The sequence below is a fragment of the Bos indicus x Bos taurus genome, chromosome 19, assembly GCF_003369695.1.
Source record: "Bos indicus x Bos taurus breed Angus x Brahman F1 hybrid chromosome 19, Bos_hybrid_MaternalHap_v2.0, whole genome shotgun sequence".
NCBI classification, from domain to species: Eukaryota; Metazoa; Chordata; class Mammalia; order Artiodactyla; family Bovidae; genus Bos; species Bos indicus x Bos taurus.
The window spans coordinates 32144042-32288220 of NC_040094.1; the positions used below are offsets into that span (position 1 = coordinate 32144042).

Consider the following 144179-nt stretch of genomic DNA (forward strand, 5'->3'; position numbering starts at 1 on the left):
TGTGTTTCCTGTATTGCAGGCTGATTCTTTACTGTCTGAGTCACCAGGGAAGCCCATAGGGGCCAGATGCACATTCTTTATTTCAGATCTACACTCCTCCCCACCTCTTAAAGTTAGAGCATCAAGGAAGAAGCAGAATAGTAGGCAAAATGCATATGCATGACTTTTCAACACAGTGACCCTATTCTGCAAAAGTGCCCAACCCAGTGGCTCTAACTCTGAATTATCAAATTAGATTCCCTTGTCTTGGGCAGGGGTGAGACAGAGAAGGAAAGGTGAGAGGCATTGCTGGCAGGCAGAGGAAGAAGAAGGAGCTGTGACCAAAACTCTCAACTGAAACTACTTTCTTCATATTTGTTTAACTTAAGAGTGAAGTCATTCAGTCATGTCCTACTCTTTGCGACCCCATGGACTATAGGCTGCCAGGTTCCTCCATCCATGGGATTTTCCAGGCAAGAATACTGGAGTGGGTTGCCATGTCCTTCTCCAATTGTTTAACTTAAAGTCTTTGTTTAAATCAGGCCAAAGTCCTTTTGTATTCACATTCATAAGAGAAAACAGGCTATGTTAATAGAGTGGTTCATATGAGTTCCATCTGAGATTTCATTGCTGGTGTAATAATGACATGGGATTTCTGGTTTATTGGGAGTTTTGGGGGGTCCTGCCACTCTATTCTAGTCCTTAGAGATCCAAGATCATGTCTGCTTCATCTTTATAACCCCTAGAGTTCTAGAACACATTCTGTGCTTTATACACATTTCTGGTATTGAAACTGATAGGAAATTGAGAAATTTATAGGCAGAGGCTGAATTCCTTAAATGGGTGATTGGTAGTCCAGATTCACCCCTCCCTTCTGGAATCTAGATAGAGACCCTTGGAGGTCAGAGCACAGATGTCATCACAGGGGTCACCAAGCAGAACCACAAGTCTCCCCGAGCTCACACACGTTTCACCGGCCTCAGAGGTAGATTTACTGGGAAGGCAATGGGGGTCCCCCATCTTGCACTGGCAGTATGGGTACCTCGAGGAGCTGGGAATTCTCCAGAGTTCCAGGTGGGAAAGGGAAGCCAGGTTGTAACTGGGAAACATTTCTGTGTTGCTATTTCTGGTCAGTTGACCATGCATCTCAGAAGACTTGAATCACTCCAGGTCACAAGGGTAGCTTAGATTCAAATGGAGATCTCCCTGGCAGCTCTTGTCTCTCCCTTACATCACATCCCATCCCAGGCTCTCTCCGGGTCTCAGGGGGAGAGCAAGTCCCCTGAGAAGTATAGCCGCTGTGATCAAATTGCAAGAAAGAGGCTTGGGGGCCTGTGGTGCTGTGTTAGCCCGCTGCTCTCAAAACACAGCAGCCTGGAAGATCAGCTTCCCTGGGGATATCCTCTTTTAAATTCCACCAAAATTTTTTTCCAGAAAAATTGCTTGCATAGAGAGGGGGATGGATGAGCTTCTATATGAGCGTATTTATATCCATAGATATTCCATGCCATAGGCGGTATAAATCCCAGAGAGAAGATGTCAGCAGCTCCATGCTCAGATGGGAAACTTAAGGAAGGCTACAGTTACTAGTATTTCTTAAACATACTCAAAAAAGAAACTACACTTCCAGACACACACACACACACTCTCTCTCTCTCTCTTTTTTTCCTCTCTCTTTCTCTCCGTCTCTCTCTCCCTCGCTCAGGCCTGCAGAGGAAAAACAATCTACTCCTGTCCAACTCATCTGGGTCAGGCAGACCCTTATCCCAACTTTCACTGCAAGAAGAGTTCTCTGCCAAGTTGCCATGTATCTCTCTTCAGCTCCACAACCCTCAGGATAAAAATCTGTTTGGCTTTTTTTTTTTTTTTTTATGTGGCTCAGAATAGTTTTTTCTCTACTCAGATCATTTAGCAACATTCCTTCTTCTACCAGTCTCTCCCCTGTCAAGTACCTCCCTGTCACAGGCATCTCAAAGCTGGCCAGGGTTCTTCCAGGCCCCAGGGCATCTCTATTCCCAAATCTTCCTCCCCTTGACCTCTTTTCATTGAAGATCAGGAGCCTGGGGTTCAACCAAGGACAAGAACATGCTGGTAGGGAAAGTGGTCACTTTGTGTCACAAATAACATAATGCCACTACCCCCTATGTTCACATCTTAACCCCAGGAATCTGTATTTTCCATCACATGGCGAAGAAGAGTTAAAGAATGCATGTAGGGACCTCCCTTGCAGTCCAGTGGTTAAGACTCTGTGCTTCCAGTGCAGGGGGTGTGGGTTTGATCCCTGCTTGGGGAACTAAGTTTTCACATGCCACATGGCATGGCCGAAAAATGAAAAGTAAATTTTTTGTTTGCTTCCATATTTATTTCCTTTTAAAATGAATTATATTTGCATGCTCTTTACCTATTTTTTCTTTTTTCAAAAAAAATATTTTTAATTGAAGAATGATTGCTTTACAATATTATGTTGGCTTCCAACATACATCAACATGAATCAGCCATAGGTATACATAAGTCCCCTCCTTCCTAAACCTGCCTGCCACCTCCCATCCCATCCCAACCCTCTAGGTAAAATTATATAGCCAGTGGAAATGTACTGTATGAGGCAGAAAGCTCAAATCCAGTGCACCACGATAACCTAAAAATATTTTTTTAATATTATATAATAAAAAGATGCAGGTGGAATTAAGATTGATAATCAGCTGACCTTACCACAGGGTTTATCCAAGGTAGGCCCAGTATAATCACAAGGTCCTTAAACGTGGACGAGGGGGACAAAGGGGAGAGGGCAGAGCCATCTCACGTGAGAATAACTGGGCCCATCAAGATGACTTTGAACCTGAAGAAGCCACGAGACATAAAACATGGGCGCCCTCTAGAAGCTGGAAAGGGCAAGGAAACAGTTCTCCCCTAAATCTTCCACAAGGGAAGGTGGTCCTGATAAGACTAGAAGGTTAGCCGGGTGAGACCCACTGTGGACTTGTCACCACCAGAACTGCAAGATAATAAATCTGTGTTATATGAAATTACTCAAGGTGTAATTTATTCCAGCAAGACTAGGAGACTGAGGTCTTCTGCAGGAGCATGTGGCACAGAACCTGAGCTGCTCATGAGCTCATCCTCGGAAAACAGGCCTCCAGGGACAGGACCCTATTTCCAAGAGGAACAAGGACCCGACTGCTCTGCCTCTCTGATGTGTCAGGAGTCAGATGGTCTATTCCAGAACATCTCAGTTATGCAAACTGCTGGTCAGATCCCAAGGACCCGAGCATATGGGCAAGGCCCAAACTCAGAGCATTACAGGTTGTCCCAGGAGGTATGGTCGCATCAAGTCTTCATCTGTCACCCACTTATCTTGGAAGGGTTTTGCACTCTAAGACAATAAGCAGGCATGTATGTAAGTAACAGATGCTTACTTCGAGGCCCACATGCGTAGAACGTTGCAGATAAATTTAACCCAACGCTGTATGTGTATATAGTTTAGTTTTTATTTTCTGTGCTGCTAACAAGCAAACTTCTTCAGGTCTTGAGAGCAGGTTTCATTTACAGAGGCGCCTAGCACATCTGGCACATTCTGGATGCGCAATCCCTCGGGGTCGGATTCGAGATGGATTTGCCCCTCAGGAAGGAGGGACCCCCTCCTGGGAAAAGTCAGTCTTTCCAACCTGAACCCAAGCCCAGGTCCGACATCCCTCTGCTCCTGAGACTCTCCCTCCTTGAGCCCCGCCCAAGGGAAGGAAGCTCTTCAAAGGGCTTCCAACTCTTGCCTCTCCCCCTGGAGGGAGAGCATTGAGCCCCGGCTGGATCTGCAGCCATTCTGACTCCTAGAAAAATGAAAGGCGTTTCGTTTTCTCCGTGGACGTGTGTCCAGGTTTGATACGGGAACTGCGGGATGTTTGTTCGGTCTCTGCCTCTGCAGACGGGGAGAGAACGTGAGGACCCTGGGAACCCTGGGATCCTAGGTTATTTGTCAGAGCTCCGTGCGCCCCGGGAGCGCGGGAGCGCAAGTGTCCCCCTGGGGTGGTACACACGCACAGCCTACAGCCCCCCCGCCGTCTCCCAGGCTTCGGGCAAGGAAAGTCCGCTCCCCGGGGGTCCCCACCCTCCCACCTGGCCCGCCCCCTACGCGCCGGGCGCCGCGCCCCTCCGCTCCTCTTCTCCCCGGCTCCGCCCCCCGCCCGCGCCCCCGCATCCCGGCCTCCCACCCCCGCGCAGCCCGAATCCAGACCGGCTCCCGGGACTCCGGCGGCTGAGAGTCCCGGGCGCCGCTCGCTCCTCCTGATTGGTTGAGCTCCTGTCAGTAGTAAAAAAGGATCAGATAGCAAACTGGGGACCTTCATAAAGGCGTGGTGGGGATGCTCGAGGAGCGGGCAGCCTATGACATCAGCCGCGCACGCCTGGGATGCCCGCGGCGCCCGGCCAGACCCCGAGGAGGCGCAGGGTCCCGCCGGCCGAGAGCGCAGTAGCCCCGCTGCGGCGAGGGGGGAGGCCGCCGCTTTCCGGGGACACTGGTTTCGGTCCCTGGCTGCCGCTGTACTCCTACCCAGGGGAGCTCGAGGAGAGTTGGATGAATTCTGGGTTGTTCACTGCGGTCAGCTGAGCTCCCGGGAGCCCGTTCCTGGTGGACATCAGGGGGCGTCTGGCTAAGGGACCAGCGGCTCTCTGAGACTCAACTCAACATGACACTCCTGGGGTCTGAGCACTCTTTGCTGATTAGGACCAAGTTCAGATCAGGTAGGGCGAAGACACTGAGCGTTCCTTCTTCAGCTCTTCCTCCTCTTCTACGTCTCAGCTGCACACTGCTTCCAGTGCGCGTTTCAGAGCCCGCCTTGGCTCCTGCACCTCTGTCCCCCAGAAGCACATTTGGGAAGTCAAGAATTTTATGAGCCTGGGTGGTGGGGCGTGGGGGGGGGGTGGCTTTCATGTCTTCTGTTGTCAATGCTTTGAGCCGCAGAGTGTGGTTTGGTTTGTGAGAAGGCCAATCCCTTTATTTTTGTTTCTGTATCTGTGTCTAGAAAAAAAAAAAAAAATTAGTTGTGGGGGGAGGGTGCATCCCAAAAGGAATAACCTTGAAAATGAGCTCATGGGGATTTCAGGTTTGAGAGCTGAGAACTGTGAGAAGATGAACCTGGCGCTGGACATTACATACAGGAGCCACTTCAAATGTAGCTAATCCAAACAAATGTATTTCCCAAAAAAAGTCACTTGGGGAAAGTAAAAATAGCAAATTTGGAGCGCACCAAGTATTCAAAATGACATCACTGTAGGGAAAAAAAAAAGTCTAGTGCCACAAATATTTTTTCCCAAACCATCTGATATTTATAAATGGAGACTTTCCCCCCAAATTTCTGTCCCAATAGAGAAACTTCTCCGCGGACACTGAGGGAAGGTGAGTGGGGAAGGAGACGGGGCCTTTAACTGCCCTGCAAACAGGCCGCTGCGTGTACTTGCCCCTGGAAGATATTGGTGTGCGGGTCTGCACGCCGAGACAGGGACAGTTCTTCAGTTCTTTGTCAGCAGCTCTGTGTAGAATATTGGTTTTAGAAAAGTGGTGACAAACCGCTCAATAAATGGTACAGCTTCTACCTAGAAGATGCCATGTCTGCATGCTCAGTCGCTGCAGTCGTGACTGACTTTGCAACCCTGTGGACTGTATCGCGCCAGGCTCCTGTGTCCATGCGATTCTCCAGGCAAGAATACTGGAAAGGGTTGCCATGCCCTCCTCCCCGGGAATCTTCCTGACCCAGGGATGGACCCCGCACCTCCTGCATTGGGAGGCCCGGGTTCTTTACCACTACTGCCACCTGGGAAGCCCAGAAGATGCTGTGAGTTACTTTAAACTGTGGTGTGAACATTGCCCATAACAGGTGTTATAAGGATGCTGGCATAGTTTGCTAAGTTTTCCATAGCCTTTCTACATGGGACCACTCAGCATGTCACTTGGAAGGAGGTTACAAAAAATGAGAAGAGTGGATGCTGTAAAGTAGGGCCCTCTGGGACCTCCTTAGGTGCGCCTGGCTTTTAGATGTCTGTGGGATCCCATGGAGATTTTCTATGGCTCTGTACTGTCAAAGCGAGATAAAAACTTGAGAACTTGGGCTCAAGACAAAGCGCCCTGAAACAAGACTCAGCGCCCTGAAGATCCGGGGCGAGTCTGTGAGGCACTACGTTCTGCAGCGGAGTAATCCATCCTTTCCGTGGTGAGGTGAGGTGCTTGGTCCGTTAATCCACTAGAGACACAGAGACACGGCCACCACTTCGCAATTTGGTCAGGACCGCAGGGCAACACTGCCACCTTTCTGAAGAACAGAGGATGTGAGTTTGTTCTGTGAGAAGCTCCACACATTTCCGATGCGCCCTCACCAGTTCCCTGTAGGGCCAGGGGAGGGCCTGGTTTGTCTCTGGATGGATTTGGGAATGTACTTGATAGTGGAATTTCGAAACAGGCTTGTCAAGCGATGCTTCCTTCAGCTGCAGTGCAGAGGAGAGGCGGACGGTTCTCCCAATTCCTGCCTTGGTGGGCTGGTGGAGTCCTGTGTCTCCCAGGCAGATCTTGCAGACCTGGACCCTGGAGCTTCTGAGAACTCCAATGGCAGCCTCACTTTTGTCCTTCTTGGTTTGTTTGTTTGTTTTAACTTGGACATGCTTTTGTGTCACAGAAAGAGTTGCTTTGGGAAAACGTGCTATCAAAGCAGACAAAGGCAGGCTTAATCTTCTACTTTCTATAAACAGAAACAGAGGGTCTGAAAATGGACCAAGTGTTTTGGTCATCTGAGATGTTAGGAGTTGATGATGTCTTGAAAGATAGAGAAGAAGACAAACTGAATGTAAAACTAAGTAGGCATCATTTTTCTTATGTGATTATTCTTCCTGGAGATCATTACTGCTGTAGCTGCAGGAACACAGAAGTCTGGCTGGCAGCTTGAGAGCACAAGGGCCTCTTCAAGAGTCCTCAGTTTACTTTATGGCTAACAATGGATCAAGAAGCCTCTTCTCTGTTTTGATTTCTCTCTCTCTCTCTTTCTCTCTTGTTTTCTTTTTTTTTTTTTCTACTCCTTTTCTTTCACAAACTGCTCAAAATGTAAACTTGTAAAACTCCATCTCACTGCTAATGTTTGCTTTGATAGTAGATTCTGGTGTATTTCATTTAAAATGTTTCAAAAAGCAGGAAACAATTGTTCTCTGATCATAGTAAGATGGTAGGACTGGTTTATAAGGGAGCAGATAACTGTTTCCACTCTGAAACTAACATTATGGTAACCGTTTCCAACTGACTTTCTATAAACTTTCTATAAAAGGTATTTGAGTGACCTTGTTATTGAACTATAAAGTCTGCTACCGGAGCAATACGCATGAAAGTTTACATGGACAAACATGTTTAGTGATCTAAATTCATCCTACTGGAATGCCAGACTCCCTGGATTTTTAGCAGGTACCTGTTCTTATCAGCTGTGTAACCTGAAACCTTAGATAAATTACATAATTTTCTCTGCCTCAATTTGTTTTGTTTGAATAATAAGAAGAATCATAAGATTGTTGTGACAAATGTGGTAATACAAGCAGAGCATTAAAAAGAAAATGCCTGGCACTTAGTTAGCCCACAAAAAAAAAATACTGTTCTATTATTCATATTCATTTACAGGGTGGTCCTAGGTTTGACATTTCTTCCCTGTGACTCTTGGTTGCTTCATCTGTAAATGTCTAGGCTAGGTTCGGTGATTTCTCCCACCCTTGAGAAACATTTTATGGTTCTGTGAAAATGCGAAGATTTAGAATACGTGAAACTGTGATCGGGCTGTGTGTCAGTTGGGCATACATCATAGGCAGTTTACTTACATGCAGTCATTTTAGTGTTTTTGAATTAACCACATTTTATTGTATTCCATCTTCTAGTTATGTCGATATCTGTAGTCGGTATCACTGTTGATAATTTTCCTCATTACCATAATCCTCTGCCAGGAAGACACAAGGACCCATATGTGTGCACACATGCACACACACACACACACATACACACACACACCATGCACAAAAGATCAAAAGGAGAGAGAGAGGTCCATTAGTGGGTTTCCCTTTTTAAAAACTATTGTGTTTCTTTTGCTTTGTTCTCTTTTTCTCTTCTTCCCATTCAAACAGCTCATACCAAGGTGGACTCTGGTTTCTGCCATGACCTTGACTCTATCCCCCAGAAATTTAGGGTTGTCAATATTTAGCAAATCAAAATGCAAGATCCCTAGTTGAATTTGAGATAAGCAGTGATTAATTTTTTAGCCTGTTGCAATATTAGGAGCATACTTTCACCTACACTGGACATTCTGCATTTTCTGTGGTAGCTGGGCTATAAAACTATGTATATCACCAAATTTAATTGGTCTCTTCAGATCTCTTTTTTTTTCCCATCTACAAAATAGAGGATTTGAGTGGTTCATCTTTGCAGTCAGTTTTTAAATTTTCCTGAATGAATAGCCTGAGTACTTTTGTAAAGTTTTAGTGACTATAAGCTTCATAAAAGCATCACTATGTCATTTTTTAACTGTCATATCCTTGGGGAACCAGACATAGAGTAGATGTTCAGTAAGTTTGTCTTGCGTGGATTGATGAATAATTCACACCTGCCATCTTTATAATTTGTTGGTTTCGTTCAGTCACTAAATCGTGTCTGACTCTTTTGTGACCCCACGGGCCGTAGCCCGCCAGGCTCCTCTGTCTATGGGATTTCCCAGGCAAGAATACTGGAGTAGGTTGCTATTTCCTTCTCCAGGGGATCTTCCCAACTCAGGGATAGAACCCACGTCTCCTGCTTTGGCAGGCGGGTTCTTTACCACTGAGCCACCAGGGAAGCCCTGACTTTATGATTAGCCCATTATTATCCTAAGATTATTCTGAAGGCAGTCTTTTCAATTGCTTCATATATTCAGTGTTCTTTTCGTAATTTGGAATTTTGCGAGAACTAAACACCATAGCCTGGGTAGCAAAACAACAGACATTTATTTTCTCTGGGGGCTGGAAATCCAACATTACCATCATGGTAATTTTCTGGTCGGAGTTCTCTCCCTGGCTTGCAGACGGTCGCTTTCTCACTGTGTCCTCACATGGCAGAGAGGAAGATAGGCAGACAGACAGCGAGCTCTCTGATCTCTTCTCATAGGACCCTGATCTCATCACGAGGGGCCCACTATCAAGTCCTCGTCTAAATCTAATTATTCCCAAAGGCTTCATCTCCAAGGACATCCCTGATGGTCCAGTGGTTAAGACTCCAATCTCCCAATGCAGAGGATTTTGGTTTGATTCCTGGTTGGGAAATTGGATCCTGCATGCTGCAACTGAAACCCAGCCAGCCAAATAAGTAAAATAAATAAACCAAGTCTGTAAAAAAAAAAAAAAAAATACTATCACATACGGAGGTTAGGGCTTCAGCATGTGAATGTGGTATGTGGTGGGTGGGTGGGGGGCACAGTTCAGTCCATAAGAACAGCTAAGGTCACATACTCATAGGCCCCAGGGGTTAGGATGTACACATCTGTGGGGAAGGAGACATTATTCTACCTTATGATAGTAGCGGCCACTATGTCATTCCTCACTGTAACCCCTCCACATGCCTCTGTCCTACAGACTGTACTTCAGCCCTTTTCCCTGCATATGGATTATCCAGCCTTAATCCCATTGTTGTCCACAGGGTGGTCCCCAGAAGACTCATTTCATAGTATGTTAAAGTTGTTCAGCAGGAAATCTGAGGGATGCAAGGACTTCCTTGGTGGTCCAGGCATTAAGACTTCACCTTCTAAAGCAGGGGGTTCAGGTTCGATCCCTGGTTGGGGATTTCCCTCTCAGGGAAAAAAAACAAAACATGAGACAGAAGCAATATGGTAACAAACTCAATAAAGGCTTCTAAAAAAAAATAGCTCACATCAAAACCAGAAAATGGAAAGAGGGAACAGAGTATAGTGAAAAATTAAATTGGATTTTTAATTGCAGAATTTCTGAAGACTTTACTATTTCTAATGTCAGTTATGAGCTTCTAAAAGGCAGTGATTCCCAGGCATGTTTCACCTTTATTCACACAGCACCTCAGAGGGCAAGTTTAGCTGGACAGACACATCATGGAAAATTTTTTCTGGACAGAGAGCCTCACAGTTTCTGAGCGTGATTTCTCTAACGGGGTTAATCTCTACACATAGGTCGCCGACAGGCCCTCCACACCAGCCAGGTGTAAACTCTGATGCTTTTCCTTCCCCCGCCTCACTCCTCAAACCTCTGTTATTTATTGTCACCAATGCCCCATCCCAGGAATATCCAGCAGAGGCTTATATATAATGCCTGTCCCCTAGGAGCTCACAGGCCACCTGGAAAGTGCTGAACAATGCTATATGAGAGTTACATATTTATGCATTCATTCAACAGACATGCATGAGATATCTCTTTCCTGTTGCCCTTGTAATGGAGTCTGTGTTAGGAGCTGGGAGTCTGTCTGGGGGACAGAAAAGACCTAGCCCATGTTCTCACATGGGATGTTAGAGCCAACCCTCTAATTCTCTGTGTGTGATTCCTTTAAGCTGTGCTGTCTAAAAGCCCATGTGACAACACAGTTAGCTGGATCCTAGAAGATGAGTGTATTTCAAGTCCTAAATAGGAATTTTAAATCTTTTATAAAAACTAGAGGGGGAGGACTTCCCCGATAGTCCAGTGGTTAAGAACTCGCCTTCCAATGCAGGGGGATGTAGGTTCAATCCCAAGTCAGGGAACTAAGATCCCACATGCTGCAGGGCACCACAACCAGAGTGAAGCTGGCGCGATGCAGCCAAAAATAAGTAAATAAATAAATTTTTTTAAAAAGCTAGAGGAATATTCAGTCAGGTCACCTGCCTGAGACCATTACTTTCACCTCATATACTCGGAGGCGCTTGGCTTCCCTAGCATCTTCATTACCATGGCAACACTCCCAAATTCCCCTCCACACCTAACCATCCTTATTATTATCCCTAGCTCTAACCACTACAGCAGACACTAAACTTTTTACTTGGTTATTTGTTTATTTGTCCACGAGGGCAGGAATTTTTGTTTGTTCCTTCATTTTCACTGCTTTCTTCCCTGGCACCGAAAACGGTGATGGGCATAGATTAGGCACTGTTAAAAATGCCTTGAATGAGTACATTTTATTTTCCCACCAAAGACTATTCAGAAACAATAAAAGTAAACGGGGTATGTTTTTATATATATTTTAGGCATATTGGTGTCAAGGGTAGGGGCTTAAAACTAGAACAACAAAAAAAAGAATGAGTGGATATAAATACAGAATTCTGAAAAGTAGTTGCCTCTGAAGTGGGAGACACGGGGAGAGTATATACGAATGTGGTCCAAGGGAAGAGAAAGGTTATCGTGATGCTGGTTTTAGCTTGATTGGTGGTGACATGCATGCTGATTTTTAATCAAATGAATTAAATTGAAAGATGCTTGCTTCTTGGAAGGAAAGCTATGATAAACCTAGACAGCATATTAAAAAGCAGAGATATCACTTTGCCAACACATGTCCATATAGTCAAAGCTATGGTTTTTCCAGTAGTCATGTACAGATGTGAGAGTTAGTCCATAAAGAAAGCTGAGTGCTGAATAATTGATGCTTTCAAATTGTGGTGCTGGAAAAGACTCTTGAGAGTCCCTTTGACCGCAAGGAGATCAAACCAGTCAATAGTAAAGGACATCAACCTTAAATATTCATTGGAAGGACTGATGCTAAAGCTGAAGCTCCATACTTTGGCCACCTGATGCGAAGAGCCAACTCACTGCAAAAGACCCTGATGCTGGGAAGGACTGGAGACAAAGGAGAAGAGGGCTGCAGAGGATGAAATGGTAAGATAGCATCACTGACTCAGTGGACATAAATCCGAGCAAACTCCGGGAGACAGTAAAGGACAGAGGAGCCTGGCATGCTGCAGTCCATGGAGTCGAAAAGAATCAAACACAACTTAGTGGCTGAACAACAACATTCATGGGTCAGTGATGACATTGTGACCTGTACTAAGGACAACAATGAATCCAATTTAATGTACCTGGGATCTTTGGAAAAATGAAAATGTTTTTTAAGACCATAAAGAGTGGCCTTCCTCTTTTATCTGCTACAGTGCATGATAGACACAGTAAGATTTTGTCAAATTGAACTGAACCAAATTTAATGGCTTCTGATCTAATTGAGTTGAACTGGACAATTAATAGAATTGCATGGCAGATGTCCAAGTGCTCAACTGGAGGGATAGGGTTTCATGTACCTCAGAAAAGCCGAACCTGAATAGGAGGTGTTGGAGCATAACGTGGTCTTTCATCTGCTTCATTCTCATGTAGCACGAGCTCACTGGTCCTCTATCGGATAGTGACTAGCTGTCTTGCATCTCTGCCTAGATCAGGAAGGTGAAGTCAGCAAGTGTGTTTCCCAGGTACCAGCCTTTGAAGTCTTATGCCCGCTCTCCAGTGGGTAGAACTTAGACCTATGCAGGAGCCCACACACCCACTCTCTGACTCACAATCTTGGGAAAGTCAGCTCAGCTCACTGGGTACCTGTTTCCATGCTGGCAAAATGGTTCCTGCCATTTGTGAGGGAAAGACCTTCGTAGAATTACTGAGGCTTTCTCTGCATTCCCCATGTGAGAAGGGATTATTTGATCTGGTGGCTTGTGAATTGCACAAGAGAGAGGCATGGAATGGTGAGTTCGATAGACATACATAAGATTTTTTTTAATTAGTTAATTTTGGGCTGCACTGGGTCTTTGTTGCTATGCACAGGCTTTCTCTCGTTGCAGCAAACGGAGGCTACTCTCAAGTTGTGGGGATGGGCTTCTCTTTGTGGGGGCTTCTCTTGTTGTGGAGCACAGGCTCTAGAGCGAGGCTCAGTAGTTGCGGTGCATGGTCTTAGCTACACCATGGCATGTGGAATCTTCCTGGACCAGGGATTGAACCCATGTCCCCAGCATTAGCAGGTGGATTCTTAACCACTGAACCACCATGGAAGTCCTAAATATGATTTTTAAGACATCAGCACAACCATTAGCCAAATAACAAATTTTTGCAGTCTTATGATTTAAGTACTCAGATTTTCAGCTTTATTGAGCAGAGAGCATTTGTTTAAATCAGCGATTTGCAGTCATTTCCATCCTGACATCATCCAGAATAGCTGGTAAGTCAAGCTTTACTTAACTATATTTGAATTGCTTTAAAAAAAATTTTTTTTTTCTGTCACACTGCATGGCTTGTGGGATCTTCGTTCCTTGACCAGGAATTGAGCCCACACCTTCTTCAGTGAGAGTGCAGAATCCTGACTGCTGGACCACCAGAGAATTCTCTGAATTAATATTTTTAGGTAAAAAACAAGGATCTCCAAATTTTGTTACAATAAGATGTATCATTTATTCCCAGAAATTTAGAATAAATAAAGCTGATTCCCAACTTTAATTTTTACAGAGCGTAGCAAAGTGCTCCCTGGAACCACTGAAGAAAGAATCATTTCTTTCTTTTCTCCTGTTATTTGAAGGAAGATAAATTCTCCTATTCCCCTATAGATACTACTAGAATACTTCTCTTACATTTCAGCCACTCCAGTTGATGTTTGCTGTATTCAGATACCTTAGATCATTAGAGAAAGCAATAGGATTCAAGCAGTAGAAGCAGTGGATTAAGCCACTGTAACATTGCAAAATGTATTTATTGGGTCCCCCATCTAGAACGTCAGTCATCACTGGGTATGTGTAGCAATGGTCAGTGATTACAGCCTGTCAAATTCTCAGTATGTCTTGCCTAACATCTCCATCTGAACTGCCTCTCAAGTAAGTTATCCAGCCCTCAATCTGCGTCTCTTTCCCCTTAGACTCTTAAATGGTACAAAGGCATCAGTTCTTTCTCATTAAATATAGTCCAGTAGCCCCCAGGAATGTCCCTATTCCACAGATAATGACTTGAAAATACCCCATAAGCAGCTTTTTACTTTCCTATTTCCGGGAACTCTCCTTTCAGGAAGTCATTCAATTTTGTTGTCCTCACGACTGGTTGGTCTGGCTTCTTATCCGAGGTAAAGTTCCACATGGAACTTTTTTTTTTTCCTCTCCTTTTTTTTTTTTAAATTTTATTTTATTTTTAAACTTTACATAATTGTATTAGTTTTGCCAAATAATCACATGGAACTTTTTGATACTCAGTTTTACAGAGAGTAACCGATGAGGCATAAAATGTTAGAAGAAAATTTTCTTTAAATTTATTTATTTTTCAATTGAAGGATAATTGCTTTATAGAATTGTGTTGGTTTCTGCCAAACATCAACATGAATCAGCCACAGGTATATTTATGTCCCTTCTCTCTTCAACCTTCTTCCCACCTCCCTAGAAGACAGTTTTAAATTTAGTGCCCTCCCCAAACACAGAGAAATGTCAGTAAATGTTATATATTATCTCATTTCTTGATCAAATGGCAATTAAAAAGCATTCTTTTATTTTTTGTATTTTTTAAATTTTATACAATTTTTAAGTTACTTTCCATTTATAGTTATTACAAAATGTTGACTATATCCCTCATGTTGTATAACACATCCTTGAGCCTATTTTATACCCAGCAGTTTGTACCTCTTAATCCCCTACCCCTATACTGGTCGTCTCCCTCTTCTCCACTGGAAACCACCAGTTTGTTCTCTATATATGTGAGTCTGCTTCTTTCGTTGTTATAATTTAGGTATTATGGCTTGTTGTATTTTTAAAATCCCACATGTCAGTGGTATCATACAACATTTATCTTTTTTTATATGTCTTATTTCACTTAACATAATGCCCTCCAAATCCATCCATGTTGCTGCAAGTGACAAGTTTTCATTCTTCTTTATGGTCAAGTAATATTCCACTGTGTGTAAATACCATGTCTTATTCATCTATTTATCTTTATCCAGGTGTTGATGGACACTCTGGTTATTTCTATATCTTGGCATTTATAGACAATAATATTGTGAATGTTGGGGTGTGTGTATCTTTTCAAATTAACATTTTTTTAATGTATACCCAGGAGTGGAATTGCTGAATCATTTGGTTGTTGTATTTCTAGTGTTTTGAAGAACGTCCATACTATTTTCCGCAGTGGAGGCACCAATTTATATTCCCACCAATAGTGCATGAGGGTTCCCTTTAAACAGAAACTACTTTGAAAGTTGAAATATTTTAAACTCAGCAAATTAGGGATCAAAACATACCAGAAACTACCAGAAGTGTTCAAGCATAGAATAAAGTCTAAAAAGACCCATTCTCAGTGATGATCTCCGGGTATCTAGACAATAAGTAATTTTTAATTTTTCTTATATCCTTTCTTATATTCCTATATTCCTTATTTCAAAGATCTATTCAGTGTCTCCTGCATCTTCTGTAGTCATCAGGAATAACTTGGGTGATTCATACATTAGCAGTGGGCTTTGCTTGCATGTTTATGTTTAAGCCATGGAGTCACAGGAGATAAAGATTCCTGATGGGAAGAGCTGCTGAGCCAAGTTGGCTGAATACCTGGGAGGTTGAAGGTGTTTTAAATTCCCACTAATCCAAGAGCATGTTCACATTCAAACTACAACAGAGAAAACCTGGTCCCCAGCTGAGACTGAACACTGACAATCCCTCTGGTTAATTTATGTCAGAAAATTCCAATATGTATGTTGTGATACAGACCCTGCTGTCTCATTGACCTGGGTTCAGATTGTGGCTCCTCCATTCCTGATCGTGTGAACTTGAGCATATTCTTCAAGCTCTCCTCTTATCCATCTGAGAACATGGGACCAAAAACTGCCCGCTCTGTGGAAATTTTGTGTGGCTGTAGTGAAAAGGCAAATAAAAAGTACTTGATCTAGTACAGGGATGTGCTTGCTGTTGTTCAGTTGCTAAGGTGTGTCCGACTCTGGGACCCCACGGACTGCAGCCTCCAGGCTCCCCTACCCTTCACTCTCTTCCAGAGTTTGTAAAACTCATGTCCATTGAATCAGTGATGCCATTCAACCATCCCTTCTTCTGCTGCCCCCTTCTCCTTTTGCCTTCATGTGTCTATAGACTTCAACAAAGCTAGCACTTTTATTCACAGATTAGTATTCATGATTTTATCCTTGCTGCTGCTGCTGCTAAGTCGCTTCAGTCGTGTCTGACTCTGTGCGACCCCATAGACGGCAGCCCACCAGGCTCCCCCGTCCCTGGGATTCTCCAGGCAAGAACACTGGAGTGGGTTGCCATTGCCTTCTCCTTACCTACATCCATATACTATAGGCTGTTGTACAGTATTTTTAAATACCTTTAATATTATTATAAAATATCAATTTGTTTGTAAATTACCAACCACTAGCCTCTGATGATTATGTCATAAGACTTGCTGCTAACTCTCCTCATTGCTTTCTTTTTTTAAGATATCTTTTAATGTGGACCATTTTTAAAATATTTATTTTACTTGTTTATTTATTTGTCTGTGCCGCGTCTTAGTTACAGCATATGGGATCTAGTTCCCTGACCAGGGATCGAACCCAGGCCCCCATATTGGGAGTGTGGAGTTTTAGCCACTGGATCAACAACAAAGTCCTTGGACCATTTTAATATCTTTACTGAATTTGTTACAATATTGTTTCTGTCTTATGTTTTGGTTTTTTGGGCCTGAGTCATGCGGGATCTAAGCCCCACCCCCCAGCTGGGAGTTGAACCTGCACCCTCTGCATTGGAAAATGAAGTCTTAACCACTGGACAACCAAGGAAGTCCCTCATTCCTTTTCAACCCCAGGTGGTGTTTGCAAGTAATACAGATAATCATTATCACTGCAGCATTTACAATATATTCTATAAATGTTTTATATACATACTATCACTTTCCCTCTCTTTCAAAAAAAACTTTTTGAGGAAGACATTGTTATCATTTTCATTCTCCAGACAGAGGTGGTGGTTGTTCAGCTCAGGTCTTAATGTGTTTCCGGTGAGAGCCGAATCTTGCAAGGTTACCAGTCAGCTCTAAGGATGAGCATGGCTCATGACTGTTCTTCCAGCTCCCCTGATATCCCAGATCCTCCACCTTGACAACTGAAAATGTCATTCTGTCTAAAGCTGAAACCAAGGTGGAGAGCTCTGACTACAGGGAGCAGTGCCTGGGGTTCAGACAGCAGTCTGCTAAATTATAACATCTTTTATTTTTATGGTGAATTAAACTCTCAAGTCGTTGTGCCTATATTTTCATAACAACTCTGTGAGATTGCAAAATTGGTCGTGCGGATGAGGAGACCTGAGGGTCAGGGATGTTAAGAAATTTGCCCAAGGTCACTTAGTAGATTTAGAAGCAGAGCCTGGGCTCTGGGCTCCCAGAACCAAGTTGGCCACGTGGTTCCTCTGAGGAACACACAGCCAGGGGGAAGCCATGGGGATGGTGCAGAGATGGGTGGACGCCTGGCTTTTTCAAAGCCAGTCACTCTCAACAAAATAAATGGTCCTTCTGCTTAGAGCTGTTTTAGCGGGAAGCAGCTATCTCCTCTGGCTTCAAGACAGAAAGGACTGAATTAGGAGAGGTGGAATTCAGCAAGTTCTACTGAGAGAACTGAATAGGCATAGAAACAAAGGAGACTTTGGCTTTGGTAAAGCACCACCCTCTGCAGAAGTTTCTGGTCTTAGCACATAGACTAGAACCCAGCACCATGGAACGTCCCAGAGACAGGAAATGTTCCAGCTAGAATACTGGAGTGGGTTGCCATTTCCTCCCCCAGGGGATCTTCCCAATCCAAGGATCGAACCTGCCTCTCTTACATCTCCTGCATTGGCAGGCATCTTCTTTAACCACTGTGCCACCAGGGAAGGAAATGGCAACCCACTCCAGTGTTCTTGCCTGGAGAATCCCAGGGACGGGGGAGCCTGGTGGGCTGCCATCTCTGGGGTCACACAGAGTCGGACACAACTGAAGTGACTTAGCAGTAGCAGCCACCAGGGAAGTCCTGAAATATTATTTTTGATTGTTGCAAAACCTTGTTAAAAAAAAAAAGCAGGGCCAAGATTATTTTCTAATGTGTAAAAAAATTGTAATATACCTACACTTTCTATTTTCCCTGTATCTCACAATGTTTCCCATGACAGGTGGGCACTGGCAGGTGGAAATGCGAGTTTCTTTCCTCCAGAATCCCCCACCCCCAGCATCAGCTTTCAAGGAAAGCAGGTCAAATAGCAGGTGCTGGTCCACACAGGCCCTTCCCGCCTCCCCGGGCGTGAGCGCGCTGTCCGCCTAATTCACTTGTGGCTGGAGGCCACGGAACACATAAACAGGCAGGGAAAGCCTCTGGGAGGAATCTTGATGCCCAAATGGAGCCATTTGTCTTTTGAAATGATTGTTTGAAATTGTTTATGTCAGTTGCTGAGTTGCTGTTCTGCGCTCCAGGGACCTGTTTGCGATGGAGGAAAAAATTTCCCCACGGCTGAGCGGGCAGGGCTCAGTGGGCAGTTCTGATGACAGCGTGGCCCGAGGCTGGCTGGTCCTCCCCACACAGGGAGGACTTTGGGGACACACACCACAGTCCTTTAGAGCACCCCAAGATTGATCACGTGCTCATTGCTTACTGAGTACGGCTATTAGCACATCACGTATATGTTATACGAACTGACTCCTCACAACAGTCCTAGGGGGTGGTACGTTGGCCCCCTGTCTGTCCCCCCACATTCATGGATGGAGAAATTGGAGCACCCAGCCCCAAAGGACATCTCATAAAACTCCACGAGTAGTAAATGGAAAAGCTGAGACTTGAACGCACCTACCCCTGGCTTCAGAGCCCACGTCTGTGACTCCTGCCCTGTACTGCTCTTCACAGGCATCTAGACTGGCCAGAGCTGGCTTCCTCGTCCCATCCCCCCTGCCAGAGAGCAGGTGAAGAGCCTTCGGTCCCCTTATTGACGTCGTCAGCCCCACGGGACGTCCACTCGAGGCCCGCGTTCCTCCTGTCTCTAGTGTCTTGAAATATTGTAACATAAAGCCTTCGGCTCACAGACCTGGCAGCTGGCTGCGTGAGAGAGAATTCCTTTTGAGGCCTGAATTAGTCTTCTTCAAATGTTTTGACAAACTGAGAGCATGGTGCTTAGGGAAAGGGTCGCTTTGCAGTGTTTGTGTGAGCAGACGTCGTTCTCAAACAACTCGACTCTGTGCGTGAGGCTTAATCATTGAAACAACCGCGTGGTCAGCCCGAGCTGGGGCTCTTGGCATGTGAACATGCCCATGGTTTTCTAACCGACGTGTGTCCAGCACTGGAAGCTGACCTGAATTCGTGTGTCTCCTTCTGTGTCTCAAAGGAAGTAGAGTCAGGACGTCTTGTGAGGTGAAGAAAGAATTGTGGTGCCTGGCCCCAGCCTCTTTCCCGTGCTCATCCATGAGGACTGCTCAGGCCAGTCTAGCAGCCCCTAGGCTCCCCTTCTCCGTCTGACCACAAAGGGTTACTTCAGTCACCCGATGGTCATTTTCTCCTCCTCTTTCTGGGTGTCCCCAGACATGGATGGGTGGACGGTCCACTTCTGTCCTTCTTGGTCACTGTGACCCCTTGGCTGCATGTCAGTGCACAGGGTAAGTGGCCAAGGGAACAGTTATTGTTGGTGCCTGGACTCTGAAGGTGAGGAGCAGAGTGTGCTCAGATGTCAACAGGACACACGAAGATAATCCCTGGCTTTCAGCCTTGTTTGAAAAACACGGCCAGGGTTGGGGCAGGAACAGTGTAGACAACCTGGCCTAAAAGGCCACCTTCTCTCAGCTCTCATCGGCTTGTGTCCTCTGTACCAGGTGGGCTGATGCCTGTGTACCCCAACCGAGACAGCATCAGACCCACAAGTGATGCAGGCTGCTCCTGGGAGGGCGGTTTGTCCCAGAGTTGGAAAATACCAGGTCAGTCAGTTCAGTCGCTCACTGGTGTCCAACTCTTTGCAACTCCATGAGCTGCAGCACGCCAAGCTTTCCTATCCATCACCAACTGCCAGAGCTCACTCAAACTCATGTCGGTCGAGTCAGTGATGTCATCCAACCATCTCGTCCTCTGTTGTCCCCCTATCCTCCTGCCTTCAATCTTTCCTAGCATCTGGGTCTTTTCCAATGAGTCAGCTCTTCACATCAGGTGGCCAAAGTATTAGAGCTTCAACTTCAGCATTAGTCCTTCCAATAAACATTCAGGACTGATTTGCTTTAGGATGGACTGGTTGGATCTCCTTGAGTCCAAGGGACTCTCAAGAGTCTTCTCCAACATGACGGTTCAAAAGCATCAATTCTTCAGTGCTCAGCTTTCTTTACAGTCCAACTGTCACATCCATACATGATTACTGGAAAACCATAGCTTTGACTAGACAGACCTTTGTTGGCAAAACAATGTCTCTGCTTTTTAATATGCTGTCTAGGTTGGTCATAACTTTTCTTCCAAGGAGCAAGCGTCTCTTAATTTTATGGCTGCAGTCACCATCTGCAGTGATTTTTCAGCTCAAAATAAAAAAAAAAAATTCTGTCACTGTTTCCATTGTTTTCCCATCTATTTGCCATGAAGTGGCAGGTAGAGGAAAGGATTCTGAGGCAGGCCACCTATTGGACAAGAAGAGAGCAGTTATTTCAACAGTCTGTGTCCAACAGTATCAGCTTCTAGCCCAGAACATCGCTGAAACTTCTGGGGGTGGTCCTGCTTGTTACTTTCTTTCCTTTTTTTAAACATTTTATTTTTTAAATTAAATATTTATTTATTTGACTGAGCCAGGTCTTAGTTGCAGCATGTGGGAATCTTTAGTTGCAGTATGCTAATTCTTAGTTGAGGCATGTGGTATCTAGTTCCCTGCCCAGGGATCGAACCTGGGCTCCCTGCATTGGGAGCCTGGAATCTTAGCCACTGGACCACCAGAGAAGTCCCTTGCTTGTTACTTTTCACAAAACCCTCCACTGGCCTGTGTCCTTGAAGACAGTGATGTCAAAGTCAGGGGTTGTACCTGAAGGTCGGTTCAGCTAAACCCAGGGTGTGGTTGTTTTTTAGTTGCTCAGTCATGTCTGACTCATTTCAACCCCATGGACTGTAGCCCCCCAGGCTCCTCTGTCCATGGGATTTCCCAGGCAAGAATGCTGGAGTGGGAAGCCATTACCCCTCCAGCAGATCTTCCCGACCCAGGGATAGAACTCATGTCCCATGCATTGTGGGTGGATTCTTTACTGCTGAGCCACCCAGGAAGCCCCAAACCCAGGGTGGAGGTCAACAAAAGAAGTTCAATGCCTACATTATGGACAGATATGACTGCCCCTTCTGAGGGGAGAACCTGCAGCTGGCTGATGCTCTGCTCTGTCTAGGGCTTGAGGTCCTTACCTGGCCCCACAGAGAGAAGATGCAACATTAACACCACTCAGAGACGTTTCCTGCAACATGCCTATCCCGGCTTCCAGGCTCTGCCAATGTCACACTTTGCAGTATATGTTTTCGCCACCTTTACAAACCCTGGGTCCACACCTTAGGGATTTTGATTAGTGAACCAGGATTTAAAATAGGTCTCAGAGCTTTGCTTGCTTGTCCTGGTAACTTTCCACTGCCACCGGCTGTCCCTCTTCAATGCTAATCAGTAGGGAGCATCTTGGTTTGCAAACAGTAGAGAATTAAATAGAATTCCTGAACAAGCTTAAACAGAAAAGCTTATAAGCATACAGGGATGTCTCATGGAACTCAGCAACAGGAACGTGATTGATCCATAGAGGAGGATGGGCTGGAATTGGGGACTGGAACACCCTCCAGCCACACTCTCACTGGCTCTTTGCATCCTGTCAGCCAGGTTCACCATCTGTCCAGTTCATGTGGTTGAAAATGGCCACTCCTCACAGCTCCAAAATAGACATCTGTCTCCCAGTCCTATTTCCAAAATTTCTAGGGAAAAGCCCAGCCTCGCTGGGTGAGAGGCCATCCAGTGGGAACATCTTGGCTACACAAAACCCATCTCTGTAGTAGGTCAAAAGAGCATTGCCTGGTAATTCAGTGGAAAACCATTCAGAAGGGAACGGAAGGCAAGTATCACTTGCTTCTCATTTTCTCTTTTATCTTTTACTCTGTCAAAATCTCCCCTTCTCATCGGGGAAGCCAAGTCTTTTGGAAACGGAAATTACCATTGCACACACACACACACACACACACACACACCCCCCACACACACACACAGACACACACAAAGTAGGCTGTAGTTTAGTGAAATGGAAAGGTAGCAAATTAAGTGTCATGGGCTTAACAACTCCATTTATTTATTTGTTTAAGTTTCCTGGGAGAAAAGACCAGAAAAGTCTCTCTGATTCAAAATGACGTGCCACTTCCCATTCACCATATACCCACAATTGTAATTGTTTAACATCTTTTCCCTCCTAGGCTGTAAAATTTTCATAGGCAGAGCCTGTGACTGCTTTATTTGCAGCCAGATCTTTAATACCTAAAGTGGTATCTAGACGTTTAGGAAGAGATCAGTAAATACTGAGTGGATAAAATGAAAGATTGAACAGTGTTAACCCACTCGCCTTTCTGCCAATGAAAGCCTTGCCTCAGAGGCCCCTGACAGACTTACCAATTTTGCCACCAATAATTACAGTCACCGTGCTTTAGTGTTTGTCGTTTTATTTTTATCTTTTTTTGCAAAAGCCTGGGGAAAGAAATTGTCATGTAAATTTGATTCAACTGTCTCTGTCTCTCCGTCTTCGATTTATTATCAAGACACAGTGATTCCTCTTTTCCATTTGTTTCTCAAATTTTACCTCTCCTCTCTGTTCTCACCATGTCTAAGTGAACTTTCTTACTTTGCTAATGGATCCTGATAAGGGTCTTCACACCAGCCGTGTCTCCCCCATTCATTGTAATCACAAGATTATTTGTCCTAAAATCTCAATGTTACCATATAACTGTGCTGCTCAAAAAATACCTTCTAGAACTATGATATGACATCCGTCATAGGTAGAATCTAAAAAGAAATGATACAAATGAACTTACAAAACAGAAAGAAACTCACAGACTTATGGTCGCCTAGGTGGGGAGGGGAAGGAATAGCTAGGGAGTTTGGAAAGGTCATGTATACACTGCTCCACTTAAAATGAATAATCAACAAAGTGCTACTGTATAGCACATGGGACTTTACTCAGTGTTATGTTAGCCTGGATGGGAGGAGGGTTTGGGGAAGAATGGATACATGTACAGATATGGCTGAGATCCTTAGCTGTTCACCTGGAACTACCACACCATTGTTGATCAGCTGTGCCCTAATACAAAAAAGTTTAAAATTTAAACTCTTAAAAAAGTTTAAAATTTGAAAAAATAACCTTCTATCTTTCTACAGGATGAAGTCTGAGCAGTACAGCATAGAATTCAAGGCCCTCTGTCCATGAACCTCACTTCCTTTTCCAGTCCTATCTCTTCCCACCCCATAGTAGGATCCCTCTCCTGGAACAAGGTGATATTCTGGGGTACACTCCATAGTGGGTGGGGCCCGATGCAGGATTATAATGTGAGGCCCTGTAAATGGTTACAATTTCAGGTGGTGAAAACACAGCGTTAGACTAAGCACGGGGCCCTTCATGGGATGCTGGTGGCAGGTGATATGCTCACAAAGCTGGCACTGGACAGGAGGTAGCATGTCGATTCCATATTCTAGTTTTCAATGAGTGCTTCTTCCCTTGATCAGCAATTCCCTTTATCAGCCCTCTTTCTAATAAGATTCTCCCTTGAAAAAGTAAAGGTTCTGTTCTTTTATCCTTGGTAGCCTCCTGTGAATATGGATGCTTTAATCATGTGTTGCCTAACACTTTATTTCTCTGACTCATGTGTGGGTGTCTTTTCTTCCTCACTAGATTATTCACACCTTAAATTACTGTATATCATGGTCAGTGTCTGGAGATGCCTCAGCCTATAGCAAGGAACAACTGAATCCTTTTTGAGAGACTGAGTTGGTAGATTCATGCAAGATTGTGTGATCAGCAAATTGGCCTGGGGTCCCTAAAGATTTCTGGAGTCTTTGTAAAAGTGATAGTATTTGGGGTCACGTTTCCTCCTCCAGGTTCATTTCAAGACCCAGCATTTCACATCTGACTTCTTAGAACCAAAAAGGAAAAAACTGCCTTTTTCCTGCAGTTTGAACATAATGCTTAGAACTATTCCAAGACATGTCGCATCATCTCATGGGGAAAACTCTTGAGATTAAGAAACATCTCAGTGGCTTGAATTTGGAGACATACAAAGAAAGACCCTGGTCAAAGATGAAGCCAAGGGTCATGAAATATTAACACTCCAAGGGACCTCCGGGATCACCAGCTCATCTTTCTTGTTTTAGTAGAAGAGAGCCGAGTTGTGGAGAGGTGACGTATCTTTGACCAAGGTCACACAGCTATTTCATGGGAAGAGCAGGGCCTGGTCCCCTGAACTCTCTTCTGACTTGCAGAGGACATCCACTGATATATTTCAGCAGACAGAGTTCTGGTGAGCTTCTAACTGCAACCCATAAGTATTTTGCCTGTGTGCAAAGTAGGAATTCTGTATAGATGCAGGTTAATTTTTGAATGCAGTTCACTTTGGTTTTCTCTGGGATTCTGGACTTTGACCTCCATTATCCAATACTCAAATGATTAAAAGAATTCGTATTTAGACAGAGGGCATGTTGCATATGCAGGACTTGAAGAAAGTATAGAGCAACGAGAGTAAAAGCAGCGCTATAGGTCTGATGGAAAGATGGCTCTCAGGGTTACCAAGGGATGCTGATTGCTAAGTAGGGTTCAGAGGATTCTACTGGGAGCCAAGAGCCCACTGTAAGAAGGTGATACAGAAAGAGAGCAACAGCCCACCACCATCTGCTGGTGAGAAAGGCTTCCCTCTGCTGCTGTTGCTAAGGAACCTGGGTGTGGTCCTCTGAATCCGAAGCTTTCCTGCATCTTGTGAGGCTTTATACCCCTGCAAAGAGGTTCAATGGAGAAGGAAATGGCAACCCACTCCAGTATTCTTGCCTGGAGAATCCCATGGACAGAGGAGCCTGGTGGGCTACAGTCCATGGGGTCGCAAAGGGTCAGACACGACTGAAGCTACTGAGCACACAAGGACATTCAAAGGACGGAGAAGGGCTGGAGAAACAGGGTTCTGCTGAGGCAAAGGTGGCGTCGTAATCCACCCCTCAGTCCTCACTCCGTGGATAAAATCAACCCATCTGTTCCTGAGCAATGTCTCCTTGGCGGGTTGAGACTTTTTCAGATCAAAATCATGAAAGTAACATGTTTAAGTTGGAAGAGATTTAGAGACGATCCAATCCAATGATTTTTCAAACTCTGATTCTTAGAACTCTGACATTTCACAAGAGGTTCTGCTTTTATTGTGCACCCTGGTCCTGGGTGTTGTTTTGTTTTTGCTTTTCCTTCCATGTAGGATTTCAGCTTGGAAAAACAAAAAGTTTTCAGTGATTTTTTTTAAGTTTGAGAACACCTATTGCTGACTTTGTCTGTCCTGTCCTTCATGGGAAGGGAGACTGGGGCCCAGAGAGGACCACCTTGTGTTATTATTTTGAAATGTTGTTGGAAGAAGACTCTTGGGTTCACTCATCAAAATTAGGGAATTGCTTTCACCTTCCCTGGTAATCATGGCAGTGCCATTGTTGGGCTGGATTTTGTGGAACATTAGAAGAAAGATGATGATGATGAATATATGATTCATCATATATATTCATATATATCCATATGAATATATATATTCATATAGATGATGAATATATGATTGGTTTAGTGAGTACATGTCTTCTGTTTATCATTCACTTTCCTTGAGGTTTTTTTTTTTAATTTATTTCTCCTCCCACCCAAAAATGACTTACTAAATGTAAAATAAATAAAAGTTAGGTTATGATGTTTGTTATGTTTAAATACGAATTAATTTAAAAATTGGGGAGAAAATCTTGTTAATCCATGCATTCTGGTGTTCTTTAGAAAATATGACCATTCTTAGAGGCTGTAGAGGTGATGGCAAGTTAGCTGCACAGAGACCATGGGTGAGACGAGGCTAAGAGAGATTCACTTAAGAAAAATGGAGAATTTGGTAGGGAAAGAAAAAAAAGTTGAGTGGCGGAAGGGTGGAACAGAAAATCAATCAAATACCAATAATATGATAGTCTTAGGAAGCCATTGTTTCCATGGCAGCATGGGAGGAGTGGTGGGTAAGGATAAAGATGATGCTCTTTGTAATAATTTTTTAGATGGACCAAATAAAACTTTAATGCACAGATCCCAGAAATTTCTTTGGGATTCTTTGTGTGATACAACTGCATGGGCCCATGTCACATTCTAGACAGAAAGTAATAAACAAGAATTCACAATTGCCAAAGAGCTGGGAAACACTAAGACACGGGGCCCATCTCCTGCTTCCTTTCTGGAGCAGGACTCATATGCCCCTAATCTGACCCATCTTTTACATTCTGTTAATTACATATGAACTGAGAGCCATCACTGGAGTACTTACACAAACACAAATACTCTTCTTACAATAAAAAATTAACCCTCTGTCCTACTCTCTTTCTTCTTTACTTCCTCTTTCTACCTTTAGCCCATCTTTGCTTTCTCTTCTTTTGTCTTCTCCCTTTTCTGATAGAATGAGTAGTTCAGGATTGATTCAGACTCAGACTTCACTGGATTAAGCTTTCCCTACCTGCCATGGCTGAGACGGTAAAGCGTCTGCCTACAATGCAGGAGACCCGGGTTCAATCCCTGGGTCGGGAAGATCTCCTGGAGAAGGAAATTGCACCCCACTCCAGTATTCTTGCTGGGAAAATCCCATGGATGGCGAAACCTGGTAGGCTACAGTCCATGGGGTCTCAAAGAGTCAGACATGACTGAGCGACTTCACACACACACACATCTGCCATATGTAAACATGCTCATGGACACATGGCACTGTCTGGACTTGATATGTCACCTCTGTTGCTGATAGAAGCTACTGTTTTATTTTTCAATTTTTATTTTTTTTAATTATGAAAGCATGAGGACACATTTACAGGAGACTTAGAAAATACAGAACAAGGTTATATATAGTTTCACTATATATTACAATTATTTATAAGTAGACAAAATGAGATTTTTAGGTGGAATTTCAATATCAAGCTCTCAAAAATTAATAGAATGAATATACAAAGAAGTAGAAGGATATGCATGCAGATGCTTGCATAGTACTGTCCAGCTCTTTGTGACCCCATGGACTGTAGCCTGCCAGGCTCCTCTGTCCATGGGATTGTCCAGGCAAGAATACTGGAGTGGGTTGCCATGCCTTCCTCCAGGGGAATCTTCCCAACCCAGGGATCGAACTCACATTTCTGACATCTCCTGCATTGGCAGGTGGATTGTTAACCACTAACACCACGTGGGAAGCCCAGAAGAATATAATAGACCTGAAAAGCCCTGTGAAGAGAAGCTTTTGTGTGTATATATATAGAAATTTTATGAATTTTTGTCTATCTAAAATATTTATAACATTCTGATTCCACTTGTTTGATTTAGTATGGTCAGAATGCTAGATTTCTAATTTATGTTCACGCAAAACTTTGATACAGTTCCATGTATTTTGGCATCTACTATTACTGCTGAAAGTCTAGAAAATGTATACTTTTAGAAGATAATTTTATTGTTTGGAACTCTGGACCCTTGTAATTGGGAATCATTCTGAAGGCTTGGACTGGGTCATCTACACAAATATTATGCAACTGGAGAGCTGAGGGTTTCCCAAATCAGACTCCCATGCCATACAAAATGTATATTTAAGTCAGGAATAAATCCAGCCTGTAAGCAAACAAAACAAAATATTGAGGTCAGAATGTAAAGAGTAGAAACAGATTCAAGGGTTATATATGTAGTATATAACAAAATTAACATCTAAAATCCATTTGATTAGAAATTATGTTAGAATAATTAGTTAACAATTTGTAAAATTAATGAAAACCTTTTTTAATACTATATACCAAATTTAACTCCAGATGCATTCCAAAGTCAGATACAAAACCCCAAATCTTAAAGATATAAGAACATTTAAATGAATATATAATCTGGAGATGAAAAGGATTTTCCAAAGTATACACCAAAGATAGAAATCATAAAAGAGCTTTTAAAAGGATTGCATATAGAAATGTTAAATGCCAAAAACCATTGCACTCAAAACTGAGTGGAAACTAAAACCCAGGGGGAATTTACAACATATGACTATGTTTAATGTGCTTCAGATAAAAATAGCTCTCCCAAAACCTATAAGAAAATGTAATGCCAATGGAAAACTTTGCAAAGACTGTTATCAAGTCATTCACAAAAGAAAAGATACTAATAATCAACAAATCTATGAAAATGTGTCTGACTTATTAGAAAGTATAATGGATACCAATCAAATTAGTAAGGCTTTTTTCTTCTTTAATAGCATTGATAATAAGGGTGTAGTGAAAGGGAAACCCTCCAATAGTCCCAGTAGGAGTACAAATACATCACTTATGCAGGAAGAAAAATTAAATGTAAAATAAAATGAGATTTGTTAAACAGTTATTGGTGCATGACCAGATACTGTGCAGTCATTAAAAATGATGGTGTACATATATACCCCTGACCCCCAAAAATGACAGTATATTACCAATGAAAAAGAAAGTCACAAAACAGTGTAAAAACGTGGTCTCATTTTTTCACATAGTATATTTGCTTATTTCTATTTCTCAAACCTACTTTTTTTCCTCAGAATTTCCTGGAGTGTTTGTTAAAATATATTTCCAATATACCACAGGACTATTGGACCATAGTCTCCAGGAAAGGCACCAAAGAGATAGTTTTTTTTCCCCCAGGACCCAGGTGACTCTTGATATAAGATAAATTGGGTAAATCCTTGATCTAAGCTAAGCTAATCTCTTCTTTTGCTTTGTATTAAACTGCAATCCAGAGAGATTCTGGAACCAGTCTAAACTACAGCTTCGTAGGAGTGGGGGATGGGGGTGGGAGTTAAAATTATGTGTGCTACATTCCAGATGAGTGATCCCGTTTTAGAGCTTCAAGCTTGTTCAGACCAATATTATTAAATCAAATTCCCATCAGCCTCCTTCTATTTTGGTCAGACAGGTAACAGAACTTCTCTTCAGCTCCTCTGCTTCACATTCAGTAACGATCTTCCTTTGTTGATGGCAAATGGAAAGTTTTCCATTTCCACTGTTCCCTAGCAATGTGACATTTTCAAACAGTAGCACAAAACTCTTTAAATAGAAAAGATCCATTTCTACTCTATCGTGACTCAGTAACAGCCTCAGGATTCTTCTCAAACTTTCCTAAAAATGTCATCTTTGGGCTGGACTCAAGAGGAACATTTCAGCCAAGGAGACGCATTTTCCACTCTGTCAGGAATGAGCCAGCATGGGGTTGGAACATAAAGTGTTTTGTAATCCTCAGAAAAGCAATACTTCTCACCAAAACCATGGCAACAACTCTGTGTGATGCCGTCAGAGCCTGGGATTATTCAGGAGCCTCATCCTAACCAGAGACACGGCTGAGCCATTCACCTGTGTTGGTGAGAATGGTACCCTACAAGACTGTTGCTATGGAAACACTACAGACAGTGATACTGAGCTGAAGGTCCCTTGTGCTTAGTTACCAAGGAAGCAGTGAAAATGAAACATGCTTCCTGTTTTAGTGGCTTCTGATTCTTCATTTGAAAGGATACCTTCCAATGGAAGAAATACATTTTATCATCCAAATTGTTTCATTTGAAATTTGCACCCACGAGGCTAAACTTTAGAGTCCAAAGTCTATGTGACAAGAGGAATGTCACTATATCCATCAATTCCTATATTCCCTTCCTCTTCTACCTGAAACTCTTGAGAGACGTGCCCCGCTAGACCTGGTCCTTCCCATCCTGGCTGGCTCTGCTCTGCTGGGCACAGGCCACTGTTGTGTTCTGGTAGCAAGCCAGTGGTGTGTAGACGTATTCTAGCTACCATCTTTAAAAAATGTATTTTATTGAGGTATAGTTGATTTATAATGTGTTGATTTCTGCTCTCCAGCAAAGTAGATTCAGATATAGATATATCTAATCTTCTTTTTCATAGTTTCCCACAATGGTTTATCACAGGATGTTGAATATAATTCCCTGTGCTCTACAGCAGGACCTTGTTGTTTATCCATTCTTTATATACTACTTTGCATCTACTAAGCCTAAACTCCCAATCCATCCCTTTCCTCATCACCCTTTGGCAACTGTCCTCTGTGTTTGGGAGTCCTACGTGTTTCCCCAACACACAGATGTGCTCATCTGTGTTGTATTTTAGATTCCACATATAAGTGATATCATATGCTATTTGCCTTTTTCTGACTTACTTCTCTTAGTGTGATAATCTCTAGGTCTACCCATTTGCTGCAAATAGCAGTCTTTCTTTCTTTTTCATGGCTTAGTAATATTCCGTTGTGTGTGTATAGCACAGATTTATTTATCCATTTATCTGTAGATGGTCATTTAGGTTATCTCCATATCTTGGCTACTGTGAATAGTACTTCTAGCTCCCATTCTTGAGTTGGGTACCCAGTCTCAGTCCCAGCTGCATTCAGAGAACCTATTCCTGGTCTTGCACAATCCTTGATCCTAAAGTTTCTATATATTCTTTAATAATCTTAAACAGGAAATGCTTCCCTGGCTGGTTAGGGTTCACACTTATATAATATTACAGGAATGTATCCCCTCTGCTTCCAGAGAGGTAGGTTCTTGAGGTGGTGGCAGAACTTGCTACTCACATCCTAAAATACATTTGAGGGGGTGGGTGGGAAAGCAGGCTAGAGTAGTCAAGACACGTTTATAAAAGAAGATTGGTATAAGATCCTCACTACCAGGTATGAACATCTATGCTTAAGTCTAGAATAATTCAAATAGTGTAGAACTAGGACAGGAAAAGGCAGACAGATGAGAAAATCAGAATTGAGAGCCCAGAACTTCTGAATAAAGAAGCAACTTGATTAGTATAAACATCTGTGTTTGTACCAAGAAAACTTCTGCTACTGCTGCTAAGTTGTTTCAGTCGTGTCTGACTCTGTGCAACCCCACGGACAGCAGCCCACCAGGCTCGTCTCTCCACAGGATTCTCTAGGCAAGAAAACTGGAGTGGGTTGCCATTTCCTTCTCCACCAAGAAAACCAAGTTGGGCTAATATCAGTCTTGAAGAGAATTTAATATAGTAGAGCTGATATTTTTATGATTAGATAAAAATCACTAATCTCAGTATTGTGTAGAAAAGAACAGCATGTACTGAGGATTCCTTCTTGTTCTAAACTTAATATCTTCTCAGATCTACTTATTGGTTCCTAGGCAATTTATGGAAATTTCTAGAATGACATAAATATTGCCTAACTCAACTTGGTCACAGTAATCACCATGCTTTATTTTAACATTCGGGGGACATATCACATTGTTTTTTATTATCTCATTTTGTCCTTAAATATAACATTGTAGTGATTTTAATTTTTTTTAATAAAGAAACTTACTGGAAAAAAAAAGAAGCAACTTGAGTATAAACACAGGACTCTCAATTCTGATAGCGATGACTAGAAGAATATAAAACTAGAGAAAAAAAAATTGCTTTGTTTCTGAAAGCTAAAACAGATTGACACCTGAATGCCAGAACCATATGAGAACACGTTGGGATGATGTGGAAAAGATATCAAGAACTCCCTCCCTTTCACCTCCCAAAGAAAACCATATGGCCTCAAATGAAGTGAAGAGAGAGCTTCATGGACACCTGTAGTGTGTAGCTGGTTGGACCTGGAAGCAGGCATTAGGCTTGGACTGGAGAGCAACCCTCTGCTCAGAGTATTTTTAGCTATAGTGGAGCAGTGGAGGGTTGCCAAGGGCTCTGGGGACACAGATGACCACAGCAAGCTGAAAGAGGGGAGGGCAGTAAAGCACGAAGAGACCATCGGGGATGGAGGCCAGGCAGTAGCTAAAGACAGCTGTGCCCAAAGGTGCCGGCCACTGGTGGTGCGGTTTTGGCCCAGTGTCAGGACTCTCCCAGGTGCAGCAGGAAGCAGGCGCAGAAAGGGATGTGGTCATTCAATCTCCACCTCTAGCCTTGGAGCTTTGCCAGACCTGGAGAAGAAGCCTCCCAGGGACAAATGCCACTGCCAGGATCATCCTGCCCCTGGCTGTCTGGCCTTTCCCTCTAGGCTTGGAGCGCTGAACTGACAGCCTGCCCACCAGTCCTTCACTGGAGAGAAGGACTACAGAAGCTCCCAGGTGACAATAGGGGCAACGCCAGGGGCGCTGGGCAGCCAGCCATGCTTCACTTAGCTAGTGAGAAGAACACAGTCTTTACAGTTTACCCAGAGAGTTACCGTTTCTGATATAGTCTAGTCATTCTTGAATACCCTGATTTCCTTCTGATACCATTTCTGTTCAACCTGAAGGATTTCCCTAAGTATTTATTGTAGTCAAGTCTGCTAGGAAACAAATTATCTGATTTTCTCCTTTACCTGAACTATCTTTATTTCACCTTCATTCCTACAGGATATTATGTGTTCTGGGTTGATAGTTTTTGTTTGGTTTTCATTTTGTTTTATTTTCTGAACTGTGATTTCTGCTGAGAAGTCTGTGGTTATTTAAATCAATGTTTTCCTTTATGTAATGTTTTGTTTTTCCTGGCTACTTTTAAGATTTTCTCCTTCTCTTTGGTTTTCAGCCATTAGATTATGATGAATCTAAGTGTGGTTTTTCTGTGACTATATCTGGTTTGGGGCTTCTTGAACTTTCTGAATCTGTACATTTCTGTTTTTCACCAAATTTGGGGAGTTGTGGCAATTATTTATTTTTCTGCTCTCTTTCTGGGGCTCTAGTGAGCCAATTATTATATATACATCAGGTAGATCTAATGATCTAATTGATGCCTTTGAACTGTGGTGTTGGAGAAGACTCTTGAGAGTCCCTTGGACTGCAAGGAGATCAAATCAGGCAATATTAAAGGAAATCAATCCTGAATATTCATCGGAAGGACTGATGCTGAAGCTGAAGCTCCAGTACTTTGGCCACCTGATGTAAGGAGCTGACTCATTAGAAAAGACCCTGATGCTGGGAAAGATTGAAGGTAGGAGGAGAAGGAGATGACAGAAGATGAGATGGTTGTATGGCATCACTAACTCAAAGGACGTGAGTTTGAGCAAGCTCTGGCAGTTGGTGATGGACAGGGAACCCTGGCATGCTGCAGTCCATTTGGTCGCCGAGTAGGACACAACTGAGCAACTGAACTGAACTGAACTAAACTGAATGAGCTGATGTTGTTAACAGACTTTTTGATACTGGGGCACAGGAAACTGAGGGTCTGACCACTTTTTTCATCATTTTATCTCTCTTCTTCAGTTTGCTCTGTGTTCAAGTGTACTGACTTGATACTCATTCTTTTTTTAGGCCTTTTGGTGAATTTTTTTTTACTTCAGATATTCTACTGTAAATCTTGTATTTCCATTTGATTCTGTTTTGTGTGTTCAGTCCTAAGATGGAGTCACATGAGACTGTTCAGCGAAGCACAGTCTAGCCACCAAAAGGAATTGATAGCAATTCAGCAACATTGGTCTCTCCCATGAAGGTTGGCGAGAAGCCAGTTCAAAACCCATAGCAACACCTTTAAAAATTACTCATCTTCATTACTGTTTCAGAATATCTTGTTTTTTATGTTTATTTATTCATATATTTTTGTGCTGGGTCTTCCTTATTACATGGGCTTTGTCTCTAGTTGTGGCATGCGGGGACTACTATTCCTTGTGGTGTGCAGGCTCCTAATTGCAGTGGCTTCTCTTGTGGAGCATGGCCTCTAGGGCTCAGTAGCTGCAACTCCCGGGCTCTACAGCACAGGCTCAATAATTGTGGCACAGGCTTAGTTGCTCCATAGCTTATGGGATCTTTGCAGATCAGAGATCGAACCCGTGTCTCCTGCATTGGCAGGTGGGTTCTTTACCACTGAGCCACCAGAGAAGCTCGTCTCAGTATATCTTATGACTGCATTTGCTCTGAAGCCTCACTGTGGAATAGTAAATGAACTTGAAAGACAGCTGTATAGCCTTTTCATTTTTATTCTCTCCATTCTAATTTTCTCTTCATAAAAGCAATGCTTGTTCTCTCTTTTCATTATAAGGTGATCAAACCAGTTCCTCTCTTTGAAAATCTCTGCTCTTTCTATTCTCATCCTGAGCAGCTTAAACCCAGGAATCAAGACGGCAAACTCTGAATCTCCCTGAGAAAATGTATATGTCCAAAGATAGATTCTTTTAGGGGGTTAAGTGAGAAGGAAATAATAAGTATTACACTCATAATATATATCATATATGTAACTTACTTATATACATAAATATATGTGATATATATGTAATCTACTTGTGCTACACATAGTAACAGAAAGTTCCATAATTTACAGTGTGTACAATTTATAGTGTTTTACATTTTCTAACCAAAGCATGACTCCATTGGCCCTTCTCTGAATTTCCAGGTGAATTCCAGACTCTCATGATAGTACGATTATTATTTTAATATTCATTTCATTCATTTATTTGGCTGTGCCAGGTCTTGGTTGTGGCACACGGGATCTTCCAGCTTCGTTGTGGCATATGAACTCTTAGTTGCAGCCTGAGGGATCTAGTTCCCTGAGCAGGGATCAAACCTGGGCCACCAGCATTGGAAGCATGGAGTCTTAGCCACTGGGCTTCCAGGGAAGTCCCAATACTACCATTTATTAATGACTTATGGTACCAGGCACTCTGCTAAGCAAACTGCATACATGTTTTAATCAAATTATAGCAATCCCACAGGGCATGGTTCCCATTTACAAATGAAAAAGCTGAGGGTCAAAGAGGTTGAACAGCTTGCCCAGAGTTATCCACCCAGGAAGGGGCAATCCCAGGTGGGATTTGAACCCAGGTGACACTTCTGAGACCAAACTTTCTTTATTCTGTCTCCTGTTTTGAACTCGTGGCAGCATTTGATGGTAATCATCTCCCCGGTAGCATAGCAGGGGGAACAGAGTGTGACACTGAAAATAATGCTCACTTCAAAGAGGAGACTAGACTTCTAGTCTCCAGTGGTCACTCACTTGCTGGAAAACCCTGCAACCCCTCAGCTTCTCTCATCCTTTCTTGCCCATGTCTACAACAAAACACAAGTGTCCTTCACACACTTCAGACTTTCAGAACTGTTCTAGAAATATGAGAAGTGTGATCAGGCCAAAAAAGATACGAGGCAAATAGAAGTGATCGCAATCGGTCGTAGCCTAGCTCACATACTAACACTTCCTTTTCTAAGTTTTACAGTTACGACTCCAACAGAGAAGGACCCAAGAACAGCTGGCTAACCAAGGCATTGTACCACGTGAGTAGCTCTGTTTCTTATGGACTGGTCTATATGGGGGTGGCAGGGGGGCATGCAATTTGGGAGCTGGAAAGCACCTCAGAGGTCATAATCCAATTTCATGGATCAGTCTCCCCAGATCCTCACGGACTCTGGGTCAGCAGGAATCCCAGACCTTAGAGGCTTTGTCCCAAATGCTACTCACCTGCCAGGGCTTCCCTTTACTCATAGAGGTTGTACCTAAAATTCTAATGTAGTGGATTTGATTACAAGACAAACACAATTCTATGGGCCTTCATCCCCCTCTATTTTTAGAATTGGACATAATCATTGTTCTTCCTGGAAGCATCAATTGTATCATCTTTCTCTCACCTCCTTGGTTTCACTTCTATTTGAGTACTTGAGTCCCCAGTTAATTGAATATTGTCAATTACTTCCTTTCTGGAATAATGAGCAGCAATACCATTCTAGTATAAATGGTGTAACATTGAATTGCTGCCCATCATTTGGGTCAAAGAAGGATTATCCTATCTTTTGGAAGATATATTTGAAATTTCCTACCTTGAAACTTGAAAACTTCAAGTTTAGCAGTTGAAGCTACCTTCTGGTGAGCTATAAAAACAGAAAAAGTACCAAATAAATGGAATTACCATGTAAGCTCCTTTAGGTTACACTTTTTTACTTCTTCCCGCAGAAGTTAAAATTTTTAATTTTTTAATTAAAATTTTAAAACTAAAAATCCATAATGACTCCTGCAGAAATCCAGGTCCTTGTCCAGACTGTGACTTCATAGTTAAGCATGCAACAAGCCAGCATTTGCCCTTGATTGAATGTCCTACAGTTAGTAACCTTGGTGCCCTGTGATCCAAAGTCTAAACATTTTAAGTATAGTCGGTGCTTCAGAACCAGAAAAGAACTAAGAATATTTCAAGCTCTTTCCTTTGGGAGTTCAGATGAAGTTCTTTGTTCATGGCTCAGCCCTGCAAAGAATAAACAGCAGGTGACCTATGGCAGAACAACTTTTTTTAGCGATTTGCTAAGCGCAAAAGAAAGATCTCACCCTGCAACTGAAAGGCTGCTTTGATCAAATGTACAGTTAGAATGAGAAACCAAAGGCACAAGGCTGTGTGGCCTGTTTCATCTTAGCCAGCCCAGCAAGGCAGGTGTTAAAACACAGGAGAGACCCACAGTCTACAGGCTTCATGTCAGATAAATACATTGGCGCTCAAAGCCGAGCAGGCCAGTCTTATTTCTGAATCCTGTTGCAAATGTGTAGAATTGAATTTGTTTAACCACCATCTAGAACTGAACGATTCACTAACAGTGAAGTGTAGACAAGTGTAGATCCACCAGGATCCTCTCAGCAGATCACAGTCTCTACCACATGCCTTCAAATATAAGATGAATACGTCAGTTTCAGTGGGATTAAAATACTCAGTTCTTTCGTGGGGGCTTCCCTGGTGGCTTAGAGGTAAAGAACCCACCTACCAATGCAGGAGACTCGGGTTCGATCCCCAGGTCAGGAAGATCCTCTGGAAAGGAAATGGCAAGCCTCTCCAGTGTTCTTGCCTAGAAGACCCCAAGGATAGAGAAGCCTGGCTGGCTACAGTCCACGGGGTCCCACAGAGTCGGACACAACTTGGCAACTAAACAATAACAACAGCAATCCTTCATGGACATGTCTTTCCTTGATTCTGGAAAGAAAATTGAAGTAGAGAGACCCAGTATCTTTACGTTTGCTCAAGCTGTTCACAACTGATTTAAAGTTTAACCTACATGTTTAAATAATCCAAACCTGGGTCTTGCAGCTGCCATTTGGAGGAAAATAAAAATTTTTTTTAAGTTTCTGGAGTTAAATTTCAGAAATAAGACACCTAATAAAAACAGGAATGAATCTAACGGCACATTTTTACATAACACCCCTATGTAAGGTATGCAAATTAAATGTCCATTTGCAGAGTAGGGTCCAAAGGAAATAGAATCTTTTGTTATCCAGGATTTCCAGAATCAGATAGTGTGGGGCTTCCCCAGTGGTTCAAATGGTAAAGAATCTACCTGCAGATCAGGGGACACAGGTTCAATCCCTGGGTCAGGAAGATCCCCTGGAGAAGGGAATGGCAACTCACTTCAGTATTCTTGCCTGGAGAATCCCCATGGACAGAGGAGCTTGATGGGCTACAGTCCATGGGATCGCAAAGAGTTGGACATGACTAAGTGACTAACACTTTCACTTTTTTTCACTTTTCTCCAGGATTTCCAGAATCAGATAGTGTATATATTAACGAAATACTGCTTAACAGAAATTTTGCACTCATAGCCCATTGTGTCTTGAAGACAGTTGCTGGGGAAAGTCCTATGAGTCATGCAGTGATATTTCCTTTTTAATTCAGCAAAATGAGAAAGGTAGATTAAGCAGCATCAGTTTCCCATAGTCTTCAGCCACCTCCTCTCCAAGGGCGTCACTTCTGCTGTAGAAAATTGTCAAAGCTACAGCAGGTGCACCCGCCCAGTGCAGGCCTGGCCCCTAGATCTCAGGGACTTAGCACTTCTGGGGAAGCCAGACCCAGACAAGCCTCTGCACCTGCTGAGATGGGGAGCCCAGATGGTGGCCCCATTGACCCAGAGCTTAAACACTAGTCTCTCTACTCAGCCACCCCACCACGACCAGGCACACGTGTGTAAAGGCAGTTGCTCCAGAGAAGGAACAGGAACTCACAGTCTCTGGGTCTTTTCTACTCAATCAGATTCAACATATTTCAAGATGACCCAGACTCTGTGCAGGGTGGTATGCTGGGCGCTGTGGGGACCACCGTGAGCACAGCTGTACTTTGTAGAGGCTCAAGATTTTAGGGGAAAAGGTGACAAGAAACACAGAAAGTGGGACCAGTTATATTTCCCAAGAGGGCTTTTTATGTCTTCCTTCTATCATTTGAATTTTCTGAAGCAGAAGAAAAGAGGAAAGGAGGAAGAAAGTGAGTAGAACATAGGGAATCAAAGCCGGTAGTCATTGGAGATCACCTAATTTGATGATTTGGGGTGTTTTTTAATAGTTAAATATATTGTGTATTATGTGTGTATACACACACACACATACTGGCTGGAACAGGGTCAGGGGCCTCTGCCCCACTCACTTGGCCCCCGTCACTCCTCTTAGATAACCCTGTTTCTCTTCCCCAGGGTCCTCTTCAAACAGAGTTTGAAAACCCTGCCCTAGTCCCCGTCTCACTGCCTTTAACCTTTATGAAGCTGAGATTGGAGAGGCCTCAGAGATGCGTCAAACATCCCAAAGCCAGAGCCCAGAGCGGTCCTATTTACAAACTGGAACCGCGAGACTTTAAATGCACGCGCAGTAAAATGATAACACAGCCTCACCTTGTCCATAACACCCGAAATAACTGCAGTGCTCCCCCTGAGTTTTCAAACTTGTTATAAATTGCTCAAGTGGAGAGCTGCTGGCCAGGTGAATTGTTCATTGTCCTTCCGTTACTACCAGGTAGCCCTGCTGGTTTAGTTTGTTCACAGAAATACCTGCTCGCCTTGGATAGAATTATTCTTGAATTGTGCATTAGATTGACCCAAGGCCATTGCCCATTGCAAAAAGAAGAAATTGCAGTCCCCTCCTGTTGCAGCAGCTGAGGCCAAAACCTGCATCTCTTGATCCTGGAGTAGCAGCCAGCACAGAGCCCCTTTAAACAGTACGAAAGTGCTCTCAGCCAGAAGTACACCCCCAGGCTGGCTTCTAAGACTGCTTTCACATTTATAGTATCAATGGTGGAGTTCACATTTTCAAAAGAGTCAGGAAAGCTGATGAACTAGCCTCTCAACAGTAGTGTAGAAATATTACTTAAGAATTTATGGTTCAGACTCCCTTCCAGAATCCCACCTCTGAATCTCAAGAGGAAAGTTTCAAATTGCCTACTTGCCACCATCAACTGGAATTCAGAAGCATGGCTCTGCCACCATCCCCATCAGGCTCAAGGCTGCAAGAGGACATCAGGGTTCTCTTATTTTTTCTTGTTTTGGGACACAGCCCAACCTCCTGTGGGCAGGCTCAGGTCTGCTCATCATTTCTCATGCAGGTTTTCTCCACTACATTCTTCTCTTTGGGCACCAATCTCCTGGGTTGGAGGGTAAATGCTGTGGCTCAGATGGTAAAGAATCTGCCTGCACAGCAGGAGTCGTGGGTTCGATCCCTGGGTGGGAAAGATCCCCTGGAGAAGGAAATGGCAACCCACTCCAGTATTCTTGCCTGGAGAATCCCATGGACAGAGGAGCATGGCAGACTACAGTCCATGGGGTCACAAAAGAGTTGGACATGACTGAGTGACTAACACATATCTCCTGAGTTGAATCTTAAATACTATTTTATTCCAACCCCTTCAGAATTCTTAGTGCAGAAAGAGATTCAGCTCTGAGTGTTCGATGAAAAAAAAAAGTCATAGAGCAGTTCAGTAGATATTTTGACCGTCTGTTGGGAGAAAAGCCCCATGGAACACAGAGGAGTTAGACGTGAATTCTGTTTCAAAGAGCTTACCGTCTAGAATGTTCTCCCAATTCTCTTGCTTAGTTATGCCTGTTAATAATATTGGACAACATCTCACAACTACATGGAGTAGGTTTCTGGGAGACCTGAAGGAAAGAAATGACTTTCTCTCTCCTTCTGCTAGTACACTGGGGCTGATCTCTATGAATCCAGGGGAGAGAAGCAGGAACATTGAGTTGATTCTCCTGGAATCCAGAAAACGGCATTAGAGAACTGAAGTCGATTACAGAAGCCCAGGGGGCGCCCAAGAGGCTACGACTTCGCCGAGACTCAAAGAAAGCCCCGCTGGCCAGAAAGAAGCATCTGGGCAGCTTGGTTCCGTGGTCTGATGGATGTCGATGAATGGAAAGATACAATGAGCTGTGTGTGAATGGTGCTGCCTTTATTTGTTTTGCAGACTAATCCAGGCCTCCGCAGCCGCATACTTACGGCAAAGCCTTGGTAAATCCCTGGATTCTCTGGTCCTCCTCCTGAATAGCGAGAGGCGTCACGGGCCGGTCCCTGCACCCACAGCACACGCAGCGTCTTGATAGTTTTGAGAAGCTGGCGGGGCAGAGCCTTCCTTCCTTTCTTCAATGCCTTCATCTGACTTGGCTTCTCCCCACAGCACCGCCTCCCCACCCCCCACTGTTGGCTGTTTGAGCAGAACACGCACAAGGGTTTCATCTGTCCCCCTTCGCTCCCTCCTAACATCTCAAATGTGGAGTGAGAAAAAAGCCTCCTCGGTTTTCATACCAAGCCCATTTGGGTCCAAAATCCTAACTTCTCTATTTCCCCCAACTCTTTGCTTCATCTCTAGTTCCTTGCTCCTTAGAAATTAGTGATCTAGCAATGCAGGCATCACATGAATGTATGTATCTGTGGACCCTTCTGAGAAATTTCGGAGTATTTGTGTAGAAGGCATTGCATTCCCTGAGCATGCAAGCCAGGCTGTAATATTACAAAGGTCCATTGGGAAAAGGCAATCTTTTCAGGCTCCCTGAGACTATCATTTGGGTCCTGAATGGGCCATCTGTTGTCACCCTAAAGAGATGAGACAGTTTCCAAAGTATTAACCACACATGCATACCATGGATCCCATTTGTTTGGAAGAAAAATACTCCTGGTCCAATTTGTCTTTAAAAGCAAAGCCAATGGACTTCCCTGGTGGTCCAGTGGTTAAGACTCTGCACTTCCAATGCAGGAGGGTGCAGGTTCGATCCCTGGTTGGTGAGCTAAGATCCCCCATGCCATACAGCATGACCAAAAAAAAAAAAGCAAAGTCAAGAGGACAAGCATTGCTAAACCTGTTTGTAAGTGGGAAACTGAGAACATGGGAAGACTCTCAGACTTGTTCAAGGCTGCACCAGAAGTAGATGGTAAAGCAAGGACAGAACCCAGAGGGATGGCTCCCAAAACTTTAGTCACCCAAGACTTCTTTAATTATACCCATGACTATTGTAGAGCTTGTATGTAAATCAGCTGTGTCTTCCTCCCCCCAAACCCCTATATATATGAATTATTATCCATATATCTGTCTTTGATTAATTAATGGCATATAAACTTACCAGCCAGTGCTTTTTGATGAGAACAAGCAGTTCTAAACCAAGTTGTTCTGCTTCTAGGCAGCAACTATGAAAAGTGGCAGTTTCATGAAACTAAGCAGCCTTTCTCTGGACAAACACACCCTTTTTCTTCAGCTCTTTGAAATACTGAGAAATCAGTCGTAGACATCAGGCACCCCTTTTTGAAGTCTCTGATTCCCAAGTACCTCTGATTCCCATCTACAGATCAGGACCTACTTGCCATGGAAATGCCAGAGAACCAGAATCCCCCTGGGGGCTTGTCCGAACACAGACCCTCTGTCCCTCTGCCTCTCACCCAAGCTTTGGATTCTGTAGGTCTGGGTGGGGCCTGAAAATTGGTACTGTTGGCAGGTTTCCAGATGATGCCAAAGATGCTGGTCCAGGGCCACACTTTGGGAACCACTGCCCCAGCTGCTGCCCCAGAACACCAGCTCTTGGACGCAGCCTCTTGGTCCTGACCCGTACACCAGAGGAGGAGCTGGGTTCTCCCCTCCAAGCCGAAGGGGAGAAGGCAGGCTCCGCCTCCACCATCAGAACTGCCACCAGCCCCAGGCTTCTCTCCCTTAACAGATTGTCAACGGCCCTCCAGACTGTTTTCTCGTTTTTCCGGGTCCCTGTTGGAGGCAGGAGGTTAGAAGCAGGGGGCCACCGCAGGAGGTCTGTTCATATCTTGGGATCTTTTCCTGAGCTCTAAGTAAGCAAATGTTTATACACACAGCTGACCCAAATTAGCCAGAGCTGCGCAGACAGAAATAGGAATAGCCCGTGACTAAACTCCTCATCGAGAACATGAATTCCCCTGTGAGAAGCGATTCATCTTCTTCCCAGGGGATGAGCGAGACGTGTGGCTGACTGAATTTACAACCGTATTTTAATTTGGAATCACATTGACTTATTTTTTTTTATTTAGCAATCCAAATTCCTTTTTCAATCCTAAATGTCAATGTCCCTTAAATACAAAATGTTGCCATTTGATACTCCCAGGGCTGTCAGCAGAGGAGGTCCTTCATGGATTTTCCAAAAAGTCAATGTGGTACACAGGAATGCAGTTTCACTTTCTTTGGCCCTTGGGGGGAGGGGATGAAACCCTCTTTTCTCTGGAATCCCAGAAAAGATACATGTCACAGAGGCCATGGCAGGCCAACCCAGTGCCCCATGTAACATCTTTTAAGTCCTAGAAAGAAGAGCATGGGGTATAACCCAGTGTGTGAATCTTTTTAGCTTCCTTCCCAAGTCCTTGCTGAATGGTCATAGCCTCTCCCACCCTGTGGCAGAAGGTTCCAGAAGACCATTGTGTGCCTGGCATCAGAGAACTGGACTATTCAGTCATTTCACAGGGGAATTGTTACCACCAAAGAGTGATGAATTGTAACTTTAAGATACAGGAAATGCAGCATTTCGTGGAAGAGTTAATAAGCTCTACTAATAAGAATTGAAAAGCCTCAGGGATAAGAGAAGCAGATAAATTCCCCCTAAACCCTAAGCCCAATTAAAACCAATTGAGTTTGGAATGTAAGAGCCATCTCAAGATAGATTCATGCTGTCCCCTTAGGGTTGCTTCTTAAGGAAAAAGTTATGTCACTCTTTTTAATGACTTAGTAAGGAAGGCCACACTAAAATCAATTCCTTTTCTGGATTGTGGAAGGGATTAAGCCACATCAGTATTATAATACCTAGGTGACCACCAGACTGTTGGACAGAGGTGAAGACCCATGGGTTCAGATGGTACAGGCTCACCAGGACCCAGTGGCCCTCAAGCAGATTTGTAGGATCTGGTTGCCTGGGGAAATAGCAGATGGTTTCAGAACTCCATCAGTGTAAATTGCAGCTGTGATCAAAGGCAAATAAAGACAAGCCTCCTGACTCAGGATGGGGGTCAGACCCAAGTCAGAGAAACTGTATGAGCAATGCAGCAGACCGTCACATTTTTCCAGAGCCACTGAGTCAGGGGACAGGGGAGGGGAAAGAGGCCATTGAAAAGGGCAGAGTTGGCAGAGAGGTTCCTTTTAAGAGTGAAAAGCAGCAAAGAGAAACTGGAGGTGTTAGATCGATGGGAGATGTGGTGGTCAAGCAACAATTTATTTTTTTTTCTCCTATAAAAAGGAAGCCCCTTAGTCTCTGGTCAAATTGAGGAGAAAAGGACTTGTCCAGTCTCCTTGGCACAAGGCAGCCAGCTGGGACCAGTCTGCCTGTTCCTTTGGTCAACTCTGCAGTAGTTTGGGTGAGACAGGAAAGTCTAGAGAGAGATGCCTCAGTAGCTCCTCAAGCTCCCCAAGCAATATCCAAGGATAATGGGCTTGACCAGCTGCCAGGACCCAGAGTGGAGTCTCCCTTCTCTCCAACAAGCCCGTCCAAGAGCTGGGCTCACATGAGGCATGGTTTTGAGGCTGAATGAGACACACACATTCACACGCATGCACATGCTCACACATTCACACACAAGTGTCCATCTGGTTAGATATCCAATTTTTTGTTTGTTTGTTTATGCCAGTCAAAGTTTAGAAGACTGTTTCCTTGCCTGCAGCTTGTGAGTTGACATCTGTTGAAGTAATATTAGAATTCTGGATCACGTGATCCACCCACTTGTTCAGACCTCCAGTCCAAGAGAATATTCGACGCAATTCTGCAACCGCTGATCAACCTCATCACTTCTGATGAAAAGTTACTGTTTATGGCTCTGGGTTGTGATTGTTCCAGGGGATCAGGAAAGGCAACGAAAAGGCAGATTTTTGCAAAAGCAAAGCCAAAAGTTCATCCCCATGAGGCATTGCTGGGAGCTGGTAGGAGGAAAAGCAGTGGGGTCGTGGAGAGAAGGAGGCTGGCGTCCGGTCCAGGTCGTTCCTGGCTGCTGTGGACTGTGAGGGCCCAGTGCCCGTGTCTCCCGGTCATCAGTGTTTTGAGCATCACAGCTGAAGAGAAGTTAGATGGTCAGAGGACCTTGGCTCCTAGCCCTACCTGTGTGACCCTGGGCGAGTCAATCCCATTCCAGGGGCCTTAAGTTTCCCCATTATTTTACCATCTCCAAGGTCCCTTCCAGCCCTCAAAGTCTCATTCCGTGCTTCTCTCTCAACACCCTTTTGTTGCATGTTCTTGCCCGACCAGCCACCTCCCTGACCCAAAAGGACAAGTCACCTCCCACAACATGGATCACAGCCCTTCCACTGACCTTGACCTCCACCCAGACTTCTGCACTCAAGGGCAGGGCAAAGTCAAAGAGAGTGGTGGTCACCCCAGTCTCCCCATCTCCCTAAAACTAGAGCATCACCTGTCCCCACCCCTGGGCCTGCCCCTCTTCGGAATCTTGGAATGCCCCGTCTCTGCCACTCCTTTTCCTATTGCGTATTCTGCCCCTGCTGCTCCTCCTGTTTGAGGCTGACGTCCACCTTTCTCTGTGTCCTCCGGCCTCGGGGAAGCTGGTGACCTCCAGGCCTTTCTTCTTCAACTGCTTGTGGCCTGAAGAAGGCGATCACCTCCCCGCCGCCCCCGTGCACAGCTCAGCAAGCACACCGGCAAACGCCGCCGCGCCGCTCCGGGCCCCAAGGCCCCCTGCTCACGTCTGTATCTTTCTGTTTCAGCCCTGAAAAGCCCACCTGAATTCCATGAACAAAGAAAACGTTTGGATAGTGACAAGGTAACTTTCTGCAAACCTCCCATCTTTCTGATCTCAGACTCCAGGCTATGGATCTCCAGGTACTAAGTTTGGGCAAATTTCTCCTACAATTGGCTGGTCCCCTCCCCCCACACTGTGTGGCATCTTCCTCCTAGGCTCTGAAAACTGTGGAAATAGGATCAATGATGTTGGCTTTGAAAGTGCTATTGGTGAGCTTTAAAAAAAAAGATGTCCCCAGTCTTTCTGATGTCGGCAGGGGCATCCCTACAAGGAGTTTTCAGAGACATGAAATGAGGTAGATGAAGTGGGTTGGCAAGCTGGCCTCTCTTTCATAACAGGTGTTTCTCAGTGATGAACAGATGATTTTAAATCCAATTCAGTGGTAGGATAAGGCCTGCGGATACTTGGCTTATTTGAGGCTATTTAAAGGCGAAGAGGTTTCCCTGGTGGCTCAGTGACAAAGAATCCGCCTGCCAATGCAGGAGATGCAGGCTCAATCCTTGGGTTGGGAAGATCCCCTGGAGAAGGAAAAGGCAACCCACTCCAGCATTCTTGCCTGGAGAATCCCATGGTCAGAGGAGCCTGGCGGGCTACAGTCCGTGGGGTCGAATAAGTTGGACACGACTGAGTGACTAAACAACAATGGAAGGCTGAAGGAATTCTGTTTATTTCTCTTTCTTTTAGCATTTGAGGGGGGAAATTAGCATGTATTCTCTACCTTCAGAGCAAGCCTCTGCAATTGAATTTATAGATACCGTAAGTGCTAATTAGGGAGCATCAGCAGCGCACCTAGAAGGAAGGCCAGCAAGTTCCTTCTCCTGGGAGGCCACTGCTAGAGAATCCTAGTGGCTAGCGAGAGGGTAGGGGAGCAGGGAAGAGGGGCGGAGCTCCAGGACTCCCTAGGGCTGCTCATGGGAGGCTGTGCTTCCTGCTGCCTGGAGAATAACTGCCTTTCATCAGAACTGGAGTGAGCCCCAGACCCCTCTTCTGGGGGCCAATACACTGAGATCAGAACCCAGAAATGAGGGCCCTGAAGTTCGGTTATGGCTCTGCCACAGCCCACACCGTCTGTGCAGACAACTCCATCATCAAAAAAACTTTGCTGCTGCTGCTACTGCTAAGTCGCTTCAGTCGTGTCCGACTCTGTATGACCCCACAGACAGCAGCCCAACCAGGCTTCTCCGTCCCTGGGATTCTCCAGGCAAGAACACTGGAGTGGGTTGCCATTTCCTTCTCCAAAGCATGAAAGTGAAGAGTGAAAATGAAGTCACTCAGTCGTGTCCGACTCTTAGCTACCCCATGGACTATAGCCTACCAGGCTCCTCCATCCATGGGATTGTACCTGTCTGCCCTTTAAGTTTGGAGCGCTGAGATGGACCAAAGCTTTTGACCTCTTTATCTTATTTCTCCATCCTGAAATTACTAGAGAGGTTTTACTAGATGAGTCCTCCTTCATCAGAATGTAGAACAGGGTTATTTGCATGTTTCATTTGTAAGAAAGTAATGCTTTTTTCCTTTTGAGAGAAAAGGGGTTTCTTTTAAAGTTAAAATTAGATGATTCGGCTGTATGATACTGAGAGTAGAATTGATTCCATGTTCGTGTCCAACAGGCTGAAGACACCCTGAAGCGCAAGGCAAGAAGCAGGTCCGACCGTGCAGCCGTGGTGAAAATGCACATACTCCAAGGTAGGGCTGCTCGAGATCATTAAAGCAGTACCGTCGGTGAGAGGGAACACGGACCATTGCTCAAGGTTCTTTGTCTCTGCACAGTGGCTGAGTCCGCTTAGAAAGGAGCCACTTCCATTCTGAAGTGGTTTTTGAGCTGTCACCTAGTCATTCGAGGCCATGTTGATGGTCAAATCGAGAAGCCATATGGTGGCCCCAGAAGGTACCACACTTGGGGTCCAATCTGAGCTGCACCACTGCTCAGCTTTCTCTGCGCACACAGGGCATGGCCAACATATATCAACTTCCTTTAAAATGTCCATCCTTCATACCAGTAATAAATGTTTAGTTTTGAAAGAGTTTCCCCGGGGCTCAGCAGTAAAGAATCTGCCTGCAAAGCAGGAGTCTCAGGTTCGATCCCTGGGTTGGGAAGATCCCCTGGAGGAGGGCATGGCAACCCACTCCAGTATTCGTGCCTGGAGAATCCCATGGACAGAGGAGCCTGGCGGGCTACAGTCCATGGGGTCACAAAAGAGTTGGACACGACTGAAGCAGCTGAGCATGCAAGGCTTACCAAATGATGTTTACTGAGGAGACCAGAAAACAAAACTATATTCACAGTCGAATTCAGGAAAGCAAAGTATATACATAAATTGTATTTATAGTCAGATTCTATGATGAAAAGACAAAGACCTAACAATAAATACTGTGTAAGTAATTAAGAAATACACCCAATTATTAAAAACAGTAGATTCTAAGTGGAGGAGGTTTCCCAATGCTTTCATTTCTTTTGCATAATTTTTTTAACATTTTCTACACTTCCAGCAATATATATGTATAAGAATACATAATCAAAAAAGGAATGTTATCTGTTGCATCATTACCATCTTGAATTAAAATATCAGGCTATGAGCCCCGAGAATCGGATGCAACTGAGCAACCGAGCACACACACACATGAATAGAACAGTGGTACTATGAGGTCTGGAAAGATCTCACCTTCTAAATTTTCAGAGTTGAGCAGAAAGCGGCAAACTCTCATGGAACCCTAACTTCCGGTTCTGCCTTATTGCAACAACTGGCTTTCAAGACTCTCTTCCATGTTCTTGCACAGAAATAAGTCAGGGCCCCGCCCAGAGAGGAATAAAGAGTGATTTAGAGCTTGTCAGTGATCGTTCTCACCCTCCCAGTGATGAGAAGCTGAGCTGCCTGTTGGGTATATTCTTTTTTTAAATCCCTGTTTAATTAAATAACCATTTCCCTCCAAAATTGTTTCTCTTTTACAACCAGATCAGGACATTTGAATCAGTTAGTATCACAACCTCAACAGGTCTGAAACCCTTAAGAAGTCATGCTATCGCAATTATTACAATTGAATCGGATTGTTAGGTCCCTTCAGTTGTGTCTGACTCTTTTGCAACCCCAAGGACTGTAGCCCGCCAGGCTGTCTATCCACGGGATTTTCCAGGCAAGAATACTGGAATGGGTTGCCATTTCCTTCTCCAGGGGCTTCCCAACCCAGGGATCAAACCTGCATCTCCTGCATCTCCTTTATTGCAGGCAAATTTTTTTACCGCTGAGCCACTAGGGAAGCCCCAATTATAACAATAGATAATATTTACTGCCAGCTCATCATGGGCCAGGTAGTACCCAGGTCTCTGGCATTTCAGGCAGATTCTTTACCAGCTGAGCCACCAGGGAAGCGCATACAGACTGGATGGGCATGTGAATGCTGTCGTTTAAAGTCAGTAAACGAGGCAGGCCCTGTGGACTGTTTGCTTACAGAATCGACAAATCGCACATTTTTCTCCCGAAATCCTCACAAAGCCAGTTTGTCTAACACTTCTATGCTCTTCAATTTGCCTATATTTGGAACTGTCTAGTCTTTGCTGCTAATCCATGTGAAAGGAGGATGATTGCATCAAAAAATTATTAGGATGGCTGCATACAATGTGTCAGAGTGTTTGGGTTACAGAAGCAAGAAACAGAATAAAAATAAAACCACAAAAATGATATTAAATTCTAGAGCCAATCCTCTTGATTTTAACCCCTCAGCTTCCACTGCAGAGAGATCGGTTCCAACTGCCCAGATGAAGCTGAAAAGAGCCCGTCTCGCAGATGACCTCAACGAAAAGATTGCTCTCCGGCCGGGGCCGCTGGAGCTGGTGGAGAAGAACATACTCCCTGTGGACTCTGCTGTGAAAGAGGCCATTAAAGGTAATTAGCTCCAATGGCAGGCTTCCTCCGTGCTGGGATCTGAGGGCAGCCGTGGCTCTGAAGTGCTGGGGTCCTGGGGGTGAAGGTGTGTCACTAAACAAGAGTCTATCCAGGGGTTACTGTCCCAAAATGTTTCCAGAAATCCCAGGAACAAGGAAGAAATTCCCAGCCACCTGCCTCCAACGTCAGGTTGACATAGACCAGGGTGGTTCTGGTCAAGCAGGTCAGAACATCTCCCCCATGGGGATCCATCACTCTGGAGTCATGGTGCTCCTTGGTTCCCTCTTTTAAAGGGGTGGAGACTGGCAGAACAGAAAGAGCACTGGACCTGAGTGGGAAGAACTGGGCGCTAAGCCCAGTTTGGGCTCTGTGGGTTGAAAAGTGTTAGTCACTCAGTTGTGTCTGACTCTTTGCCGCCCCATGGACTGTAGCCCGCCAGGCTCCTCTGTCTAGAGAACTGTCCAGACAAGAATACTGGAGTGGATAGCCATTTCCTTCTCCAGGGGAATCTTCCCAGCCCACAGATTGAACCCAGGTCTCCTACATTGCAAACAGATTCTTTACTGTCTGCGCTACCAGGGAAGCCCCCTCCACCCCCCCCCCAAAAAAAATATATATACACAAAATATATCTTTAAAAAGCTGATCCTCTATCTGTTACAAATATTACACATCCTTTTGTCAACATGTCCTTTACCTTTTTGTTTGTTTTATTTCTGTCCTTTGTCTTTTGATTTTCTGTGTAGTGTATTTTACCTGTAGCAGTTTTTAATTTCTGTATAGTTCAATCTCTTAATCTTTTTCTTTGAGTTTTTGGATGTTACTGCTTACTGAAAACACTTCTTACCTCAAGAATGGAGTTATTCACCTATTCTATTTTCTAACATGTTTATACTTCATTTTTATATTTCAGTCTTTATGCTGAAATATAAAAGTATTTACACTTTTATATATGAGAGTGCGTGGTTTAAGAGACAAGGTTTAGTTTTCTTTTTTCCACAGTTTTAGTGGTTTGTGTTATAATGTGTCTTGATCTCTGTCTTCACAAGTTTTTTTTTACATTGGCCTGATTTTTCTCATGTTTCTTGGCTATTCTGTTAAGTTTCTGGTTGGTGAAATTTAGGATCAGTTTGTAACATGCCAACTTCGATCCTGTTAGAATGTTGTTCGGGATTGCAGTGAATTTATGGGTTAAGTCACGGTGAATTCATATGTTTAAATTATATGAATTCTTCTGTGGCAAAAAGATAGTATCTCTTTTCACCTACACGAGCCTTTTTTAAAAATTCCCCTTGGTAAGGTTTTCAAAAATAAATTCATCTCAGTTATTGCTTGCGTATGGGAAACCTATTAATTTTGCACGTTTATTCTGTAACTGGGGTACTTTGAAGATTTTCTTAATAGTTCCAGTGGTTTCTCATTTTTATCTTAAATTGTTTGGATATATAATCACATCATCTGCAAATAATGAAGATGTGCCTTCTGGTTTGTTCCTCCTTTCTGTCTGGAAACACTGGCTGGTTGTTGAAAAGAAACATCATGGAATTATTAGTAAATTGCAAAATATCATTTTAAGTTACATGCAGTATATTCATAGCACAAATTATATATAATTTTGTGTATTTTATTTATAAGTTACCTGTTTGTATTTGTAAATGATAAATAAATGATAACAATAGACTATATTATATAAGTCTAATAATATATATATTTTATTATACATAAAATATACAGGTGTGTATCTAACCTATAAAATATGTATGAATTATATAAAACACATATAATTTATATCTTTACATTATACAGCTTTATTGTATAATTTAATAATTATTGATATATTACATAGAAGAAAATTATTATTATTGCTATATTGCCAGTGGTTCAAAAATAGTATTATAATGTTATATATTGGATTGGCCAAAAAGTTAGTCCAGTTTTATTTGTGATGTTGGTGATAACACTTTTGTTTGATTCAGTCTTCCTTGGGAATTTCTCTAGTCATTCACCTCTAAATATGATACTGACTTTTGCTATAAACAGATATTCTAAGGAAGTGTTTGTTCTATTCCATTATTAAGAGTAGCTTGCAAGATGGATGTTTAGTTTTTAAAATGCTTTCCACGTTCATGAAAAGATGACCATTTGAGTTTCTTTCTCTCTTCTAGGAATGTGATACTACTGCCTTTCTTAATCATCCTTGTATTTCTGGAAATAAATCCTACATGGATATTTCCCCCCTAGAAATTGCTAATATTTTATTTGCAAATTTTACATCTCTTTTGTTATTAGTTGGGATAACAGAAGCTGCTAACCAAACCACAAAGTTTCAGCTGCTTGACAGACATTTATTTCTTATTTATAAATGGTCCAGAGAGGGTTTTCTTCTATGGCAAACGTTTCAGGCACACAGACTCCTTTGGTCTTGCTGCTCCATCATCCCCTAGCACAAAGGCGGCAAACTTAAAGAGCTAGAGAGTAAGCAAGCTCTCCGAGCTGTCACAACAACTCAGCTCAGCCATCGTAGTGGAAAAGGAACCACAGGCAATACATAAACAAATGGGCATGGCTGTGTTCCAATAAAACTTTATTTACAAAAACAGACAGCAGGCTCACCAGCCATAAATTTGCCAACCTGTGCCCTGCAGCCTTATCATCCTCCAAATCTAGCCAGAGAAGAGGAAAGGAAGGAACAGCAATTTCACAGGAATATCTCTGTACTGTGGAAGGGGGAGGGGGGTATAAATTTTAATGAGTAGCTTTTGGTCAAGAGCCTGAACAACAGCCATGCTGTGGGCACAGAAAAAAAAAAAAAGAGCATCTGAGAAGTACTTGATATGCATTGTTAGATACTGGTAGAATGTGTCAGTGTGGATAAATGGAAGAGTCACTGATGACCAACCTTGGTTCCCCTGCTGGTCAGCTAGTTAAATGGCAGCCATGTATCAAGATGGGGACTGTGAGCAGAGGGGCAGATCAGGGGAGAGATGATGAATTCCTGTTTCATGTTGGAGCTGAGGGGTCCACAGGAACTCCAGGGGCAGGGGTTCAGTAAGCAGGGCTTTCAACCAAACTAGACTGCAGAAGAAAGTCTTGGTCTAGAGCTACAGACTTAGAAGACTAAGGAAACTTAAACTGATGGACTTGCTAAGAGATCCCTTTCACGTATTCATTTCTTCATTTAATGTTTATGGAGCATCTTCTGTGTGTCAGGCACTGTTCAAGCATTTGTGACATATTAATGAACAAAACCTACAAAAACGTCTGCTCTAGCAGAGCTTATATTCTAGCACAGGAGACACAGATGATCAGCAAAACCCGTGAATAATTATATATCCTAATAAAAAGTGATAAATGGTGTGAAAATAGAAGTTGTGCAGGGTACAGAGTGCCCAGTAGAGGGTGGTTGGGGGGAAGGAAGGAAGTATAAAGAACAAAGAGAATAATGTATAAACAGAGGTAGGGATCTGTGAAGAATAAAGAGAAGGAAAAGCTAGAGAAAAGGTCGGCAGAGGTTGACCTCATCCAGGGAACCCCCATGCGTCAGCCTGTTTAGCAGCAATCTTTCAACGTGCGTGAGTTTCTACCAGCAAGGCAGTGGCATCTTCAGTTCAGTCTCTCAGTCACGTCCAACTCTTTGCAACCCCATGGACTGCAGCACACCAGGCTTCCCTGTCCATCACCAACTCCTGGAGCTTGCTCAAACTCATGTCCATTGAGTTGGTGATGCCATCCAACCATCTCATCCTCTGTCATCCCCTTCTCCTCCTGCCTTCAATCTTTCCCAGCATCAGGGTCTTTTCAAATGAGTGGCATCTTATGACATGTCATCTATCTTATGACATGTCATAGGGACAGAGGAAGCTTCTCAGAGACCAGCTGTAGAAATAGCCCTCTGAGTAACCCTTCCAATGGCACTGATGGTCCCCACCCCTCTCCTGGCTGTCACTTCTCTGGATCTCATCTTCCACCCTCAGCAAAGCAGCAACTCAGGGTGGTGGTTTTCTGTGTATTGTTCTCCTGGCCTCTGTGTATATTCCGTCCTTGGTCCACGCGCCTTTCCAGATGTGTTTACATTTTCCAGCTCCCTCCGCAGCTGTGCGTCTGTGTTTCTGCCAATTCCAGAGCGAAACTCTCACTGTCTTCCTCCCCATCCCCCCGCCCAGGTTTTATTCAAGACCAATTTTTCTTCAACACGAAGATGAAATAAACTAGAACATCTCGCAAGGAGGCTGTTGACAGAGAACCAGCCCCCACTGTGGGGTTTTTCTTCTCCTTGGCAGATGTCCCCACCCTTGCCCTCAGCTGAGTGACTGTAGCAAATCTTTCCCCCTGCACCTTCCTCTCCTTCAGGGTGCCAGCCAACCTTCACTCTTCCAGCCTGCAGGTTTATTTTCTGAGTCAGGTAGAAGTTTACAGATTCCAGCTGGAGGAAACTTAGGCTTGTGTGGGCTACCGTGATATGATGTGAAAGAAAAGGGGGCTTGTGTTTTAGGTTCTTTTTTGTTTTGGTTTTCATTTATTTTTAGTTGGAGGATAATTGCTTTACAATACTGTGTTGTTGTCTGCCATGCATCAACATGAATCAGCCAAAGGTATACCTATGTCCCCCGATCCTTGAACCCTCCTCCCACCTCCTTCCCTATCCCACCCCTCTAGGTTGTCACAGAGCACCAGCTCTGGGCTCCCTGGCTGTCTATTTTGCATATGGTAATGTGTATGTTTCCATGCTGCTCTATCAATTCGCCCCTCCCTCTCCTTCCCCACTGTGTCCACAAGTCTGTTTTCTGTGTCTATGCCTCCTTTGCTGCCCTGCAGATGAGTTCATCCGTACCATCCTTCTCGATCCACATATATGCAATTTTTCTCTTTCTGACTTGCTTCACTCTATGCAATTGGTTCTAGGTTCATCTACCTCATTAGAACTGACTCAAATGTGTTCCTTTTGTATGGCTGAGTAATATTCCATGTATATACGCACTACAACTTCTTTATCCATTCATCTGCTGATGGACATCTAGGTTGCTTCCATGTCCTAGCTATGGTAAATACCAGGTTTTCTGATTTTACTGACTCGGGGTTTCCTCGTGGCTACATCTCACAGCCTACACCTGTTTTCCTGTTTCTCCTACTTAGAAAACCACCAACAGCCTCTCTCTCTCTCAGGCCAGAACACTGAATGTAACAAATGCCATAAGGGAGGGATACCGTGCGAGACCAGAAGATGTGCACTGGAGTTGAGCCTGGCTTTGTTCTGCTTGTGTGTGGTCATCGGCACTTCACACTCTCAGTTTGGAGAGCTCTCCTCCGAGCTGGTTAATCCTCTCTTTGGTCATCCGAGTATCTCCTTCACTGCCAGGAGCATCCCTTAGCTACCAAGGAAGCTGTCATTGTCCAGAGGCCTGGCTTCTGCTTGAGGAAAGGAGAACCCCGGCTGGCTTTCCCAGCTATTTAGACAATAAAAGGGTCCTGGTGTCCTGCTCCAGGGGGCAAGCTCCTCCACCCTAAAGTGTCCTCCTCTTTTCCTTGGATTGAGCCAGGCTTCCCACCTGAATGCCTGAATTTGTTTTTTCAGCTCCTTTTAAAAAAAGTGAACCCTCAATTCAGAATGAAAAGAAAGTGAAAGTCACTCTGTCAGTTGTGCCTGACTCTTTGCGACCCCATACATGAACTGTAGCCCACCAGGCTCCTCTGTCCATGGGATTCTCCAGGCATGAATACTGGAGTGGGTAGCCATTCTTTTCTCCAGGGGATCTTCCTGACCCAGGGATTGAACCTGGGTCTCCTGTATTGCAGGTGGATTCTTTCATGATTGGAGCCGCCAGTGAAGCCTGATTCAGAATATACAGCCCCATTTTCAAAGATAAAGTCATTCTTTCTATCACTGTAACCTTTCAACACAGGAAGCAACATTTCTGTCCCTGGGGGATGGCCCAGAAATCATCCATTTACAAGTGTCATGTACCTTTTTCTAAAAGACCCTACAATAGTCTCAGCTCACTTATAACCACAAGGCTAAGACTTTATAATAAAACAAAACAAAAATTCTTGTTTACTAGGAATCCAGCCATCCTTCAGACTTCTAGAAGTCTCAACACTCTCTAATCATCCATTTTCAAGGCAAATAGACACCAACCATGGCCCCTAAACCAGATGGCGGGGTCATTTGCTTTGGCATAACTTTCTCATGACCAGAATCTATCATTCCATAATGAGAAAGGATTTCCAAAGTGCAAATGATCCTTGAGGGAAAGAAACATGTGATAAATACTTTTCTGAGGAAGATTCTAAAAAAGGTGGTGGGAAAAGAGAACCAGGAAGCCAGTAGCTTTGGGGGTCGGGGATGTCAAGGAGGAAAGTTCAGGTGCTCTAAGATGACGCTAATGTATCTTTACCCACCTAACAATCTTCTTTGTTCCTGGAGAATTGGTTTCAATGGTCAATAGAGAACAAGTGCTGATGCAGCGTAACTGTTTTTCCCAACTCCTGTAGTCCTTAGCATCAGGGTCTGTCTAGAGACTTAAAGTCAGTTTCCTTTTTTTTTCTTTTTAAACTTTTTATTTTGTATTGGAATATAGCCAATTAACAATGTTATAATAGTTTCAGGTAGACAGCAAAGAGATTCAGCAATACATGTACATAAATGAATATGTACACTGTAATATGTATGTATGTAAACAGTCAGACACAACTGAGTGACTAGGCACAGCACAGCACATAGAAAGGACCGTGTTAGTCGCTCAGCCACGTCCTACTCCTTGCAACCCCATGCACTGTCGGCTGCCAGGATCCTCTCTCCATGGGTGTTCCTAGGCAAGAATCTTCCTGATGTAGGGATGGAACCTGAGTCTCCCACATTGCAGGCAGATTCTTTACCATCTGGGTCACCAGAGAAGTCCCTGGGTCAAGAAGATTCCCTGGAGAAGGGCATGGCAACTCACTCCAGTATTCTTGCCTGAAGAATCCCATGGATAGAGGAGCCTGATGGACTACAGTCCATGGGGTCACAAAGAGTCAGACACAACTGAGCAACTAACACTTTTATTTTCATGTATATATATTCTCCCCTAATAAAGTCAATTTCTAAAGTGCCAGGAATTTGAGATAAAGGAATGCTTGTTTCTCCAAAGTCCCATGTCCACCTATTCTCTTCCTGAAGCCATCTGATCCCCTTCAAGAGCCGTGGGCTCCACGGCCTTTGTTGGACAGTTCAATCAGTCTCCTCCAGACTGTAGTATCCTCAGTGTATAGGAACCTCTTTAGGCGGAAGCTGCATTTAAACTAGCTCCTGGCACCCGACCACCTCCTCCCTCAGGAAGTGGATTTGGCTTCCGCCTCTTCCAGGAGGATGTTAGGAGAAGGGCTGACCGAGAATTAAAATAGCCTTCATACATGCACCGCTCAGGCTTGCATACAGATAAGCGAGTGAAGTTTGTTCTCGTGTTCCACCCCCTGCACTCCAGTCCGTGGTGTGGATCCAGAGGCAAGGTAACCAGGACCCTTACTATCTTACTGTAATCTCGGAATTTTAAATGTTTATACAGAGGAAAGTCCAACTGACTCATTCATCTAATCACTTCCGAGAGAGAGAAAGAGGAGTGGGGGTGCGCCAAGGGGCCAGACTGAGATCCCCAAGAGGCCAGGCCCGGAGTCAGCCCTATGGGCATAGCTGCGGGGTGATGTCAGGACTTCCCGAAGCGGGTCCTTGTCATCACATGGCCCGACGTGTCTCCAGGGACAATAGCCAGCGCCCTACACTCCAGCAGCTCCCAGCGAGCCCCGGGAGATTGGAGCAGGGGCCCTGGGTCACAACACGGAGCTGATAGACTCTGCTTGTTCCTGCGGCAGCCAGATAAGGTGACCTCTGTCCCTCTTCACTGAGCCTGGCCTGAACCAGGCAAGAGAGGGGGGAGCGCACAGCCTTTCCTGCGATGTCCCTTGTGCTCTGGAGAAGGTCTGCTTCGCTTTCCCAGAATGAACCTCTTGATGTTTCTGGCTCCAGAGTTGTGCTGACTTTTGCACAGCTAACCACAGGATCAACTGCCTCTTGGGTGGTCTTTTTAAAATTTTTGATCATGGTAAACTTGAGACAGGCAGACACTCCTACCAAAACCAATAATAATAACAACAGCTAGAAATGATTGGACACTTGTGTGTCAGGAACCTTGTGAATAACATATAACATATGTCAACCTCAATGCTTTTTTATTTTAAGAAAGCTATCTCATTGATTTTTGAAAAATACCTATTTATTAATTTGGCTGCCCTGCATATTAGTTGTTGCATGCTGAGCTTCCCAGGTGGCACTAGTGGTAAAGAATTTGCCTGCAACACAGGAGATGTAATAGACGTGTGTTCGATCCCTGGGTCCGGAAGGTCCCCTGGAGGAGGGCTTGGCAACCCACTCCAGTATTCTTGCCTGGAGAATCCCATGGACAGAAGAGCCTGGCGAGCTACAGTCTATGGGGTCACAAAGAGTCAGACATGACTGAGTGACTGAGCATGCACTCACAGTGTCAGAGTGGAAAGGACATGCTGATTTATGACCACGACAGCAGGGCTCCACAGTCCTCCCACGCCTTCTCTGAGACAATGGCAACAAGACTGTCGTGATCCCCTGCCTCCTTTATTCTCACGGTCAGGGTGTCACGTTCATTCCCTCAGATCTCAAAAACTCAAGTAAAAGATGTTGTGAAGGATGGAGCTGTCCTTAGCACACATGTGCAGAAAAAGGGACACGGCTGATTTCTACGTCATCAGCCCCACCTCACCCACCAGCCCAGCAGGTCTTAACATGTTCCCGAAACAACACACATCTGACAACCTCCCTGGAGGAAAATCCATTTTGCCACCCCCTCTGCTGGGACTCTGAGCATCTGAAGGCTGGACCTTCAGTCTTAGCTCAATCTCTAGAGAACTGGGGCCAGCCTGGACCTTGTGATGACCTCCTCTACAAAACAGGGATGAGAGATTGCAGTCCTTACTCTGACTTCCTGGGCCATTCTGAAGCCAAACACAAGTTGACTGTTTCTATTACTGCTGCCACTGCTAAATGGACTGCTGATTTGAACTACTATCTTTTGTGTGTGGGGGGGTGGGGGGAATTGTTTGTTTTTTAGTGTTTGTTTATTTATTTGGCTCACTGGGCCTTAGTTGCACACAGGATTTTTCATCTTCGTTGCGGCACAAGGGATCTTTTTTGTTGTGACATGTGAGATCTAGTTCCCTGACCGGGGATCAAGCCCAGGCCCCCCACACTGGGAGCATGGAGTCTTAGCCACTGGCCCACCCAGGGAAGTTGCACAAACTACTATTTTCATCATGTGTTATCTTTCCACTTAAAGTCATTGAAGGGGAGTAGTCAGGGAGTAAGAGAAATTTTCTCTCTTTTTCCATCCCCACCCTTCTTATGATATTTCTACATGAGTTAGAACCCTTGGACAACTTTGTGGTTTAATTAATTCACTCTCATTTGTATGAGTTTCAGATGTAATACTCTTGTATGGAGTGGGGAGTGGGGGTTGGGGGGCAGGGAGGCAGGGGGTGAATTCTTTGTCACATGAAGGGTCAGATCATACAGAGAAGATCCATACCTGTTCAGACTGAAGGAAGTGGGGAGGGAATATAAGATGCTAATGCTCGGCCATCAAGAGTTCTGTTGGGCAGAGGAGGCTGACAGCCCCTGGGGGCTAGCACAGTCAGTTCTGGGCTCTCTGAGTCGCTGTGCACTCAGGCCCTGTACCAAGTAAACCCCAACAAAATGCTGCAATTTCTGTGGATCAGTTCAGATCAGTCGCTCAGTCATGTCCGACTCTTTGTGACCCCATGGACCGCAGCACACCAGGCTCCCCGGTCTATCACCAACTCCCAGAGCTTGCTCAAACTCATGTCCATCAAGTTGGTGATGCCATCCAACCATCTCTTCCTCTGTTGTCCCCTTCTCCTCCTGCCTTCAATCTTTCCCAGCATCAGGGTCTTTTCTAATGAGTCAGTTCTTCACATCAGGTGGCCAAAGTATTGGAGCTTCAACTTCAGCATCAGCTCTTCCAATGAATATTCAGGACTTATTTCCTTTAGGATTGACTGGTTTGATTTCCTTTCTGTCCAAGGGACTCTCGAGAGTCTTCTCCAACTGTTCAAAGTATCAATTCTTCAGCACTCAGCCTTCTTTATAGTCCAACTCACATCTGTATATGACTACTGAAAAGACCATAGTTTTGAATAGATGGACCTTTGTTGCAAAGTAACATCTCTGCTTTTTAATTCACTATCTAGGTTGGTCACAGCTTTTATTCCAAGGAGCAAGCGTCTTTTAATTTTATGGCTGCAGTCACCATCTGCAGTTATTTTGGAACCCCAAAAAATAAAGTCTGTCCCTGTTTCCTTTGTTTCTTCATCTATTTGCCATGAAGTGATGGGACCAGATGCCATGATCTTCGTTTTTTGAATGTTGAGTTTTAAGCCAGTGAGGAAGACTTAATACCCACTCAACCCCAACTCCTATGCCCAGCTGGCCCTGAATAACACATGTCATCTTTTAAACAGGGACAAAGCCTTCTTTAACAATGATATATGTATCTATTTACTTCCTTGGCTTTGTCGGGTCTTGGTTGTGGGACATGAGATCTTCCATCCTTGTTGCAGGTTTTTTAGCTGTGGCACGTGGGATCTAGTTCCTAAACCAGGGATCGAACCCAGTGCCCCTGCATCGGGAGTGCAGAGTCTTAGCCATTGGACCACAAGGGAAGTCCCGGGACAAAGCCTTTATTTAATTCCACAAACAGAAGTAGGAGTTGAAATGCCAGTGAAAACGTGTTTTCTAAAGTAAAGAAATTAACAGGTTGAGTTACAATGGAAGCATATTCATAGAGGCTTCCAGAAGGACCTGCCGGGGAAGATCACACAATCTCCTGGAGAAAGGGAAAACAGTATAAAAATTCCTTCATGTTGTGTGAAAAAAACAAATTGAGCTTCTTTGCAGAGTCCAGGGTTTGCCATGAGAAAAGAAGGGAGGGAGTGATCTAACTCTGGACCCTTAAAATAGAGGATGGGGACAGGGGTGCAGTGGTCTGAGACCAGATGGGAGAGAAAAGTGACCCATGATTGCAAAGAAAAAGCAGACATTTGTCAAATAACCCTCTGTTAGAAAATGAATCGGTTTCTGACACACACATAAAAAATACTGGCATGTATTTATTTCAGATGATACATGAACAGATGTTTTATATTCTTCTCTGCACTTTTCTATTATTTCAAATTTTTATAGATACAAATAAGGGCCCTTTGGGGAATAAAAATTGAAAACTAAAAGTTCCTGTTAAGACAGTCGAATACTATGTAGCTGTTACCAAAAAATTGAGGCCCATCTCTATGTGTTCACATGCAAAGATCTCCAAGAAGCACTGTGGAGTTAAAAAATATATATATATTTTTAAAGCAAGTTTCAGCATGGTCTCTTTCACCCAGTCCTAACTGAATGAAATGCTTTTTAAATCCGTGTGTGTCTTGCTATATGGATAGAATTAAATCCGGAAGAAGAAATAAATCATTAATGCAAGTGGGATTATTATATACCTTGTTATGTTCATTTCATATGGTGCGAATGAATTTTTATAAGTAAAAATTACTTTTATAATCATAGAAAAGTGGCATTGAGTTTTATAAGGAATCCTGGAAGCCGAGAAGCAGCAGGGCTGGTCCCCTAGCCTTTCCAGATTAGCAGTCTGCCCAGCGACTGGAGTTCTCAGCCGCTCTGTGCTTGCCCGGCCTCCCTCCTGACTTGACGCTTGCGTGTCTGAGTGGGGGTCCGGGACACATGCCAGCAGCGGTGGCGGTGACAAGCCCCAAACCACGTTTGTTCCATTACTTCCAGCTCCTTTCCAATCTCCCCAGTGAGAGCTCCTCTCTCTTATCTGCCCAGAGCTTGAGTCAAAAGTTCTTGTCAGCATGATTGCGGAACACCGGGCTGGAAAACTTGCTGATAATACATAAATTCCTTTCCAAGAGCTGTGCCTGCAAGCGGGTCAGGAGGGCTCTGTGGCCTCGGCACATTTTGTACTCTGCACTTGGATAATAAGAGAGGAGATCTGGTAACTAAGAAATGGGAGGGACATTCAAGGATGTCACCACAGTCCCACCTGGTCTGGTAACCCCACTTTCCAAGCCCAGGCCTGGGTTCCCCTCCCAAAACCATGAAGCCTGCTGGGGAAGAATCTGAACATGTACGAGTCGCTGGGGATTTCCAAAATAGACAGAAAGATAAGAGGAATAACAACAAAATCCAAAGAATTAAAAAAAATAATAAAGATCACGCTCCAGTTTCTGAGACACATTTATGGCTTTTTATAAACAGATATGCGTTTGTTGAATGGAGCTTCAGTACACCCTGGTGACATTAGGCCTCTTCTGACATTTAGAAATTTAAATTTAGGCGCTCCCTTGGCTTATCCTTAATAGCAAAGTTTGCAAAACATTTTGTGCCGGGTGCCTGCTTTGTATGTGAACACGATGCAAATGGCACGCCGTCACATCAACTTCACCTCTCCTCGTAAAGCCCGAGGGAGACAGGGGGCCTTCTCCCCCAGTGGCCCACATTCTTTCCTTCATCTTCCCTGATTTAGCTCCAGAAAGATAGGGGTTCACATAACAAAATGTGCAGGAATGGATCAACACTAAGTAAAGGTTGACAGGTGATGATAGACCTCTAGTATGTCACTCATTCCTCCCCGCCAAACATGCCACTTTTATAAATGCACATCCCCCTCTACGGAGTAAATAGAGGAGAGACCAAATCATTTTAAATCTACCTTCACTCTTACCTTGGGCTTCCCTGGTGGCTCGGACAGTAAAGAATCTACCTGTAGTGCAGGGGACCGGGGTTCCTTGAACTGGGAACTCTGAAGGCAGCTGGTAGTGCCCCGAATGGGGGCGACATCTGGAAGCTTGTCTGCTGACCCAGTTCTTGGCTTCCCCTCCCTCAGGGAACCAGGTGACTTTCTCCAAGTCGGCGGATGCATTTGCCTTTGAGGAGGACAGCAGCAGTGATGGGCTTTCTCCAGATCAGACTCGAGGGGAAGACCTCCAGGGCTCAGCGGGATCCCCCCCGGACACGAAAGCTATGGAGACCCCTTTGGCGGGTCCTCGAGGGACAGTCCAGGTAAACAAACCCCCTTCCAGCCTGCTCATCTCTTCAGTCCTGAAATCACGGCTGCCACGGTGGGTTTAGCATAGAGACCTGAGAGATGTCTCTTCACAACACATCGTCCTGTTGCTAACTCTCACCGTGTTCAGTTCAGGGTTCTGTGTGTGAGGGCAGGAGCTTCCAGAAAACACCAAGAGAGAGAGTCCCCAGAAATATGTCCTTTGACTTAAATTTTCAGTATCTACTCGGCCAAGTAGATCTCTTTTATCTCCATTTTTGCAGACAAGGTAGAAATGAGGCTCCCAAAGATTTGACAGTCAGTCGACAGTCTCCTGGAAAGAAAGGGCCACTGCAGGACTGGTTTCAAAGCTCACGGTCCTTCCTGTGATTGAGTTGCCACTGTAGGATCTGGGGAGCAGGAGCTGGAGGTGCTGGTGGTTGCTGTTCAGTCGCTAAGTCATGTCCAACTCTTTGTGACCCCAAGGACTGCAGCACGCCAGACTCCTCTGTCTTTCACTGTCTCCAGGAGTTTGCTCAAATTCATGTCCATTGAGTCAGTGACACTATTTAATTCATCTCATCCTCTGCTGCCCACTTGTCCTCCTGCCCTCAATCTTTCCCAGCAGCAGAATCTTTTCCAATGAGTTGGCTCTTCATGTCAGGTGACCAAGTATTAGAGCTTCATCTTTAGCATCAGTCCTTCCAGTAATATTCAGGGTTGATTTCCTTTAGGATTGACTGGTTTGACCTCCTTGCTGTCCAAGGGACTCTTAAGAGTCTTCTCTAGCACCACAATGGGAAAGCATTGATTCTTTGGTACTCAGTCCTCTTTATGGTCCAAATCTCACATCCGTACTTCACTACTGGAAAAACTGATTGGCTAAAAAGCAGGAGACCCAAGCTGCTCCTGCCTTTAGCAGGTGTCCACACGCCAAATCCTGCAAAGGCTGCCTCCAGCCCTAGCCCAAACGTAGCACTCCCCTCTTTCTGGACAAATCTACAGACTGTCCAGACATGATAAATATATGTTGCAAATACTATTAAAAGCACATTTATAAAGAGCAGGATGATAGCTGTCAACAGCTACTGCCATGATTAAGCACCAGCTGTGTACCAGGACCAGTGCTAGGCACCTTGCGGGCGTTTTCTATCAGATGTTACAGAGAAGGAAATGAGTTGGTGAGGCTGAGTGTGGCCCTGGGAGCACCACAGACCACCCACCCTCCAACTCTGGAGCATCCCCTCTAGAAGCCACATCTAGCCTTGATGACACTCCCCTCTGCCTGGCAGGATGGTATTCCTGGAGCCCCCAGAGAAGATGAGTGTGAGCGTCCGCATAGGAGGAGGAGAGGAGGGGTCACACTCATGTGACAGCAAGATGTGAATCTTCCACCACATTCCGACTCTGGAGAGAACCCTCCACCCTCAGCCCCCTCCTTTCAGGAAGACCTCACTCCTCTTGGCCTCACAGGAATTGTTCAATGACTTGAAATCAGATACTATATATATATATATATATACACACACACACACACACACATATTGCCTATTTTTATTATTTTTTTATATTATTTTATATGGGGTTTCCCTGGTAGCTCAGTGGTAAAGAACCTGCCTGCCAATGTAGAAGACATAAGTGATGCAGGTTTAATCCCTGGGTCGGGAAGATCCCCTGGAGAAGGAAATGGTAACCCATTCCGGTATTCTTGCCTGGGAAATATCATGGACAGAGTCCCGGGCACTCGGAGAATCCGGGTAGCCCCGGCTAGAGCCATGTCCCGGAGCCTGCGCACTGCTCTCATTTTCGGCGGCTTCATCTCCCTGATCGGCGCCGCCTTCTACCCCATCTACTTCTGGCCCTTAATGCGGCTGGAGAAGTGCAAGAAGGAACAAGCCATAAATCGAGCTGTTATTGTTCAAGAAGACGTGCAGCCACCAAGGTTGAAAGTGTGGTCGGATCCATTTGGCCAGAAATGAGAAGACTAACACCACCTCTAACTATGAAAGTAGATAAGAGACTTCATGCTTTCAGTTCTGCAGTAAGTTCAATAAGTCACCTGGCTAGAGAACGCTGGCTGGAGCAGAAAACTCTAGAAGACCATAAAAAGTCCTATGCATGAGGAGTAGGTCCCTTCTTAAAAGGACCCTGGAACAAATCATACTATTAGGAGGGTTTTCATGATTTGGTATCCTTTCTAAAAATGAAGCTGTCTCACTCAGCTGGACTTGAAGGCTATCTACATATTATTCAGTCTCTACCTCTTAGCCAGCCAAGCTGTGATATGAATACAAGCAATTAGTAGACTGGGGAAGATTCTAGACTGTTTTGCTATCCTCCAAATAGGAAATTTCAGGGGGAAACTACCATATTGAGCAGGCTCATAGGGCTCTTTGAAAATGTTAAAGTTGATAAAACTCTTTGAGGACAAGGTACATTGTACTTTTTAAGAATAAATAGTTCAAGTCAACTATCTCATTAGGAAGGTTGCTGCATGTTGAGAAATAAACAAATTTGAAGCAAACTAAATGGGTCTGCATGCCTATTAGAAATCATTGTTGAATTGACTGAAATGAAAATATATATATTAAAATGATTTCTCTTACTTAAAAACAAACAAACAAAAAAAAGAAATATCATGGACAGAGGAGCCTGGTGGGCTACAGTCCATGAGGTCAAAAAAGAGTCGGACACAGCTTAACAACTGAGCATGCATTATTTTATATATTTTAATTATATATAGATATCTTATATCTTATTTTTATTATATATAGATATTTTATATCTGTGTGCACTTTTAATTTTTCAATTGAGGTATATAATTGACATATAACACTATACTACTTTCAGGTGTTCACCACAACTGTTTGATACCATATATGTCATGAAATACACAATATATCAGATCAGATCAGTCACTCAGTCATGTCTAACTCTTTGCGACCCCATGAATCACAGCATGCCAGGCCTCCCTGTCCAACACCAACTTCCGGAGTTCACTGAGATATCCATCGAGTCAGTGATGCCATCCAGCCATCTCATCCTCTGTAGTCCCCTTCTCCTCTTGCCCCCAATCCCTCCCAGCATCAGAGTCTTTTCCAATGAGTCAACTCTTCGCATGAGGTGGCCAAAGTACTGGAGTTTCAGCTTTAGCATCATTCCTTCCAAAGTAATCCCAGGGCTGATCTCCTTCAGAATGGACTGGTTGGATCTCCTTGCAGTCCAAAGGACTCTCAAGAGTCTTCTCCCAACACCACAGTTCAAAAGCATCAATTCTTCAGCGCTCAGCCTTCTTCACAGTCCAACTCTCACATCCATACATGACCACAGGAAAAACCATAGCCTTGACTAGATGGACCTTTGTTGGCAAAGTAATGTCTCTGCTTTTGAATATGCTATCTAGGTTGGTCATAACTTTCCTTCCAAGGAGTAAGCGTCTTTTAATTTCATGGTTGCAGTCACCATCTGTAGTGATTTTGGAGCCCAGAAAAATAAAGTCTGACACTGTTTCCACTGTTTCCCCATCTATTTCCCATGAAGTGGTGGGACCAGATGCCATGATCTTCGTTTTCTGAATGTTGAGCTTTAAGCCAACTTTTTCACTCTCCTCTTTCACTTTCATCAAGAGGCTTTTTAGTTCCTCTTTACTTTCTGCCATAAGGGTGGTGTCATCTGCATATCTGAGGTTATTGATATTTCTCCCGGCAATCTTGATTCCAGCTTGTGTTTCTTCCAGTCCAGCATTTCTCATGATGTACTCTGCATAGTAGTGAAATAAACAGGGTGACAATATACAGCCTTGACGTACTCCTTTTCCTATTTGGAACCAGTCTGTTGGTCCATGTCCAGTTCTAACTGTTGCTTCCTGACCTGCATACAAATTTCTCAAGAGGCAGATCAGGTGGTCTGGTATTCCCATCTCTTTCAGAATTTCTCACAGTTTATTGTGATCCACACAGTCAAAGGCTTTGGCATAGTCAATAAAGCAGAAATAGATGTTTTTCTGGAACTCTCTTGCTTTTTCCATGATCCAGCGGATGTTGGCAATTTGATCTCTGGTTCCTCTGCCTTTTCTAAAACCAGCTTGAACATCAGGAAGTTCACGGTTCACATATTGCTGAAGCCTGGCTTGGAGAATTTTGAGCATTACTTTACTAGCGTGTGAGATGAGTGCAATTGTGTGGTAGTTTGAGCATTCTTTGGCATTGCCTTTCTTTGGGATTGGAATGAAAACTGACCTTTTCCAGTCCTGTGGCCACTGCTGAGTTTTCCAAATTTGCTGGCATATTGAGTTCAGCACTTTCACAGCATCATCTTTCAGGATTTGGAATAGCTCAACTGGAATTCTATCACCTCCACTAGCTTTGTTCATAGTGATGCTTTCTAAGGCCCACTTGACTTCACATTCCAGGATGTCTGGCTCTAGGTCAGTGATCACACCATCATAATTATCTGGATCGTGAAGATCTTTTTTGTACAGTTCTTCTGTGTATTCTTGCCACCTCTTCTTAATATCTTCTGCTTCTGTTAGGTCCATACCATTTCTGTCCTTTATCGAGCCCATCTTTGCATGAAATGTTCCCTTGGTATCTCTAATTTTCTTGAAGAGATCTCTAGTCTTTCCCATTCTGTTGTTTTCCTCTATTTCTTTGCATTGATTGCTGAAGAAGGCTTTCTTATCTCTTCGTGCTATTCTTTGGAACTCTGCATTCAGATGCTTATATCTTTCCTTTCCTCCTTTGCTTTTTGCTTCTCTTCTTTTCACAGCTATTTGTAAGGCCTCCCCAGACAGCCATTTTGCTTTTTTGCATTTCTTTTCCACCGGGATGGTCTTGATCTCTGTCTCCTGTACAATGTCACGAACCTCATTCCATAGCTAGGCCCTTAAATCTATTTCTCACTTCCACTGTATAATCATAAGGGATTTGATTTAGGTCATACCTGAATGGTCTAGTGGTTTTCCCTACTTTCTTCAATTTAAGTCTGAATTTGGCAATAAGGAGTTTGTGGTCTGAGCCACAGTCAGCTCCTGGTCTTGTTTTTGCTGACTGTATAGAGCTTCTCCATCTTTGGCTGCAAAGAATATAATCAATCTGATTTCGGTGTTGACCATCTGGCGATGTCCATGTATAGAGTCTTCTCTTGTGTTGTTGGAAGAGGGTGTTTGTTATGACCAGTGCATTTTCTTGGCAAAACTCTATTAGTCTTTGCCCTGCTTCATTCCGTATTCCAAGGCCAAATTTGCCTGTTACTCCAGGTGTTTCTTGACTTCCTACTTTTGCATTTTGGCCTAGTTATTTGCATTTTGCATTAGGCATTAGGCCTAGTTTGGCCTAGTTGCATTAGGCCTAGTTGCATTAGGCCTAGTTTGGCCTAGTTATTTGCATTTTGCATCAGTTAATCCAGCAGCCTCAAGTGAGAGATGAGGGCATGGGCTCTGAGAGAAAAGGATGCTACAGACCTTTGACACGTGCTCAGGCAAAGACTGGGCAGCTCAGGGGCCTTTTCTGAAAGTCATGGCATAGGACTGTGGGACAGGAAGAGGATGCTGCGTTCATTTCTGCATCCTCTATGTGTGGGAACGTGCCTCTCATTAAGGTTTTCCTGATGCTGCATCCCTACACACACATATTTATATACACAGACATACACACAGACACACAGGTATGCACACACAGACACACATGCAAAGGAATGTATACACATACACATATCCACACATACATTACAGAAGCATACACAGAGACATATACGCACATACAGAGACACACATACACACACATACCTACACACTTTCCTTCCATCTGCCAACCCCCTTCTCATCTGACTTTTTCATTGTCCTACCTTTCCCCCAAAGTCCCTCCACTCATTCCTCCCGCTTCTTCTCTTTTTCAATCCACTGTCAATTCCAACATGTAGACCTCACTGCAAGTAGGTAGATCCCGCCCACAGGGTGACCAGATGTCCCAGTTCGCCTAGCCCAAGCTAATTCTATACCTGTTGGATGGAATGATTATTTATCATGCCTGCTTTCTCTCTTAAAAAGAGTCCTCAATTGGTTGACAGATCATGTACTTGACTCTCCACCCCTGGGGACAGAGTCTGAGGTTTTCCTCAGATAAGAAGCTGGGGTTGATGCAGCAGAGCTGGGGGTGAGGGTGGGTGCCTCCACTGCAGCATCCCCGTGTCACAGTTTCTGCTCCTGCATCCTAATCAGGCTCAAATTTGGATTTTCAGGATTCAGAAAATGAGAGGAGTGACCCAGCCCCACACCCCGGCAACCAGCCAGACCCGGGCAAGCAGGGGCTTGGCTCCCTGGGCACCCCCATCACTGGGCACACAGCCGTAAAGGTAGGATGGGCCAGCCTCCATGCCCGCCTGAGCATGCAGCTCACGGGGCCATTGCGGGGCAGGGCATGCTGAGTTAGGTCTGGCAACGGGGAAAGTCATGTGGACCGATGGATGGATTCAGTCCACTGGGAGCATCACTAGACAGGGGTGGAGAAGTGGGCTATCACTGTACATGGACCAAGAGGCTCTTGCCCATCAGGGATCTTCCCCACAGAAAAGAAGCGTCTGTGGCTCCTTTCTTTGGGCTCACAGTTCAGCCAGCAGGTTCCTGACTTGAAAGCCTTCGGTAGCTTAGCCTAGAGACAGACACTGACCTCAGTGCACACAGGATTTGCACGCGCCGTAACACAGGTTTAGATAGGACAGTGGCTTTTACACAAGGGAGGCCAGCTTGAAGGTCTTGCCTAAAGTAAAACCTCTGTCAGTCAAGCCAGTCTCCCTGTGGACATGAACGGAGGCCTCATATTCGCAGGAGGCACAGAATAAGCAGGATCGCGTAGTTTGGGTTTAATTTTCTCAGCATTATATCTAACAATTCACAAAGTACTTTCTCCTCAGTTAACTGGTAGTCATTTGACTTTTTTCATAATATTTTATCCCAAATAACTTCTCATTGACTTGGGGGCATATTAATATTTTCTCAGCTCTAAAGCTGGCACTTAATGCTGAGATGATTCTTAAGAAATACTTTTAAAAGCTTGCAAGCTGAGTAAGAATCAGTGTTAAAGTAATGGCCCTGCCACCCTGTCCATGCATATACACAAAAGTGGTCTTCTTTTTTTTAATTTTGTTTGTTTCTTTATGGCTATGCTGGTCACCACTGCTGCATGGGCTTTTCTCTAGTTGTGGAGAGTGGGAACTGCTCTCCAGTTGCGGTGCTCGGGCTTTTCCTTGCGGTGGCTTCTCTTGTTGCAGAGCACGGGTTCTAGGGTGCTCGGGCTTCAGCAGGTGCAGCACGTGGGCTCAGCAGTTGTGGCCCTTGGGCTTAGTTGCTCTGGAATCTTCCTGGATCAGGGATCAAGCCCATGTTTCCTGCACTGGCAGGCAGATTATTTACCACGGAGCCACCAGAGAAGCCCACAAAACTAGTTTTCATGTTCTGAATGGATGACAGGCATTTCTGATTCCCAGGAAAGCTCCCCAGACTGCAGTGGCTTAAACCCAGCCTACAATCCACTCTTTCCTGGTGGCTCAGCTGGTAAAGAATCCACCTGCCAATGCAGGAGACACAGGAGATCTAAGTTCGATCCCTAGATTGGGAAGATCCCCTGGAGAAGGGAACCCACTCCAGTATTCTGACCTGGAGAATTTCATGGACTTGTCCATGGAGTCGCAAAGAGCGACTTTCACTTCACAATCCACTCAGCTCAACAGCTTTGAAATTATGTGGCTATTGGTGAATTTTGCTCATTACAGGTAGAGGGAAGAGACATATTGACTTGGGAGAATATTTATATCTTAATATTAATATGATTCAGTGATTTCCACCATTGGGAGCAAAGAGAAATTGTATTAATATTTCTACTGAAGTGTTTAAATTTTGCCTAATGCAAAAGAGTTGGAAAAGACCCTGAAGCTGGGAAAGATTGAAGGCAGGAGGAGAAGGGGACGACAGAGGATGAGATAGTTGGATGGCATCACCGACTCCATAGACATGAGTTTGAGCAAGCTCCAGGAGTTGGTGATGGACAGGGAAGCCTGGTGTGCTGCAGTCCATGGGGTCGCAAAGAGTCAACTGAGCAACTGAACTGAACTGAATGCAAGTGAGCAGAGCCTTCAGCCTCTTCGTACTAAGAAAGTGTAGTAATTGTCCTGAGAAAGGACAATCAATTTCAATTAAGAGTCATGTCAAAAATATGCAACTATACAGTTCCAGGTGTGCTTCCCATGTGATGCTAGTGGTAAAAAAAAAAAAAAAAAAAAAAAACCGCCTGCCAATGAAGGAGACATAAGGGATGCGGGTTTGATTCCTGGGTTGGGAAGATCCCTTGGAAGAGGGCATGGCAAGCCACTCCAATATTCTTGCCTGGAGAATCCCATGGACAGAAAAGCCTGGCAGGCTCCAGCCCACGGGGTTGTATGGAGTCAGACATGACTGAGCAAATGAGTGCAGCACACACAAAGTTCCAGTGATTCAGAGTTCCGTGGCTTCTGTGGTCCGTGCTTCTCACTATCTGGAGCAAACGGTTTGATTTACAATACCTTCTGAATGCTCAGAGTCTCCGTGATAATAAGGCAACAAATAGAGAAGATGGCTGAGCCCCTGATTTAGTTGCTTTAGACGCAAGGCTGCAGCTTCCCCAGACAAGCAGGTCCTAGGAGGAGTGCGAGCAGGGCAGAGCTGACTGCAGGAGCTGGGGGAAACTCTCCCAAGAACAGAAGGCTGACTCGTTACCTGGAGCACTAACTCATCGATGACTGAGCAGGGAGGAGGGCCCCTGGCCCATAGGAATCCTTGAGCTAAGTGTACAAGAAGCCTTCCTGAGAACACACACACACAAAAAGGCTTTGGTGGACAGGCACGCTGAGTCAGAGAAAAGCAAATCCAATAGGTCACCTTCAGATGTGTGTTTCGTGGTTAAAATGGGAAAGCTTCCCTGTGACAACCTGCCTGCTGGCTATTCAGGAGTTCCCTCTTCTGGACACTGCTGGTACCACACCTTCCCCTGCCGGCTTGTTCTCAGATTAAGACCCTTCCATCATCACATCCCTGTTCATTTCAATCTTCTATAATACAGTCAGGAATTGGAAATGTATTTTTTTTTTAACTGAATGAAGTACAGACGTATTTCTTCTCAGTCTCTGGAGGTCTTTGGATTTCAGGGACAGGTTATAAATATAATCACACTGTCCTTTGAAATCTTAATTGTTTCAACAATATATTTTACCATTCTCCCGTTGGTTACTGAAATCAAAAGTAGAGAATATTTTACCCAACTTGCAGGTCGGGGTCATTGAGATATGGTAAAGTTGGATAACTATACCATGTTCAAAAATGTGTCTTCACTTCCAGGCCTCCGTCCTTAACTTTTGTCAAGGATCCAAACCGTACACCATGATTGGTAACTTCTGGAAAGGTCTCAGTGGGTGACTTGTCCTTCCTGTAGTCAGTGAAGAATCTTTAGTTCAGAGGGTGTCACTTCCTGATTTTATATCAGTATTTGGTGGGAAGGGGAATTGATTTAGAAGCAACAAGAATCCACCTTTTGGGTTTTTAGAGACAGCCTTAATTTCATCTCCTTTTATGTTGTTAATAAGTCAGCTCACGAGGAGCTTCACTAAAGATGATGACACATATGCAGACGAAAGAACCTTCTTCGGACCGCCCTGGCGATGCAACGGTTAGGACTTGCCCTTTCAATGCGGGGAGTGTGGGTTCAATCCCTGGTCGGGCAGCAAAGATCCCACATGTCTCACGACCAAAAAACCAAAACAGAAACAGCAGTGCAACAGATTAAATAAAGGCTTTAAAAATGGTCCACAGTGAACTTTTTTTTTTTCCAAAAAAAAAAGAACCTTCTTATGAACCTAACCCAAGAACAGAATGTCGTCTTCATTAGTCATCAGGTTTAGGTTTTAGGTTAGGAAGCTGGCCTCAGTGAAACATAGACTTACCTCTCTGTTCTGGGAAGGAAGTTCCCCGAAGCCACTTCTAAGACTCAAGACTTCCTGCCTAAGGAGTGTCCATCCTTTGCGATGTATTTGCATGGATTTGTTTGTTAGGTACCTTAACTTCCAGGATCTCCTCGTGCCTCCTGTCTTTGCTATATTGTGTGTCGGGGGTTCAAGGACACCCATCAGATAAAATCTAGAGGTAATATTCCTGATGCCAAGCCGTTCCCATCCACCACCTAAAAGCACATGCCGTCTCTCCATCTGCTTTGCAGTCCAAGTCCTTGAGCGACAGCAAGAACCGCCACAAAAAGCCCAAGGACCCCAAGCCAAAGGTGAAGAAGCTCAAGTACCACCAGTACATCCCCCCCGACCAGAAGGCGGAGAAGTCCCCTCCGCCCATGGACTCTGCCTATGCCCGGCTGCTCCAGCAGCAGCAGCTCTTCCTACAGCTGCAGATCCTCAGCCAGCAGCAGCAGCACCGCTTCAGCTACCCCGGGCTGCACGCAGCTCCACCCAAGTAAGTCAGCCAAGCCCGGGGGGCGGGGGGAGGGCGGGGTGGGGGGGGCACCTGGGGATGGAGGCTGGCTGTGGCTTCTCCATCAGAGGACCCAGCGAGTCCCACACCGCACCACGTCCTGTGGTCGGGTCGCCCAGTCTTCCCCGAAACACCAGACACCAGCTGGGTCGGGGGGTGGGTCCCGAAGTTCAACTCAGTTCTGATGCCCTCTACCCAGAGATGGTGTTGGATCTCAGTCTCAAAGCTTGAGGGCTTAGTCCCCCAGGACTGGCCCCTCACCCTCCAGACACCAGTCACAAGTCCAAGTTGTCACCTATCCTTCTGACAGACCAGCTATTGACTGGACTTTCCAATAACCTCTTCCTTGGGTTCCAATTAATTTCCTAGAGTTGCTCACAGAACTCAGAGAAACATTTTACTTATTAGACTACCAGTCTGTTGTAAAAGCATGTAGGTCCTCATGGGAGCAGCCAGATGGAAGAGAGGCCTGGGGCCGTACATGGGAGTCAGGCAGAGCATCCATGTCCCTCCAGATACACCACTCTCCCCAAATCTCCACCTGCTACACAACCCGGAAGCTCTCCAAACCCCATTCTTTTGGGTTTTTATAGAGGCTTCATTACGTTATTGAGTAGATCATTGACCTTTGTGAATCAATTCAACCTCCAGCTATTTCTCTTCCCTAGAGGTCAGGGGTGGGACTGAAAACTCCAACTCTCTAATCACATGATTCAGTCTCCAGGCCACCAGTCTCCAAGCTTAAGTGGCTTCCAACAGTCACCTCATTAGGATAACAAAAGACAGCTTTTGTTTTCATGACTTAGGAAACCCCCAGGGTTTTAGAAGCTGTGCCAGAAACCAGGATGAAGACCAAATATATACATTTCCTATTATAAATCACAATATCATATCCCCATACATAAATCTGACTGTATTTTCAGTACCTCTTCTGTGTTTGTTTTACAGGGAACCAAATGAGCAGATGGCCAGAAATCCAAATGCTTCTTCAGCCCCGTTGAGCAATACCCCTTTGTCTCCTGCCAAAAACAGCTTTTCTGGACAAACTGGTGTCTCCTCTCTCAAGCCAGGCCCACTCCCATCCAACCTAGATGATCTGAAGGTATAGGGTTTGGCATTATTTTGTTTTTTTAAAACAAATATTTTTAAATTATTTATGTATTCATTTGGCGGTGCCGGGTCTTGGTTGCGACATGCAGGATCTTTAGTTGCAGAGTGTGGGATCTAGTTCCCTGACCAGGGATGGAGCCCAGGTCCCCTGCATTGGGAGCACAGTCTTAGCCACTGGGCCACCAGAGAAGGCCCTGGTGTTCAGTCACTCAGTTGTGTGCGACCTTTTGTGACCCCATGAACTGTAGCACTCCAGGGTTCCCTGTCCTTCACCAGCTCCCAGAGTTTGCCCAAACTCATGTCTATCCAGTCAGTGATGCCATCCAACCATCTCATCCTCTGCTGCCCCCTTCTCCTGCCCTCAACCTTTCCCAGCATCAGGGTCTTTTCCAATAAGTTGGCCCTTCACATCAGGTGGCCAAAGGGTTAGAGTTTCATCTTCAGTGTCAGTCCTTCCAGTGAATATTCAGAGTTGATTTCCTTTAGGATTGGCTGGTTTGACTTAAAAATTCAGCAACAATTAAAACACCAGTGAATGTATAAAAGAGGTGAATACAAATCTTTGTGCCAAGCAAGCCTACACAGCATAACAGTCTGAAATTTAAAGTAAACTGGACTGAACAAGTATTCATTTTATTTTAGAATATGAGCTGCATTATTTAATAATGTAGTTTAAATTATTCAGTGCCAGAGCGGATTCTAAAAATGAATGTAGAACTCATTAATTTTAAGTAATTCTAAATTAAAACAATAACGAGTTGCCATTTTTCACTTTTTCAAACCAGTGAATATAGAAGAAAATGGCAAGACAAGGCTAGCCAGGCTGGGGGGCTGAGAGCATATCTTATTGCTTGTGATATAGTCAGTAATTGCAATCCTTTTGAAGATAATTTTTAAGTAACTCTTAAGGTAATATATACTCACTACTGAAATATGATAGTGTATAAAAAAAGTATTTTAAAAGACAATTGACTCACAGATTCTATAGTATTTCCTTTTAGACTTAAAATATTTGTGAATATGTTTGGTTTTAAAATAATTACTGAGTATATACTTCTGGCATGCTTTTCTATTTTATTTATCATGGACTTTTTCATAACTTTTAATATTTCAGTAAGGTTTTTCTTTTTAGTACTGGCATATCATTTCTCCACCTCATTGACCTCCGTCTATTGGACTTCTGCTTCCAAATTTTTGCTATGAAATGTATAATTCACATACACATTTAATTTCTCTAGTTATCTCCCCAGGCTGAATACAGGTTCAGGAGTGGAACTCCTGAACCTAAACGCATGACTGTTTTTGAAAGCTCTTTGTCCGTGTTGTCACATTCCTGTCCTGAATGTCTGTGCCAATCTGTTCCCAGAAGGAGTGTGTTCGGGCAAAACCCCTCAAGCCGGCACGTGCCCAGTGGTCCACCTGGGGCTCGCGGTCAAATGCAGATTCTGATTCGATAGGTGTGGCGAGGGCCCTCAGAGTCTGCATTTCTATCATAAGCTCCCAGATGCTGTCTGATGCTGCTGGGCCCATGGTCAGAATAGCAAGGTTTAAAAAGCTTTTTTTTTTTCCTTAACATTTTTATCGGAGAAGGCAACGGCACCCCACTCCAGTACTCCTGCCTGGAAAATCCCATGGACGGAGGAGCCTGGTAGGCTGCCGTCCTTGGGGTCGCTGAGAGTCAGACACGACTGAGCGACTTCACTTTCACTTTTCACTTTTCTGCATTGGAGAAGGAAATGGCAACCCACTCCTGTGTTCTTGCCTGGAGTATCCCAGGGACAGGGTAGCCTGGTGGGCTGCTAAGGGGTCACACAGAGTTGGACACGACTGAAGCGACTTAGCAGCAGCAGCAGCAACATTTTTATACAATTATTTTTGCTGCTACTTCACTGACACAAAGTGTTATTATTCATTTCTTTGTCTATCTGGTAAACGCAAAGCTATGTACATATTTATTTCTTGGAATGTTAGCTGGTACTCAGATGTTATAGGTCATTTTTCTTTTAATTTTCTTAAAAAATAATTTTTTTTTTGATGTGGACCATTTTTCAGGTCTTTATTGGATTTGTTACAATATTGCTTCCGTTTTATCTTTTGGTGTTTTGGCCACAAGGCACGTGGAATCTTAGCTCCCCAACCAGGGATCAAACTTGCATTGGAAGGTGAAGTTTTAACCAATGTATTGCTAGGGAAGTCCCCATTTTTCTTTTAATTTTATCTTTTGTTTGTGAAGGGTTGGATTGTGTCCATTACCCAGTTTTAGTTTGGGTGTCAATATTTTCCTGTGGATATGCTGAGCTTACTATTATTTTCCCTGCTTTTTTTTTTTTAATGAGATGGCTATTTGTATTTTCTCCCAGTATTTTTGACCTATAGTTTTCAGTTTTGTGGCCAGTATTTTTATTATTAGTCTCTTAGCTTTGAGGTTCAAAAAAACCTTTTTGTACAAAACATCACAAGAGTATCTCCCTATTGATTTCTGGCTGTTGTATTGAATTATTGACACTTAGGTATCTGATACATTTTCCATTTTGATTACAAAAGTAATATGCTGATGAGGGCTATTTTAGAAATGCAGATAAAGAGAACTGTTGGTAGAATTTTAGCTTATTTTTATCCAGACGTTTTCATCTGCAAGCAGACGTTTAGATATATATACACGTACATGTATTTATAGGCTTCCCATGGTAAAGAATCCACCTGCCAATGCATGAAACATGGGTTTGATCTCTGGGATAGGAAGATCCCCTGGAGAAGGAAATGGCAACCCACTCCAGTATTCTTGCCTGGGAAATCCCATGGACAGAGGAGCCTGGTGGGCTACAGTCCATGGGGTCGAAAAGAATCGGACACGACCGGGGTGGCTAACACAACAGCAACAGACATTTATGGATATAAATGTGGGGTTAAAATAATTCCTTGTGAGTCCACATAACAATAAAGCAAGAACCTTGCACCAACAATTGTGAGGCACTACTCCAAGCCCTTTACAAATCCTAAGCCATTTTTATCCCCACAAAACTGTGTAAGAGAGGTACTGTCACCCCATTTCACAGAGCGATCACTGAGTTGGGAGGAGGCAGGACCAGGATTTGAACTGATGGTCTCATCTCCGCACACACTTCTCTCAGTATATGACTGTTATCCAGCCAGTCACTAAAATTAGGACATTCATGGCAATGCAGAACTGTGATGCTCCAAACTTGGTCCTGGCACCAACAGCATCCTCCAGGAGCTTGTTTGAGACCCGGATTCTCAGTGCCCAACCCAGACCTGCTGAATCAGGAACCCCATGGGGGGGCATGGCTCTGCTCTAATGTTCTTGCCAGGTGTGGGGAAAATGGGATGAGCAGGCTGTTCACCAAAGGCACAGAGGCCCTAGCATGTCAGGCTGCCCTGTGTTGCTGGTTGAGGGTTGACGTCTAAACCCAGGCAGGTACCAGCTTTGTCACCTGTTAAATGGGGGCAAGGACTAGGATGGGGGTTGCAAGGCAATAGACCAGATAACCCCCGTGGTTCATCTGAGCTAGACATTTCTATAATGTGAGACCATGAAAACATGGTGTATGATTTTTTTTTTTACAAATCATTAAAAATGTGCAAGATGATATCAAAATTGTTAACAAATAAGGGGACATGTTAGATTCCATTTGTGACATCTTAAAGCTGCCATAACAATACTTAAAAAAAAAAAAAGATTGTCACTAAGCAGCATTAACGCCAGCCTGGTTCCTTCAGGTCTCTGAGTTAAGACAACAGCTTCGAATACGAGGTTTGCCTGTGTCCGGTACCAAGACGGCCCTCATGGACCGACTTCGGCCCTTCCAGGACTGCTCTGGGAACCCTGTGCCCAACTTCGGTGACATCACGACTGTCACCTTTCCGGTGACGCCCAGCAATGCGCTGCCCAGTTACCAGTCCTCCCCCTCCACCGGCGCCCTGTCCAACGGCTTCTACCACTTCGGCAGCACTAGCTCCAGCCCCCCAATCTCACCCGCCTCGTCTGACCTGTCGGTGGCGGGGTCCCTGCCGGACACCTTCAACGACGCCTCCCCATCCTTTGGCCTGCATCCCTCCCCGGTCCCCGCGTGCGCCGAGGAAACTCTCATGGGCAGTCTGAATGGCGGCTCCATGCTTCCGGAGCTGGACGGGCTGGACTCGGAGAAGGACAAGATGCTGGTGGAGAAGCAGAAGGTGATCAACGAGCTCACCTGGAAGCTCCAGCAAGAACAGAGGCAGGTGGAGGAGCTGAGGCTGCAGCTGCAGAAGCACAAGAGGAGCGGCTGTCCTGACAAGAAGCCGCCCCCCTTCCCAGCCGCCCCCATCAAGCAGGAAGATGCCGTGTCCAGCTGTCCTTTCTCATCCCGGCAAACAGCCATGAAAAGACAGAGCACTGGCTCGGAGGGCCAGCCGCCACCGCCTCGTGAAGACACTCAGCTCCTGCCCCTGGGGAGCACTCACTGTGCAGAGCCCTCGGGTCAGACCAACGTACTGTCTTCCACATTCCTCAGCCCGCAGTGCTCACCGCAGCATTCGCCCCTCGGGGCTGTGAAAAGCCCACAGCACATCAGTTTGCCCCCATCGCCAAACAACCATTACTTCCTTCCCCCATCATCAGGCGCCCAAGGAGAAGAACACAGGGTCTCCTCACCTGTCAGCAGCCAGGTGTGCACTGCACAGGTAAGAACTGGCCCCGTGCTCTTCCCGAAAGTGCGATGTGAATTTACAACTGCTAAGGAGCTGACCTTGGAACTTTGCATGGGGAGGGTTTGCTAAAAGTCTGATAGTAACTTCCGGGCACCACGATCCACAAACCTTTACAGTCAGACAAACTCACTTATGAGACAAGGATGGCAAACTTATTCTGTAAAGAGCTGGGTGATAAATGTTTTTTCTTTGTGGAATGTACAGTCTTTGTCACAGCCACTCAGCTCTACCTCTGGAACCCCAAAGCAGCCATAGACAACATGGTAAATGAATGCACATGGCTGTTCCAATAAAACTTTATTTACAAAAACAAGCTGGGGACTGGATTTGGCTCATGGGGCTGTTCCCAAGACCCCTTGGTGTCAAACTTCATTGTAGGCCAAACTAACTCATCAAAAGGGCCAAAGGGAAAGTTATCAGACCTTACTGTTCTCTCTGAGTAATGGTCTGTAAAGTGCAAATATTTACCTACTGTGTGCCAGGCTCTGTTCTAGTATCTGGGGATTAGTGTTGAGCTAGCCAGACAAAAATTCCTATTCTCATGGGGAGACAGACAGTAAGCAAAAGATCTAAGTAAAGTATTTAATATATTAGAAGATGAAACATCTTACAGAGAAAAAGCAGACAAGGGAAATGAGAAATTTGGAAGTTTAAATGGAAGGGCCAGGGACATCTGAAGGGGGTAAAGGAGAAAACCTTGTAAGTGTTTGGGGTGAAGGCATTATACGCAAAGGAGGAACAGCAAGTGCAAGGGCCCTGTTCTAGGAGCCTATGTGGGATAGTCCAGGACCAGAAAGAAGTTGGTGTGGCAGGAGCAGAATGAAGGGTGTCATAGGGAAGGCCCAGAAGAACATACGGTTCAAAGACTAGACCAAGGGGAGCATCCAAGACTTCCTCTGTCCATGAAACCGAAGAATTATTAGAAAAGTCTAAGTCTCTTTGAGAAAGAAAATTATGAAGATTCTGAAATCTATGTTATTAGGAAGGGAATAGGAAGAAAAGTTAATTGGATCCCTGCCATGCGCCAGGTATTAAGGGGCAATGTACAGGACTTCCCTTGCGGTCCAGGGGCTAAGACTCCATGCTGCCAATGCAGGGGGCCTGGGTTTGATCCCTGGTCAGCGAACTAGATCCCACGAGTGGCAGCTACAAATCCCCTATGCCACAATGAACGTTGAAGATCTCATGTGCTGAAACTAAGACCCAGAGCATCAAAATCAATCTATCAATAAGTCAAAAAATAACAATAAGATGATCTTTTTAAAAAAATCACTGTATTTTTTTCAAAAGAGGTATGTATGTGAGCAACTCATTAATTGTCAAAACAGCCTTGAGTGAGTGAGTAAATGAAGTCACTCAGTCGTGTCTGACTCCTTGCAACCCCATGGACTGTAGCCTACCACGCTCCTCCATCCATGGGATTCTCCAGGCAAGAGTACTGGAGTGGGTTGCCATTTCCTTCTCCAGAGGATCTTCCTGACCCAGGGATCAAACCCGGGTCTCCCACATTGTAGGCAGATGCTTTACCATCTGAGCCACCAGGGAAGTCCTTACGAATTCCAAAACAGCCTTACGAATTACAATTTGCTATTCTTCACTATTGAGGAAAATAAGGCCCAGGGAGGTGAAGCCAGTTGCCCAGGGTCATGGAACCAAGGATTATCTGATACTATTAATAAAATGTATGCCTCTTTCACGTTGAATATTCTCTACCCTGGGAGTATGAGGTGGGGTAATGCAGATACATTTTTATGAACCCACTAGAGCAACACATTCACATGAAGGATGCTCACTCCTGAGTCAGCACTCTGGGAGGAGCTGAAATTTAACATGGATTCTCATCCTTATGGACAACAGGTGTCAATGTGGTGTTCTCGGAATCAAAAGTACAAGTAGCTCTTGAAATACCTCTGGACCATAAGATGCTGAAGTGAATGATATGGATGCTATCAAGAAGAACCACCACTTGTACAGTAATTGATGGCTTACAAAGCACTCTTTGAAGACATGAATGATTCCATGATAAAAAATGAATAAATAAAAAGACAAAGAGCAATATAGGATAACATCACCGAGCAGCATGATGTTAAATGCTACACAGAGCCTTAGGGGAGTGGGTGTTGACCACGAAGGGCTAGCAGAGTGGGAGGACTTGCAAAGGGATTTGGACTTGAGGAGTTGGAAGAGGAGAATCAGGAAAAGGTCATTCCATGTGAAAAAAGCATAAGCAAAATGTACAAGTTGTGGCTGGATTAGCAGAATTTAAGCTCTCAGAGGGCTTCCCTGGTGGCCCAGTGGTAGAGAATCCACCTATAATACAGGAGACATGGGTTTGATCCTTGGGTTGGAAAGATCCCCTGGAGAAGGCCATGGCAACCCACTCTAGTATTCTTGCCTGGAGAATCCCATGCACAGAGGAGTCTGGTGGGCCACAGTCCATGGGGTCATAAAGAATGAGACGTGACGAAGCAACTGAACATGCCCACACGCAAGCTCACAGAGGGAAATGAATAATGCTTGACTGTGGAGCATTTTGAAGACTCACCCTGGTTAGATGTGGACCCTCCATTGTAGACGTGTGGAAACCATGGAGAGTTTGTGAGCAGAAGGTGAAGTGTCCAAAGCTGGCTTTGAGGCCTTGGTGATGGAATTTAGGGAGGTGTGGAAAGATAAGACACCAGGGCAGGGATCAGCCATTTCATCTGTCCTTCTTCCTCTCCACAGAACTCAGGGGCACACGAGGGCCACCCTCCAAGCTTCTCTCCCCAGCCTCCCAGCCTTCACCCCCCTTTCTCTGGAGCTGCGGCAGACAGCAGTCATGCTGTCGGGGGCAGACCTTCTCCCAAAAGCCCAGGTGTGCAGCAAAAGGTAGGCGCCTGGAGAAAGGTTTAAGCTGGGAGCCAACTTGGCCTCGTCTATCTCTGTGGCCCCTCTCCTCCCCGTGTTGAGGTTCAAACAGAAAGAAATGACATTTTGGATAGAAACAAGTTTACTTGAAATGGATATACGGATATAAGTCCGAGTATTCCAAGGCATCATTTCCTTGGTTCATCCCAGAAATTATGACAAGTAAAATGGCCTTGGCAGGTTTGCAAAAGAGTGTGGCGAACAGACCAAGTTCAGTGAAGTTGAAGATAGGAGTCAGGGAGCATGGGGGGAAAAAATGCAGAGAATGAGAGAAATAGTGGATCCTCGGAAATGAATGGAGAGGTGCAGAAAGTTGGAGTCGCCAAGTAAAAGGGAGGAGATGACACATGTCAGTAGGCGGGAGAATCAGAGAGGTAAAAGATGCAGGATATGGGGAATGCAAGGAGCAGTGGGAAGGTAGTCAAAAAGGAGGCAGACTTTTATGTAGCAGCCTGGATGGGAAGGGGGCTTGGGAGAGAATGGATGCGTGTATATGTATGGCTGAGTTCCTTCACTCTTCACCTGAAACTATCACAGCATTGTCTGTTAATGAGCTATATATACCCCAATACAAAATTAAAAGTTCAAAAAATATATAAAATTAGTCTTAAAAAAAAAAAAAAGAAGGTGGCAGACACGAGTTGACCATGACACAAAAGCGTTGCATGCCACAGGGCAGGGCATCATTTGGGGATGGAGACTCTGTAATGTCCTAGGTACCCCCACAGAACACACTTACAGCACACAGGGCTGGCTTATGAAGAGACACTCCAGCAATATCTGCATATACACTCACTTAGGAATGAAACGGGCTTCCCTGGTGGCTCAGATGGTAAAGAATCTGCTGTCAATCTGAGAGACCTGGGTTCAATCCCTAGTTTAGCAAGATCCCCTGGAGAAGGGAATGGCTACCCACTCCAGTATTCTTGCCTGGGAAATCTCATGGACAGAAGAGCCTGGAGGGCAACAGTCCATGGGGTGCAAAGAGTTGGATATGATTGGGCAACTAATACTTTCACTTAGGAACAACACAGGCTGAGAGATAAATTACTCTGGAAATTCCTGGGTTGATAGAGCTCTTTGTGTTGGACTGGACAGACACTTGGCTTCTTTCTCATCTCGCTTTCTCCCAACAGACAGGGTGCCCCTTAGAGGAGGGGAATGAATTTCTGAGGCTCCCATCCTGAGATGCCTCCAGCATCGCATCCACAGTGATGTGTCCTGTTGTTCATATACATCTGTAACATATCTGTGATATATATTTAAGCCCCAGATCTTTTTCCCCTTTAATCAATTTTTTCTACAGTTGAGTCTATAGTTTCTAAAACAGGAGCTATATACAATGTCGATGCATGGATTGATCGTCTTTCTTTGAATTTTACTCACGCAGATGGCGGGTCTGCACTCTTCTGATAAGGCAGGGCCAAAGTTTCCAATTCCATCCCCAACTTTTTCCAAGTCCACTTCCGCAGTTTCAGAAATAACCCAGCCGCCATCCTACGAAGATGCAGTGAAGCAGGTAAGCGCACGATTTGATCTTCATGGAAGAACAGGCTGACTCAGTGCATGTTGTTTTATACGATGTGGCTTCACGCATGTAGATTCTGTGGCCTCCCCTGCCAGAACAAGCAGACTGTCCAGATGCTCACTGTGAAGAAGCGTGGTGTGTGTAGACACGCTGTATGAGGCAGAGAGACAAGAGGCTGACTTAGCATCCAAATGTCCAGACTTGGTGCCAGCTGCCACTGCCACAAACACTGGTCAAGAATTCAACTTCTCTTCTGTGAAATGAAGACGATATCTACTGGATAAGGGTGCTAGATGACATAGCATTGATCGCATTGTCCTGACACAAGATACGTACTCAAATATTAACACATGAGAGTTATGCTGGGGCAACTGTTTCTAAGGTTCTTCCTAGCTTCCAAACTCAGTGATCCCAGGGACTGAGATCCGTGTATGCCTTTGTCCTCCTCATTCCCATGCCCTGGTATCTGTAAACATCAAATGGATCCTTTGTGGTTTCAAAAGAAAAGAAGAGGGCCAGGCAAAGTGGACTTCCACAGACAGAGCTTACTTAACTCAGATGAGCCGGAGGGGAAGTTGTGTTCACTACAAGTGCAGTGGAGAGCCAGAGAAACGGGAGCCACATCCCCAGCACCCAGACGGGAGGCAGATCCAAGTCACTTCACTTCTTATTTTCTTTATTTGGGTCCGTCCTTCTTGGTGAGCCAAAGGTTTGTCTATTTTGTTCTGTGTTTGAAAGAACCAGCTCTTGGATTTATTGATTTTTTTTCTATTGTTATTTCATCTCTATCTTATGTAATTCCTCTCTGATCTTTAATGTCCTTCCTTCTGCTGAGTTTAGGTTTTGTTTGCTCTTTTTCTAATTTTTTTTTCCCCAGCCCCCTTCCTTAGTTGCTTTTTTTTGGCCACACTGCACAGCATGAGAGATCTGATTCCCCAACCAGAGATAGGACCCACACCCTCTGTATTGGGAGTGCAGAGTCTTAACCACTGGACCACCAGGGAAGTCCCTCTAACTGTTTTAGATGATAGGTTAGGTTGTTCATTTGAGATTCTTCTTATTTTATTAAGGAATTTCGGTATCCCTATGAACTACCTCTTAAGAATTGTTTTCGCTGCATCCCATAGATTTTGCATGCTTGTGTTTTTATTGACATTTGTCTCTCAGTTCAGTTCAGTCTCTATGTCACATCTGACTCTTTTCGACCCCACAGACTGCAACACGCCAGGCTTCCCTGTCCATCACCAACTCCCAGAGCTTGCTCAAACTCTTGTCATCAAGTTGGTGATGCCATCCAACCATGTCATCCTGTGTTGCCCTCTTTTCCTTCCACCTTCAATCTTTCCCAGTATCAGGGTCTTTTCCAATGTGTTAGTTCTTTTCATCAGGTGGCCAAAGTATTGGAGTTTCATCTTCAGCATCAGTCCTTCCAATGAATATTCAGGACTGATTTCCTTTAGGATGGACTGGTTGGATCTCCTTGCTGTCCAAGGGACTCTCAAGAGTCTTCTCCAGCATCACGGTTCAAAAGCATCAATTCTTCAGTGCTCAGCTTTCTTTATAGTCCAACTTTTAGACTAAGTCCAACTTTTCTTTGTCTCTAGGTATCTTTTAATTTCCTCTTTGATTTCATCACTGACCAATTCATGTTTTAGTAGCATGTTGTTTAGCCTCCAAATAAGCATTTTTTTCCATTGCTTTTTCTCTGATCAATTTCTGATTAATTTCTCTGATTAATTTGCAGCAGGGGTCAGAATCTCTTTCCTTATTAACTCTGAGTAATATTCATTGTGGGGCTTCCCCACAATTAACGTTGTGATCAGAAAAGATGCTTGATTGTTGAGGCTTATTTTGCGTCCTAGCCAAGTCACTTCAAAGTGATAAAAATGGCCATCCTATTTATATATTAAGGTGCCCATCTCCTGGAATGGGAACTTCTCAAACAACTGAATTTACTCTGAATGACTCTGGGCTAGGGATCATTCTGCCTCCTTTCCCCCCTTCTCTTGTTGTGTCAGATCGTTTTATTTAGTAGTTTTCCTGTCCAAAAACGCATGCTACCAAAATCTTTAGCCAGTTAACGTCCGTATTCATGAAGGCCAAAGGTGGAACCAACCCAAGTGTTCATTGAAGGATGAATGGATAAATGAAATACATATTGTATACATCCAATGAATAATGAATATTATGCCTGCATGCTAAGTTGCTTCAGTCATGTCTGACTCTTTGCAACCTCATAGACTATACCCCGCCAGCCTCCTCTGTCCATGGGATTCTCCAGGCAAGAACACTAGAGTGCGTTGCCTCCAGGGGATCTTCCCCATCCAGGGACTGAACCCAAGCCTCTTAGGAGACTTCCTGCATTGCCAGGTGTTCTTTATCACTAGGGCCACCTGGGAAGCCCCACAATGAATATTACTCAGAGTTAATAAGGAAGGAGAGTCTGACTCCTGCTGCAAAACCTTGAAGACATTCAGTTCAGTTCAGTCGCTCAGTCATGTCTGACTCTTTGCAACCCCACGAATGGCAGCACATCAGGCCTCCCTGTCCATCCCAACTCCCGGAGTTCACTCAAACTCACATCTATTGAGTCGGTGATGCCATCCAGCCATCTCATCCTCTGTCGTCCCCTTCTCCTCCTGCCCCAATCCCTCCCAGCATCAGAGTCTTTTCCAATTGAGTCAACTCTTCGCATAAAGTGGCCAAACTAAGCTAAATAAGCCAGCCACAAAGGGAAAGACACTGTGAAAGTGAAAGTGGCTCAGTCGTGTCTGCTTTGCGACCCCATCATGGTCTATACAGTCCATGGAATTTTCCAGGCCAGAATACTAGAGTGGGTGGCCTATCCCTCCTCCAGCGGATCTTCCCTACCCAGGAATCAAACCAGGCTGTCCTGCATCGCAGGCAGATTCTTTACCAACTGAACTATTAGGAAAGCCCCAAAGATACTGTATCAGTCCACTTATATGAGATACCTAGAGTCATCAAATCCACAGCAGCAGAGAACAGAACAGTGGTGTCCAGGAGCTGTAGGGAGGAGGGGGTGGGGAGTTAGTGTTCAGTGGGGTCAGAGTTGCAGTTTTGCAAGATGAAAAAGCTCCAGAGCTGAACGGTGGTGCCAGTTGGACAACCACGTGAATGACCTTAGTGGATTTGCACACTGTACTCTGAAATGGTTAAGATGGTAAATTTTTATGTTGTTTATAGTTTACCACAATTTAAAAAAAAAAAACACTACTAACCAAACCTAATTCAAGAACCTGTCATACTGCTTCCGATGATTTCCTACAGAAGCAGTCGCTACGTTTTAATTTCTCTGTTCTCCTTTGGTTAATTGGCAACAGCAAATGACCCGGAGCCAGCAGATGGACGAACTCCTGGATGTCCTCATTGAAAGTGGAGGTAAGACATCAGGATGCTCTGCCCCTGTGTGCACTCTAGGGTGTGGACTCTCAGGGCCAAGGTCAGATGCTCACTGTGAGTTGGACTAAAGAGCCATGTCGGGGTAGAACGTCTCTGCCTCTGAGCCTCCTGTCCATGTTTGGAGCAGATAAAAGAAGTCCTAGAGGGTGACCCCTCATCACCTTTGTCCCATTTTCCTCAGAAAACTTTTCAGCAATCGTTTTAACAGTTTTCATCTTTCAGCTTGGTCCTTGTTTTCCTAAATGTTTTTCCTGCTAAACCATTTTCCCCTACTGTTCTAATCCCAACGTCCCTCTCTTCTTATTATGAGAAGAAGGAAGCAGGTAAAGCAAGTCTGCTCAAAATGAATCTCCCACCGATGGGCCCTTCATGTTCACATGTCATTCAAGCAGTGACAGTGGTCAATGTGTTCTTTTTTGCCTCCTTGTAAGTCATTCGTTTATTTCTTTTTAAACAGTTACACAGTTGTGCCTAAAATCTGAAAGCACACAAGTGACTATGACCATGTAAGGAGAATGTGTGGATAAAAAGAAAAGACTCCATATTGGAGCCCTCAAGCTGTTGCTGTTTTTCAGTCCCTAAGTCCAACTCTTTGCCACCCCATGGACTACTTCATGCCAGGCTTCCTTGTCCTTCACGATCTCCCTGAGTTTGCTCAAACTCATGACCATAGAGTCAGTGATGCCATCCAATCATCTCATCCTGTATCATTCCCTTCTCTTCCTACCTTCAGTCTTTCACAGCATCAAGGTCTTTTCCAATGAGTCCGCTCTTTGCATCAGGTGACTGAAGTACTAGAGCTTCGGCATCAGTCCTTCCAATGAGGATTCAGGGTTGATTTCCTTTAGGATTGGTTTGCTCTCCTTGCTGTTCAGGGGACTCTCAAGAGTCTTCTCCAACACCATAGTTCGAAAACATCAATTCTTCAGTGCTGAGCGCTTAAGTGACAGCATTGAAAGTTTCAGAGAGAAAGTGGCCAGGCATCGGACTAGGTCCATCGCTGAACCAGGCAAACCACCTCCTTTAGGGGGTTTGCTGTCTGGCAAGAGATATGGGCATCATGCAAGGAAATAGGCAGTTCCTCCCTTGTAACAAAGTGAAGAAGAAAAACATGGGCATAGATGTCTGTATTGTTGTTAAGTTTCATGATGGAAAGATGAGCAGGTTTCTATCAGACACCATTATATTTTGTATTTAAACTTTTTATTTTGTATTGGGGTATAGCCAATTAACAACATTGTGAAAGTTTCAGGTGAACAGCAAAGGGACTCAGCCATGGATATACACGTATCCATTCTCCCTCAAACCCCCCTCCCATCCTGGCTGCCACATGATAACACTGATCAGAGTTCCCTGTGCTATACAGTAGGTCCTTGTTGATTATCCAGTTTAAATATAGCAGTGAAGATACCCTTATGTTTTTAATGAAGTATGTGGCAAGGTCTGCAAACAGGGTGTGGGAGTGGAGCCGGGGAAATTCCAGGAAAGAAGAACAGTGATGAATCGATCACAAGAAACGATGTATAGAACAGTCTTATGGACTCTGTGGGAGAGGGAGAGGGTGGGAAGATATGGGAGAATGGCAGTGAAACATGTAAAATATCATGTATGAAATGAGATGCCAGTCCAGGTTCGATGCACGATACTGGATGCTTGGGGCTAGTGCACTGGGATGACCCAGAGGGATGGTATGGGGAGGGAGGAGGGAGGAGGGTTCAGGATGGGGAACACATGTATACTTGTGGTGGATTCATTTTGATATTTGGCAAAACTTGGTAAAGTTTAAAAATAAAATAAAATTTAAAAAAGAAAGAAAGAAAGAAACAACAGCAGGATCACCCTCTCTCTGTGCCTGAATGCATGCGTGCTAAGTCGCTTCAGTCGTGTCTGACTCTGCAACCCTATGGACTGTAGCCTGCCGGGCTCCTCCAGCGGACCTTCCCAACCTAGGGATTCAACCTTCGTCTGTTACGTCTCTTGTGTCTTTCACATCTTACAATGGAGATGGCCGGTTCTTTACCACTAGCGCCACCTGGGAAGCCCCCTACTAGGCAGTATTAAGTGCCGACTTAACATCATGAACTTAAAAATGAACTGGGCAACTTCATTGTGCAATTTTTTTCTTAAAAGTCCAACCAATCCTGGAAGGACTCGGAGAAAACAGACGGTTAGATTCATCCAGGTGTGGGGTTTTGCCAAGGGAATATGGTGATGGAAGGAAAGGGCAGGGGGATTGAGGATATATGTGAGAGTAATTAGAGTGGTGGATCAAGAGTACAGACTGCACGAGGAAAGGAGTAAAAGCGAGGAAATTGCCTGGTGGTCCAGTGCTTGTGATGCCATGCTTCCACTGCAGGGAAGGCAGGTTCGATCTCTGGTTCAGGGAACTAAGATCCCGCATGCCGCATGTATCGGCCAAAATAAATAAAAATCAGAAGAAGCTGATGGATGGTGAGAAAATCGTGGAGTCAGTAGACTGGGGTGACTCAAAATGGCTGAGAATTTGTTATCAGAGGGTCCTTATGAAGTGAACTTGAGGAGTGGGAGGCGATGGACAGGGAGTTGGAAATGGTGATTGAAACGGGACTTTCAGAGGATGCAGTGTTTGGGGCCACAAGGTCCAGGGTGTGTCCAGCAGAGTGGCAATGGCAGCATCACTTGCACTGGGGGGGATGGCGTATCAGGGAACAGAGAGGCCCCCTGGACAACAAGTCACTTCTGGGATACTGAAGTCACGGAGAATGACAAGAGTTGAAGTGGAAGAAAGGCAGTGAACAGGGAGTAGTTTTTTGTGGATGAGGAGGAAGGACCAGGAGACGGGGGGTGAGGGGTGGACTTTGAGAGCAGGATGACCTTCAAAACCACTGAGGAGTTACAATAAGGAGGAGGAGTAACGATCAGACAGTGGTGGCAGGAAAGGACCTGATGACTCATCTTCTGGCTGGGCAGCAAAGAGCCCCCAGTGAGGGTATAGTGAGGGTGCAGTGTCTTCAGGGGCAGCCAGGTGTCAGTGAAGGAGCAGGTAAAAGCACCTGCTTTGAGCGTCTGATAATCGCAGAGTGGAATTTCCAGCAAGAGAGGGTTTGGGGAGAGACCCAAGGGAAGAACTTGCAATATACAGAGTGGTTTAGGGGTGAGACCAGGTGAAGAGCCGTGACCCAAGAAGCATGGCCATCTCCTTCTGTAAGTCATTCATTCATTCCAAAGATTCATTCAAGTGAATGAATCAATCTTTGAGTGATCAATCTTTGAATGATCACAATCGATCGGAAGTGATTGAACAATTCCCGTTGTGTTTTACCAACAGAAATGCCCGCTGACGCCAGAGAGGATCATTCATGTCTTCACAGAGTCCCAAAGATACCTGGGTCTTCTCGAAGCCCCACTGGTGCCCTCCCCAAGTCCTCAGCAGCCTTTGAACCAGCATCCGCAGGAGGCCAGCTCTCCTTTGATCACTTTGGTGCTGAGAGCAACGAGCACCTGGAAGTCTTATTAAATTCTCAGAGCCCCTTGGGGAAGGTGAGTGACACCACCCTTCTGAAAATCGGGAGTGAGGAGCCTCCTTTCGACGGGATGATGGATGGATTCTCAGGGAAGGCTGCAGAAGACCTCTTCAACGCACACGAGATCCTGCCGGGCCCCCTGTCCCCCATGCAGACCCAGTTCTCACCTTCCTCTGTGGACAGCAGTGGGCTGCCCTTAAGCTTCACAGAATCTCCTTGGGAAAGCATGGAGTGGCTGGACCTCACACCGCCCAGCTCCACCCCAAGCTTCAGCTCCCTATCTACCGGGGGCCCCAGCATCTTCAACATTGATTTCCTGGATGTCACGGATCTCAATCTGAATTCCCCCATGGACCTCCACTTACAGCAGTGGTAAACACCTGATGAAGTGCTAAGGAAGGCCAAGAGGAATCCCATCGGGGAAAGCACATGACCACAAATATTTACATTCTCCCAAAGAAGGAGGAGCTGGAAGAGGAGGAGGAGAGGAAGAAGAAGGAGGAGGAAGAAGGGGAGGAGGAGCTGGAGAGAATGAAAAACAAGCATGGAGACTTCAGTTACAACCAGCAAGAACAAACAGGAGTCTTTTTTTTAATAGATGGATAGTGTAATATTTGCCAACGTTCAGTGACTATTATTGATTTCAGCAATGGTTTCAAAATTATGTTTTTTCAGATCAAGAATACAAAAAAAATTTTTTTTGCTTCCAATGCCTTTCAAACACTAATCTTTTTTTCTAGCTTGTATTTTTTTCAGGCACTGTTGGGGCATAATCTCACTTTGTAAGATTTTCTCATGAATTTGTTACTCTTACCATGGAAAGAAGTTGTAAGCTCTCTGGGGAACACACAGAAGCCAGTCCTTCAAAGTAGATGGAAGTCGTACCCCTGAAGGCTCTTTCTCATGTCTCCATCACTTGCCTTTCAAAACAGAGGTCAGGCCCAGTGTCAGGTTCTTAAGGCAGAACAGAGGGACAGGACCAATCCATTCCCAGGGAAGTGAAGTGAATTCAATATCCCTTGGCCACAAAGCTGCCCCCGCTACAGTGACCCCAACCCTGTACCCAGGACTCCATGTGGTCACAGATAACAACCAACCTACCTTTGGCCCAAAGAAGCACACCTGAAATTTCCCTTTCTTAACCAGTGGCCGGATCACTGTCACTGTCTCCATGGTGATGTGTATGCTCAGTTGCTCAGTGGAGTCCGACTCTTTGCTACCCCCTGGGCTGTAGCCCGCCAGGCTCCTCTGTCCGTGGGGTTTCCCAGGCAAGAATACTGGAGTGGGTTGCCATGCCCTCCTCCGGGGGATCTTCCCAACCCAGGGATCAAATTTCGGTCTCCTGTATTGGCAGGTGGATTCTTTACCACTGAGCCACCTGGGAATCCCCGCCATGGTGTTAAGCATTGTGAAACAGGAGAGAACCCTAAAGCAAGAAGAGAGACAAAACCTCCTGCCATTCTCCAGCACAACCTCCTTTAGTGTCAAAGACTAGAGACGACCACGTAAGCAAATCAGAGTATCTCTCTGGTCTCAAGTAACTGTTATCAGGAATAATGCAGACAGCACTAAGGAACATCATTTCACGTATGATGGGAATAAACACAGTGGGTTACTATTCATATAACAGGGTGATTATTTATGGACGTTCGGCTTCTCTTTTTATTTTCTTATTGGAAGGAGGGGTTCACCTCCATTATCTTTCTCCCACTCTACTTTTCTTTCAAATTTTCCATCCATTCTCTCCCTTCTTTTGAAGATCTCCCTTTCTCTGCCCCAACGTTTGGAGAAGAGGATTTCATCCATTTATCAGCTGTCCTACTGCTAATAAAACCATACGTTAAAAAGCTGAAAGTCAAGGTTCTCCCGGGTAACCGATTCTCCATCTGCACAATAACTTGCTGTAAAAGGAAGTCAAAAGAAAGAAATCAAAGGAAAGAAACCAATGATTCCGTCCATCAGTCGTGAAGCTCTCCCTACCCTCATTTGGTTCAAGATCACTGATTTGGGTTGCTCTGGGGAAAACCGGAAATTGTTACATTGTATATATAGTAGGAAAGAGTATTTTAGGTCTGGGTTTCTGAAAGAAAACACAATCGCACGTCGAAAAGGACGGAAGGGAAAAAAGACGATGGTCTACTGTGCATTCCTCACCACTTCCCCTGCTTTTGCTGGGAGTTGAAAACTTAAATTGCAGGATAGTCTCTAAGGCTCACTGTGGTTCTAATGCACGGACTCATAGTGTTGCATGCTGTAGAAGGTAGCTCTCGCTGTTTTTATTTTTTATTTAAATCACTAAGGCACTGTTTTCTTCTTTTGTAAAAAAAAAAAAATGTTCACTGTGCACTTATGGAGAAAATAACCAAACATGTTGTGATTTTAGAAGTTCTCTTTTTGAAAAAAAAAAAAGATTTAGAAGTCATTCCATTGTTAACCTGTTAACATGTGTGAACACAGAGTGTTTTTGGTGATTGCTACTCTGAAAGCTGCCGCATCTTACTGAGGGGGTGGGGAGGGCAGGAGGAAAATATATATATATTATATATGTGTATATATATATATATATACACACACATATGCATGTGTGTATAGATATATACATATGTATATGTATGTGTGTCTATAGGTGTGTGTGGATATGTGTATCCATATATACACATCCATATGTACATATACATACACATGTGTGTATGTGTGTGTATCTTCAAGGCAGTGCAACAGAGTTCTATACCAAAAGCCTTTAAGCCTCCATCTGCTGTGAAATGATCTTGGCCTTTCTCACTGCGAGTTCCCGATTCATCACCCAGACTACAAGTTGCTTCTATGTATGACTCATGGCTCCAAGCCAGTGACGCACAGCCACCTGCTCACGATGAACAAGCCCGTCTCGAGAGTGACTGTGATGTGAAGAGACAGGGAGCGTTCACCTTTGGTCACTGGAAAGGTACTGCCTCCTCTCACAGAGAGCAGCGGTGGAAGACGACAGTCGTTTTACATTCCTTCATCTGCCTTGTGCTTTAAAAGAGCCACACGGTACATTTTCCACTTTGCTTTGATGTCTGTCATCAAAACCAAAGATTCTGAGGGGAAAATTGCCATCTCTTCTTTGATGATGAAGCTATGGGGAAGAAAATCTTCCTGACACATTCCTCACCTTTGTGTGTTCCTCAGACATTGACATTTTGGGGGGATCTTGACAAAGCTCACTGGTCAGTCCATTTCTCATGTGCCAAGTTGTGTGAATTTTTTAATGTTATTTTTATCCCCCTTCCTTTGGAGAACAACCTCACAGCAATCTCTGAGACTCTGGTCTGAGTGTCAATTATTTTTTTTTCCTTTGGGTATTTCTGTCTGAAGGGCTAGACTTGGCTAGGAGGCCTCTGTCTTTGTAAGGCTATGCATTTTCATTGGGATATTTTTAGGCTATTATCTGGCACTGACATATATGCCTCACAGTTAACGAAAGATATTTGCTGCTACAAACCAGCACGCAACCCAGAGCAGACTCCTGGATCATTGCTTTCAACCTCCACCCACAACCCCCACCCACCATATTCACGCTCTCTTTCTGTAGATCTGATGTGAGATTTGAAAGATAAAACTGAGGATAATTGGGAAAAGGTTGATGAAGCTGGTTGCTCCCTGATCATCTGTGTTAATTTATGTTTCCTATAAGGGAGATTTTTTTTTTTAAGTTCTTTTAAACTCTTAATTGTGTCTTCTATTCTGGTGACAAATTGGGCATGACTAAAAGATGTACAGAGGCTTAAGAAGATGGCCACGGTCAAGTTTCTTCAGGCTTTTAGAGCCTGAAACTAACCACATGTGGTCCTCTCAAGACCCCCAGGAGCACCCTGTGGTTAAGCTGACCTGCAGACATTTGCAGCTGCTCCCAACTCTGGTGCAGTCCTGTGGGTTCACCCTTATCCAATGGATTCAGGAAGTTCCTTTGCGCAAATACTTCATTAAGCCTGTGCTCAGTAGAAGCCCTGCTTCTAACACTGTTACTGAGATGGCACACATTCTACTATAAGGAAAGCGAGAGGAAGAGGGAAAGGAAAGAAGGAAGGAAGGAAAGAGGGAGGAAGGGAAGGAAGGTCAGGCCACAGCCTCTCAGTTCAGCTGAGACATTACATTACGAAAAGGAAATCGAAAAGTTTGGGATGAGAAACCATTCTCTCCATGAAGTGATCGCCCCGACAGATAAGGAAAGCAGGAGGGTCTTCAGTTGAACAACCAACATCTGTGAACAGGTGGCCTTTGCCATCCAGAAACATTTATTTCCAATCTGAAAAAAAGGAGGTGGGGTGGATCAAAAACCTACCCCAAGCGTTCAAGACAGTCTTTTCTAAAGACCTGTTGAAGAGGTTTCTATCACCTCTTCTAGAAACCAATGCTGGTTTGGCCAAAAACTCCTGCATCAGATTTACTCATCCTGGAGATAATAACTTGATGTCTCACCTGTGCAGAGCACATCCCCTGTCCCAGATGTCCAGTACCACGTAGACTCTGCACAGATGGTTCCGATCTTGAGGGACTGGGAGGTTGCAAGAAGCCTGGTAATTTCCAAGTCTTCCAACCAGAATCCCTTTACCTATGATGACAAGGCAGGGGGTGGGGGGTGGTTTTCATTTTCCCAAAGGAGAGGGGCTTTTTAGCTAAAACCTACACTCATGCTGCATTTTTTTCTTCTGTGATCAAACAGCAGCAACATATGACTTAGATGTCTTTCTACCACTTAAAACATCTGTTTGAGCTTTTAGGGTTTATCTTCATTGCCAGATACAGAAACATTTGGAAAATCAGAGAAGGACAAAGGAAACTTATTATTATTATTTTGTCCCATGCCTTCATCTTGATCTTCAGAACAAGCTCTCTGGACAAAAGGGACACCTACAAGGTAGGGTGTCCATGGAGAGCCTCTGTCTTTAGGGAAAAAAAGCTGCAGGATTGTGAGGGCAGTTTGCCCTCCACCTTCAGGGCTTGGCTGTGGCCCACAGATGCACCAAGTTTGCTGTCAGCTGTAAGCAAACTCAGAGTGAGAGTCTGGAGTCTTCAGTTTTCTTACAAATCCAGTAGAAACCAGCGGGGCAATTGAGATGCGGAAACTCAACTAGCATTAGATGATATTACTAGACATACAACAAGACAGTCCTATAAGCTAGAGAGCTGCTCAGCGTGGTGAGGAGCTGGGTTTGATTCTGGAATCCACGTTTTCAGGGGAGCCCTGGCTAGGGTGAGACTATGCATTAGGAAATGACTTTAAGACCAGAAGAGATCCGAGAAAAATTTCTCTATTACCTCCCAGGGAAATTGCTGTAGACTCATTGGGTTTGGTAACATGAAGAAGTTCCCATCTGATGGTAGGAGTTGGTGGAATCTAAGTTTCTAGAATTCTATGGGTTAAGACAAACTCATGGTGGTCTCTTGCGCTTACTTCAATCACCTTCAGCCTTGTGAGCTCCCTGTGTGTGCTTTAACAGTTCCAGAGGGTTTTTGGGAGAAGGTCATAGAATGATGGCAATCCTGGAGGCTGCTGTAATGTTTTCCAAAGGAAGGGAACCCACGCTGCTCCCCAGAGTCCTCTCCAACGTGCCTGCAGTGAGGAAAGAGGGCAGTGCACAGCTGGGTGCTTGAAATCCTGCCTCCTGGAAACACAAAGAGGCACTTTGCAAAGAAATCCAAAGAGCCAGCATATGTTCTCTGCAGGGACCCCGTGTGGTGGAGCTTTCACGTTGGCTCCTTCACTCAACTATACATAACTAGGAAGAAATGTGGGTGACCAGGAAGAGAAAAGAAGCAATGGCTAAATACCAAAGTTGGCATGTGTTCTTTTTAAAAAAATATATGTATATTTTTAAATAAAATGTTTATTTTAGAGAGAGATGAAAGCTTTTTTCTTGACTGTGCAATGTACCAGGCATTGTGCTGTTATTTTGTCAAATCCCCGCAGTGGTACCATGAAACAGTAGTATTACGATCACCCCCAGTTTACAGATGAAGAAACTGAGTCTGCAAAGGCTGAGTTAATCACTTAAGGTTACACATCTGCAACCTGGCAGAACCAGTGATCACACTTTACTTATCTGCAGTGCTTCTGATCTCACACACTGTACGTCTCACCCACACTAATCAAATGAGGACATTAGTGAGCCTACATATATGCTATTAAAATACACGCAGTAAATCGTGAATTAGTTTGATAAATCACTGGTGCCCTCCTTAGTCTACAGATGTAAGAACTTCAAGGGGAATTCAACATACTGAATTCAGTACAGAAGAAACGATGGGGTAACGGTAAGGGTTGGAGTGAAAGTAATAACTTAAGATTCTTTAATAAACCAGCCAAGTAGATGGTGACTTGACTAAGAAAAACAGCTGTAGGAATAGAGACTAAGGTAGTTTTGAAACATGTTAATAGAATGGAAAGTATGGGATTTGATCATGGGATGGGAATGGCAAAGGAGAGAGAGGTGGATGTCCGTGCGTGCACGCTAAGTTGCTTCAGTCATGTCTGACTCTTTGTGGCTCCATGGACTGTAACCCACCAGGCTCCTCTGTTCTGGAGTTCTCCAGGCAATAATACTGGCGTGGATTGCCAGGCCCTCTTCCAGGGGATCTTCCCCACCCAGGATGGAATCTGCATTTCTTATGTCTCCTGCATTGGCAGGTGGCTTATTTATCACTAGCACCACCTGGGAAGCCCAGATGAATGTCCAGTGTATGTTAATTCCATTCACAGAGGCAAAAGGCCAGAGTGAGTAACCTTAATATGAAAAATCGTGAATCTGAGTGCCTGTCACCTGTAGGACGCTCAAGTCAAAAGCATTCACTAGAGAGGTCTGGAGCTCAGAGTCCTTTGCACATAGATTTAGAGGTGGCAGATACCAGCATTTGGAAGATCACTGAAATCATGAGGATGGCTGTGGCCTACACAACCTGTGGAGTGATAAGAAAAGGGGATGCCGAGGACCACCAACATGGTTTGCTATTGGTAGAGGGGAGGAAGGGGCGGGACTAGGAAACCAGGAAGAAGACCGGAAGAAGGAAGTATTCCAGGCTCCAAGGTGGGAGAAAGAGGGAATCTTCAATCCTGTCTAGTGCTGCTGTTTCTGTAAGGTAAGGAAGAGTACTGTTTGATTTAATAATAAGGAGGTGGTTGGTCGGTAGAAAAGGTGAGAGCATCGTGGTGCAGTGGTAAAGCCAGGTGGATGTGGACCAAGGAATTGGAAGGCAATGAAGAGGCCATTCCCTGGTTGGCCTAGTGGTTATGATTCCCGGCTTTCACTGCCGTGGTCGGGGAACGAGACCCCACAGGTCATGTGCTGCATGGCCAAAAAAAAAAAGAAAAAGGTGGGGGTGATGAAAAAATGAAGACTGAATCTAGGCATCTCCTTTCAAGGGGCATGGCCATGTGAGGAAGAAAGTGCACAAGACCAGAGCAGACAGAAATTTAAAGGACATCTGTCTCACTTTTTATTTATCCACTCTACTGTTGATGGACACTTCAGTTGTTTCCAATTTTTGACGATTGGAAATGTTGCTGATACAAACATCCTGGCACATCCATTTTGGTAAAGACATTACCAATTTTTTTTTTTGGCTGAGTGTTGCATCATGTGGAATCTTAATTCCCCAACCAGGGATTGAACCCATGCCCCTTGCAGTAGAAGCACAGAGTCTTAAACACTGAACCACCAGGGAAGTCTCCTTACATTTTTGTTGAACATGTGAAATTGTTGGGTCGTGGTGTTTGCCTACCGTTAAGTCGTAGCCAATGACGTAAAAACAGCTTTCTGAGGGGCTTGTCCGCATACCCCTCCCATCAGAATACATGAGCTTCGGCTGAGCTATGTCCCCATCAACACTTGGTTTTGCCCGTCTTTTTCAGTTTTAGCCATGCTGTGGATGTGTTTTGGTATTCCCTGTAAAATTGCCTGGCATAGATTGGATGACCAATAGGTTCAGCAACTTTTCATATTATCTTGGCCATTTGGATTCCTATCTGTGGTAAGGTGACCGTTCAGGTCCCCTGCCCATTTTTCCTTTAAGTTTCTTGCCTTTTTCCTGTTGTATTGCAGAACTCTTTACGTATTATGGAGTTGAGTCTTTGACTATTATATAGTTTTTGCAAGTAACTTCTCCCACTCTAAGGACTGCTTTTTATTCTCTTAATGATATTATCTCATAAACCAAAGTCTTTTATTGTTAAGTAATACAATTTATAAAGATTTCCTTTAAGGTGAGAATTTTTGGTATCATGTTTAAGGAATCCTTCCCTACTCCAAGATCCTATGGAAAATCTTCTCTCTTGTTCTTTATTTTGATTTTTATTTCTCTTGGGAAAAATAATTTTTTTAGAGAATGGGTGGCTGATAAACCTTTTAAGTTCATTGCATGTTTAAAAACATCTTATTTTTCACCCTTGTTTGTGAATGTTAGACCAGATGCAGTTTTTGAGTCCCACTTTAGTTACAACCTGTTTCCATTGAGCTCTGTAAATATTGCTCAAAATTTTATTACACTGTTGCAAAAAGGAAGCTTGAGGGAATCGGCTTTTCTTCAGAGAGAAACTTCTTTTCTCTGAACAGTACTTATATACATTTATATCTATCTTTGTATTTATATTGTGGTGGTTTTATTTTAATTTGCTTGTTGATGTATACTGGGTTTACAATGTGTAAGTTCCTGCTGTGTACAGCAAAGTGATTCACTTATACATATACTATATACACATTCTTTTTTACATTATTTTTCATTATGGTTTATCATAGGATACTGACTATAGTTCCTTGTGAAATACTGTAGGACCTGTTGTTTATCCATTCCATATATAAAATCTTATATCTACTAACCCTAGACTCCCACTTCACCACTCACCCAACCCGCCCCCCGGCCCCCCGCCACCCCTTGGCCTTGGTGGTTGTTCCCATTGAAGTGTAATTAACATATAATATTATATTAGTTTCAGGAGTACAGTGTAATGATGTGATGTTTGTACATACAGCAAAATGATCACCACAGTGATCATTAGTTAATATGGTCTAGTTAACATCCATGCCACACAAATTACATTTATTTCCTATGATTAGAACTTTTAAGATCTACTCTCTTGCTGCCGCTGCTGCTGCTGCTAAGTCGCTTCAGTCGTGTCCAACTCTGTGCGACCCCAGAGACGGCAGCCCATCAGGCTCCCCCGTCCCTGGCATTCTCCAGGCAAGAATACTGGAGTGCGTTGCCATTTCCTTCTCCAATGCATGAAAGTGAAAAGTCAAAGTGAAGTCGCTCAGTTGTGTCCGACCCTCAGCAACCCCATGGACTGCAGCCTACCAGGCTCCTCCGTTCATGGGATTTTCCAGGCAAGAGTACTGGAGTGGGGTGCCATTGCCTTCTCTGATCTACTCTCCTAGCAACTTTCAGATATAGCATACAACATGTATCTAGCTTTGAAATTTAGAAATTTTACCCAGTTACTTCTGGGGCCCCCACCTCTACCCGCCGAAGTAGTGGTTTCTGGCACTTGATGAATGATTTCAAGCTTGATTTGGGCCTTTCTGCAGCTGTGCAAAATATCTTTTCAAGAATTTCCATGCTATTTTCTTCTTCATCATCTGCTCTGGAAATGCTATTACATATATATTTTTCAATGTTCTGAGGAAGATTCTGCATCTCTGCCTTTTCCCTTCTTTTCATAGAATTACCTCCTTCTTTCCTCTGAATTTTGGGAGATTTCTTCCAGCCCATCTTGGAATGGACTCTGAAGTCTGGCTTCGGGCAGTGGCAAATCTGTTATTTCCTGCCTCTATTGAGTTTCATTAGTTTAGAAGTCATGTGTTTCTTATCCGAGAACTCTTCCTTCCTTGTTTAAAATGGCTCTTTTTCATGGCAGCCTGCTCCTGTCATATTAAAGCAGTGTTCTCTCTGTTCTCACCAGGAATACAAATTAGACTTTAAAAATATATTTCCCTTACTTCCTGATTAACTTTTTCACTGGAGGACAGTTCTCTGAATTCTCAGATTAGCCTCCCTGTTTTATGGAGGTAATAACCTATAATAACAGCACAAGCATTTGAACTAGAAAAACCTGGCATCTCAGTGGTGATGCATGAATGACTCTTCACAGAAACCCTCTGAGCTTTGATTTATTCGAGGGGTGTAATAAACCCCTCATCCTAAAGTTCTTTTAAGGATTAAATAAGATGATGTATGTTGAAAGAATCTGCCTGCAATGCAGGGGATCCCAGTTCTATTCCTGGGTTGGGAAGATCCCCTGCAGAAGGGATAGGCTACCCACTCCAGTATTCTTGGGCTTCCCTGGTGACTCAGCTGGTAAGGAATCCACCTGCAATGCAGGAGACCTGGGTTTGATCCCTGGGTCAGGAAGATCCCCTGGGTAGGGAATGGCTACCCACTCCAGTATGCCTGGAGAACTCCATGAGGTCACAACAAGTTGGACATGACTAAACAACTAAGACTATATGATTTATTATTTTCATTGTATCTTGCGATCATCATTGTAGTCATCATCTTTATCATCATCTTTACTATTATATTTAATTACTGATTTTTTTCTGTTTGTTCAATTCTCAGGTAGAGAGGTCTGATTAGTCAGGATTTGGTGGCTGAGATGGTGGGGGAGGTGATCTATCAGAGATGATATTAGTCTCCATTTAATTTCCCTCAAGAGGTTACCACACATAGTAACTTTTTCCTGGCCAGTTCTTCCCTGATTCAGAAATCACTGGTATCATTTTTTTTTCCTGTAAGAACAAAATTTATTAGCATTAATATATGTACTAATAATGACCACTTCCTTAGTTTCAATGTAGCAAACATTTCACATGTGTGCACTAATGTGTTTGATCTTCATAACAATCTTGCGAAGTAGGAACTGCAGGTATAATGGTGACCAGCAGAGACAAGGTTCTTGCCTTCATTTTCCAGAGGAAGAAACTGAGTTACTAGAGAAGTTGAGTAACTTGTCCGTCATGTCGTGTTGCTTCATTAAAATTTGACACGGTTGCCATCGGAACTTACTGCATAAGGCTCCCAGTTCTTTCCATCTCAGTTTTCCATTTCCATTGTATATATTCCTTATCATACTTAACACTTGTTGAACGTCTTCTACATACCCAGGTCTTATTTTGGGCAAAAAGAGGTCCGAGATGAAGTCTCTACTCTTAAGGTTGAGTTTTCCTATGTAGTGACTGCTTCCATTTTCTGCCAAGATAGCAAGTGGGATCTTTCCCTAATTTCCATGAGTGACATAGAATTTCTCTGGGGTGTGTGTGTGTGTGTGTGCGTGTGTGTGTAGATATATTTGAGTTATTTCAAAATGATATTGGAGGAAGAAATGAGTCAAAGCTACTGGCTCTAGTTAACTTTTTGGTCCCCAAAACAGAATTTAAAATTTACTCTAAATAAAGAGAATTAACAAATGAAGGATCTTAGATGAAAATACAGTTGAATATTTCTACCCTTTGGGGATAGGGAAGGCTTTCTAAGCATTAAACTAGAGGCATAAAACATAAAGGAAAAGATGGATGGCTTTGACCATATTAAAAATGTAAAATTCCTGGAAGACAAAAATCAACATTAGAGATATTAAAGGGGGAAGGTCAAAAGTAAGGAAATATCTGACATAAGATAACAATAGCATCAGTGTAGTTAAGATAACTAAAGAGCTTTTTAAAATCAATAAGATAATATGGAGCCCCATAAGAGAAAACCAGGCTGAGGACATGAAGAAGTGAGCAGTTAACTGAAGAAGGAATGCTCATAGCCTTGAAACGTGAGACGCATGTTTACTGTGATAAAGAAGAAAAATGCTGCAAATTAAAAGAGCACTATAATGCTGCTGCTGCCACCAAGTCGCTTCAGTCGTGTCCGACTCTGTGTGACCCCATAGACGGCAGCCCACCAGGCTCCCCTGTCCCTGGGATTCTCCAGGCAAGAACACTGGAGTGGGTTGCCATTTCCTTCTCCAATGCATGAGAGTGAAAAGTGAAAGTGAAGTCGCTCAGTCGTGTCCGACTAATGCTATTTCTCAGCTATTCATCAGGCAGGATTATTAACAGTGGTAATATCCCATGTAGATCAGGGTGTGGGCAGAATAGGACATTTATGCATGGTAGGTGGGCCTGCAAAACGTTTCCATTTTTTAATCTAGAGGATAATTTGGCAACACAAGAATAATTGGAAAACATGACAGACACACTGTGATGCAGAAATTCTTTTTTCTAACTGAACCATACTTGATCGACAATGTTGTGTCGGCTTCAGGTGCACAGCGCGGTGGGTCAGGTATACACATATATGTATGTATGTGCATGTGTGTGTGCTCAGCCGTGTCTGACTCTTTGCGACTCCATGGACTGTAGCCTGCCAGGCTCCTCTGTTCATGGAATCTTCCAGGCGAGATTATTGGAGAGGGTTGCCTCCAGGAGATCTTCCCGACCCAGGGATTGAACCTATGTCTCTTGAATCTCCTGAATTGGCAGGCGGATTATTTACCACTGTGCCACCTGGGAAGCCCATACACACACACACACACACACAAACACACACACACACACACACACACACACACACACACACACACATACACATACATATTTTTTCAGTTTCTTTTCCATTATAGGTTATTACAGAATATTGAATACAGTTCCCTGTGCTATATAGGAGTTGATTCTCTATTTTATAGATAGTTGTGTGTATCCGCGAATCCCAAACTCCTAGTTTATCCCTCCCCCGTCCCCTTCCTCTTTGGTAGCCACTAGTTTGTTCTCCGTGTCTGTGAGTCTGTTTCTATTTTGTAGATAAGTTCATTTGTCTCATACTTTAGATCCCACATATAAGTGATATCATATGGTATTTTTGCCCTGTGTTTTGAATTCTGTTCTCCAGACCAGTACTGTCCAGTGGAACTGTCAGCGATGATGTAGATGTTCTGTTTTACACTATCTAATATGGCAGGCACTAGCTATGTGTGGTTTGCGGGTATTTGAAATGTGGCTAGTGTCACTGAGGAACTAAATTTCTAATTTTATTGAATTTAACTGAAATTTAAATAAGCACATGTCTTTTGTGACTTCTGAGTTGGACAGGGCAGCTCCAGCCAGTGCTGGGGTGCAGAATGAAGATGCTAAAACTAATTCAGGGGCCTGCAAGTGGAATATCGGATTTCAGAGGAAAGGGATCTCAGATAAATAGTACTACAACATTATAGAAGCAAGTAAGAAGCCTTTATTTTTGTTGGTCAAAGCAAGTCATGTGGTCACATTTAAGGTCCACAGGAGCAGGAAGTGTAACCCTTCCATAGATCAAAGTCAGGGATATGAGAAGTAGAATGTTCTTTCTTTCTCTTCCCCTTCCTTCATCTTGTCCACATCTCTTCCTTTCTTCCCTCCTCCCTCACCTTCCTTCCCCTTCCCCTCCCCTCCTCCCCCTTTTCACCTTCTTCTTCAAATGCACTTAATTGAAACGTTCAGTCCATTCTTCTGGAGGTAGAAATCAAATTTCAGGTAATCTGGGGCTTCTTCATTCCACTCCTCAGCCATTGCTGCCTTCTGCTTACCTTTGTTGCCAACAGCATCATGCCCAGCTCCTTTGGTGCCCTTGTAGGCCCTCCTCGCACACACGTTCACTGCACATGGCACTGTGTCTTGGGCACTCCAGGTCCTCCATGTGGAGGGTCTCTGTGATCTTTGCTATATGACCCATAGCTATATAATCTACCTGTCTCCAACCTGCCTGGACTCGACTTAAACTGTGACCTTGGGAAGGGCAAAATGAGGCAAGTCACTTTCTTAGAGATTCTTTCTGTAGTAAGCTTAGACTCAGTGATGCTGCAGTAACGAACAGTCCACTAACCTCTGACTGACAACAACAAAGGTATCATTTTTTCACTCCAAGCGGATCACCGTGAGTCTGATCCACAGCAGCCCCCCAACTGCTCATTGCTGGTCTCGTGGGAGGGTAAAGAAAGAAGGGGGTGGGTCACAAAATGACTCTTAAGCTTCTACTTTGAAGTGGCATAAATCACCTCTGTGCATATTCTATGTCCAAGGAAAAAATCACGTGATTGATCTTGACCTCAAAGAGAAGAGGAAGTATAATCCCTTCCTATGGAGATAGGCAGTGAAATTTTTGAACAATAATAAAATCAGCACATTCATCATCAACTTTTCCTCTTCCTGTCTCCTTTCCCACTCCCCTATCATCATCTTCAGTATTCCACAGCTTGGGGGTTCTTTATCTAGAATATACGGGGTAGGATATTCTTCAAACGGTGCTATTTATGGCATAGACATAAACATTCCAAAGCCCATAATCTTCAAACTCAAAACCCCCTTTAAAAAAAAAAAAAACAAAACTCTATTCTCTCACATGTGTTTTTGAAGTCTGCTTTGAGAGATGAAAAGATTTGACACTCCTTTCTCTTTTTTTCTGCACTGTCATCCCCTCCCTGGGGTAGGAAGCAGAAAAAGCCCTGGCTGCTTCTTGAATGGAGGAAATACTCATGGGAGAACAGAAACTTGTGAAGAAACCATCAGTTAATAACATATTATTAGACCACAGTCTAGCAGGGTAGGCTGTCTTTTGAGGAGAAGCAGAACAGAACTGAAATATCTCAGCATTGAAGGCAGAGGCTGACATGATATTGGAGTTGTCTGCCAGAGTTCTGGAGGACAAGTGCTGTCCACTAGAACTTTCTGAGATGATAGGAGTCTCCTAATTCTGTGCTGTTCAGTACAGCAACTCCCTAGTCGCATGGGGCTATGAAGCCCTTAACATGTGGCTAGGGTGATGGAGAAACTAAATTTTATTGCTTTTAACTTTTAAAAGTTTTAATTGGAGGATAGTATTTTTTTTTAAAGATTTTTTTATTTTTGGCTGTTTGGGGTCGTTGCTGCCGCACGGTCTCTTCTCTATTGCTGGGAAGCGGGTGCTACCCTTTGTCGAGTTGTGCGCTGTGCGGACTTCTCTTTGTGGTGGCAGAGCTCGGATGCTACGGGCCTCAGGTTTCAGTCGTTGCGACACATGGGCTCCGTAGTTGCAGCTTCCAGGCGCTAGAGCACAGGCTCAATAATTGTGGCAAGAGGGCTTAGTTGCTCTGCAGTATGAGAGATCTTCCAGATCAGGGATCGAACCTGTGATTCCTGCACTGGCAGGCAGATTCTTTACCACTGATCCACCGGGGAAGCCCCAGTGTTTTAAAATTATTTTTAATTTTTAGGCTGCACCAGGTGGCTTCCAGGGATCTTAGTTCCTTGACCAGGTATCGAACTGAACTCGTGCCCCCTGCAGTGGAAGTACAGAATCTTAACCACTGGACCACCAGGGAAGTCCTGAGGAATTACATTTTAAATTTTAATTTCAATAGCCATGTGTTGTTGGTGACTACTATACTGGACACTCTAGACATTACCGGAGACAGTGCTACTATTAATAAAAATCACCCAGTGTCCTTACTGCCTCACTATTATTTATACATATAAAAACATGTTGTGACTTGGTTTTTAAAAAAATTCTCAAAATGGAAATAACTTTAGTTTGTAGAAAAATGATATTGACATTATAGGCATAACTCAGTTAAAAGCAAATAATGCCTTAACTTATTAATAGGCTAGAGCTGCTGACCTAATAAGCTGAGGCTAAATTCACAACTTAATTAAAGATTTCATGTTCATTCAGCCAAGACATGCCTCAAACCATCTTTTGTTCAGCTGGTCAGCAAGATACTTAGAACCATATGTAGGACATCTTGAGACTATAATCAACCTATGCAAAATAGCCCATTGCAAAAAAAAACTTCTTTCATTTGTCAGATTAGTAATTCTGCTGTAGGAATAGCATTTCTCTCTATTGCAATCATGCTAATCTTATTTGTAGTAAATGAAGAGGACATAATGTACTATATAGAAATTTAGATGTTACTTGATTGTTGATAGTTTAGCAAACAGATCTCTAACTTTGCTATCTCTCAAGCGGTATTATTTCTCTATTGGAGATGAAAAAACTGACTTAGGGTATGTACTTTCTCCCTAAGGTTATATAATTGGTATTTGGAGTTTTAATACTCATATCTTTTTGATCCAAAGACCCTCCCACCCAACACACTGCTCTCACTTGGTAAATGATGATAAAACCTAACTGAAGTCACCATTGTTTTCCAAAGGATAAAGGCTGCAGAAGGTCATGACCCCTTTTCAAAAGCCAACTGATGCTAATGCGCCACCACCATGTAGGATGCTGCTGGCCAGTCACAGCTGATGGCACTTGTTCTTCAGCGGTAGAAGGGACATGAGGCTGGAGTCTAAGCCACACAAGAAAGTGATCCTGGTCAAACTGGAACCCGTGATCATGATGCCACTATCATTTTATTGGCTTCTGGGTACCTACTGCTAAGTCACTTCAGTCGTGTCTGACTCGGTGCGACCGCATAGATGGCAGCCGACTAGGCTCCTCTGTCCCTGGGATTCTCCAGGCAAGAACACTGGAGTGGGTTGCCATTTCCTTCTCCAATGCATGAAAGTGAAAAGTGAAAGTAAAGTCGCTCAGTCATTCCCAACTTTTAGCGACCCCATGGACTGCAGCCCACCAGGCTCCTCCGTCCATGGGATTTTCCAGGCAAGAGTACTGGAGTGGGGTGCCATCGCCTTCTCCTCTGGGTACCTACTAGGTTTGTTGAAAAGCAAGCATCACATTTCTGGGATGTATGCTACACCTGGTGCAAAATCTGCCCGACACTCTTGCCCCAAGCTTAACCCTGGCCCTCAGTGTTAATCATCTGCAGGTTTATGAGCCATGTTCTTGCAGGCATGTCTTCCTTCTGGGAATTCAAAGCAGCAATACCCCACGTTCTCTTAAAATACAAACATGTGGTTGCCAGAAAGGAGGAGGGTGGGAGGCAGTGGGCGAAAGAGGTGAAGGGGATTAAGAGGCACAAATCTCCAGTTATATGTCAGTTGTTCAGTTGCTGTGTTCTGTTGGACTCTTTGCAACATAAGGGATATGGCCAGTAACATTGTAATAGCTTTGTGTGGGGACAGTTCGTTAATAGATTTATGGTGGTGATCGTTTGCAAGTATCAAATCATCATATAAAACACCTGAAGTATTAGTCCCTCAGTCCTGTCCGACTACTTGCGACCCCGTGGACTGCAGCCTGAGAGGCACCTCTGTCCATGTTCTCCAGGCAAGAATACTGGAGTGGGTAGCCATTCCCTTCTCCAAGGAATCTTCCCAACCCAGGGACTGAACCCAGGTCTCCTGCATTGCAGGCAGATTCTTTACCCTCCGAGCCTCCAGGGAAACACAGTACACCTGAAACTGACATGATATTGTACATGCCCTGTATTTCATTAAAAAGAAAAAAAAAAGGCAATGGATGCTCCTTATTTGCTGTTGTATTCTCGGTTCCACTTTGCTATTTCTAAAGCAGGAAAACCTTGCCCTTCCTAGAACGCTGAAGTGCAGAGCCGCTGGCCCCAAGTGGACACCCGGGACCGTGGCGAGGTGGGCGCCGGGCGCGGAACTACAAGCCCCAGAATGCACGGCGCCCTCCGCACAGGCGCAGCGGGGACCCCCCTCCACCCCCCCGCCCCCCAGCTCCGGGCCAGCCTGTCAGCGGCCAGCCTGCGGAGACCCTGGTCCCGCGCCGTAGCGGGGCTGGGGGCAGCGGCCGGGGCGGACCCGGCGGCGGCGCCCAGGGCGGCCCGGGCGTGGCCATGAGGGCTCCGCGGCTGCACGAGGAGTAGGCGGTGGAGCCCCCGGGAGGGAGCCGCGCGCGGGCCAGACGGCTCGAGAGGCTCCGCAGTGCCGCCGCCCGGGAGGCTCGGCGCGGGAGCCATGTAACCCTGCGGCGGGCTCCGGGCTGCTCCGTCCTCCCCAGCTCCGGGCTAGCGCACCAGCGGGGCCACGATGAAGAAGCAGTTCAACCGCATGCGCCAGCTGGCCAACCAGACAGTGGGCAGGTAGGTCACCCGCGGGCCAGGCGCGCGGCGGAGCTGTATCCCCCCGCGCGCGCAGGTAGGTGATGGAGCGGGCGCGCCGGCCCCCGCCGGTCCTCTCCTCTAGCTCCGGGCGCCGCTCGCGGGCGCGACCCCTCCTCTCCGAACTTCTCTCGGACCCCCGAGCCATTCTGGACCTCTGCCCGCCGCTCCGGGGCTCCGGTTGCCAAGCGCGAAGAATGACGCATCCTTTACCTGCGTCCCCAGCTGCCCCTTCACCTCGTCCTCCCTGCACACCGCCCCCCCTCCCCGGGACTCCCTTCTCCCTCTGGCACCAGAGCGTCGTGGAAACAGGTGTTCGCTCTGATCGTGCTGGAGGCCGCCGACCCGTGGTCGCTCTTCGAAGATGCATGCCCCTCCTCCTCCGAGTTCGGGGCTTCTCGGGGGGTCTGGCGGCGCGGGGAGGTGGGGCAGTGTTGGGCCTGGTGGGTCGGCTTGACAGAACTGAGCCTGCCCCTCCCGGGGCTCTGGCTGTGCGAGATGCTGAATCTCTTTTCCTGGCCGGGTTTGTCGATGTGTTAGGTGGCGGGGAGAGACCGGTAGGGGTGGGGGCCGCGGCAGGGAAGGTGCTGGTGGAATGGCGCGGCAGTCGCTCGGTCCTGAAACTGATTTCAGTTGGGGGGGGGGGTTGGCGGGGGGGAAGGGGGGGTGGCGGTGAAGGCTGCAGAGGAGGAGGCCCAACTCCTCTGGAAGATGAGATAAGCAGAAAGAAGATCACAGCCAGGTAGGGGAGGCCGGGGGCGGCGGTGGGGAACCCCGGCCCCAGAGTTGGAAAGAACCGGATCCTAGCGCAAGACCCCGCCGCCGGCTGTCATCACCAAGATGGGCTACATCTGGGCTAGTGTCTCCTGGGGCCGCTGTGTGGGGTGCCGGCGTCTATTCTTGTTACATAAGGGTTCTGGTGGGTCTCTTCCCAAGCTCTGCACACAGACTGGTTAGTAGAGAGGGTTTTTTGTGAAACTTCTGTCCCTGGAGAGAGATTTCCGTTGCTTCTGTGCCCAAGGAATTTGGGTGTGCTGTCTTAAGGCGGGCGAAAAGCAGAGAACCCAGTCTTGGGTGCAGTTCAAGTACGAGCTCAACACCTCGAGGGCCCTCCACTAGGTTTACCAAGAAACCGAATACCTTTATTGGGTGGGAAATGGAGCCCCAACTAGCATCTGGCCAGTCGGGAGTGGGGACCTCCCCGGGGCACACTGAACACCCTTGTAAGCACACTGCCCTAATTACCGTGGGCATTTGAGGGCAGGGGGGTGCCGGCGGCTTGTTAGGCTTCCAGATGGCTCCCAAGCAACCATGTCTAAAATGGACTTGGATACATTTTCCTTTTTCCCAAACACATGTGCTTTCACATTGGGGAGAATTTATGAATAGCAGAGTCAGATTAGCCCAGATTTCTGGCATGGTATTGCCACAGATAGAGCCTCACGTGGGCTGCTTTTCTGAATGTTGGATGTGGAAACCGTGTTTTCCTGTCTGGGTCATTTAGCAGATGATGGTCCAGTTGACCTGTCTTTAGTGAATGACTTCTGCATCACCCCAGGGACTGGCATGGATCTTCAGGTCTTCACACCAGAACAACCACGTGACCAGGGACCCATAACCTTAGACTTGGATCTCCCTTCTCACTTGGTCTTGAGGTTCCACTTCGGTCATCGAAGCAAAATGTTAGCAAGTTGTCATGCTTTCTTCCCAGTATCCCTAAAACATAGCTGTCTCTCTTCAGGACTTGTTTCAAAGTAGGAAGATTTACTACAAAACTTGGGCATAAAACATGATTTCCAGCCTCATCCATGGATGGAATGACCAAGGGAGAATGGAGGTTGGGTTTCAGAATAGGTACCAGGTGTTCTTACTGATTTAAAAGCATATTCTTGGAGCTCCAAGCAGCTGGTCACTAAGAGGTACTTTCCACTTGTTTATGGAGACACTGGTGGTTGCTGGCGTGTGGGTGAATTTTGACTCTTTATCAGGTAGCGTTGGGACCAGTCCACTATTGTGTTAATCACTAGTCTCTATCCATTTTGATGACGTTCTGAGTTTAGTGAACCTTTTAGGGCAAAAGCTAGTTTGTATTATTTTGCTGCTGAAAAGCCTCCAGTGGCCTTTCATTGCACTGAGCGCCCCAAATCTTTCCAGGGGCCTATAAGACCTGGCCAGACTTGACTCCCTTCTGGTCTTTTCATTCTCATTCTGTTCCGCCAACCCCTCCTCCTTTGTGCTCCATCCACAGCAGCCTTCCTTGCCCCAAACGCACCAAGCTCATTTCTATCTGGGGATCCCACTTTTCCTGCTTGCCTAAGGGTCTGCTCTTCCTGCATGCCTCTTCCTTTTCATCCAGGTCTTTGCTCAGAGACCTTTGAGAGGTCCCCCTCCCCTCTTCCCACTCCCCCCATCATCTTGTTCATTTTTGTCACAGCACTCATCACTCTTTGAAATGCTCTTTTTCATTTTTTTGATTTCTTACAAGCACAAAACTGTAGAATGTACTGACTGCCATTGTATGCTCAGTGTGTATAGTGCAATGCCTTCTAGACCATTGGTCCTCAGTTCATGGTTATTTAATCCAGTTGACTGTGGGGTCCATGCAGGTAAGTAAAATGGGGCAATGTTCACTTTCTCTTGCGGAGAATGTACCAAGGCATGATCCTAATGCTGCTTCTTAATTTCTTGACTCGGTAGAAGCAGTGGGATTGGATGCTTGGCATTTAGGTGTGGGGTTGGTGGACCACCTATTGGTGATGCTTTAACAAGCCGCTGGATGCTTGCCCTGTGTGTGTCTTTGAAAGGATGACATTCTTGTCTTTGAGGCAGGGCTAAGAGATGGGCTGGAGGGTGGTCCTAACTCTTGGCATCTCATCTGGCTTGCCTTCTGTAAGTTGTAGGTTCTGGACGTCTTCTGAATATAAAACTGCCAGGGATCAGATCCAGTCTCTTTAACAACGAGGAAATGTTCTACTTACACATACCTTATGGAGTTAGCAGTATTTTCTCTTGAAGTGAGTACTTCTCTGTAGAGAGGGTGCCAGCAACTGGGAAAAGTTTCAAGCCCACTGCAGTTAACTAGGAAAAGTGTCATCTCCTCCTTGGTTTGCTTCTCCCATCTGTGCACACATTCCTTCTCCTCTCCGTTCACTTCAGCCCATCTCTTGGGAAGCATCTCTCGACTTTCCAGACTGTACCACCAAGTGCCTCATGGTTCCAAGTAGCACTGGCTTTCGAGTGGGATGGATCTGGCTGGTTGGTTACTGACTACAGGATCTTGAGCTGGGCTCTGCTCCTTAGTTTCCTCATCTGCAAAATGGGCATAATAAGGGTTGTGCTGAGGTGATGTAATAGGGAGGGACCTTTTGTATTCTATGACAAGTTCATCACTAAAGGGATGTTGCCTGTAAGCTTAAATTACACATAATGGCCCATCTCTGGGAGTCATGCCTCCCAGGTCATGAGCATTAAGCCAAAATACCTTTGTTTAGCTTCCAGGAAACTTCCTGATCAGGCCCACCTGTGAATGACTGCAGGGAGGAAGAAATTAACACATCCCTTCTGGAGGCTAACCCAAACCAAGAAATGTTTGACTTTACTGTCCTTTTTTTTTTTTTTTTTTTAAAGTATTAATGTAAAAGAAGCCTGAATTCTAACTCACGTGAGATGGTTCTTTGGGACATGAGTCCACCATCTTCTTGGTTGGCTGGCTTTCCAAATAAATTCACTATTCCTTGCTCCAACAGCTCCTCTCTTGATTTATTGGCCTCTTGTGTGGCAAGCAGTACAAGCTTGGACTGAGTACCAGTGATGTGGTGATTGTGGCAATGAGGTCATGGGATTACCCCCAGAAAGCACCCAAAACCATGCTCAGCCAGGGCATGCTTCATAAACAGTAGCCACAAGTACCTTTGGGCAGACGCTATTCCTGGCTTGTATGCTCATGCTTTTGTCCATCCAGTAAATGCTTATTGGATGCCTGCTGTTTGCCGGGCTCTGTGCTGGTTCATGAACTGTTGCCGTGCAGAGTAAACAAAACCCATTTCTCTTGTGTAGTGTAATTTTTATCTTGTCTCATTTACCTTTTCCAGTAGTCTTTAAGCTCCTTGCAGGCAGAAACAGCTGTCCTCTAATGCCTGGCATATAGTCGGTTCTCCGAAATTCTTTGGCAATTGAATATATAAGTGAACGAGAGGTCCCAGTGTCATAGACAAGGATGCGAGAGGCTCCAGACATGGCCCCTCTCTCCTTTTGGGATGGTGATGGGTGTACCGATGCATGACTACAGCTGTATTCCTGGGCTTTGGAAGGATAGAGCAGGAGTTAAGGGAGGAATCAGTTCATGCTGACTTAGGATACCGGGGTTTTTTTGCCTTCAGGAGAGTCTATCAGTTGCTGGGGTGAGAGGCACTCTGAAAGACATAGAGTATTTTTTCTGCAAATGGCATGTGGTTTGTGTTGGGTGGAAATAGAGCCTGAGCTGAGATTTAGAGACCTGCTAGGTGACCCAGAAAATAGAAGTAAAACTGGTCTTCCTGGTGGCTCAGACGGTAGAGAAGCTGCCTGCAATGCAGGAAACTTGGGTTTGATCCCTGGATCAAGAAGATCCCCATGGAGAAGAGGATGGCTACCCACTCCAGTATTCTCGCCTGGAGATTTCCATGGACAGAGGAGCCTGGCAGGCTACAGTCCATGGGGTCACAAAAGTGTCAGACACGAATGAGAGACTAACACACTAGGTGACTGAGAAATTGGAAGTAAACCTGGCCCTTTGACTTGGTGAGGAGGAGGTTCCTTCAGTCTCCAGTGAGGGGTGGTGGATGGCATAGCAGCCCCTGCCCTAGATGTCTGTTAAGAGTTAAAGGGAGCCTGGCTTACATCGAGTACCCAGGAAATGGTTGGTGAGGCTCCTTGTGCCCATTCAGTCCTCTGAAAACACTGGCTCCGGAGTGTAAAGGACTTCTCAGATGCCCACAGCCACTGACCAGTGATGGCTGTCAACGGGCTCTGTGCTAAGTCGCATCAGTCATGTCCAACTCTTTGTGACCCCATGAACCATAGCCCACCAGGCTCCTCTGTCCATGGGATTCTCCAGGCAAGAATATTGGAGTGGGTTGCCATTTCTTTCTCCAGGGGATCTTCCTGATCCAGGAATCGAACCCCCGTCTCTTATGTCTCCTAAATTGGCAGGTGCCACCAGGGAAGCCCTCAGTGCTCGTGTGCAAAACAGGGTGATGTTCAAGGGACTCGAGAGTAGACAAAGAGCTCTGGAAGTGTGGGAGGGACCAAGTCCCGTTGGGTTGGATTCTTTGGTTCTTAAAGCTCTGAGTTGGGAGAGTGGAAGGTCAAGTTTGGTCTGGACAGCCCCATCTTCCACTCCTAGACTGCTCCTTGAGCAGGCTTGGTTTCTGGTGCAGAGCCGGGTGGGTTGAGCATCACTGCTGCTGTGCAGCTCTCAGGATGCCACTGCTGCCACCAGGGGTACCCAGATAGATGCTGAGGATGCAGCCATCAGGAGCACTGGTGCTGCAGACATCTTGGCTCGAACCAAAGCAGCCAAGACCAGTGAGGATCTTTTCCTTGAAGGTGTCTCTGAGACACTACTTTGCCCATCAGCAGGCCTCCTAAGAGCCGTGGCCCAGTTGATAGGGCATCACTGCCCTATAGGGAAGTGAACGTCACTGTTCTGATAGGGAAAAGTTGGAACCAACTCCAGATTAGTCATTGGACTCTTTTGCTCCTGCCTATATTTCCCCGTGTCTTTCTGTTACACAACAGGGCTGGGCACACCCAAACCTGTCCCCCAGGGAGCACTGTGCATGTTTGTAAGGTCTCAGAGTGATGTTTTTCATTAGTTTTATGGAAGCCTGTGTCAGGCCACCTGCTGCGGTGTGTGTGTGTGACAGAGAAACAGAATGTACTCACCAACGGATGAGCAGGCTAGCAGATCTGGAATGTATTCTCTGCTTGAGTCTTCCAGGCTCCTCGCTATGCAGACCTGCCAGCTTGCAGCCTCGGGCTGGGCTGCTCCCGGTTGTCAGGACTTCCTGCAGGACTCTGTTCTCCCAGACCTACAAGTCATTGCCAGGGAGCCATTCTTCTCACCAGCAGATAATGACTCCCCCTCCCATTGTCCATCCAGGGAAGAAATGTATCACGACGGGTGATAAGGACTGTTTCCCCTCTAGACAAAGTGAATCAGTAGCTGAGCAAAACAGTCATTCGGTTGAAGGTTGTTTCTTTTAGAGGGGATTAGTAAGGATCTCTTGATCTCTTTTAATAATAATCAAGAGATTCAAATGCTATATTGATAATGACAGCCTGTATTTCAAATGCTATATTGATGACAATGGGAAATAATACAATTAAGCCTCAACTCTGCATGGAGTTAGTGGTAGTTTGGAGAGAGGTGTGGGGAGACTGGGAGTGGGGGAGAGTTAGGGCTCTCCCGTTGGGTGATGACACACCTCTGCCTTTGGGAAGTGTGTGGCTGTCTAGCAATTTTAAACTCTCCTTTCTGTCCAGGAAGCAGATGTTTTTGCTTTCATTTTCCAACTTCAGAGTTTATTTTTAGGATAAATGTTTATTTTCCCACAGAATTCAATTTACTTTTTTTAAAACTTTCTTTTTGGTTGTGTAGATGATACTTGTTTATTGTAGAAAAGTTATAAACTTGTGGGTGGGCAAAAAGGCAAAAAAAAAAAAAAAAATCATCAATCTTACTACCTGGAGTGACTTCATGGGTGGTGCAGTGGTTAAGACTCCCTACTTCCACTGCAGGGGACTCGGGTTCAATCCCTAGTCAGGAGCTTAGATCCTGCCTGCCATAAGGTATGGCCAGAAAACAAAACAGAAACCCCCCAAACCAGTAATCTCGCTACCTGGAGACCACAGTAATATTTTGGATATAGTCATCCAAGTTTTTAATAGGTATATTTCTATTCTTAAAGACACAGAGACCATTGGCTGTGTACTTTTTGCAACCTGTCTTTTCCCTCTTTGTGTTATATTTTGAGTATCATCCCATGTCAGTAGCTGTGTTTACAGCATGATTTTTCAAAGCTGTGTAATATTGCATTAGAGTCCACTGAGTGCCTTTGGTAATCATGTAGCAAGTATTTCCTATGGGTTTACTTTCCTAGGATGAAGTCTTAGAAATGGAATTTCTGGGCCAAAGAATAAGTGAGTTTTTAAGACTGTGTGAGTATATATTTCATGTATATGAATGGCACATACATTTTCTGTTTTCATCCTCAGAAGAATTGTTAATTTCTTCTCCCCAACTCCATCAGTAACTAATTTTATGACTTCGTTAATTACCTGAATAAAACCAAAACCTTTTTTCCTCTCAAATGTCTATAGTGAGGTTGAGCATTTTTTATGTCTGTTGGATGTTTGTGGCCTTTTCTGAGTTGCCTGCATGGGTCTTTGTCCCATTTCTTTGCAGTCTTGTTCATGACTATTTCTTATTGATTTCTTATTGATTTTAAGGTCATTGCTAATATATTATGTATATATACTTTGTCTTATGCCATGCATTCTCTCTGTAGTTTTCTCTGCCTTTGATATTTTGTTTTATGTCATTTTTAATATTTCATGACCTCAAGTCTATCACTTGATGGTTTGTGCTTTAAATGTTATGCTTTGGAACACTTTTCCCAGCCTGCCGTCGCCAAGTCGCTTCAGTCGTGTCCGACTCTGTGCGACCCCATGGACTGCAGCCCACCAGGCTTCTCCGTCCATGGGATTCTCCAGGCAAGAACACTGGAGTGGGTTGCCATTTCCTTCTCCAATGCATGAAAGTGGAAAGTGAAAGTGAAGTCACTCAGTCGTACATTAATATTGATACATTTTCATGACCATTTATATAATTTTACTTTGCCACCAGATCTTTTATTTGTCAAATTCTGTGATTTTGGCGTGCGATATCACATAGGTGTCACGTTTAGGTTTTGTTTCTAAACAGTTGTTGTTCGGTTGCTAAGCTGTTTCTGACTCTTGGCGATGCCATGGACTGCAATACGCCAGGCTCCTCTGTCCTTCACTCTCTCCCAGATTTCATGTCCATTGAATCGGTGGTGCTGTCTAACCTTTCATCCTCTCTTGTCCTCTTTTCCTCCTGCTCTCAAGGTTTCCCAGCATCAGGGTCTTTTCCAATGAGTCAGCTCTCACAGTACTAGAGCTTCAGCAGCAGTCCTTCAATGAGTATTCATGGTTGATTTCCTTTAGGATGGACTGGTTTGATCTCCTTGCAGTCCAAGGGACACTCAAGAGTCTTCCACAGCACCACAGTTCAAAATCATCAATTCTTTGGCACTGAGCAAGGATTTGAGGTGGGCTTTGCTGCCCAGGCGAGCAGGGGTGGATCCCATTCTTTGGGGAGGAGTGCAGTGGAGTTGGTCTGGGCCCCTCATCCTAGCTTCATCTGGGGCAACTCCTTGACTGGCTTGACAATTAGGACTCAACAGCTTTGCCCAAAGATCGTGTGCCTTAGTCACAGCTAATTACAAGTAGCTTCCTTATTTTAAAAAAGTTGATTATATTCTTTTGGCTTTGCTCACTGGTTTATTTTTAGTATGTTTTAAAATGTATGCATTAAGTTGGGGGAAAATTGACAATTTTGCAGTATTTAGTATGATGAGAATTCTTTCTGTCTGGGAATGACATATTTATTCAAGTTTGTTTATGATCCTGTAATCTAGTTTTTGTCTACAAAGGTCCTGAATAATCTTGCTTTTATGTTTAGGTCATTTGTTATTGTCATTACTGTAGCCTTAATGGTTGGAGTCTTATGTTAAGTGATATTTTCTTATTCTTTATTGTTGGAATGTAGGAAAGTGGTTGATTCTTGTATAATTATCTTAATCACCTTCATCCAGACTTTCCCATTGCTTATAAGTACTTTAGCAGAAACTGAGTGTATTGAGTTTTCCAAATAGTAATCGTATTTTCTACAAATAGTAATTTTGTTTCTTCCTCCCCAGTATTCTACGTATCATATTTTCTTGTCTAATTGCATTGTCTAGGACTTATAGAACACTGTTAAACTACTGATGAATACATGGTGAAATGTGAACTTCCCCGTCTTATTATCTCTGGAAATGCATGATTGGTTTGAGAGACTTTGTTTTTTAATCATGTTACATGTTGCATAAATTTATTATTTTATTTTGAATTTTTCTTTGGCACCGAAGTTAAATTTGACTATATTGTTGTGGTCTTTAGAGGTAATCATGTATTTTTCTCCTTTAATTTGTTACTGTATTCACTCAGTAATTTATGCCGTAGATATTTATGGAGCACTTACTATGTTCCAGGCATTGTTTTCTGCACTGGTGATATACCAGTGATAGTTCCTCTGCACATGAAGGCCTTGTGTTCTACATTCTTGAGCCTCAGCAGATTTTCTAGTATTGAGCTCTCCCTGCCTTCCTGCAGTTGATCTTATTTGACTATGTTTGCCAGTTATTTTTATACAATGCTAGATTTAGTTGTTTAGGATTTGGGCATTCAGTATTCCTATGTGTTCTTTTGTTGCTAAGTCTTATCTGACTCTTTGTGACCCCAAGTACTGCAGGACTCCAGGCTCCTCTGTCTATGGGATTTCCCAGGCAAGAATACTGGAGTGGGCTGCTGTTTCCTCCTCTAGGACATCTTCCCAACCTAGGAATCAAACCCATGTCACCCGCATTGGCCAGTGGATTCTTTACCACTGAGCCATAACGTTGTTAAACAGACTGTTCACTTCTTTTCCTGTGCAATGGTGAAGTAAGGAATTACTTGTTCTTTGAAGGTTCAAAACAACCTTTCCAGGACAGTTTTTGGAGGTGGTTCTTTGGCAGTTTTCCCAGTTTCTTCAGTGATCACTGGGCTATTTATGTTTTCTATCTTTTCCTGAGTCATTTTAGTAACCTGTGTTATAGAAAAGCATTCATTTTTTTAATGATTTTAAAACTCAGTAGAATCTATGAGTATATAGTCGTACCTCCTTTGTCAGCCAAATCTGCATTTCCCTCTTTTCATCTGGACTAACTTTGCCAGGGGTTTTCCTTCTTCCCATACCCCACATGCACCTCTGTGATGGTGGCGGATGTGACGAATCATATTGGTTCTTTGTGGAAGTCACACATGTCACTTCTGCTCACATCCAGTGGCTATAGCAAGTCACCTGCCCCACCCCAGCTGGAGCTGGGGCAGGGAAGAGCAGTCCCTCATGGACCCGGAAAAGGAGAGCCACAAAAGCCACAGCTCTGTCTCTTGTCACTCAGGACTGGGCAGTGTCTTTTATAGGCTTTATTTTTTTTGACTCATGGCAGAAATACTTTGGCCATCTGATGTGAAGAGCTAACTCACTGGAAAAGACCCTGATGCTGGGAAAGATTGAGGGCAGGAGGAGAAGGGGGCAACAGAGGATGAGATGGTTGGATGGCATCACTGACTCAATGGACATGAGTTTTCGCAAACCCCGGGAGATGGTGAAGGACAGGGAAGCCTGGTGTGCTGCAGTCCATGGGGTCGCAAAGACTGGGACATGACTTAGTGGTTGAACAACAAAAGCGTGGAAGCGTGGCTAGGAGTTCGGTGCCCTGCGTAGCTCCGTTTTGTGGAAGTGGCAGACTGAGACAGGAGCAGACCATCAGAGCTGCGGCCTAAGCAGGCCACGTGCGGGCAAATGCTCCTCGCTCAGCTGCTGTCTCCTGAAGGTGGATCTCTGTAGCCTCTGGGTCCCTCCTGTTACTTCAGTTTAGGTGGTTCTGGAAATGCTAATGAACTGCTCTTGACATGAATAAAAATAACACTGTCACGTTCACTCAAGGTAATCGAGTGTCTTGTTGGTAGCCATCCACAAAGAGCATACTATGAATATCTGCCAATAGAAAATTCTTCATTTTGTTTCCTGACTGCAATTTCGCCAGAAAGGATAAGGAGAGTGAGTGCCCTTTGAAAGTACTTTTGCTTTTTTAAAAGCTCTGTATTGGAAGAAAAGCAGTTTCTGTATCTGCAAAAGCCTCTACCAACTTCTACATGACAAACTGAGCAGGGACCTTTACAAAACGAATGCTATAGAAAAGCATTCTTTTTTATGATTTTAAAACTTAGTAGAATGTATGAGTATATACTCATATCTCGTTTGTCATATCAGGAAAATGAAAAGCGGACCGAACTTTTGTTATTTTGTCATTTGCTTATGGATACTGTTATGGAGCTTCCCTGGTGGCTCAAATGGTAAAGAATCTGCCTGCAATGCAGGATACACGGGTTCGATCCCTGGGATGGGAAGAACCCCTACAGGAAGAAATGGCAACCCACCCCAGTATTCTTGCCTGGAGAATCCTACGGACAGAGGAGCCTGGTGGGCTGTAAAGAGTTGGACACGACTGAAGCGACTTGGCGCGGCATAGATACTGCTGGGATTGCAGACACAAGCTTCGTGTGCATAGCTGCTCTTGGTCGTGTGTGTCCTGCGTCTTGCGGCAGACACTTGAATGCACTTTACAGACGTTCCTGTTTCATCTTCATGACTCTTCAGAATAGTTACTGAAGTAGCAGGAGGGGCCCTGAGGCTGCAGAGGTCCACCCTCAGGAGACACCTCCGGTGTTTTCACAAGTCTCCAAGCAGGTGAGCGTGTGATGCGTCTGGGTGCAGAGTTGGTAAGGAAAGGACAGCAGTTGGGATTTGCTCCTGGATTTGCTGGTTCTGACACTGATGTTCTTTATTGCTATACTTTGAGTCTGGGCTTCCTTGGTGGCTCAGACGATAAAGAATCTGCCTGCAATGCAGGAGACCCGGGTTCAATCCCTGCATGAGGAAGATCCCCTGGAGAAGAAGTGGCTACCCACTCCAGTATTCTTGCTTGGAGAATTCCATGGACAGAGGAGCCTGGTTGGCTATAGTCCATGGGGTCACAAAGATTTGGACACAGCTGAGAGACTAACACTTTAACTTTTCACTTTGAGTCTGCAGGAGGGAAAAATTTGGAAAATGTTGAAATGTCTGACGTTAGTGGGATGACTAAATTCTGGCCCATCTATGCAGTTGTAACAATCTTAGCGTTTCCCTAACATTGAAAAAAATGTAATGACTTGGGAGAAATGTTTAAGATAAGGAAACAGGATACAGAAGGCATACAGAGTTGAGACTGTACAGTTTTTTTTTTTTTTTTGTAAAGAGTACATAGAACAGACTGGAAGGAAATCAGGAAAGCCTGGACAGTTCAGCATGCAGTGTTTATCTCTGGGTAGGATTAAGAGTGGTTTGGTTTCTTGCTGCTTGCACTTTCTAAAAATTTCCAAATTCTTTAAAAATAAACACACAAAAAAATCAAACCCTTTCAAAGTGGGCAAATGTAAAATGTAGCTGGAAGTTCTCATGTGATACTGTTAAGTTTGGGGCCCTGGAAGATCTGAATAGAAATGTTTGAAGTCCTTCTCAGCCTTGATTTTCAAACATGGGAAACATCTTATCTTCATGCTCTGGAAGGGACCTGATGTCAGATCTCATTTTACAGAACAGAATAGTGATCTCTTAGGAAGTGATCGGCTAATAGCCTTTGCGTGTGGCTACTTTTGAAAGACACATTTTGAAACTTGGTCTGCATGACTAGGAGCTGAGGTCTGGTGGATCCTCGTGACCAGTTGGGGTTCTCTGGTTGCGGCAGTAGGAAGAGCTAATTTAAGCCAAAATGAAGCTTTGGAAAGGAGAAGGGCAGCTCAGAAAATCAACGGAGTGACCAGGTGAAAGGGGCCACAGGATAGCCCTACAGAGGCCACCTTCGGAAGGGTTACTTCCCTGTAAATGGGCTTATTTACAAAACAGAAACAGACCCACAGACTTAGCAAACAAACCTAAGATTACCAAAAGGGAAAAAGGAGGGGTGGATAAGTTAGGGATTTGTGAGTAATGTATACACACTGCTACATTTAAAATAGGTAACCAGCAAAGATTTACTGTATCGTTCGGAGAACTGTCCTCAATATTTTGTGATAACCTATATGGGGAAAGAATCTGGAAAGTATATATATACACACACATATATAGGGCTTCCCAGGTGGCACTAGTGGTAAAGAACCCGCCTGCCAATGCAGAATTGACCCAGGGTTTGATCCCTGGGTTGGGGAGTTCCCCTGGAGGAGGGCATGGCAACCCACTCCACTCTTCTTGCCTAGAGAATCCTGTGGAAAGAGGAGCCTAGAGGGCTACAGACCATGGAGTTCCAAAGAGTTGGACATGACTGAAGCGACTTAGCATGCACACACACACACATATATTAAACTATATAAATGTATAACTGAATCACTTGGCTGTACACCTGAAACTAACACAACATTGTAAATCAACTGTACTTCAATTAAAAAAAAAATTTTTTTTTAAGGGGGTTAGTTCCCGGTTGTTTTCTGTCATTGGGCCACTCAGGATTCCACTGCAGAGGAGAGTCTGATTGGCTTGGTGTGGGTCATGTGACCTGGCCAACCCTTTGCGGAACGAGGAAGGGTAAGGAGTTGACAACATGTCCACACAGACCAAACGGGGAGAAGCAATTCCTGAAAGGAAAACCAGACGCTTCTGCCCAAAGGCTCAAGAAAGGACGGTGGCCTTTAGTCCACTCAGGCGGTTGACTAGACTCTAATCAGTGACATCAAAGACCCAACCTAGGTCACTTCGCCAGGGAGCTGTGACCTTAGCAGTGACCTGGAGAGCTTGTTTCCTGGTATTCTGAGGTCATTCCTCACTCCTCCATGTCCAGTAAGTTCCTCCAAATTTCTCTCTGAATCATAATTTATATATGTTATTTCATTCCTGTATCTTTTAAAAAACTTTTTATTTTGTATTGGAGTGTAGCCAGTTAACAGTGTTGTGATAGTTTCTGGTGGACAGCAAAGGGACTCAGCTGTATGCATACATGTATCCATTCATACCCCAAACTCCCCTCCCATCCAGGCTGCCACATAACATGGAGCAGAATTCCCCTTGCTATACAGTAGATCCTTGTTGCTCATCCATTTTAAACATGTACAGGAGCGTATACATGTCCATCCCAACATTCCTGATTGTTCCTTGTTGTCTGTGTCCCTACCGTCGCCTGCTACAGCGTCCTCTTTATGTGTATTCCTGTCTGGGACTCTCCTCTCTGGCTTCCTGCAACACCGGAAAGATGATATTTTTGAGTACACGGACAGAAGAATGTCCTTCTCCTTCTTTATCGAGTTTTGTTCTGTGGGAAAAAAATCCCCGGACTGTGAGGAATGTGGCACGCTGTCGATTCTTCTTAGAGACTTACAATCTATATTTCTATTTAAGGTTCTCAAGTTCTGCAGTAAAGGAAACTGGATCACTTGTATCACCTAGAATGCTTTCATTACAGTAGCAGATGTCAGTTCAGAGACACTTAGTAAGGAGGCTTTGCTTCAGGTGAAGGTGTGCACACAGGTATGGAGAGTCCAGGTGCCCTGAGCACAGGGTCCCTGTGTCTTTCTCACCATTTCTCTTTGCTTTGCCTTCGCCTGCATCTTGGCTTTTTTTCACGGTCAAAATACAGCTGGTAGCAGCAACTGAGATAGTTTCTTCATGCTCATGAACCCATGAGAGGACATGGGAGAGAGATGCTTGGGTCTGAATGTTTGTGTTCCCCCAAATTCATATTGAAATCCTGACCCTCAAGGTGGTGGTTTGGGAAGTAGGGCCTTTAGGAGTTAATGAGATCATGAAGACAGAGCGGCCATGAATGGGATTAGTGGCCTTATAAAGGCATCCCTGGAGAGATCCCTGATGATCCAGTAGTTAAGACTCTGAGTTTCCGATGCAAAGGACGCGGATTCGATCCCTGATCAGGGAGCTGAGATCCTACATGCAGTGTGGTGCAGCCAAAAAAGAATCCCCCGAAAGCTCCTTTGGCCCCTCCACTACATGAGGGCTCAAGGAGAAGACATTATCATAAAGCAGATCAGCTGTCACCTTGACCATGGACTTGCCAGTTTCTAGAACTGGGAGACATTTCTACTGATGTGAAGCGACTTGAATCCCTAAGGCATTCTGTTACAGCAGCCCCAAAATGACTCAGACAAGTGGAGCAGTCCCTAGAGTCCCAGTCATGGGATAAGAGTCCTCCCCTCTTACCTGCTGCTAAGTCACTTCAGTCATGTCCGACTCTGTGTGACCCCATAGATGGCAGCCCACCAGGCTCCCCTGTCCCTGGGATTCTCCAGGCAAGAACACTGGAGTGGGTTGCCATTTCCTTCTCCAATGCATGAAAGTGAAAAGTGAGAGTGAAGTTGCTCAGTCACGTCTGACTCTTAGAGACCCCATGGACTGCAGCCTACCAGGCTCCTCCATCCATGGGATTTTCCAGGCAAGAGTATTAGAGTAGGGTGCCATTGCCTTCTCCGCTAAGGCAGTTTATATGCATGCTCAGTCCTGTCTGACACTTTGTGACTGTAACCCACCAGGGTCCTCTGTTCATGGGATTTCCCAGGCATGAATACTGGAGTGGGTTGCCATTTCCTTCTCCGGGGGATCTTCCCCACCCAGAGATGGCACCCAGGTCTCCCTCATTGCAGGTGGATTCTTTAGGGAAGCCCAAGGATATTGGAGTGGGTTGCCCTTTCCTCCTCCAGGGAGTAAACCTGCATCTCCTGTATCTCCTGCACTGACAGGCAAATTCTTTTCCCTGAGCAGCCTGTGAAGCATATTTACATGTTTCCATTGACTTACCACGTGCCTGAGGGAGGAGGTGCCGTGGGCTGCTGGGTGCAAGCCTGCATCTTTGACTCGGTCCCTAGCAGGGGAGGCAGGATTGTGATGACTAGTGGCATGGAGACCCCTGGGAGTAGAGATGGATTGCTCCATGGGGGAGGAATGGGTACTTGTCCAGAAGGGAGGAGGAAAAGGGCATCTGGGTAGACAGTCAGACTGCAGCTAGGTTGAACCCAGCATTTTGAGTGTGAAAACCAATTTTTCAGAGACCACCCATGCTTCAAACTAGAGTTTTTAGACTGTCGTTGAAAGTGTGGTTCAGAGAAGTTCAAGTCTTAACCTTAGTGATGTTTTCACCTTGAGTCAGAATGTTGTCGCTTCTCTTTGTATCTGTCAGGGCCCTTCTTCCGTATTCCAGAGCTCTGGTTTGTATCGACATATGAAACATGGTGTACTGTGTCATCATGATAGTCCAGCTTGTAGTCTGTGGACCCCAGCGCCGTGTCTGGAATACAGAAGGGGCTCAGAAGCTGGGAGGCTTGTTCTCAGAGCTCAATTCGGATGCCGCCCCTACCTGTCTCTCCCCGTGACCGTGTCTTGCTTTGTGCTTGCACACGCCCTGCTGCTTCTGTACCACTTCTCTCATCCTGCTCTGGTCTCCAGCTGCTGCCAGCTCTGTTTACCTCACTGGGTTGGGTGCTGCGCCTTTGCAGGGATCCAGGCTGATACCTCTGTGTCCGGAGCTGTCCCAGGTGCTGTGCAGACAGCAGGAGCAGGCGCTTCTGAAGAGGTGGCAGTGAGGCAGTGTGTGGTTTTCTAACAGGTGTCAGAATGGGTTTTTTGAGTCCTCTAAATTGAGGTTTTCCATGTTAAATATTTAGCTGGAGGCTTGTAGTTGTGCCTTCCTAATCGCCAGGATTTTACTCTGCAAGCAGAAAAATAGGACATGGCTTTAGAATTGGTCCCTACTAAGTATAATGTCTTTAATTTGTAAGTATGATTTTCCATAAGCCAGACCCAGGCCATTGTCATATTGCAAAGAGGAAGGTGTGGTCGTGGAAATGTATTAAGTAAAGAAGTCATTCATTAACAGATAACTATTGACCACCTACTGTTGTGGTAGGTGACAGGTGGGGTCACAGGAAGCAGATACTGAGAGTAACACGCAGAGTGGTTATTAGGAAATGCTCTTAACATCAGCAGGTGTGGAAGAAGTGAATGGAAACAGGACTTGGCAGAAGGAGAAATGAGTCCGTGATGCAGTCCCAGGAAAGGTCTCAGCTGGTTCCCTGTTGGGTTGGTGTCTGGAGCTCGGATGTCTCTTCAGAGTCGTCCTTGGTTGGGAGGAAGGCATTAAGCCATTTTTTTATCTCTGTATTGATCAGTCGTTGGAATCGCACCTTTCATTGGAACACAGGGTGACTTTCAGCCCAAGCAGTGCCAGAGGGTAGACCGCTGAAGGTGGTCATCTGGCAGCGTTCCTGCGAGATGGGGCGCATAGCTTTCATTCCTGAAGGGGAGTCTGGTGTCCGCCGTACCTACCAGGTGGCTGGTCCTTTGCTAGAAACGTGCACGTGAGGAGAAGCGCACTTAAACCAGGACAGTGGCGTCTCAGGTGACAGGTCCGTCGTTCATGGCATCCTGAGAACATAATGGTGTTTGGATGGAGTGAGGTTTGGGAGGATGTCATGGAAGCTGAGACCTGAAGGACGAGGCATTTCTAGCAGGATAAGGGAGTAGAAATGCCAAGAGATGTAGAGTGTGGCACCGCAAGGAAGTCAAATAAATTCTCTGTGTTTGGAATGTCATTGGCAGTCGGGGTAAGGCTTAGACTGTCTAATTTACTGTCCAAAGTGGGACACTTCTGAGGCTGGTTGCATAATTCAGTGCCAGGGACGGTAGGGCAAAGCCTGGGCACACGTCGTATGGATAGCCTACTTTTGCCATGACTCAGCGAATTTGGATTTTACACAAGGACCAGAGGTAAATTGCTCAGTAAATTACCAAATCACTGGACCTCTTTCCACACTTCTGGGGTCATGACAAGGGTTCCAGTGTTGGATTCCCACAGGTTTAGATCTTGCCTCCGTCCCTTAACTATTTGCAAAATCTTAGGCACGTCACTTAGACTCGGTCAGCCTCAATTATCTTATTTGCAAAATTGGTATATTAATAATTGCCATGATATTTTATGATTTAAATGATAAAATATATTTTATGATATGAGAAAATATGATATTTAAATGAATTAGTACACACGCAGTACTTGAAATAGTTTCTGGGACAGTATAAGCCAGCAGTAAGCGTAAGATGCTGCTATTATTTTAACAGGGGAGGAGATTGGGTTTTAGGCTAATTACTCTGGATGCAGGATGGGAAACCAAATTGAGAGGGGAGCAAGCCTAGGGCAGAGGGACCAGTGAGGAGATGACGCTATTGAACTCAGAGACTAGGTAAGTCATTCAAGCCAGGTGATGGCCACCTGGATCAGATCTGTGGTCATGAAGATGGAAGATGCGGAGAGATTAGAGGTAATTAAGTTGTTGACTTGGGGACCTTGGTAGAACTTGAGGGAGCAGCAGGAGATAAAGCTGCCCTGAGGTTTGGGATTAGGGCAAAGGGTGGGCAGTCCTGCCAGTCACTGAGAAACACAAGGGGAAGATGTTCCACTGGGCATCTGGGTCTGGAGCTCAGGAGGAGGTCTATTGGTGATGGAGTTAGGAGTCCTCAGCAGGTGGGTGGAATCGAAGCATTGAAGTGGAGGGTGGGGGGAGTGTTGCTAAGAAGAGAGGGCTGCAAAGGAATGTCCTGAGGAAACTCAGGAAATAATAGATGGTGTGGGGGTGAGGGGATTGCACTGGAGCCCCCATTTTAGCTCAGAGTTACAACAGAGAAAGCCTTGCTCCACCTACTGTGTCAGTTCTTATGGCTCCTGTAATCAGTTACCACACACCCAGGTGGGAGGGGGGTTTAAAATAACAGATTGTTGTTTTCTGACAGTTCTAAAGGCTACTGAGTCAAAATCCAGGGTGTAGGCAGGGCCATGCTCTCTCTGAAGGCTCCGGGGAGGATAGATCCCTTGCTGGGATGTAATGAAGAGGATCTCCTTTTCAGGGCTTCCCTGGTGGCCCACCAGTAAAAAACCTGCCTGCCAGTTCAGAAGACTTGGGTTCCATCCCTGGCTTGGGGAGATCCCCTGGAGAAGGAAGTGGCAACCTACTGCAGTATTCTTGTCTGGGAAATCCCGTGGACAGAGGAGCCTAGAGGGCTACAGTTATTGGGGTCACAAAAGAATCGAACATGACTTAGCGACTAAACCACTACCACCATCTCCTTTTCATCAGCTTCTGACAGGAAGCTTCAGAAGTCCCTGGAATTTCTTGAGTTAATACTTGTGCTTTCTTATGTTAATGAGGTGACCTCGGTGGGCCCCTAGATGACTTCAGGATGGGGGCTGGTCTCCAGAAAGACAAACCTTGTGATTGAAGGGTTGGAACATTGGGCGGGCACAACGTCTGGGGAGGAGAGAGGAGCTGGGTGCCCAGTGCTGTGGCCAGTGACTCAGTCCATCCTGTCTATGTGCTGAAACTCATGTATAATCTCTGGACAGTGGAGCTCAGTAGAGCTTCCTAGATGGGAACATATTGAGGTGCTGGGGGTGGGGCGCCTATTCCACGAGAAGAGGCCATGGAAACCCAGCATCTCCCCCCATCCCGTGCCTTGCTCTCTGTATGCCTCTCATCTGGTTGTTCCCAAGTTGTATCCTTCTTTATTGAGCTATAGTTGATTTACAATGTTGTGTGTTTAATTTCTGCTGTGCAGCAAAGTGGCTCAGTTATACACATGAATAATCTTTTTCGTGTTCTTTTCCATTATGGTTTATCCCAGGATATTGAATATGGTTCCCTGTGCTCTACAGTAGGACCTTGTTACTTATTCATCCTGTATGTAATAGTTTGCATCTGCTAATCCCAATTGAGTTGTTTCCATCATACATACACACAAAGCTGTAATCCTCAGAGGAACGCTTTCAGGGAGTTCTGCGAGTCATTCTAAGAAATGATCCCACCTAAGGGAGATGGGGGAAGCCCTGAATTTGCAGCCAGCTGGGCATCATGGGCAGCTTGGGGACACCCAAGACTGGGGCTGGCACCAGAAGTAGGGGAAATCTTGTGTAGCCCTCTGTCCTTAACTTCTGGGGTCTGCTCTGACTTTGGGTCATTAGTGTCAGAATGTAGGACATCTGGTTGGTACCAGGGAGCAGTGTCAGAACTTTCTCTTAACTTCTGGTGTTGCCAGCAATCCTTGCTGTTATTAGTACTTGGGTTGTAGACACAAGTATTAATAGAGATTAATCTAATCTCTACTGCTGTCATCGCGTGGTATTATCACTGACTCTGTCTCATCTTCTTATAAGTACACCAGTCATATTGGGTTAAGGGTCCACCTATCCCAGCACATGTGATAGTGTGTGTTGAGTCATTTTTCACTCTTTTCTTGTAACTCTGTGTTTCTGTATGGGCTTCCCTAGTAGCTCAGCTGATAAAGAATCCGCCTGCAATGCAGGAGACCCTGGTTCAATTTCTGGATCTGGAAGATCTGCTTGGGAAGGGGTAAGCTACCCACTCGAGTATTCTTGAGCTTCCCTTGTGGCTCAGCTGGTAAAAAGAATCTGCCTGCAATGTTCAATCCCTGGGTTGGGAAGATCCTCTGGAGAAGGGAATGGCTACCCATTCCAGTATTCTGGGCTGGAGAATTCCATGGACTATATAATCCACAGGGTCGCAAAGAGTCAGACATGACTGAGCAACTTTCACTTTCACCATGGACTGTAACCCACCAGGCTCCTCTGTCCATGAAATTTCCCAGACAAGAATACTGAAGTGGGTTGCCATTTCCTACTTCAGGGGATCTTGCTGACCCAAGGATCAAACCCACATCTCTTGTGTCTCCTGCATTGGCAGACGGATTCTTTACCACTAGTGCCACCTAGGAAACCCATACCCCCAACATACCCTCCTCTTAAAGTGAATTACACATGCAAGAACCCTATTCCCAGCTAAGGCCACATTCTGACTGTAACTTCTGCAGGGATAGGGGTGGGGTTGTTTGTGACACAGTTCAGTCAACAAAACCAATGAAACACATGTTTATCCTTCAACAAGGATAAAAAGGTTTAACCATATTTTTGTGCCAAGCTTAGTGGTGGGGGCAGTGAGCCCAACGAAGATGATACGTCTAGATGAGTAGTGAGTTTCTCCAGCACCATTTATTAAAAAAACCTATCCTTTCCCTGTTTCATTGCAATGTTCTCCTTGTCATAAATCAGTTGATAGTACATGTGGGTCTGGATTTGCCTGCTGGCCATAGTTTGCTGACCCTGCAGTAGGTTGTCATGGACTTCCTAGCTTGGGAGGGAGAGTGGTGGCACCACTTTGGGTACCTGGGTTCACACTTCTGGGCCTCAGGGAGTTCAACGCCAGTAGGTGTGTGGAGCTCCAGTAAAACCATTCTCTATTTAATAAACCATTACTGTTAATTATTCACGGAAAGAAACCAAAGTCTAGAATGCAAGCCATTTGCAAATCAGGATAGAATTGTCTCATCACTTTATGTCTTGAGCAGAAGTGATGAGAGCTGAAGGAAGTGATGAGAGCTGAAGGAAGTGATGAGAGCTGAAGGAAGTGATGAGAGCCGAACAAAGACAATTGTGTACAGCATTAGAGCCAGAAAAAAAGATATCAAAATACTGTTTTCCTTGGCCACCCTTCTTGCCTGGTGACTCCATCTTTCTCTTCCCAAGACACATCTGTGACTCAGAGGCTGGACTTAAGAAATGTTACATCTGTGAAAGAGACAATTGTTCTGCATGAGGTAATGTCAAAGCCAAGTAGAGATGCTGGATCAATTGTGTTTTCTTAAAGTATCAGGAAGGCGGGTTACTGGGTAGACCTTTTTCCTGATCTGCTGTGCTGCATGGGTAGATTCTGCTTTCTAACTTCTTTCATCTGCATAGTCTCATAACTCAGAAATCTGCTGTGGTTTAATACCAACTTAGTGTAGACTCTAGTTATAAAGTAATGTTCTGTCTGGCACTCTTGACCCTGGAGATCAACAGCAGCTTTGGTTCCTTGGGAGGGCATGACTGTCTTTATGATAATAGGAATGTTCAGAACTCCATGTTTCTTTAATACTTCCAATCAACTTGCAGACTACTGAACTCTCTTAAAGTGTTTCCCGGGGAGCTTTGTGCCTGCAACTGAGGCAGTACACTCTGCTGTCGTGGGTGACTCAACAAGGCCGGTTGGTACCTTATGAATTCTTTACTGTCCAACTTGAATGAGCCTGCCCCTCATGGCTCCCTCCAAATCCTTCTGTTGTCAGATCAGCTTCTTCTGTCCTTCTCTAAAACAAGAGTACTTCCTTTTTCTATTTTCCTCAAACTGCCTCCTCCCTAGCACTTTTACTAACCTCACCTTCTACTTCCTATAGAAAGCTGATGCTCTTATCAGATGAATGAGATGGCCTTTCCACTGTGAAAATCAAGACTTCCTCTGTCTGTAGCTTCTCTACCTTCTCACCTGTTCCAACAGAGGAGGAATTCTTCTCATCTTCTTTCTGTCCTTCCATCTGTGCTTTGGGTCTCATCTCTAGAACCTTACTGTGTTATCAAATCTCCCTTCTTTCCCCAATATATTTAACTTTACTCTTTCAAATAGTTTGTTCCATCAACAATGAAGGTGTTCAATCCCTTCCATCTCAACCATAAAATTTCCCCTGGCATTCCCTCCAACACTGACTTCCCTCTCATCTTTTAAAGCCAGACTTTGGGGAAAGATGCCTGTATTCACAGTCTCTGTTGGTTTGCCACCTCTTTTTTGGTAAGTATAAATTTTTTACTGAAGTATAGGTGATTTACAGTGTTGAACCAGTCTCTGATGTACAGCGAAGTGACTGTTACACACACATATACATTTTCACGTTCTTTTCCATCGTGGTTTATCCCAGGATATTGAATATAGTTCCCTATGCTATACAGTAGGACCTTTTTTATCCACCCTATATATAGTAGTTCGCATCTGCTAATTGAAAACTCCCAGTTTTCAATTCAATTTCAATTCAATTTCAATCTCCCAGCAACCACAAGCCTGTTCTCTCTGTATGTCTGTGAGTCTGTCGCTATTTCATATAGGTGCATTTGTGGCATATTTTAAATTCCACACATAAGTAATATCATATGGTATTTGTCTTTCTCTGACTTACTTCACTCAGTACGATCGTTTCTGGGTCCATCCATGATGCTGCAAACGTCTCTGCCCCCTCTTGACTGTGTATCCCTCTGCCTGGCCTCTGGTCCTGTTCCTTACCCACATCCCTCTGCCTGAACTCAATGAGGTACCAGAAAGGCACCAGACTCCATATGGCTAAATCCACTGACATCTCTGAGTCTTTATTTGTTCTTTAACCTTTCAGCAGCCTTGGTTGATCACTTTTCCCTGAAGTGCTTTTTTTCTCTCCCTTGGCTTCAGTGATACGATATTGTGCTGCAATTCTTCCTGTTTTTCTGGCCATTCCTTATCTGTCTCCATTGCAGGAAATAATGGATTTCCTCATGGATTCTATGGTCTTTCCCTATGCAATTTCCTTCATATCCTTGGCTTCTGTGACCACTCTCTGCAGATAACTGAGTTCTCGTAAGCCGTCTTGGAGCTGCCAGTGGTGAAGCCCCAGGTCCTTAATGCACTGTGAAGTTTGAAGTTTTGGTGAAGGAATAATACAGTTTTATTGACATTTTTGAAAGATTAGTCTTCCTGATGTGTGCAGAATACTTAGTAGAGAGACAAGTGGAAGCAGGGAAACCTTTTAGGAAGCTAATATCCAGAAAAGAGGCCATGGGGGCCTCATGTGTTCAGACGTGCCTTAAACACAACCTCTCTAAGTCCTATTTCATGGTCTTCTTCCCAGGCTTCCCTATTGTCATGTCTGTCATCACCATCCACCCAGTTGGCTGGGTTAGAGACATTGACCACACCTGTTTTGGTCTGTTCCAGCTACTAAAACAAAATACCATGGACTGGAGCTCTTAACAACAATAGACATTTACTTCTCATAGTTGTGGAGAGTGGAAGTCCAAGATCAAGATAGTAGCATGGTCTGGTTCTGGTGAAATCTCTTTTCCTTTTCCTGGCTGGTACCTTCTTGCTGTGTCCTTACATTGTGGAAGGAGCTCAGGGGTCTCTCTGGAGCTTCTTTTATAAAAACATTTATGTCGGGCATGGAGGCACTACTCTCATGACCAAATCGGTTTCCAAAGATTTCATCCCCTGATACTATCATCATCTCTGAGAGTGAGGATTTAAACATTGAATTTTAGAGGTCAGTTCAGTTCAGGCACTTAGTCGTGTCTGACTCTTTGTGACCCCATGGGCTGCAGCACACCAGGCCTCCCTGTCTGTCACCAATTCCCAGAGCTTGCTCAAACTCATGTCCATTGAGTCGGTGATGCCATCCAACCATCTCATCCTCTGTTATCCCCTTCTCCTGCTGCCTTCAATCTTTCTCAGCATCAGGGTCTTTTCCAATGAGTCAGTTCTTTGCATCAGGTGGCCAAAGTACTGGAGTTTCAGCTTTAGCATCATTCCTTCCAAAGAAATCCCAGGGCTGATCTCCTTCAGAATGGACTGGTTGGATCTCCTTGCAGGCCAAGGGACTCTCAAGAGTCTTCTCCAACACCACAGTTCAAAAGCATCAATTCTTCAGCACTCAGCTTTCTTCACAGTCCAACTCTCACATCCATACATGACCACTGGAAAAACCATGGCCTTGACTAGATGGACCTTTGTTGGCAAAGTAATGTCTCTGCTTTTGAATATGCTGTCTAGGTTGGTCATAACTTTCCTTCCAAGTAGTAAGCATCTTTTAATTTCATGGCTGCAATCACCATCTGCAGTGATTTTGGAGCCCAGAAAAATAAAGTCTGACACTGTTTCCACTGTTTCCCCATCTATTTCCCATGAAGTGATGGGACCAGATGCCATGATCTTCATTTTCTGAATGTTGAGCTTCTTTTTTTTTTTTGAATGTTGAGCTTTAAGCCAACTTTTTCACTCTCCTCTTTCACTTTCATCAAGAGGCTTTTTAGTTCCTCTTCACTTTCTTCTATAAGCGTGGTGTCATCTGCATATCTGAGGTTATTCATATTTCTCCCGGCAATCTTGATTCCAGCTTGTGCTTCCTCTAGCCCAGTGTTTCTCATGATGTACTCTGCATATAAGTTAAATAAACAGGGTGACAATATACAGCCTTGACGTACTCCTTTTCCTATTTGGAACCAGTCTGTTGTTCCATGTCCAGTTCTAACTGTAGTCTCCTGACCTGCATACAGATTTCTCAAGAGGCAGGTCATGGGGTCTGGTATTCCTATCTCTTTCAGTATTTTCCACAGTTTATTGTGATCCACACAGTCAAAGGCTTTAGCATAGTCAATAAAGCAGAAATAGATGTTTTTCTGGAACTCTCTTGCTTTTTCGATGATCCAGCGGATGTTGGCAATTTGATCTCTGGTTCCTCTGCCTTTTCTAAAACCAGCTTGAACATCTCGAAGTTCACAGTTCACGATTGCTGAAGCCTAGCTTGGAGAATTTTGAGCATTACTTTACTAGCGTGTGAGATGAGTGCAATTATGCAGTAGTTTGAGCAGTGATGTTGGAGCCCCCCAAAATAAAGTCTCTCACTATTTCCATTGTTTCCCCATCTGTTTGCCATGAAATGATGGGACCAGATGCCATGATCTTAGTTTTCGGAATGTTGAGTTTTAAGCCAAAAGTTTCTGAATGTTGAGTTTAAGCCCTCTTCCAATAACACAAGAGAAGACTCTAAACATGGACATCACCAGATGGTCAATATTGAAATCAGATTGATTATATTATTTGCAGCCGAAGATGGAGAAGCTTTATACAATCAGCAAAAATAAGACCAGGATCTGACTGTGGCTCAGATCATGAACTCCTTACTGCAAAATTCAGACTTAAATTGAAGAAAGTAGGGAAAACCACTAGACCATTCAGGTATGACCTAAATCAAATCCCTTCCGATTATACAGTGGAAGTGGCAAATAGATTCAAGGTATTAGATTTGATAGAGTGCCTGAAGAACTATGGATGGAGGTTTGTGACATTGTACAAGAGGCAGGGATCAAGACCACCCCCAAGAAAAAGAAATGCACAAAGGCAAAATGGTTGTCTGAGGAGGCCTTCCAGATAGCTGAGAAAAGAGAAGCCAAAGGTAAAAGAGAAAAGGAAAGATATATCCATTTGAATGTAGAGTTCAAAAGAATAGCAAGGAGATATAAGAAAGCCTTCCTCAGTGATCACTTTAGGGGTCAGTCAATTCAGTCGCTCAGTCATGTCTGACTATTTGCGACCCCGTAAAATGCAGCACGCCAGGCTTCCCTGTCCATCACCAACTCCCGGAGTCCACCCAAACCCATGTCCATTGAGTTGGTGATGCCATCCAACCATGTCATCCTCTATTGTCCCCTTCTCCTCCTGCCCTCAATCTTTCCCAGCATCAGGGTCTTTTCAAATGAGTCAGTTCTTTGCATCAGGTGGCCAAATATTGGAGTTTCAGCTTCAACATCAGTCCTTCCAATGAACACCCAGGACTGATCTCTTTTAGGATGGACTGGTTGGATCTCCTTGCAGTCCAAGGGACCCTCAAGAGTCTTCTCCAACACCACAGTTCAAAAGCATCAATTCTTCAGCACTCAGCTTTCTTCACAGTCCAACTCTCACATCAATACATGACCACTGGAAAACCCATAGCCTTGACTAGATGGACCTTTTTGACAGAGTAGCGTCTGCTTTTGAATATGCTATCTAGGTTGGTCACAACTTTCCTTCCAAGGAGTAAGTGTCTTTTAATTTCATGGTTGCAATCACCATCTGCAGTGATTTTGGAGCCCAGAAAAATAAAGTCAGCCACTGTTTCCACTGTTTCCCCATCTGTTTCCCATAAAGTGATGGGACCGGATGCTATGATCTTAGTTTTCTGAATGTTGAGCTTTAAGCCAACTTTTTCACTCTCCTCTTTCACTTTCATCAAGAGGCTCTTTAGTTCTTCTTCACTTTCTGCCATAAGGGTGATGTCGTTTACATATCTGAGGTTATTGATATTTCTCCTGCAGTCTTGATTCCAGCTTGTGCTTCCTCCAGCCCAGTGTTTCTCATGATGTACCCTGCATATAAGTTAAATAAACAGGGTGACAATATACAGCCTTGACGTACTCCTTGTCCTATTTGGAACCAGTCTGTTGTTCCATGTCCAGGTCTAACTGTTGCCTCCTGACCTGCATACAGGTTTCTCAAGAGGCAGGTCAGGTGGTCTGGTATTCCCATCTCTTTCATAATTTTCCACAGTTTATTGTGATCCACACAGTCAAAGGCTTTAGAATAGTCAATAAAGCAGAAATAGATGTTTTTCTGGAACTCTCTTGCTTTTTCGATGATCCAGAGGATGTTGGCAATTTGGTCTCTGGTTCCTCTGCCTTTTCTAAAACCGACATTTGAATCCTGGCACCACTTTTCCTTTAAGTTCCGTTAGGCACTCTGACCCTCTTCCACCCTGTTTCTTACGCGGTAGCCTGAGTAATCTCCACAGTGCACATCTGACGTTGCCCCACGCTGATTCCTTTCAGTGCTTTCCCTCTGCTCTGAGGATAGTGAACCTCATATAAGGTTCTTCACGGTCTGGCCTTGATGTCCCTTCCTGATGTCCTTTCCCACCTGCCTCCTCCTGCTTCTTCACTGTGCTGCCTTCTACCCGAGTCATTCTCTGCCAGCCTAACTACTGTTGCCTATGTATCTCCTGTTCTTCCAGAATCTTGGCTAAAATACCACTTTTGGTGAAGACTTCCCATCAGATTTGACCCCAATTTAGGTCAGTCATCTTTTTTGTTACTATAGAGTTTGATTTCTTTCCTTTTTGTAGGCCAATATTAGTTTGCAAATTTATGTTATTTAGAGAGTCTTTTGGGGCTTCCCCGGAAGCTCAGCTGGTAAAGAATCCGCCTGCAATGCAGGAGACCCTAGTTTGATTCCAGGGTCGGGAAGATCCACTGGAGAAGGGATAGGCTACCCATCCCAGTATTCTTGAGCTTCCCTGGTGGCTCAGGTGGTAAAGAATCCGCCTGCAATATAGGAGACCTGTGTGCGATCCCTGGGTTGGGAGATCCCCTGGAGAAGGGAATGGATACCCACTCCAGTTTTCTGGCCTGGAGAATTCCATGGACTATATAGTCCATGGGGTTGCAAAGAGTTGGACACAACTGAGTGACTCTCACTTCACTTATAGAGTCATTTTATTGCTGTTTTTTTTTTTTAATGACATGGGGGACTATGTTCATTGGAGTTTTCCGGAGAAACAGAACCAATTGGATGTATATGTGTAGAAAAGAGAGAGATTTATTTTAAGGAATTGGCTCATGTGATTGTTAGGTCTGAAATCTCGTAAGTCTGAAATCTGTGGGGCAGAGCAAATAAACTGGAGACCCAGGGGAAGGTTGATGTTGCCGTCTTGGTTCTGAAGACAGTCTGGGAGCAGAATTCGTCCTTCCTCAGAGGAACTTTTCTGTAAAGGCCCTCAATTCTGTGAAGGAGATGGCCTACTCACATTGGAGAGTGCTGTAGACTGAATGTTTGTGTCTTCCCCAAATTCTTTTGTTTAAACGTATTTCCCAAGATGGTGATCTTTGAAATTGGCGCCTTTGGGAGGTGATTAGGTCATGAGGGTGGAGCCCTCATGAATGGGGTGAGTGCCCTTATAAAAAGATCCCAGAGAGATCCTTCTTCCCTTCTGTTGTGTGAGCACACAGGGAAAAGATAGCAGAAGCAGGAAGTGGGCTCTCACCAGACATGGACTACGCCAAGACCTTGATCGTGGACTTCCCAGCCTCTAGAACTCTGAAAGATAAATTTCTGTTGTTTTTAAGCCACTTAGTTTAGGCTATTCTGTTACAGCTGCCCACATGGATTCAGGGGGTAATCTGCTTGGCTTCAAGTTTACCGATTTAAATTTTATTCACATCTTAAAAGTACCTTCACTACAATACCTAGAGTGTGGTTTAACCCGAAACTCAATACCATAGCCCAAACCAAGGTGACACATAAAATTAACCATCACAGGGACCATGTCTGTTTGACCCCATCCTTGCATCCTCATTGCCTGTCATAGTGCATGACATGTAGAAGGCATTCGATAGACATCAATTATGTAGCTTTGGCAGTGTTCGGTTTCTAGATCTTCTACCTATAGCCAGTGCCAGTGGGAGTGATGTCTTGTGGCTGCATGCACTGCTCTTTAGAGTAATTCTTTGTGTTCATTCTAAAGTACATTATTGATAAACCCTTTCCTGATTCAACAGATCCCTTTAACAAATTTGCCTCTTTATAATTCATTTATAATCCCCTCTTTGACTGTTTCTTTACCAGTTCTTTTAAAGAGTCTGATGAAGAAGTCGTGTCAGCCATTTGGCTTAATCGTGTGATTTCCTCTTCTCTGGTCTTCCGCTTTGTGCTTTTTCCTGTTTTCCTGAGTGCAGTAACCAGTGCGCTAACTTCATTCCCAGTGTCACTGGACCGTGACTTGACTTAAGGATGTGGTTGCATTTAAATTTCCCAAGGCGCTTACATTTTATTGGCAATGTTGGCTACAGCAGCACATCATGCTGATTTTTCTATTTCTAAAATCAAACTTGTCATGCTGGCCCTGTCTCCAGAGTTTTCTGTTTCCGTCAGGGGTGCCAGACACCAAGACGAGAAAGCTGGGAGTCATCCTTGTCTTTTCCACCCCCACTCTCCCCGCTCACTTCCAAGATTCTTTGGATTCTTTCTTGATGTGGTCCCTCAAAATGGTCCTTTTATTCTTCCACGTCTTCCTGCGAGGATTCATGGGCCTGTGCCATGGTAACAGATTTATCACCGGTGCTCCTCACACTGTGCTTTTCCAGCTTTCCATCGGAACCCCCAGTGTAAGGTGAGCTTTCTGATGTATTAATATTATCTTGAATATATTCTCTTCTCCCCAACTTTCAATACCCAGTCACTACCTTGAAACCTGTTTATTAGTCCTTCCTACAAACTGTTTATAGAATATAAACTTTATTCCTTTTCTTTATTGGATGTTATAATCACACCAAAGTCTCCTCTCTCGAATCTTTTGCACTCCGTTTTTCCTCTCCCTGGAATGTTCTTCTGCCTTCCCTGCAAGTATTTCCCTACATTTAGTAAATCTTTGCCCAAAGGCCACCTTCTTGATAGAGCCTCTCTTGGCCACGTCCTGAAATTGCAGTCCCAGTGCTGCAGCGCTCATGCTTACACCTACTTACTCTACTTGCGTATTATGTTTATTTTCTTTCTCTCCCCAACCCCACTCCCCACTGTCATATAAGGCCCTCAGAGGCAGAGATTTTGGTGTATTCATCCACTGATTATCTTGTTGTCTACAAGTGTGCCTGTAACATAGTTGGCACTCAATAAATATAAAACAAATAAAATCAAATGTGTGTGCTTAGTCGCTCTGTTGTGTCCAACTCTTGCACCCCCGTAGACTGTAACCTGCCAGGCTCCTCTGTCCAAGGGATTATCCAGGCAAGAGTACTGGAGTGGGTTGCCATTTCCTCTTCCAGGGGATCTTCCCAACCCAGGAATTGAACCCAGGTCTCCTGCATTGCAGGCAGATTCTCTACCTACTGAGCTACAAGGGTGCCAGTCTTCAAATGAAGAACTTGTCCTGCAATGTAGACCTCCTGTGTGGCAGCAAAGAAGTATTGGTTGTTTGGGCTCTGGGGGTTTGGGATTTTGAAGAGATTGAAGTCTTTTCATAGGTATTTATTTGAATGCTTTCCTTCTTGACCTCAAAGAGCAATGGGCTTTTTTGCTCTGATTGCTAAATTCTCTTAGGCCAAGGAACTGATCTTATGCCTTGAGATGCTCTGCCAAGATGTTCAGCTTACGTGCCGTCTGGTGCTGGTAAACGGAGTAGATGCTTCCTTTCCCTGATTCTCTGCTTTGAGCTCAGACTCTCAGCCCTGTCCCTCTTCAGTTTATTTCGGGATCGGCAAGATTCTTACATCTTTACTTTCACACTGTTTTGAACCTAATGTCTTGTAACTCAAATTTCTTGTCCTTATTGGTGATACTTCCCGGATCTGTGTTACATCTTCCTTTATGCTGTTACCATGAGAAATCGACAAGGCATGGTTAAATTATCTTCTAGGTCTCGTCTCATTGCTAATTGCCTTGGGACCTTGGGCAAGGCACTTTACCTCTGGAGGCTTCAAACTGCCCTCCTATATAATGCAGGAATCAGCCTGAGTGCCCTGTAAATTCTTTTTTTTTCCATCAGCTAACCAAGAAAAAAAAAAAACCTATGAAATTTGTTATATTTTCCCCTTGGATAGGGAGCTATTCCAGACTGCTCTCATCTGGTGTTTTGCTTAATTTGCAGACAATGATTAATTTACACAGAAGCTTAGCTTGTATCCCTTGGCGACACTTAGCAACCAGGAAAGAGGTTTGGTCAGGTTGTTTAAAGGGACATTATCCCATGTTTTAGAGCAGAGAATGGAGGGCAAAGTTGATTTATTTAAGGACACGTCTTTTGACTTTACAGTGACTTTTCTTTCCATGTGTTATATGCCCCTGGCTTTGGTTTTCTGGCCCCCCGCCTGGCTTGTCCAGTTTTAGTGAATCCTTCCAGAGGTTTATTTCCATTTGCTTTCTTAATTATTTGTTTAGCAGTTCTGATATTCCAGACATGGCCCTAAATTCATGCCATATCTTACTTCATTCTTTAGCAGCTCTTGTGAGGCAGGGCTGGTGTCTCCTTCTACACATTCAGGAAAGCATCTTGAGGTCACAGTGACCAAGCCCAGTGGGCAGAGCCTGGCTGACTGCCTGTTCACCTCCTGCATCTTTTATTCCTTAATTGCACCAAAGTGAAGGGGTAAGGGCCGATTTTAATCCATAAAGTTGAACGACAATCAGTATCGAGGCTGCAGAGAACAGAGAGCTTTATTTGGGGTCTTAAGAATTGCGATTGGGGGGTACATAGATTTGGATAAAAAAAAGTATTCTGAGGAAGAAGAAGGATCCGGGATTTATAAAGACAGAAGCTCTGAGGTTGTTCAAGAACTGTGATCGAGGGACTTCCCTGGTGGTCCACAGGCTAAGACTCCGTGCTCCCACTGCAGGGGGCCAGGGTTTGATCCCTCGTCAGGGAACTAGATCCCACGTGCCACAGCTGAAGGACCCACGTGCTGCAACTAAGACCAGTGCAGTCAGTCAAAGAAATAAATATTTTAAAAAGAACTGTAATTGATGGTGATGGAAAAGGGGAACATTTGTCCTTAAGGGGTAGGCTGTCAAGAGTTATTTTAGGGTTGTTGTTTGATCACTAAGTTGTGTCCAGCTCTTTGCGACCCATGGACCACAGCACGCCAGGCTCCCCTGTCCTACACTGCTGGAGGTTGCTCAGATTCATGTCCATTGAGTTGGTAATGCTATCGAACTGTCTTATCCTCTGTGGCCCGCTTTTTTTCCTGCTCTCAGTCTTTCCCAGCATCATGGTCCTTTCTAATAAGTCGGCTCTTTGCATCAGGTGGCCGAAGTATTTAGAACTTCAGCTTCAGTATCAGTCCTTCCAATGAATATTCAGGGTTGATTTCCTTTAGGATTTCCTTTAGGATTGATTCCTTTAGATCAGCAAGGGTTTGATCTCCTTGCTGTCCAGGGGACAAGAGTCTTCTCCAGCACCACAATTTGAAAGCATCAGTTCTTCAGCACTTAGCCTTCTTTATGGTCCAACTCTCACATCTGTACATGACTACTGGAAAAACCATAGCTTTGACTCTAGGGACCTTTGTCAGCAAAGTGATGGATCTGATTCATATCTGGGCAGGTGTTCTGGATGTCTAAAAAAAAAGTGGTCACAGTTCAGATTCCATCTGGGCTAAGATGTGTGTAAGTTTTCCTTTCTCAGTGGCCTCCTGGGCATCATCACCTGGTCCTGTTCATCCGCTTCTTTGAATTCTCATCCTCCCCACCTCCTTTGGAGGAGGTGGAAGCACTTACGAAATGCCAGGGGCTGGTCATCCCCTACCCACCAACTCTCAGCCACTTACTTCCTTACCTTGATCTTTTCCTCCTCTGTTCTTCCAAGTGTCTAACTGACAGTACGGTCCTACAAACTAACCGAACATAGAGATCAAGTTCACATTCTCTGCATGAAGAATAGAGCTGCTGTGAAGTGCTGCAACATTGGACACTAGTCGTGTGAAACTAAAATCCTGCACCAGGTCGTGAATTTCACTTATTCATCCAACTAGTCGAGTGTCTGCTGTCTCTGGAGCTGTGTTGACCTTGAGGATACAATATAGTCTTTTCCCTCATGGAATTTATTTTCTAGTAAAAGTGATCCTCACTTATTCATCCAACTAGTCGAGTGTCTGCTGTCTCTGGAGCTGGGTTGACCTTGAGGATACAATATAGTCTTTTCCCTCATGGAATTTATTTTCTAGTAAAAGTGATCTTCTCAAAAGAGGTATAACATTTGAGTGTTTGAGACCAGCTGAAATCAGTGAGATAGAGACAACTTGGGGAAACATCAAATACACATTTTTTAAGTTTCTTTAATAATGCTGTGGTGTCCCTTTTTTTAATAATCACGTAAATACATAATATATAATTTTGTTTTTTCTTATCATAATATTTGGTATATTAGGTTTTATAAGTGCGGTTTATTCTAATCATTGAAGGTTTAATTGCTTCTAATTATTACAAGTGTTTGGTTCCTAAGGAGACTGAAAGGCAGGCTTGCTTAGAGGGTTGGAAAGGTCTGAAAATTAGATGCATTTTTCTTCATTCCAGATTATGGTGTGTGTGTTTCAGAGAGAGAGAGAGAGATTTATTATTAATTCATTGTGATCTGGAGAAAAGAGAACATCCCACAGAAACCCTTCTGGCTTCTGGCTGTAGTCTTTTGCAAGTTTAATTTAGAAAGAACTTTCCAAAGCAGAGGAGATTTTCAGCTAACCTGTAAATGACCCAGTGGTGGCAATCAGTATGAAAAAACTAGAAAAGCCCACACAAGTTATGATCATTTTATAATATATAGAAGTATTGAATCGCTATATCTTACACCAGGACCTAACAAAGCATTGTAGGTCTTTTAACTTCAAGAACAAACTCATAGATCAGATTTGTGGTTACCAGAGGTAAGGGTGAGGGGAATTAAATGAAAATGATCAAAAGGTATAAACTTCCAGTTATAAGATAAATAAATACTAGGGATGTAATGTACAACATGGTAAAGATAATTAACACTGCTGTGTTTTATGTGCACATTGTTGAGAGTAAATCTTAAGAGTTCTCATCAAAAGGAAAGTTTTTCTTTTTTTGTTTTATTTTGTATCTATGAGACGTAGATGTTCAGTAAACTTATTGTAATCACTTCACTATGTATGCAAGTGAAATTATTATGCTATACACCTTAAACTTATACAGTGATGTATGCAAATTATATCAATAAAACTTAAAGGAAAAAAAAATGAGTAGAGGCAAAACCCTTAAGAACAAGAAAAGAAAGCTGTGTGTGTGTGTGTTTGCTGAAAAGACTCCTGAGAGTCACTTGAACAGCAAGGAGATCAAACCAATCAATCTTAAGGGTAATCAACCCTGAATATTCATTGGAAGGACTGATGCTGAAGCTGAAGCTCCAGTATTTTGGTCACCTCTTACAAATAGTGGACTCGTTGGAAAAGTTGCTGATGCTGGGTAAGGTTGAGGGCAGAAGGAGAAGAGGGTGTCAGAGGATGAGATGGCTGGAAGGCATCATTGAGGCAATGGACATGAACTTGGGCAAACTTCAGGAAATGTTGAGGGACAGGGAGGCCTGGTGTGCTGCAGTCCATGGGGCTGCAAAGAGTCGGACACGACTGGGCAACTGAATAACAACTCCCTCTTAAAACATAAACTCATGAGGACAATGACATTGTTTTCCTTGTCCATCACTTTGTGCTCTGTGCCTCTTAATCTTTGTACATAATAGGCTCTCAAAGTATTTTTTTTCAGTGTATTGAGTTATAATTGACTTATTAAGTATTTATTAAGTTGATTAATGTGACATAGAACTCTCCTATTGAGTCACCAGATATTTATCCATCCCTGGGAGTTGGTGATGGACAGGGAAGCCTGGCATGCTGCAGGCCATGGGGTCGCAAAGAGTCGGACACGACTGAGTGATTGAACTGAACTGGGAAGGCCTCAATTGGTTTGTGACATCTTTATTTCTAAAGCTGTAGAAGTACTCCTTTCAGTGCAGAAAATGTCAGTGGTGTATTTCCTCTGTGTAAGGTGTGCAAGACCTGAGGTTCAGAGGATGGTTGGAAATAAATAGAAGACAGAGTCTCTGGATTTAAAAATCTATTAACAAAAAAACATATCTAAAATAGGTTAGTAAAAACTTGTGACCTTGTTTCTAGGCTTGCTTTTTCACCCCTTTTTTCAGAGTCGTGGTGCAGGGAGATGGTGCAAGTTACTTCTAGGGAAAACCTTCAGCTGGCAAATGGATGGGTGAATTTTAGGACCTGTGGACTGTGTAGTATCTTGTTACCTGAAAGATTTCAGACTTAGATCTGTCTAGGTATACATGAAAATCTTTACTGTTTTTCACTTACTAATTTTAAATTGAGAAGCAAATACGTAAACTTGATAACTTTAAAAAAAATGCAAAAGGAAAAATGTAAGCATTTTCCCAACTCTGGCTTCCAGATTCCCCTTTCCAGAGGCAGTAGCCCTTAACAGTACCCAGTTTGCCATAAACCTTTTTGAAAAACATATGCATCCATGCTGTACACATATGTCTGTACATCCTAACATGTGTTAGCCCATATCAATGTGTTGTGCTTTTTATGACTGTGTAGGCGATGGCACCCCACTCCAGTACTCTCGCCTGGAAAATCCCATGGATGGAGGAGCCTGGTAGGCTGCAGTCCATGGGGTCTTGAAGAGTCGGACACAACTGAGCGACTTCACTTTGACTTTTCACTTTCATGCATTGGAGAAGGAAATGGCAACCCACTCCAGTGTTCTTGCCTGGGGAATCCCAGGGGCGAGGGAAGCCTGGTGGGCTGCCGTCTATGGGGTCCCACAGAGTGGGACACGACTGAAGTGACTTAGCAGCAGCAGCAGCAGCAGCATCTTGTTATGGGCTTCCCAGGTGGCTCTAGAGGTAAAGAACTCGCCTGTCAATGCAGGAGATGGGGGTTTGATCTTTGGGTGGGGAAGATCCCTGGAGGAGGGCTTGGCAACCCACTCCAGTATTCTTGCCTGGAGAACCCCATGGACAGAGGAGCCTGGTGGGCTACAGTCGATAGGGTCGCAAAGAGTCAGACATGATTGGAGCGACTTAGCATGCACACAAGTATCTTATTACACAAATTATGTAATAATGCATTTATTCAATCTCCTATGGAAAAATATTTTAGGCTGAAAATAGAATTTATTTAAAATGGGAAAGATGTCTGTCAAAGAAGTAGTAATGTAAGTTACTTTTTTGCAGTGTTTCTGGTTACCTTGACAACCAGAGACACCTTCAAATGCCATGCCATCTCTCCTAACGCCATGCTTGAGTAGAAATCACAGAAATAGAATGAGAGTGAAAAAGCTAGATTGGGGTCTGCTTAAAATAATTTCAACAGGGGAACGTTTTTATGGTGTGTTT

The 144179-nt window shown here is 44.5% G+C and overlaps 3 protein-coding genes across 13 annotated transcripts in view; all 3 read left to right on the forward strand.

Moving 5' to 3' along the window:
• The first annotated feature begins 4209 nt into the window (after window positions 1–4209).
• On the forward strand, window positions 4210–95599 carry MYOCD (myocardin). 6 transcript variants are annotated; one of them, XM_027517349.1, is made up of 15 exons: window positions 4685–4710; window positions 35258–35323; window positions 40243–40286; window positions 44986–45041; window positions 46631–46706; window positions 48740–48901; window positions 61878–62053; window positions 68274–68387; window positions 72275–72519; window positions 73486–73639; window positions 77386–78327; window positions 81079–81222; window positions 82652–82780; window positions 86134–86191; window positions 89520–95599. In XM_027517349.1, the coding sequence occupies exons 5-15, from the start codon at window positions 46691–46693 to the stop codon at window positions 90089–90091; spliced, it is 2712 nt and encodes a 903-aa protein (XP_027373150.1). In that variant the 5' UTR covers window positions 4685–4710; window positions 35258–35323; window positions 40243–40286; window positions 44986–45041; window positions 46631–46690; the 3' UTR covers window positions 90092–95599. The 6 variants fall into 6 exon arrangements, with proteins under 6 accessions (XP_027373151.1, XP_027373148.1, XP_027373149.1 ...); XM_027517345.1 differs by lacking the exon at window positions 40243–40286 and having other exon boundaries at window positions 4212–4710; XM_027517350.1 differs by lacking the exons at window positions 40243–40286; window positions 86134–86191 and having other exon boundaries at window positions 4210–4710; window positions 89520–89807.
• On the forward strand, window positions 63776–64644 carry LOC113877315 (small integral membrane protein 20-like). Its single transcript, XM_027517351.1, has one exon. The coding sequence runs from the start codon at window positions 63812–63814 to the stop codon at window positions 64013–64015; it is 204 nt and encodes a 67-aa protein (XP_027373152.1). The 5' UTR covers window positions 63776–63811; the 3' UTR covers window positions 64016–64644.
• An 11732-nt stretch (window positions 95600–107331) lies between the features above and the next one.
• ARHGAP44 (Rho GTPase activating protein 44) overlaps window positions 107332–144179 on the forward strand; it is a 132451-nt gene continuing 95603 nt past the window's right edge. For 2 of the 6 annotated variants that reach the window (XM_027519585.1, XM_027519590.1), the window contains exon 1: window positions 107383–107692. In XM_027519585.1, coding sequence (XP_027375386.1) covers window positions 107640–107692 — 53 coding nt within the window. In that variant the 5' untranslated portion in view covers window positions 107383–107639. Of the gene's footprint in view, window positions 107693–129252; window positions 129276–130223; window positions 130283–144179 lie in introns of those variants that run through there. The other 4 variants (XM_027519588.1, XM_027519591.1, XM_027519589.1 and 1 more) reach the window with 4 other exon arrangements.

Excerpts from the sequence above, each read along its gene's own strand:
- MYOCD (XM_027517345.1), top strand. The coding sequence starts at position 4,656 with ATGACACTCCTGGGGTCTGAGCACTCTTTGCTGATTAGGACCAAGTTC. Across the intron at positions 4,711-35,257 it reads TAGGACCAAGTTCAGATCAG|TTTTACAGTTACGACTCCAA; the intron begins GTAGGGCGAAGA and ends TCCTTTTCTAAG. Across the intron at positions 73,640-77,385 it reads CCAACCTAGATGATCTGAAG|GTCTCTGAGTTAAGACAACA; the intron begins GTATAGGGTTTG and ends TGGTTCCTTCAG.
- LOC113877315 (XM_027517351.1), top strand. The coding sequence starts at position 63,812 with ATGTCCCGGAGCCTGCGCACTGCTCTCATTTTCGGCGGCTTCATCTCC.